Raw genomic sequence first — 144,179 nt, 5'->3', positions numbered from 1 at the left:
GAAGAGAGGATTTTTAATGTTCTCAACTCAGAGAAATAATAAATTATTGAGGTGATGGATATGCTAATTATCCTGATTTTGCAGGATAAAATCATTACATAATATTTACAGGTATTGTTTATGTGTCAAATTTTTTTAAAAACTTAAAAAAGTGAATAGATAGAGAAATCAGAATCTTCTAATATCAGCAAAAACTAAGAAACAAACTAATGAATTGCAAAATATATTTGCAAAATCCCAAGTTCACCATGTAGAATATGAGCAAGAGATTATTAGACATAACTCTGTCACTTCTTACATATATTGGTTTTTACTTTGCCATAGTTTTCACTGTTATGTATTACAAGTGCTAATTGCTATTTTATTGGAAAGTAGAAGATATATAAAATATAATGCCTTTAAATGTATAAGGTTTTCCTCTTTCTTCCCCTATTTACCATAGAATTGTATGTCAACAAGTTATGACTAATTAATCAATGATATTTATAAAGGGTAATAGTAGCTAAATAATTTCTTATGGAATGAGTCATCCTGAGACATTTTCAATACCAGTCAATACTAATTCAATTTGGTACTAATGGTTTGTAGTCACATATTAATACTGAACTCCTATGCTGTAGTAATTTGTAACATTTTGGAGGCTGACACTGAGAAATGTTATTTTAATATAATTACAATTTCTTAAAGCAAAAATGTTACAGAGTGAGAAGATAAGAATCATTCTAACTAATATTGATTTTAATGAAATATTTTTGAGCATTCTCATAATGTCCTGCTTTTTTAAGTAAAAAATATAAGTTACTAAGTATAAGTTGATAAACTTTATCCATGGATCTGCAACAAAGTAGTACACCATTAACACATTGTATGTTCTGTACCAATAGAAGCTAAGTCAAAAACTGTTTGACCTCAATTATCTGAACTAGATTTTTTAATGAGCCTCATGTATTCTAATGTCAACTTTGTCATTTTAAAATTTAGTGCATTGATACCTGACAAAAACAGGCTCTGTAAATTTCAGGTCCTTCCCTTATCAGATAATAATGCACTTCATAATTATTTCTGGGTGAACACTTTATTTAAAAGATTAGCCTTTTGTATTTTCATTTGTTATCAATCTCCTCACAATAGATGTGAGGTAAATATTACTATCCCCAATTAATAGAGGAAAAAAATTTAAAGTTCATAAAGTTTAAATGAATTTTGAGCCCAAATACCTATAAGTGGCTAAATTGAAATTCAAATTCAAATTAAAAACTCTCTGAATCCAAAGCCACCTCCATGCCATGCTATTTCTATGATTTAGTGGTATCTGAAATGATATTCTAACCAGATACATATTGCTGCAATAAAATATAAAGTGGCCCTCAAATCTGCTGTTCTAGCCTAGTATTCTAGTCTAGAAATGCATTTTAAAGCATGTCAGGATAATTTCTAAGATTCTGAAACTTCATTGTCTTCACAACCCTAGGAGAGTAATAGCTGTGTAGAGAATACTTCTTAGATCAGCCAGCAAAAGCCTCTGGAATATATTTACCATGTTATATTTTCTACAAAAATAATCCACTAAATATAAAATAACACATGTATATGTATTACTGCATTCATTTACCATCATTTTTTGTCACTCCAGCTTTCAAGTGATAACATAAAAAGAAACCAGCAGAGTGACATAATATCCAGATCTCACACATAATGTAGAAAGATCCCTCCTCAAGGCATTAAAACTCCTGAAGCAAGATCTTCATGTGATACTGGAAGTCAGTGGGATGTGGTAAGATTGTGCTCCATCATCTGTCCATTACTGGCCAGGATGCAGAGCTCCAGTTCCCATGGATTGCTGGTAGGAAGACAATGTGAACTTCACTGCTTAGTAGCTTCTCACAAAGTTAAATTTACAGTTGTCACATGTGGCAGAAAATCCAGTCTTAGATAATTTTCTATGATAAATTAATACTTATGTACATGCAAAAATCTGTGTGGATATTTATAGCAACTTTATTCAACTACTGCTGAAAACCGAAAACAAATGTGTTTTAACTGATAAATAGATAACACAGTTGTTAACAATAGCTAGTTTTCACAGCCTTTTTTTTTTTTTTGGAGTTTTCAGTATTTTATTTTATTTTTTTTCCTTTTTCTTTTATTATTCCCCCCTGCCCCCACCCCCTCCCTTACCACCCACTCCGCCCCCTCCCTCTCCCCACCCCTCAATACCCAGCAGAAACTATTTTGCCCTTATTTCTAATTTTGTTGTAGAGAGAGTATAAGCAATAATAGGAAGGAACAAGGGTTTTTGCTGGTTGAGATAAGGATAGCTATACAGGGAGTTGACTCACATTGATTTCCTGTTTCACAGCCTTTGTAAGGTTGAAGACGTTTTATTTTATTCCTAACATATTGATAGTTTTAGAGTGAATGAAAGTGAAATTTAGATATCTTTCAGCATCTATTGAGATGATCAAATGGTTTTGCTTCTTTAATAAGCCAATCTGGCAAATTACATTGTTTTATTTTCAACAGTTAAATGAGACTTGCACGTCTTGGATAAGCCATGATGCGTTCTCGATATTATGTGTTAGTGGTTTCAACTTGCAAATAAATATTCAAGAGGAATAATATAATAGCCTGTGGCTGACTGTTCTGGAAATGTCTTTCTCTGAAAGCAAGGTAATCGTTGTGGTCACATAAAATGAGTTAGGATGTATGCATTTCTCTTCTATTTTCAGAAAGAGTTTGTGTAGAAATTATGTAATTTCTTCCTTAAGTGTTTTTTAGAATCTACAAATGAAGTCATTTGTGAATGGAGTTTTCTTTTGGAAAGCTTTTTTAAAAAGAACTATGAATAAATTTCTTTAAAATACATCAACTGTTTGAGTTATTCACTTCTTCCTCATGAGCTTTGGTACTTTGCAGTTGTCAGTGAATTGATTCATTTTGTCCAGTGTGTAGCACATAAAGTCCAAAAAGCCTGATGTTTATTTCTCATTCTCTAAATAAAGTGGGAGTCTGTTGAGCTATCCCCCTTTTATTCCTGACATTGACAGTTTGAATTCTTACTCTCTTTTTTTGTCCTTGGTTGGTCTAAGTACAGGTGTATTATTTCCTTAATTCTCTTTTTGGGGGGGGTTAGTTTACCTTCTTTTATTAATTTTTGAGGTAGAAGTGAGAGATTATCACACCAGACTTTTCTTCTTTTATAATAGAAATATTTATTGCTACAAATTTCCCAAGTATGGTTTTTGCAACATCACATGCATAACAAATACTAAAGCTGAGATAATAAAATACACCACATAGTGTGTTTTATCTTAATTCAACTAAAGAGAGTTTTCAATTTCCTTGTGACTTTCTCATTTACCTATGGGCTATTGAAAAACCTGTGTTTAAATTTCCAAATGTTTTTAGATACTCTTGGTTTCTAGCTTAATTCTGCTGCATCTGAAAGCATAAATTGTTTGATTTTAACTTTTAAAAATGTATGGTCTATCTTAGTGAATAATACATGTGCACTTGGAAATAATATGCACTATCCTGCTGTTTTGTAAGCTGATATAGTAACAGTTACACCTCAGTGATGCTCATAGTGTTTTTCAGGTGTTCTATACTACTTTTTCTCCTTGCTCAATCAACGATTGAGAAAGAAAACTTAAAATCCACAAAATCATTATAGATTTGGCTGTTTTTCCTTGAATTTCTAACACGTACTCCCTTATATATTTTGTAGGTCTATTATTGTTTACATACACAGTTAGAATCATAAAGACTTCTTCGTGATATGATTATTTTATCATTATAAAATATAACCCTTCATGTTCATTGCTCTGAAAACTACTTTTTCTGATTTTAGCATAGTCAATACAGCTTTGTTTTGATTATTATCTGTCTGGCCTGTATTCCTCTATACTTCTATTATTAACCTAATAATGTCTCTATATTTGAGTCACTTTATCTTTGGTAGTACTGGTATTTGAACTCAAGAGTTCATGCTTGAAGCCACTCTATCACTTGAGCACTTTTTGCTTCATTTTTTTTCCACACGGGGGCTCATGATTTTGCTTAAACTGGCCTTGGACTATAATCTCCCTGCCTCCTCCTTCTGAGGATCTGGGATTACAGATGTGCCCTATAGTACCCAGAAAGTTTTTGAGATAGGATTTTAGTAACTTGTCGGTCTGGCTGGCCTGCACTCAAGATCCTCTTTCTCCAATCAGGCCCCAACTTCCACAAATTCTTCCGCATCCCAGTAGGACATTCAATTATAAATCCATCAGTGGATTATAAGGCAGAGCCCTCATGATCCAGTCACCACTCAGTGATTAGATTCACCTTCCAGGAACAAGCCTTCAATCCATGAACCTTCAGGGATATCTCGGATTCAGATCTCTACATCTGTAGCAATAGATATAGTGAAAAAATAAAATATCACAGCAGTTATTAAATGTCCATCTTTCTCTTAACAGTTTCTGTTCCCTATATCAAATATTTCATTATTAAAATCCAAACAGTGCATAAGTTTGATAAAGCTTGTTTCCACTTATCTTGCTATGGTTTTTACTTTATCTACTATTACAAACATTAAAGAAATTAACAGTTGTATATGTTTTCCATTACATTACCATAAGAAGCCTATTCCTTGGGGCAAAAATGTATATTCCAAAATTTAGTTATAAAAATTGCCAGATTATCAAGAAGCTTGGAGAAATTATTTACATACTATAAAATTCATCTTTTGTAAGTGTATATATATTTCAGTGACATTTGTTCATTCACAAAGTTGTGTAACTATCATTACTATCTAATTCCAAACTATTAACATTAGCATCCTCCCCTCCCTCAAAACCCTTCAAACCTATTAGTAGTCTTTCTTCATTTGACACTCTTCTAACCCTGCAAGCCACTAATATTTCTGTATCTCCCATTCTCTGAACTTACTTCTTCTCAACATTTCATGTAAACAGAATACTACAAGGGATTTTTGTCTCTGACTTCATTAATTTAGATTGCTATTTACAAAAGTCATCCATGTAGTCATATGAATCAATATTTCATTCTTTTAGTGATTGAATAATATTACATATTGTGTGGATACACCACGTTTTATGTATCCATTCTCCTGTTAGTCACAAGTCTGCTGTGAACAGGCATGTACAAATTCTCTGCATAAATACTTGGTTTCAGTTACTTTTGCTATCTACCTAGGAATGAAACTTCTGAATCATATGACAATTCCATATGAGGAACTGCTAAAATGTTTTGCAAAGGAGATGCATCACTTTACATCCTACTAGCAAAGGTTCCAATTTCTCCACATGATATTTTATATCTTTGAACCACAGCCATCCTAGTGGGTAAGGTCATATATCAATTACATTTCTCTTCTTCTGTTATTGGTAATTTGTATATTTTAATTAAGAAAATAGAAATTTCTTTTATTATTGATTTTTAATTTCTCTTTGCTGTGGTCTGAAAATGTACTTTGCATGATTTAAATTCTTTTAAAATTATCTAGATTTGTTTATGATTTAACATATATTTTCCAAGGAGTGTTTTATGGGCACCTGAGAACAATAGAAACTCTGTTTTATTGGGAGAAATATTTTATGGATATCCTTTGAGTCTGGGTGGTTGGTAGAGGCACTCAAATCTTCTTTGGCTATGTTGGTTTTGTCCTCTGTTGTTCATCCATCATTGAAAGTGGGGTTTTGAAGAATCCACATATTTCTTTGTTAGGTTCCATATTTATTCCTTCAGTTCTTCCTTCATGTATTCTGGGCTGTGCTTTTAGGTACACATATGTTGGTGATTGTTATATGTTTTTGACAAATTAATCCTTTTGTCTTCATATGGTGTCCTGTTTTGTGTCGAGTAAGAACCATGCCTTAAATATATTTTATCTGCTAGTCAGTTTCTCTTATTAATTAGTTTACTGTTTGCATATTATACATTTTCTGTTCTTTTACATTTAGTTTATTTGTGTTATTGCTTCTTAAGTGTGTTGCTTGTAGACAGCCTTTAGCAGGATTATCTTTGAAATACATTCTGCTAATCATGCCTATTAATTGGAGTGTACTCAGTATGTTTTCTTTTAATGTAACTGTTCCTAAGGTAGAATTTATGACTGGACTTTTGCTACTTGCCACAGGTGTTTTTTATTTCTCATTTTTTCTTACCTCATTGCTATATTTTTTCATGCTAAATAGATATCTACTGTGATACTTTAATTCTCTTATCTTTTATTATATTTCCTTGATTTTTTTCTTAGTAATGGTCTGGAAATTACAATTAATACCTTGACTTATAATGATCTAATTCATTTTAATACCAACTTAATATCTATAGTATACTAAAAATGTTACTCCAAAATAACACATTCCCTTTCCTCAAATATATTGTCATACATATTATATGTTCACACATTGTATGTCTATCAACACAGAATTGCAGGTACTGATTCATGCAGCTTTTTCCTTTAAATAAGAAGAAGAAATGTATTTTAAACAAAAATAAATGTGCACTAACTTTTATATTTACCCATCTAGTTATTTTTACTGCTGCTCTCTGTGCACATTGGAATATGCCTTTAATATTTAGTGAGGTAGTTTAAAACTCTGTCTCACTGTTCACTTCCTGCTTATGCAGAGAACATTTAGCCAGAGATGAGATCAATTCTTTCCTGTATGTGTACACAACTCTGAGCTTATTCATAACCCTATGCACATCTTCTAAATACCTAGGAAGATTTTAAAGCTTTTCAGTGATTTATATGGGCATCTAATTCTTCCATCATTTCTTTAAGACATTTCAAAATTTGCACAAAATATTTAAACCTATATTTGCCCCAACTGTTATCCAATGCTATAAGTAGTTGCAGCCTTAAATCAATGCCTCAGTTTATTTTCGACAAATATTTCCATGGAAAAGGCTGTTACATCCTTAGCTATCAAAAGCAAGAACTGAAGCAAGCCAAATAAAAACAGTTGTTGCACATTCAGTCTTTCAGGGAACCACCAGACACATGAAATTATCAAAATTTTCTAATATTGTAGCCTGGAAGTATTTCTAGCCCTGATTTGACCCTTTGGTAGTTTCTAGGTTGCTTTTTTCCACTGCGATTGTGGGCTTTTGGTTTGTAAGACTATTGCAGAGCTGGAGAGAGAAAATAGGTATACGGCATGTTAAAACATCATAAACTTCCCTGTTCTTACTGAGCATCAGCTGTTTTTCTTGAATAAGTTGTTCATTTCTTTCCTGCAAGTCTTTGCTTAACCTTCATAGTTGCAAAAAAGTAAATTTCTGCAATTTTTCCTATGTTCTCATTGCATTTATGTTCCAGGGAAATTTTGGAGATCCTCACTCTTGTTATTTTCTCTGATGTCATTCCAACAATAAAGTTTTGTTAAAAATGATTCTCTGTCAGTAGAAAAATTTAGAACATGCATTTCACTTTTGAAAATGATTTCTATTGTCTTGTAGATAATCCGTTTAACCTAAATGCTTGAGCAGATATTTGTCCAACTTTTCAGATCGACATTGCAGGAAGATGGAAGCATGACTTATTTTACCTGCTTACATGTTTCTCAAAGACTCCAAGTTTTTGAAAAGTAGTAAAAATTGGGCAATTTCTATAAGCACAAAAACTTCCAGAGAATTCTTTGAGTCTCTTTTCTACTAATACATTAGTCAGAAATTTTCTTTTTTCTTCATCTTCATTGTAACAAAATATGTGCTAACAGTTATATAGGACTGAAAAACACTTTAATGGTAGCAATTTTATCATTTAGAGTTGTATTACAGAGACTGATAATATTTTTGTTCCCAAAAGTTTATTTTTTATTAGAAAGCAAGAAAAATTAAGAGGAAGTACAAGTTTGGCATATGGCTTGTGATTCTCATGTACTTTATAGACTTAAATAGACAATCAAACCAATGGTTATAACCCTATCCCTTTCTGAGGAAATGCTTTTCAAAACCACAATTTTGGCAGACATCTTCCTGTTTGCAGATCAGGAGTAAAAAAAAATGTTTATTGTTAGACTCTGTCTGGCCAAGAAAATTATCATAGCAGAAAATACTCACTTTCTGTAAACATTTTATTTGTGAACTAAAACCTATTTTGCACCATTTCCAGAAATGATGCTATGAACAAGCAAAACATGAGTTGGAAACAACACTGTGGTCACAGATTGAAGACCATAAAGAAAACACAAACCCAAACTGGACACACAATAAAGCAGTCCACTCATAAATGTCTGAGATCCTCTTGTGGTTTAGGGCCCTCGTGATTTCACTCTATGGTGATTTTGTTTATGATACAAATTTCAAAAGAGCAAAGATTTTTCAAATGGAATTCTTGGGTACATTAGATTTATAAAAGTCAAATATATCTGTCTATTTATTTCTCTGTCTACTTCTAGGGAGGTAAAAGAAACATAAGATATTGCTAAAAAATATTAATCATTCAAAGTGGACTACTTTTTCACATTTGGAAAAACATTTTATTTATTTTTTTAATTATTTATTCATTTATTCACATGTGCATACATTGGGCCATTTCTCCACCCTACCCCAGCCCCCTGCCCCCTCCCACTCCCTCCCACCCCCCTCACTTCCAGGCAGAACTTGTTCTGCCCTTTTCTCCAATTTTGTTGAAGAGAAGACATAAGCAATAATAGAAGAGACAAGCACTTTTGCTAGCTGAGATAAGGATAGCTATACAGAGAGATTCCTAGCATTGTTTTCATGCACAAGTGTGTTACAACCCAAGCTAATTCATCTCTACCTGACCTTTTCACTAGTTCCTGATCCCCTTCGCATATTTACCTCTGTCACTTTAAGGTTTCTGTTTTAGCTCCTCTGCAGTGGGGACATCAGACACTTTTATGTTTTGGGTTTCCTACCTGTCCCCATACATCCAGTAAGTGCTCTCCCCTTAGCATGTGACCCAAGTCCAACAACATTGCTGTATTTGCCCTACATCTAAATAAAGTCCATATATGAGAGAGAACATACAATTCTTGGTCTTCTGAGCTTGGTTAACTGCTCAGAATGATGTTCTCCAGTTCCACCCACTTACTTGAGAATAATAAGATTTCATTCTTTTTCATGACTGAGTAAAACTCCATGTGTATAAATATCACATTTTCTTAATCCATTTGTCTGTAGTGGGACATCTTGGCTGCTTCCATATCTTGGCTATTGTGAATAGCACAGCAGTAAACATGGGTATGCAGGTGCCTCTGGAGTAACCTGTGTCACATTCCTTTGGGTATATCCCCAGGAGTGAGATTGCTGGATCATATGGCAGATAGATTTTAAGAAGCCTCCAAATTTTTTTCCAGAGTGGTTGCACTAGCTTGAATTCCTACCAGCAGTGTATGAGGGTTCCTTTTTCCCCCCATCCTCACCAACACCTGTTGTTGGTGGTATTTGGAATGATAGCTATTCTAACATGGGTGAGGTGGAATCTTAGTGTGGTTTTGATTTGCATTTCTTTTATGGCCAGAGATGGTGAGCATTTTTTAATGTGTTTTTGGCCATTTGAATTTCTTCTTTTGAGAAAGTTCTGTTTAGTTCAGTTGACCATTTCTTTATTGGTTCATTGATTTGGGGAGAGTTTAGTTTTTTAAGTTCCCTGTATATTCTGGTTATCAGTCATTTGTCTGATGTATAGCTGGCAAATATTTTCTCCCACTCTGTCGGTGGTCTCTTCAGTTTAGAGACCATTTCTTTTGTTGTGCAGAAGCTTTTAATTTTATGAAGTCCCATTGTCCCATTTGTCCATCCTTTCTCTTAGTTGCTGAGCTGCTGGGGTTCCGTTGAGGAAGTCCTTGACTATTCCTATTACTTCCAGAGTATTCCCTGTTCTTTCCTGTACTAACTTCAGAGTTTCAGGACTGTTATCATTTTGAGTTGATACTACTATAGGGTAATAAACATGGATCTAGCTTCAGATTTTTGCAGACGGATAACCATTTTCCCCAGCAACATTTGTTAAAGAGGCTGTCTTTTCTCCATCGTATATTTATGGTGCTTTTGTCAAAAATAAGGCTGGCATAGCTGTGTGGTTTCATATCCTGGTCCTCCATTCTGTTCAACTGGTCTTCATGTCTGTTTTTGTTCCAGTACCATGCTGTTTTTATTGCTATTGCTTTGTAATATAGTTTGAACTCAGGTATTGTGATACCTCCAGCATTGCTTTTTTTGCTAAGTATTGCCTTGGCTACTCACGTTCTTTTGTGTTCCCAAATGAATTTTAGGGTAGATTTTTCAATCTCTTTGATAAATGTTATTGGGATTTTAATGGAAATTGCATTAAACATGTAGATTGCTTTTGGTAGTATAGCCATTTTTATTATGTTGATTCTACCAATCCATGAGCACAGGAGATCTCTCCACCTTCTATTGTCTTTCTTGATCTCTTTCTTCAAGGGTTTCTAGTTCTCCTTGTGGAGGTCATTCACATCCTTTGTTAAGTTTACCCTAGGTATTTGATTTTTTTTTAAGGCTATTGTAAATAGAATTGTTTCTATACATCTTTCTCAGTTTGTTTGCTATTGTTGTATGAAAAGCTAATGATTTTATAAGTTGATTTGTATCCTGACACCTTGCTGTAGCTGTTTATGGTGTCTAGGAGTTTTGGGAAAGAGTTTTTGGGTCTTTAAGGTATAGGATCAAATGGTCTGCTAATAAGGATATTTTGACAGCTTCTTTGCCTATTTGTATTCCTTTTATTTCTTCTTCTTGCCTAATTGCTCTGGCTAGGAATTCCAGAACTATGGTGAATAGGAGTGGGGATCGTGGGAACCCTTGTCTTCTTCCTGATTTTAGGGAAAATGGTTTCAGTTTGTCACCATTAATTATGTTGGCTGTAAGTTTGTCATATACAGCCTTTACAATGTTGAGGTACTTTCCTTCTATTCCTAGTTTTCTTGGAGCTTTTATCATGAAGTGGTGTTAGGTCTTGTCGAAGGATTTTTCTGCATCTATTGAGATGATCAAGTGGTTTTTGTCTTTGTTTCTCTTAATGTGTTGTATTACATTTATAGATTTGTGTATGTTGACCCAACCCTGCATCCCAGGGATGAAGTCAACTTGGTCATGGTGACTGTTTCTGATTTGCTGTTGGATTCGGTTTGCCATTATTTTATTGAGGATTTTTGCATTGAAGTTCATTAAGGAGATTGGCCTGTAGTTCTCCTTTTTGGAAGTATCTTTGTCTGGTTTGGGGATGAGTGTAATAATGGCTTCATAAAATGAGATAGACAGTGTTCCTTCCTTTTCTATTTCATGGAACAGTTTGAGGAGAGTTGATATTAGTTCTTCTTTAAACATCTGATAGAATTCATAGAGAATCCACCAGGTCCTGGATTTTCTTTTTTGGGAGATTCCTTATTGCTGCTTCAATTTCATATTGTGTTATAGATCTGTTAAGGTGATTAATATCCTCTTAGTTCAATTTTGAATGGTCATAAGTATCTAGATATCTTTCCATTTCTTCAAGATTTTCAAATTTATTAGAATTTAGAGTCTCAAAGCAGTTTGTGATGATTTCCTGGATTTCCATGGTATTTGTTGTTATCTACCCTTTTGCATTTCTGATTTCACTGATTTGGGTTTTTTCTCTCTTCATTTTCGTCAGGTTTGCCAAGAGTCTGTCAATCTTATTTACTTTTTCAAAAAATCCATTTTTTATGTCATTGATTCTTTGCATGGTTTTTTTTCTTTCTGTTTCATTAATTTCAGCCCTTATTTTTATTATTTCTCTCCTTCTGCTTGTTTTGGGATTTGCTTGTTCTTATTTTTCCAGGAGTTTAAGATGTAGCATTAGGTCTTTGATTTGAGATCTTTCTGTCCTTCCAATATATGCATTCATGGCTATTAACTTTCCTCTTAGGAATGCCTTTGTTGTGTCCCATAGGTTCTGGTAGGTCCTGTTTTCATTTTCATTAACTTCCATGAAACTTTTAATTTCCTCTTTTATATCATCAATGACCCATTGATCATTGAGCAATGTGTTGTTCAACTTCCAATTGTTTGTATGTTTTTTACTGTTGTTTTTGTTGTTGATTTCTAGTTTTAATGCCTTACGATCAGATAGAATGCATGGGATTATTTCTCTTTTCTCATATTTTCTGAGGTTTGCTTTGTGCCCTATATGATCAATTTTGAAGGAGGTTCCAAGAGCTGCTGAGAAGAATGTATATTGTGTAGCATTTGCATGAAATATTCTGTAGACATCAACCACGTCCATTTGATCTATGGTGTGATTTAGTTCTAGAATTTCTTTATTGATTTTTTTTGTTTGGATGACCTATCTATTGTTGATATGGGGGTATTAAAGTCTCCCACTACCACTGTGTTGGAGTCTATATATGTTTTTATGTCCTTCAGAGTATTTTTGATGAAATTGGGTACATTGACATTGGGTGAATAGGTTGATAATTGCTATTTCCTTTTGGTGTATTTTTCCATTTGTTAGCATGGAGTGTCCTTCTTTATCTCATTTGATCAATGTAAGTTTGAAGTGAGTTCACTTATTTGTTTTTGTGTCTTCTCATATTCTTTATTTTTGTTGTCTTGGAATTTTTTGATGCTTCTTTATCTTTTGATTGAACATTTCTAGTAACATCTCCATGAAATTCTCAGTGATTACTTGCAGGATTTCTTCTTTCAGAATGTTCTTTTGAGCTTCATTGAGTTCCTTAGCATGGTTTATCTTTGTTTTGTTGGAGTCTGGAACTGGATATCTGTTTTCTTCATTTCCCTTTGAATCCTGTATTAATTTATTTTTGGAGGTAGAATGGTTTCCACCCCTTTTTTGTCTTCCCATCACTACACTTGCTGATGTTTCTGTCTCTGGTCTGTGTGTAATTTAGTATTAGCTAACTTACAATGGTAAAACTAACAAAACAAAGAAAGCAAGAGAAAAGGAGAAAAAAAAGAAAGAACACCAAAGAAATCAACAGGGAGAGGTGGTGGACAACAAACAGGGAACAAAACAAACAAATACATAAAAAAATTCCAGTTTCAGGAACAATAGAATTTCAGTCTAGTAGTTCTGGTGTTATACCTTCAGCATCCAGTCCTGGTGTTTGTGTTTAAGCAGAAGATCTATCTTAGTCTCTCCAGGTGTTTGGGGAGACTCTCCAGTTTTTTTTTCCCATCTTTCAGTGGCAGCTGCTTAGTCTGCTCCTCCCTCAGTGAGGTGTGGCTTGTCCTCAGGTTCTGGAGATCAGCTCTGTGGTTCACTAGCCATCCTGCTTTTGCCTCACCCCCTTCCTCTGGAGCAAGGTCAGAGATCCGTCAGCCGGCTCCCTGCTATTGGTGTTATGCTGGTTTGCTGATTGTTTTTCAATTTTGCAACATTGTTTTACTTTGGATGTTGCTTCCTGTTTCAAGGAATGAGCTTTGTGGACTGCTATCTGCTCTATTTCAGGCAGTGGCTTATCACCTGCTTGCTGTCAGCCCTTCTGCCTTTCTAGTCTTTGTTTACTGAAAGTTTGCAAGGAGGTCAGCTCCTTGCTTCTCCCCCCTTCTCCTGTGCACTTAGAGCACCCCTCCCCCTCTGCTGCCTGTTCCTTTTCAATTCCTTGTTTATTATTCAGTTTGGGTTTTTTGAGGGTCAGGGGGTCAGTTTGTAAGGGAGTTATGCTGGTTTATCCCAGGGGTGGCTGTAAAAATACCGCATGCCACTTATTTGCTCACCTGTTGATCTGCTGGGTGTCTCCCAAGCAGGTTTGGATTCAGCCTTTTGTGGCACAAGAGGCTTCCTGTTTCCTCAGTGTAACATGGCATGGAGAAGCTTTGTATGGGCTGGGGGTTCAAGGTATCGAAGACCGGATTTATTTTGGTGCTTTATTTCTGCCAAGTGTGGCTCCAGCAAAATTTTTGATTTACAGAACTCATGCTGTCTGCTTCTGCATTCTATTTGCCACCTTGGATCCTCTGGGTTAGAAAAACTTTTAAATATGTCTGGATTTTCTCATCAGCTTTCATTAAACCACTGAAATTATATAACCCTGGTTTTGTATAGTAAAGAGATATAACCTTGAACCTTGTAATAGTGTGAAGCCCCATAACTTCAAACATGCATGATAATCTGTAATCCTGCATTACAGGAGAGCTATGAATTCTGAGATTAGTTAATAAACACATATAAGCCTCTTCTTTCAGCCTACATTGCTTAAATAGAGTGCTGGTAACAAAGAAAGTAAATTTTCAAGCCACCCCTCAAATGTCTGTATAGAGTACATCCACACTTGGTAAGCTGGACTGTTCTTAACATGAAGAAAAACTCTTTACCATAAATTCAGAATCAAGCTTTTAAAGCTTATTTAAACTTAGATAATTGTATTAGTAGTATTATATAAACCATCGTTATGGATTTACTACTCTTTATAATTGGTTTGAATTTTGTCTACACTGAGCATGTTTCATATTTAATATGGAATACTCTCTATTTGCATGTTAAACACTTGTAATTGTCTTAAAATTTGCTGTTTTCTTTTTGTGCCACCTAAAGGAACTTTTGTAAGGGAAAAAGCTAGCATATGTATATTTCTTAATAGCATTATCCTTCAAGTTATAAACATTGATTGTTTCTTTTTTGGTCAAACAAAACACAGAAAATGATATGTAGATAATGCAGTGTCCAAAACTTGACTAAGCTGATGAAATGTCTTTAATTACCTGGTCATACTGTCTAAAAAGTAAAAGAATATTTTGTATCATATATGTCAATTCTATTTGTATATTAGTGTTCAAATAACAGGAATTAAATATTGAAGGAACTTTTGTGAAGTAAGAAATGTAAGTTTGTCATTTTACTTATACATAAAAGTATAATTTCTTATTTAACTAGATTGAAACAATATATGTTTGAATTGGTTTACCTGTGTATATTTTGGTTGATATTTTGTATTTCAGCTGTGTTTTGGTTGATATTTGAAAGAAAATCCTTACCCATGTTGCAATAAAATATAAATCTAAAAACCTGTCAAATGTTCCTCCAAAGCAAAACATATCCTTAGTAATCCTAGCTTTGTAGTGTGGCTCATTATTGCATGTTCTATGAATTGATTTCACTCTTCAATTTCAGAGAATTGTTTTCAATATACTTTTCACTGTTATTCTTATGCAGATTTGCAATATTGGAATACTAACTGCATGATTTACTGCTGTTTATTTGGAATCCTTTTAAGAGAACGTTCCTGCAATTGTTCTTAATAGGGACATGTTTACAGAAAATTTAGCCTGAACAGTACAACTAAGGTTCCTTATATTGCTTTAATATTGAAAGAAGAAACACATAGGAATTTGCTTGTGTATCAATGTATGCCTTTCATGGTACAAAGAAAACTTAACTGCCAAAAGGCAACTTTACAAACCAACTTACTGTTGCTTTGCTTAAGCTTCCTTTTTTGTTTTACTAAGAAAAAATACTGCAAAGAAGATATGTAATGTCAAGTTAGTGACAAGTTAGGGAATAAAAAAAACTGGATTATGTCAAAAACATGGTATATGATGCTGGTAACCATTATCATTTCTTCTGAAAATGTGTATGAATATTTTCATGTGACTTTCACTCAGATAAGACAACATATCACCTCAATTAAATTAGTTTAAAAATCTTTCATTTTAGGTATAAGTAAATAAGCCATAAAAATAATAAAAGTAAAAGCTATAAAAATAATGATGATGCAAGCCATAAAATAATAATGAATTTCTGATATTCTATAGAGAGTTTCTAAGCTTATAAAATCTTAAAGAACTTGCAGTTTTTAAACTTTCTTTCCCAAAGTTAGTTGTAAGTAGTTGGTCATGTTTTCTGAACCAAAAATTGTGGCATATGTCCTACCATCTCTTAGTATCATTCAATGAAGCACTTATTTAATATCCTTTGTATCCTCTGTCCCTATGTTTTTGGCACCATTTGGGAATATAAACAAGACATTTGTTCTAAGGAGATTATTAGTCACAGCAAAGGAAAACATATTTGAAGTAGGTATGAGTTGCAGAGATGTTCAAAAGAAGAAAGGGAAAGCCCCATAGAGTAGTAATTTTTATGCTATTAAATGGATTAATCTGATCATGAATCCCCAAAGTAGGTCTTTGGAGTATAATCAGCACTGAAAAGACTCTTCAAATAGACAAGTAGGATTTAAAATGTAAAATTTAGAAAATGTATAATCATATCATTGTATATTTTGTTAGTCATAATGATTAAGGACATAGTTTTAGCCAGTAGGGAATTTTGGGGTGGTAAGAAAATAAAATATGGGGTTGATTTGTGCTCTTTAGAAACTATTTTCAAAAAAATTATGATGAAATGCCTTTATCATAAATGGGATTCTTTAGGTTCTGCCTTTTGTAAGGGCAACATACAGAAGTCAGGGAATTTCAATCTGTGGAATCTAAACATAAAAACATGTAAAATATAATACAAAGGACAATTTCAGGGAACTGGAAAAAAATTGAAGGACCATAATGAGACAAGCATTTACCCATGAAAACTACTATTGCACCAGTAAAAAAAAAATCAGGGCTTTGTTTTGTTTTGTTGTATGTTTTGTTTTTCGTTTTGTTTTTTTTTTTCATAGGGATGATCCCATCTTCCCCAATGTAGGCAGTGCAAGACTGTGAGATTATCAGTTGGAGGTGATAGACTAGGTCTGAAGTAACCAACAAAACAGGTAAGAATTTAAGGATGATATTTCAAAATGAGAAGATCTCACTCATACAAAAAAGTCACATAAATAGGCTGAGACAATAACATCATCAAACAACTGCTAACTGTTCAGGAGATGGTAAGCACAGTAAAGCTAAAATTCTGGGGAAACCCTTGGATGCAGTATCTCTGAATAAATATTCTTCCTGAACAATGCTTAGGTGGCAAGGATTGTTCTCTTTTTAGCTTGGAATGTTTTGACATGATCTCTACATGAATAATTAGAGGAGGTGGCAGAGAGTGATATAGAGTGAATATGGTCAAAGTACATTTTATATATACATATATATGTGTATATATGTATATTTATATGTATATACGTATAGCATAAAGAAACTTACTAAAAACTGCTAAAAAGCAGACAGGAAGAGAAAGGAGGGTTAAAAAAAGGGTAGTATACATGTGGTGGGTTTGAACAAAGTATATCATAGGTATGCATGCAAATATCACAATAAACCCCCTTTGTACAATTAATTTATGCTAATAAATATTGCATAATAAACTATACAGATGAAGAAAGACCCCAGAACTTTAGACACAAACAAATACACAAACAAAAAACCTGAGATGAAACATTATTGGTTGTATGCTGTCTTACAGTTTGAGTCCAGAAAATTTAGTTGAGTATTAAAGTAAATCAAAACAAAACAGAAAAGTAACACCCATGAGGAAAATAAAAAGAAAAGAGACAGATTCCGTCTTGCTGAAATGGATTAGTTACAATGTTCAATTTTCAACAAAATATATATGTATATGTATATATTTAGACAGTAGATACAGATATAGATACATAGAAAAGTGTACATATACACATATACAAAACACATATATGTATATATAGATTGTGCCACTTATTCAGAAAAAAAATCAATCAACATAAAATGATTGAATTATGTGCAAATTTTGAATTTAGCAAAATATTACCTCAAATAAATATAATCTATAGAAGCTCAAAGACTTGAAGGAGACATGGTAAAAGTAGAAAAAATTGTTAAATAAGAATAAATAGGGAGTTTCACTAGGAAATAGAAGTTATAAAAATAAGTGGGAGTAATAGAAATTAAGAAGTACAATATCTGAAATGGAAAAAAATCAGTAGGAAACACAACAGCAGATTCAATATGGCAGAAAACAAGAATCAATGAATCCAGAGTTAGATGAATAAAAATCATACCATAAGAAATTTATAATAAATAAAAACAAACCAGGGCCTCAGTAGTCAAAGTATAATTTTCAATAAAGCAATAATGGAAATCTCTACAAGATAAGTGTTATGGGACAGAAAACAAATTTAAAATGAGTAACAAAAGCTTCTGAATTTTATGAAAATTTCAAACTTATAGGTCCAAGTAGCTCAATAAAACCCCAAACAAGATAAATGTAAAGAAAATCCTAACTAGACACATAGCCAAGCTATGGTAAACCACAATACAGAAAAAAATAGCAAGAAAGATATATCACATGAAAAGCAAAGAACAATACAATAATTACTATCTTCAGGGAAAAGATGAAGTCAGAAAAAATTTGGAATAAAATATTCAAAGTATATGAAAAAAAGAAATAAACCAAAATTTCTGTATTCAACTAACAAGACATTTCTAGCACATCAGAAACTTAAAATCATTAGTTGCTAGTAAGCATGCACTGTAAGAAATTATAAGGAAAGTCCTTCAATTTAAGTGAAAATATATCGGATGAAAAATTGAATAAACAAAAACAAATGAAGAAAATTGAAATACCTGGGAAAACACACAAAATTGCATACATACAAACACATGCAATATATATACATATCCTTTCTTTTGATCTCTTAATTTATTTAAATAATGTACAATTACATGAAACAAATAATACAGCATTGATTTTTTTATTTTATGTACCCTATATACATGAATATTTGAAAATAATAGCAAAAGGAGGGGGAAATAAAGCAAGTTCTCTATGTTTTAGCAAAAAACTCAATACTAAGTTGAAGTAGATTATAGTAAGTTAAAATAATATTGTCATCACTAGAACAACTTAGGGAAAAATTCCATTTATGAAATTAAAAAGACACTTAAAATATTTGTTTACTCAAGAAAAGAGAAATAAGATAACAGGAAAACAAATAAAATGTTAATCTTACTAATCTCACACATAAATGGACTAATCATTTCAAATGAAAGTGAGACATTGGCAGATTGGTTTTTTAAAAGGAAAAGAAAGACAATAAGCTTAAAATAGAGATATTTGTAGGGATAAGGAGAAGCATCTCATAACAGAAAAAGGTCTAAAATAGGCTGTGAGTACAGGGACAGTAACAACACCAAAAACAATGATGGGAAGACAGAAAAAACAGGGAAACCAGTTTCCCCACAGCAAAAAATTAGTACAGGAAACAGAGGGGAATGAAGAAAACAGATACTCAGATCCACACTACAACAAAATGAAGATAAACTAGGCCAAAGGACCCAATGAAGCCCACAAGAATAATTTAAAAGAAGACATACTAGAGGTACTCGATGAGAATTTTATAGAGATGATACTGGATAGGGTCAACCAAAATGTACAGGAGACACTCAAGAAATTCCAAGACAACAAATATAGAGAATTTGAAAAAGAAAAAGAAGAAATAAAGGAAACCATAGAAGCACTGTATAAACAACAAACTGAAACAGAGAACATGATGAATAAACAGATAAATGAACTCAGGACAAAAATAGACAACATTAAAGAGGAAACCACCCAGTATATAGAAAACCTCAGAAAAAAAGAACGAAACAGAATTGCAAAACAAAACGGAAGGCCAATCCAGCAGAATAGAACTAACAGAAGATAGAATCTCAGAACTTGAAGATGAAATGGTAATTATAGGAAAAACCAAACAACTATTAATTAAACAACTCAAGACCTGTGAAAAGAAAATGCAAGAACTCACCAACTCCATCAAAAGACCAAACTTGAGAATCATGGGCATAGAAGAAGGAGAAGAGGTAGAAGTGAAGGGAATGCGCAATATATTCAAAAAATAAGGCTGGATAATTTCCCAAATCTAGAGAAAGATATTCCCATACAGATGCAAGAGGCCTCCAGGACACCAAACAGACCAGATCAAAATAGAACTACCCCACGACATATCATCATTAAAACAACAAGTTCAGAAACTAAGGAAAGAATATTGAAGGCTGTAAGAGAGACAAAACAAGTAACATACAAAGGTAAGCCCATCAAAATCACAGCAGACTTCTCAACAGAAACATTAAAATCAAGAAGAGCGTGGGGTGAGATCTTCCAGGCACTTAATGAACATAACTTCAACGCCAGGATACTCTACCCAGCAAAGCTATCATTCAAAATAGATGGAGCAATAAAAGTCTTCCATGATAAGCAGAAACTAAAACAATATATGACCACAAAGCCACCACTACAAAGATTCTGAAAGGGATTCTGCAAACAGAAAGTGAAACCCAACTTAACCATGAAAAGACAGGCAGCACCAAACCACAGGAAAAGAAAAATCAAGACAGTAGAGAGTAACCTCAATTTAGGTACATACAATCAAACCTTCAAACAACTAAGACAACTAAATGACAAGAATCACCACATACCTATCAGTACTGACTCTTAATGTTAACGGACTTAATTCACCCATGAAAAGGCACCGCTTGATGAAATGGATGAAAAAGGAAGATCCAACAATTTGTTGCTTACAGGAGACCCATCTCACCGACAGAAATAAGCATAGGCTTAGGATGAAAGACCAGAAGAAGATTTACCAAGCCAATGGCCCCCGAAAACAGGCAGAAGTAGCAACACTCATCTCTGACAAAGTAGACTTCAAACCTACATTGATCAAATGAGATAAAGAAGGACATTCCATACTAATAAAAGGGGAAATAGACCAAAAGGAAATAATAATCATCAACCCATATGCACCCAATGTCAACTCACCCAATTTCATCAAACATACCCTGAAAGACCTAAAAGCATATGTAAACGCCAACACAGTGGTTGTGGGAGACTTTAACACCCCATTATCATCAATAGATAAGTCATCTAAACAAAAAATCAATAAAGAAATCCAAGATCTAAAATATGCAATAGATCAAATGGACCTAGTTGATGTCTACAGAACATTTCATCCAATTTCTACAAAATATACATTCTTCTCAGCAGCCCATGGAACCTTCTCCAAAATAGATCATATCCTAGGGCACAAAGCAAGTCTCAGCAAATATAAAAAAATAGAAATTATACCATGCATACTATCTGATCACAATGCAGTAAAAGTAGAACTCAACAACAAAAGTAAAGACAAAAAACATGCAAACAGCTGCAAACTAAATAACTCATTACTTAATGAAGAATGGATCATTGATGAGATAAAAGAGGAAATTAAAAAGTTCCTGGAAGTCAATGAAAATGAAAATACAACCTACTGGAACCTATGGGACACAGCTAAGGCAGTCCTGAGAGGAAAGTTTATAGACATGAGTGTATATATTAAAAAGACTGAAAGATCCCAAATCAATGACCTAATGATACATCTCAAACTCCTAGAAAAACAAGAACAAGCAAATCCCAAAACAAATAGAAGGAGAGAAATAATAAAAATAAGAGCTGAAATCAATGAAATAGAAACCAAAAAAACCATACAAAGAATTAATGAAACAAAAAGTTGGTTCTTTGAAAAAATAAACAAGATCGATAGACCCCTGGCAAACCTGACTAAAATAAGGAGAGAAAAAACCCAAATTGGTAGAAACAGGAAAGCAAAAAGGGAGATAACAACAAACACCATGGAAGTCCAGGAAATCATCAGAGACTACTTTGAGAACCTATATTCAAATAAATTTGAAAATCTTAACTCAAAATGGATCAAGGACCTTAATATCAGACCACAAACTCTAAAGTTGATACAGGAAAGAGTAGGAAATACTCTGGAATTAGTAGGTAGAGGTAAAAACTTTCTCAACAAAATCCCAGCAGCACAGCAACTAAGAGACATCATAGATAAATGGGACCTCATAAAACTAAAGAGCTTCTGTTCATCAAAAGAAATGGTCTCTAAATTGAAGAGAACACCCACAGAGTGGGAGAAAATATTTGCCAGCTATACATCAGACAAAGGACTGATAACCAGAATATATAGGGAACTTAAAAAACTAAATTCTCCCAAAACTAATGAACCAATAAAGAAATGGGCAAGTGAACTAAACAGAACTTTCTCAAAAGAAGAAATTCAAATGGCCAAAAAGCACATGAAAAAATGCTCACCATCCCTAGCAATAAAGGAAATGCAAATTAAAACCACGCTAAGATTCCACCTCACCCCTGTTAGAATAGCCATCATCAGCAACACCACCAACAACAGGTGTTGGCGAGGATGCAGGGAAAAAGGAACCCTCTTATACTGTTGGAGGGAATGTAGACTAGTACAACCACTCTGGAAAAAAACTTGGAGCCTACTTAAAAAGCTAGACATCGATCTACCATTTGATCCAGCAATACCACTCTTGGGGATATACCCAAAAGACTGTGACACAGGTTACTCCAGAGGTACCTGCACACCCATGTTTATTGCGGCACTATTCACAATAGCCAAGTTATGGAAACAGCCAAGATGCCCCACCACTGACGAATGGATTAAGAAAATGTGGTATCTATACACAATGGAATTTTATGCAGCCATGAAGAAGAATAAAATGTTATCATTCGCTGGTAAGTGGATGGAATTGGAGAACATCATTCTGAGTGAGGTTAGCCTGGCCCAAAAGACCAAAAATCATATGTTCTCCCTCATATGTGGACATTAGATCAAGGGCAAACACAACAATGGGATTAGACTTTGAGCACATGATAAAAGTGAGAGAACACAAGGGAGGGGTGAGGATAGGTAAGACACCTAAAAAATTAGCTAGCATTTGCTGCCCTTAACGCAGAGAAACTAAAGCAGATACCTTAAAAGCAACTGAGGCCAATAGGAGAAGGGGACCAGGAACTAGAGAAAAGGTGAGATCAAAAAGAATTAACCTAGAAGGTAACACACACGCACAGGAAATTAATGTGAGTCAACTCCCTGTATGGCTATCCTTATCTCAACCAGCAAAAACTCTTGTTCCTTCCTATTATTGCTTATACTCTCTCTACAACAAAATTAGAAATAAGGCCAAAATAGTTTCTGCTGGGTATTGAGGGGGTGGGGGGGAGAGGGAGGGGGTGGAGTGGGTGGTAAGGGAGGGGGTGGGGGTGGGGGGAGAAATGACCCAAGCCTTGTATCACATATGAATAATAAAAAAGAAGAAAAATAAATAAATAAAATAAAATAAAATAGGCTATGAACAGATATAAATTTCTTTCCACCCAACAGAGCTTCAAACTAGATAAAATAAAATATGACATAATTGGACAGATAGGAAAAAACAGAAACTATATTTGATTAAGTTAATGCTGGTATTTTGGAATTAATAGAAAAAATATAATACATTTGTAAGAATACAGAAGACTTAAGCAGGTCTATATATTATTTTAACCTTACTGACCCTTATAAATTATTTCCTTCAACAGCTGACCAATGTGCCTACTTTTCCAACTATAGAAGGAATATTGACATGAGAAAATGTGGTAGGTTATAATGTTTCAAAAAATGTAAAGAATTAATATGATGAAAAATATGTTCTTTGTCAACAAAAAGACATGAATCAGATTTTAATAACTAATAAATCTGTATAATTATCTAAGAGTTATAAATTAAACCACCCATTCCATCAACTAGTCAAAGGAGAAATCTTAAAGGAAATTAGAAGGTATTTGAAAGAAGGAAATAGAGAACATGAGAGTAAAATTTGCAAAATATAAATGAAGCAGTATTTTCAGGTAAATGCACTGTTTTTAATTGCACATCTTAAAAGAAACCTACATACAAATGATGGAGAAAAATCTATGAAATCAAAAGGTTTGTGTGTGTGTGTGTGTTGTGTGTGTGTGTGTATGTGTGTGAGTGTTTGTGAGTGTGTGTTCGTGTGTGAGTGTGTGTGAGTCTGTGTGTTGTGTGTGTGAGTGTGTTTGTGTGTGTGTGTGGTGTGTGTGTATGTGTGTGTTTGTGAGTGTGTGTTCGTGTGTGTGTGTGTATTCATGTGTGTGAGTGTGTGTGTGGTGTGTGGGTGTGTGAGTATGTGTGTGTTTGTGTGTGTTCATGTGTGTGTTTGTGTGTGTGTGTGTGTGTGAGTGTGGTGTGTGTGAGTGTGTGTGTGAGTGTGTGTGTGTGTGTGAGTGTGGTGTGTGTGTGTGTGAGTGTGTGTGTGTGAGTGTGGTGTGTGAGTGTGGTGTGTGTGAGTGTGTGTGTGTGCGTGTGTGTGAGTGTGTGTGTGTGTGAGTGTGGTGTGTGTGAGTGTGTGTGTGAGGGTGGTGTGTGTGTGTGTGAGTGTGTGTGAGTGTGTGTGTGTGAGTGTGGTATGTGGTCTCAACTCAGGGCCTTGCATTTCCTAGGTAGGCACTCTACCACATGACTGACACCACTAGTCTCCCATTTTTGCTAGTGGTCAGCCTTGGACCACAATCCTCCTACCTATGTTTCCTTCACAATCCTCCTACCTATGCTTGTTTGTGAACTGCAATGCTCAGGTTGCTTGTTGAGATGTAGTCACACTAACTTTTTGCTTAGACTGGAGGTGAACCACGATTCTCCTGATCGTCACCTTCTGAGTAACTGGGATAACAGACATGCACCACTACACCTGACCCAAAGCTGACTTTTTAAAACTATCCATACACTTGATAAATTTTAGCTACATTGATGAGAGAAAAAGAAACCAATAGCAAGAAGGAAAGTGAAGCACACACTAGAGATTCTAGAGACATTTAAAACTTAATGAAGGAATATTAAGAAAAGCATTTTACCAACTTATTTGCAAGTTCAATGGACTGGATAAATTTCATGTGACCAAGTGCTATATAGAAAATTTGAATATTTACATATCAGTTAAAAATTGAATTACCTATCTAATAAAATTTCCACAAAGAAAAGTTCAAGTATAGATTGCTTTTTTTCATAATGTTTTTTAACATTTAAGGAAGAAATAACACTGACTGTACAGAAACTATTTCAGAATCTTAAATCTTAAATAGAGTAATAAAGTAAGAGAAAGAAATAAAAGGAATATGAATAGGAAAGAAAAAAGTCAAACTATCCCTATTTGTAGATGATATGACCCTACACTTAAGAGGAATCCTAAAGAATCCACAAGAATACTCTAAGATCATATAAACTCTTTCAACAAAGTAGCACAATACAAAATCAACACAAAAAAATTAATAGCTTTACTTTATACCAACAACAAATTCACTGAGAAAGAAACGAGGATAATCACATTCACAATATTGTCCTTCCCCCAATGTAAACATCTAGGAATAAACTAACTAAAGATAAGAAATAAATTGAAGAAGACACTTGAACGTGAACAGCCCACCTGTGTTCATGGATCATCAGAATTATTATTGTGGAGGTGGCTGATGTCATCAAAATCCAAAGGAGCACAAACAGTTTGGTACTGACACAAAAACAGACACATAGACCAATGTAATAGAATAGAGAACCCATAAATAAACCCACATAGCCACTGCCATCTGACTTTCTACAAAGTTGTCTAAAGCATACTTTGAAGAAGTGACAATCTCTTTAACAAAGGGGGCTGGGTAAAATGGGATATCCACATGTACAAGATTAAAACATGATCCCTGCTTCTCACATTGTATAAAAATAAACTCAAAATGGATCAAAGTCATTAATGTGAAATCTGAAATTTTGAAACTACTAGAGGAAAACATAGGGAAAGTATTTAAAATACATGAGCTTTCTGAATAAGATTCCATATGCTGAGGGGATTTAGCAAAATTCAGAAATGGGATTGCATCAAATTAAAAATCTTTTCATAGCCAAAGAAACAAAGTAATAGGGTGAAGAGACAGCCTAAAGAATGGGAGAAAATCTGTCAGTTATTCGTCTGAGGGGATGAATATCCAAGATATATTTCCTAAAAACTCAAAATAATTAAACACTAAAAACCCCAAATAATCCACAATTCAATCCATAAAAAAGCAAATGAACTGAACACTTATTAAAAGACGAAATACATCTAGCCAATAAATACATATAAAAATGCTCAACACCTTTAGCCATTAGGGAAATGTACTTCAAAATTACATGGAGATTCTATCTCACTCCAGTTAGAATGGTTATGACCAGGGAAAAAAAGGCAACAAATGCTGGCGAGGATGCAGAGGACAAGGGACCTTTGTACACTGTTAATAGGTAAGTAAATTAGTGCAGTCATTATGAAGATCAGTATGGAGTGTCCTTGCTAAACCCAAAACAGAACTGCCATATGATCCAATTATGCCTCTTCTGGACTTACACCAGAAAGCATCATAGTAATAGAGGCATATAGTAATAGAGGTCCCTGAACACCCATGTTTACTGTGGCACATTCACAATAGCCAAGTTACGGAATCAGCCTAGGTACCCACAAACAGATGAACAAATAAAAAAAAATGTAGCATATAGGCACAATGGATTTTATTCAGCCATTTGGAAGAATCAAATTATGCCATTTGCAGGAAAATGGTGAAATGGTATCATCAAGTTAAGTGAAAGAAGCCAGACTCAAAAATGCAAGTATGACATGTTTCTGTCCTATATGGAATGTACAAGACTTGAAAATAAGAGGAAACTATTGGGAAACAGGAAGTGGACAGTATGTGGGGAGGAGGTGGGTTATGTGTGAATAATAAGGTGGTAAATATGATCAAAGTACTTTGGAGACATGTATGAACATGTCAATGAAATCCATCATACTGTACGTTTAATAAACACTAAAAAAAATCTGAAGACATTTCTTCAGTTAACCTACTTCCATGACTGCAGCCGGGACCACATCATAATAAAAGTTATTATTTCTCTAAAATTGAAAATCCTGATATCTATTCCTTTTTCTTCCATATCTCAGTATCTATCCCTAAATATGATACAGTATCTTTTATAAGGATTCACAATCTAGACTAGTATAATGGAATTGTCTATGAATTAAGTAGAATATCATACAATAATGAAATGCAAAAGTCACAGAAACTCCAAGGAAGTCTGAGGAGGGCTGCAGAGGGGCTACATATAAGAATATACAAACTGGACACTGAAAGGTACATCTGATATATCAAGGATGGGAAAAAGGAGAAAGAAAGAAGGTAATAAACAAAAGCATATTCCATTGGTTCACTAAGGGGAGGAGGATGAAACAAAATATCAGTAGGTAGCTTAAACAACAGAAATTTATCTTTTCACAGTACTGGAGTCTGGAAGTGCAACATCAATGCGCCAGCAGGACTGATTTCTTCCAAGGCCTCTATCCTTGGCTTTCAGACAGCAACCTTTTCACTGTTCCCTCTTATGACATTTCCTCTGTGTACTGACAATCCAACTGTCTCTTCCTCTTCATCTGAGGACATCAGTTACACTGGCTTAGGGCCCCACTCTCATGAGCTTTAAGAGGTAATTAGGATTACCTCTTAAAGGCCGTATTTCTAAATAAAAATTTGGCCTTCTAAATATAAATTTTATAGGAAGAAAACAACACAGTTATATACGTGAGTATGTGAGGGCATATCAAGAACTTAACTAAAGAAGTTTGAAAACTAAGCTGCAACCCAGTATTTTGAATGTTATGTTTAAAGGGTTTGTGAGATGTGATGAAAAGGAAAATCTGCAAGTTAATAGTTTCTAAAGCTATGTCTTCATAAAAGTAAAATCTGAGGAAAAGTTGATGTCGGCTGAAATTAAATGCAAAGTTAAATGAATAGCTGTTCTAAGGAAATTGAAAATACAGAGTAGTGTCATGATAGTATTTAGGTCATTATTACTTTTAAGATGGGGAAACATAAGATGCACACAGGTAGATGGTTTGATTTTGGCCCCAGAGGAAATGAAAGTGGATACAGCAAAAGCCCAGAGAAAAGCAGCCTTCCACAGAAGGAGTAATTTTGTGGTAGAAAATCTTTTTCCATAACAGAAGAATAAGATTCAATGGGGTTGATATCTACTCAGAACCTACTGGGCCAGCTAGTAAGGTTTTTAAAATACTTCAGTATTTTCTACAGTGGTTGCTGTGTGACTGTGTTCTGAGAACTCAGATCCTCATACCTTCTCTCTGCCAACTTACCAAGCCCAGTAATTGTCTCCAACACCTGCATTCTAGTTCTGATCATTTGGTGCCAGTTGCCCCTGATTATTAAATATTGTATTACCTCTGGATATTAAGTAGTGAATATAAATTTTGGAATTGAAGTAAGAGAATCTGAAAAAGTCCATATCTTAAAACTCAGTGGTTTATACGTCAAAATTTTTCTGGTGGGAAGGACACAGACTTGATGATTTGGGGGCCATGAGAAGAAAGAAAAAAGTCTGATGAATGGAACTTGGTTTCTTAAGAAGTCACATAAGAGTCAGGTTGAAGTGGAGCTTGTACAAAACTATGTGACATTTTCTCAGAGGAAGAGGTGTTCCTGCTTCTGTTATCAAACAGATTAAGTCATGGGTGTGGAAGGACAGGGGAGAAAGAATATATAGAGGGCCTTGGAGACAGTTCTAACCCATTGTGAGGTTCAGGCCTTGTGGGAAAGGACTCAAGTCAAAAGAGAGCCTAGAGACCATGAAAACCTGTGGCATTCAAACAAATGAATGTGACAATAAAGCCATGGGCTTGACAGAAAGGTTAAGGTATGAAATGCTGAGGTAAGGACAGAAAAGGAATAGGAAGAGATTTCAGGATTTAAAGTTTCCAAGACTGAAAAGTTTTACAAGGGTGGTCTGGGGATCAGCTGAAGGAGAAGGTTAAATGAAGTAGATCATTCTAAGTCAGAAAGAGCAAGGCGATGTGAAGCCAGGGTGAAGACTGTCAATGGGGGTACTATACATTACAAAGGCAGACGGAAAGAGACAGAAATAAAAACAAGCAACAAAAACATGAACATATATAGAACACATATAGAAATGTGACCAATGACAATATGAAAGGAATTGGTGCAAAGCTTGATAAATCCAAAGACAGGAGAAACAAGGTCAATCCATAGGCTACTTGTTATGTTTCTGATATAATTCAAACAGAGATTATAAAGGGTAGAGCTTATTACTGTATGTGCTACAATCCTTGCAACAATAAAAATTGGTCTTACTCTAGGACTTTTTTCTATTAGTACTGCCCACATGGGTTTATTACCTAGAGAAAAGGTGAAGTGTGCCCCCAGGGACATAGTCACACAAACTTAGACCTGAAGTTTCACTGTTAAAAAACAATTGGCAAAATCTGATTGCCTGAGAAATGAGTAACACTGCCTTGCTATTCAGGGCTCCAACATAACTGTTTGCAGTTCTGTGAAATGAACGGTGGCTTGTCATCCTCAAAAGCTCTGCTCTTTGGTTGAACTTGTAATGATTTCCTTGGCTTTTTATTGCTTGAGAGAGTGAGGAGAGTTATTATAATACGAATGCTTGCCCTGAGAATTTCCGCAGCCACCAACCCGTCTGACAGGCTTTATTCTCTAGTTTAGAATTTGTCTTTTTTATAGGGATTTTCTTTTGTGCATAGCGTTAATAAATAATACATCTCTCAACACATCACCCATAGCCATGGAATTCAAAAGTTCTTCAATACTTAGCTCCCCTTTGGAACGGTAAGTGTTAAAGTGGTCACATTCCCCAATCTTCAGAGATAATAGAAAGAAGTTTACAGCACTGTTGTATGCTGGTGTTATGTTATAAAGCAAAAGAAATACAGCAAAGCATCGCCAGCATAATTCAAACAGGGTATCTTTCTCAAGTAGTAAAATTCCCCAACCCATTAAAATGACTAATAATATTGCACTGTATTTATATAGTGTCTTCCTACAAAGGAGATTAAAATGTTTTACTAACATTTTCTCATTAACTATACCTTCATCTCCATGAAATACATGGTGAGAGTTGTTACTGGTATTTTTTTTTTCTTGCTTTACCTTTATGGTGAAGTCATAAACCCAAGGTCACGTTGAGTACTGGTGATTGCAAGAGTTCATTTTATTTATTTTCCCCCTTTGCTCAATAATAATCTCTCAGTTCAGGTTTTCATTTCTCTTTAAGGGACAGTTTATCTAGTTAGATGTTTTGGGGCTGAGTAAGATTATAAGGAAAATTGTTGACAATATTGGCAAAATTCCATCTATCTAAGTTACTTACCATTAATTAAGTACTTCCGCAATAATTATCTGTCATTTTTCAGATAGGCACTAAGGAAGTGATATTGTGAAAAGCAAAAGAACAAAATAATTAATCAACTGTCAAATTTTGCTTTGAAAATAAATCAGTGTGCAGGAGACAGAAAACCACTTCCATGCACTAGAATTATCTGAAAAAAATCTTCTTAACATGCATAGATTTACCTCTTAACTTCTGACAATAGTAATATTTCCGATAAAAATACTCATAATATTATAAGAGGCAAAATAGCAAACAGCAAATGGAATATTTTAATTCTGACCAAAATATTATACTTACAAATTAACACTATAACATAACTTAATTGGTTTGGATATTTGAAGACTTTAAATTCTATTGCCTGCTCTTCAATTTTTTATAGGATTCCTCAGTTGCAACAATGCTTTCTTATATCTTTTTTTCCCTTACCATCTTGTTCCTTCTCCCTAAATAGACCACAGAAATACCATCTTTTTGAAGTCTTTTCTGATCCTACAAAGTTGCAGGTCTCATCTTCCACTGGACATCTTTTGCTCTGATTACAACTCTCATTCCGATTTTTCAAATATTTGTTTATGTGCCAGTCTTTGCTCTTAGACTGTGACCTGCTTAAAGGGAAGGGAACATGACTCATCAATCACAATTCCAGTGCCTGGCTTTTGGTTCAATCAATTCCTTGCTGATTTCCCTATATCTTGCTACCTTACTCCATTTATTTGCCGAATGGGGCTACAGCTAGCTAAGTGATAAATGAGTGAAGTAGTGAATGAAGGCATTCAACTGATCAATACATGTGTTGTGATAAGCATCAGTTGGCCTCAGGCAACTCTTAGTAGAAGAGTACTGCACTTCGATAGAAAGTGGACTTCAGTACCTGTGAATTATCACGTCAAGTACAAACTCAGCTATTTACCTGAACCCTACAATGAATCTCCGTATCTATAGCTTATTCACAATGAAGAATGGTATAGATATTGGCCACCATATTTTCTTGTTATTGGTATTGATGGGTGTGTCCACTTATATATACTCATTTTCATAAGCTTATTGGTTGCTGTACTGAGTATTTCCCATTAATCAAATTACTAGCACAGGATCTAAAATCATCTCTTCATCTTTCCAACCCCAGACATGGGTAGGACAACAACCCTAAATATTTAAAGTTATCCTATGCCTTAACATCAACTGAACAGTGTGGGTCGTCACAGTAATCTAACTATGTGCCTAGTAATGATATTCACTCACCCTCTCTTCCTCATGAGTCTCCCTCACATGCACGTTTTAATCATTCTTTGTGTTTTATTGTCATAGATTCATGTGCTCTCTGACCTCTCTCCTCTCTCTCTCCTTCTCTCCCTCCTTTTCCCTCTCTCTCTCTCTCTCTCTCTTATTCTCTGTCTCACACACACATATGTACTTTTTGTGTTATTATATGTGATATATATATATATATATATATATATATATATATATATATATATATATATATATATTGCAATAGGGTTTCTTCTAAGACAGCATCATGCACATTGTGGTCATCCAGTATACATTTTAGAACAAAAAAATAGAGTGTACAGGAAGAAAAGATGATCATTAAATGTGACTCCAAACAAGTAAAGACTTTTTGTTACCTTCTGAACACTTCTAATATGACCCTCTAAAATTCCATTATATAAGAGAGGTAGCTAAAATCTCAAGTTAAGGGAAATGTATATACATCTGTGGCAATGATATTGTATCTCACTGCATGAATTGACAATTAAAACATTTTGGCATAAAATTTAGAAATATATCTTAATCCTATTAAAGACATCATCACTGATACATCATTGGGTGTTAAAGCATGTAATTAATTACATTAAAATTTGCTGTGGCAAGGCACTCTAATAGGAAATTTTCCCCAAATTCATTAATTCAGCCACCACCAATCAGATGTAAGGATGAGTAATCTGAGAGGTATGAAAAGTAAATCTGTACCTCATAATTCTGTATCTCACTCAGCTCAGTGGACATGAAAATGTGGCGTACCCTTTAAAGACACTCTTATCATAATCATGCCAATTCTTATGAATTAACATCAGTGACTAAAGCCCCACTAATGGCTCTGAAATGGTGTTAAAATGGAAGAGATTAAGTGCAACTATATTGAAGCATATGAAATTGAACCAGTGAAATACATGAACTTCCTACGATGGCCCTTTCCAGTAATAATAAATTACTGCATTATTTTATTTATTCAGAATTTTGAAATTTTTGAATGTGTTTTTTTTTTTAAAGTAAGCATTAGCTTTTCAAAATAGAGAGTGACCATTCCCTAAAGTGTTTAGTTTTGTGCATAAATGAATAAAGAGAACAGCACAGGCAATGCTATTTTGTAAGGAGAACCTCCTTATGGAGGTGACCTTGAACAGAGATCTTTTGTTGTTGTTTTGTTTTGTTTTTTTTGAGCAAAGATCTCAGTGGAGTTGGGAGGGAAGTCATGTAAAGATTTGAAGGAAGAACATTTCAGAGAGCGTGAAAAGGCCTGTATAAAGATATAATTACTTATGGTCACTGGTAAATAGGTCAGAAAAATTGAGGAGAGAAGAAAAGAGAAAAGAGATAGAGACATTATAATGTGGCTGGTATTTGCCAGTGTACAGACTTGGATTTTTATTTACTGAAGTAGAAAACCACCTATATCATTCTCATGTGATCTCTTCCTAACTTCTTTCCAAGGTCTGTTTCTGTTGATAAACATAAACCTAGTTTATTCAATATATATACTGTGTACTATTTCATCATACAAATGTCATAATATTTTATATGTTGCCTGTTAGGTTCCTTATATTTCTCATGAAGCTGGGTTATTGTTATTCATTCTGAAAGTTTCTATCTTAAAATAAAATTATTATTTTATTTATTATGACAACTGTTACAAAATAATTGCTATGATTCAGTTTTGTGGTTTCTAACATGCTGTGGTTTTGCTTGGTTTTTAATTTTTTCTGCCCATTGTTGAATTTCTTACATTTCCTAAATTCCCATATTGGCTTTATCTAGTTTGAAATTAAAGCAATATACTTTCACATTTACCCCTAAATGCTTAAAATGCATGCTTATCTTTTAAAAGGCCAAAGTGATTCAAGATCTTTGTCATCTTCACAGTGTAACACCATACCATACCCATCTTCAACACTTTTGAAATCTAATAGTTAGCATTCATCTATCTAAAAATTTCACCAAAGCTTTCATTAAATTTCATTTTAATTCAAATCAATAATTTTCTAAGTGTAACAATCTTCACCAAATTCTTTGTGACAATTATTTACTATCTGCTTCTTTATCTGGGTTCATCTTTACTTTTTCCTTTTTTTATTGCCAAAGTATGTTTTTTAGGAGAATTTTCAGTAAGCCTTTGTGATAAATAAACTTGTTCTCTTATGCCTGAAATTTTCTTTGTTTCTCCTCACAATTATTGCAACGTTATCTGACATTTACTGATGCTAAGGAAACTCCCATTTTGTTCCTTTGCAAGCAATCCAAAAATGTCCTTCTCCCTTGAGTTCTTGGCCTCTGTGCCACAGTGTGTCTGAGTGGGGATTTGTTTTTAGTTGTGCTGTCTGGAGCTCATATAAACTTCAGCAGGAGCACTGTGTCTTTAATTCAGAGAATACTAAACAAATGATTTTAGAATATTGCATCTTCACCATTGTCTCAATTCTCAGCTTTTGCACTTCTAGTAGATAAAGAATAGAGCTTTGCCTTCACTCCTTCATTTTAAAATCTCTTTCATATTTCCTGTGTCCTTCTTTCCTTCTTGTCTATATTCAGAAATTTCCTCATATTTATATTTTAACTATCTAACCTTAATATTTTATTTAATTTTAATTTTTTAAATCCAGAAATGATTTTTTAAATCCAGAAATTTTATTCTAAAGCAGTCTCATTCCTATCTAATGATTTCGTCCCTTTCTCTTTGACCATTTTGAATAACTTCAGAACTTTAATTCTTATAATTTAAATCTCCTGTTTCTATATTGACTCTCACTCATAACAGTGTATTCTTTGGTGTACTTGCAATTTTTATGGTGATCTTTATCTGTGTGGTCCTCCCTTTGTATCAGAAATATCTTAGTCTTGTAACATTTGCTTCTGTTTAGGTTTATAAGCTTTTTAAAGAATCTGGATAGATTTTATGCTTCTCACAGGAACTCTCTTCATCTATGCCACATGAAATTGAGCTTTGTATTATTAGTTGTCACATGCTGCTATTCAAGTTTTGTGCAGATAGCACTGTGAGTCTGGTTCCACTGGCATTTTTTTTTTATTTCCCATCTCACAGAACAAGCAGTCTCAGAATTCTTCACTTTGTGAGAGGAAACTTAGTTTTTGTTTCTACTCCAGTAGATTTGTAATTCTAAGCATTTTCCTCCTGAAACTGAAACTGAAATACTAAACATATTTTAAGGTACTGAAAACAGCTAAATTTTCATTAAAAAGGCAGCAAATTGTATTATAAAATACAAAAGTATAAAGTTTTTCTTGTTCAGTCAATTAGCAGGGTGGTTCTGGGCAAATTGTTAAAATTCTCTGTGTCTCATTTTCTTCATCCCTACTTGACCATGCCTATGTAATTTCTGTCTCTCTTTCTTGTCTTTTATTTTTTAATCAAATAAACCACAAATGCACTCAAAAGTAAGATTGCTCTGCATATCCTCTTTTCTTCTTATTATCACATTAACTGGCTATAAGTGAATGAAGTTTTTCTCATTAAAATCTCTCAGTCCTGAAAACTGAAACTGAGACTCATTTTCCCATCTCAACCACATTGATACGGCATCATTACCCTTCATTGGCCTTTACAAATTGATTGAAAATAGCATTTGGGAAAATAGTATCAACAAAGTGAGTTTATGGCTCCTTATTGGCTTCAATGAATTTGCCATCAAATATCCCAACAGGAAACAAATTTACCATCAAGCACCCCAACATCTCATTGCTAGCTATATACAATAGGACTGCATTTAATTGAAATATTTGAATTATTTGTAAATTTTTTGGTAAAAAAATTGTGAAAAAATAGGAAAGAAATTTAGTATAACAAAATAAAATTAGGGAGAAATGGGGAAAAAAGAAAGAAACATTTGCTGTGTAGGAAATGGGAGTAGAGACTCCAAATTATTTGTAAATTATTTATTTGTAAATTCTAAATGAGTGTCTAGTGGAGATTTTTATTTAGAAGCCCAATACTAGGAGACTCAGTACTTCTAGAGTTGGGTAATGTGTGAATTATTTTCAGAAGAAATGAAAATATGATGATGGAGTAAATAATAAAGATAATGTCTTATCATATGTACATATGTATCATATGTATATATCATATGTATATATAATTCAAATTACTTGAATTATGTTTTTTCAAAATCTTCTTGGCATTCTAAATTATTTTATAATATAACTTAGATAAAAGTTACATATTTTCATGAAAAAGTAGTTTCCTTATAGTATAGTACAATAAGGAAGGAAGGGATAAAAAGGGTAAGGGAAGGGATGACTATGATCAAAGTACATTATATACATGTATGGAAATATCACAGTGAAACACCTTACTACCTAATATATGCCAATTAAAAAGAACTATGCATTGTATCCATAGGCATTTGAATCCATCTTACCCTTCCATTTATTTGTTACATTAGAATAATGGCATATTTCAGTCCTAGTATGTATGAAAACAAATACTGTATTTGAACCATTAGTGCAATAGGACAATTCGCTATCAAGTGGTATATTCTGTTCTCAAATTGAATGAATAGCACCTAAACAGCTAGTTGCAAAAATAAAGCAAAAAATAGAAGGATTATTTTGTTTAGCAGACAAGTTGCAAGAACACGTTGCTGGCAAAAATACAATCAAGCATTGATTTTTATGTTCAACAAAACTAAAAAAGGGTTACTTTCAACACATTTTCCCACAGCATGAAAAACTCATTCTTTTTCTTTCATTATTTATGACTACCCTTTGGAAACTTGAAACTAGTTTGTTTAGGGTCATTCACAAACTGCAAAAGTACACATGAACTTCTCTGCACTTCGAAAGAAAGAGATTTGAAAAACACATTGTGATACTGTATGGAATCATTGTAGAAATTAAATAGATTTTGAATACAAATACAAAATTGGAAACAGTTTGTTAAATAATATCTCCTTTAAAATGATTAATAAAACTAATCTGTATTTGTGTCCTTCCTATAACCACAATCTCATATAAACTACGAAAGAAAGCAAAAATCTTGATACAAAGAAAGTCTGTATGATTTTACACTCTATATGTATGTTCTCATTTTCTATTAAACAACTTGACACAAACTCCTGCAGAAGGGTAAATTTCCTCATCAAACAAATAGAGCAATAAATATCTGAGACATCGATAGAGTGCTGTACAGATGGAGCAGTTCATGTAGATGGGGAATTTACAAAGAACAGTCCTGTCTCACTGATGGCTAGAGCTAAAGCTTAAAGGATCTCAAATACTTCAGGCTGATAATGGAACCCTGTTGTTAATTACTCAATAAAAGTATTGGTAGAAGTTTAAAATATAGATATAACTAAGAGAGATATGAGGCTATGTGTGTTTTAAATATACATGTAAATGCACTAAAATAGGGAAGAAAAGTTTGTCCCACTATCATAACAAGATACATGTTCATGCAGCCAAAGCAAAGAGGAGAATTAAAATTGCACATATGTATTCTGCATGTATAGTTCCTCTTCTAGAACTCTGTATTTGGAATTGCATACACTAGACAATGGTATTGGAAGGGAACTTTTTCTGAATTTCTTCTGCATCTACTTCACAGTTCTTAATTTTCACAGTTTAAGATTTGTACTTGTCAGCAATGCACATCACAAAATGTTGATCTATGGAACTGCAAAGCAGAAAAAGACAGTCCTGATAACTTTGATTACTGTAATGATTGATTTTCTGTGTGTGTGGCAGGGAGTGGGGGCAAGCTCATGGGTGCCACCTGAAATGGAGATGCATTTTGAAAAATTCGAGATGAAAATGTTGATATTCTGGATAAATACAAGCTCAGAAGCTTTCTTAATAACATAAGAACTCCCACATGTGATAGAGAGCCTAATAATAGTCTAGATTAGAGTGTGTGTGTATGTCTGTGAGAATTCAGATTTATATTGATAAAAACTATCAGAAAGGATGTAATTATCTTATTTGTCTCTGTTAAGCTGACAAATTGGTAAAAATAATTCCATTGTTGGTAATTTGAATTAGACAGGATTTGGAACAAGTTTCTCAGGGCTAAAGTAAAGGAGACCACAGATAAATGTAGACTAAGAACTGCATGCCACCCTGGGAATACTCACACTGAGTTTCCAGACACAAAAAGAATAACGACACCAACAAAACCTAAAGTTCTCAGGGAGGGTCACTTGTTCAACCTTTTCTCTTGCTCCAACTTTATAATTGATCTTTCCATTGGTTTTTCAGCTCCCAAGGAATACAATAGCATAATATGACTATAAAATACAAATGAGTCTATTTACTTGCAAAAATACATTTTATTGGCATGGCAGAATGACGGTGGTGGTAGATGTCTTATACATGTATTTACATGAGATCTCAGCCTTCTTGGATCTCCCATTTAATCTTTTTTCCTGTATCCAGAGTCTGAATAAAATGACATTCAGGTAGATTTGGTATAATCACTTACACTTCTAATCCCAGCTACTAGGGAAGTGGCGATGAGGAGGACTGGAATTCAAGACCAGCCTAGGCAAAAAGTTAGCAAGATCCCCATCTCAACAAAACAAGACAGGCATGTTAGTCTGTATCCCAACTAAATGGGAGACATAGGTAGGAGTATCATCAACCAAGGCCAACCCACATGGGGAAAAAAAAAGCAAGACCCTACCTGAAAACAACTAAGGCAAAAAAAAAGAGCTAGAGCTGTGCCTCAAGTGATAGAGACTTTGCCTTGGAAACACAAGACCCTGATTTCAAACTCCAATGCTGCCAAAAGAAAAAAGAGTGAGATTCAGTGAATATTGGTGCTACTTTGGACATTGTTTATGCTGACCATGTTTTTTCTGAAATACCAAACCAAACTCTAATTCCTTACCATGTTCACTAAAATGGAAGCCTTGTAGTTGCTGACTATTAAATACTAATCATTAAACCTATTATTGAAGGGCTATAGTTAGACTGTTAGAATGATAATATTTCAGGCAATCTGAAATTACTCCCAAACATGAATTATTTAAAATCCTTAAATTTGCTTCCATAATACCTAAAATTCTGATAAATTTAAGTATTTATTCAAATAAAATTCCTTTGAGTTACAAAAGCAACCTCTGTGGATTGACTTTGTAAGATCATATTTTAATTAAAAGTATGAAATAATCAAAAATATTAATTGTAAGCTTCAAATATTGTCTTTGAACCATAGCTGCTGGATGAAATCTAAAAGTTAAAAACCTTGAATAATTCTTTGAAAACTTGGGTATATAGAGATATAAAAAGAAAAAAATATCTTCCTTCACTATTTTATTAGAAAATTTGTGATTGTGAAAAATGTGTTGTTTAGAATTTTTATATTTATTGTTCTCTTTATTTAGTTATTCTACTGACTTCACAAAAGAGAAAATAAAAAGTATCCCCATTAGCATAAAGTTTCTTCCTAAGAAAAGGAATGTAGACAGGGAGAATTTGGGATTTTATTCACTTGTGAACAGATTAGTCTCATTTTGTATTAGAGGTCTTAAATTTATCTTCTCATCTGCATAGAGTAAAGTAATCTGGCATTGATTCAAGTTATTATTTGTCTCTTTTCAATGCAAGGTATATTAAATAGTATGTAAATAAACATGTCAAGCAAAACCTATTTATTGCCACAAGAAAGTCATTTGGTAGTCAGCTTGTCAGAGATTGGAAAATTAACATCTTTCTCAAACACTTTTTCTTCTCAACAGGTTGATACATCTAAGACAGATATATAGCATAGAATGACATTACTGAAGGTATAACTGTGCCCCTCATCTGAGACTTAATAGACAGGACTAAAAATTTTCAAATTTTTCACTACTGACACAAAGTAGTATCTTTTCCTTTAACTGAATCTTAATTATTTCCTATGGTATTTTATGCCTGCTGCTCATTTACTATACAATAAGGAAATTAAGTTTTGATCAAAGTTTCCAAAACCACAGAAAGAAATAAAGATGTGTGGAGAAGTACTCCATACTTTAGTTTTCATTCATTTAGTTCTTCACTCCTGTTCTGCCTTGGGAATGTAGCAGAAAGGGAGGACTTGTCTCACAGGGTACTGCAAAGCCTCCCTTCAATTGGAACTTTAAGGAACATCTTCTGAGGATTTGAGAAAACAGCTAATAAGTTATTGTCCAATGCCCTCACCCTACAGTTAAATATAGTATAATAAGCAATAACACTGACAGCTAATACAAAAAGAAATGAAGGATTAAATGAAAGCATTAAAACTTTTTGTTATTCCAACAGTTTTCAAAATTATCTTAAAAAATGTAAATGTTAAATCCCAAGGTAAAGATACAAACAAAATCCTCCATGTTTAGTTGTTATAATAGTCACATAATCTGACAATGCACTTAAGTAATAAAAATATAATGGTTAAACCTAAGATATTCATTCATTCAAAGGTTGGTTTGCTATTGTTTCTGTTATAGTCATCATTTTTGTTGTTAGAAGTAGTGTTAGAAACAGTTATAGATATGAGACATCCATCTAAACCAATTTATAGAGTCCAGATTTACATCTACATACATAAAAACTCACTAAGCTTAAAAAGAGTAGAAGCTAATTTCTTATCAGAGAATAATCCTTCAAGTACTAAACAAAGAAGATAAAGGGCAGCACACAAACCTCAATGATTTCCCTTTTCTAACAAATTAAATGCAACATCCTTATGTTGTGAGACGACCTAAGTCATTTTGACATTGTACAATTACTAGTTTGGGGGGAAGATAATCAGTCTCTAATAGATACACATGGTTGGAAACTATAGGTTCTTTCTCTCCATCTACCACTAGTGCTATAAAATTAAGCCACAGACCTAATTTTCCTACACCCAGAAACACACACACAAACATACCCACACTCACTTGTGCACAAACTGTCACATATCATCTAAGGTTTGCTCAAAAATATCTCAAACCTTTCTTCACTTTTGGCACTCCACCTATGAAATTTATGAATTTCACTTAAGGCAAGTGCAACAATATTCCACTGGTGAATTTGACCACTTTTCTCAAAGGAATCAAATGACAGAGTAGATAGAGCACAATGGTGCCTTAAGTCAGGGATATGCTCAAACAATTATAGTTTGCCGAATTCCCCAAATTCTCCCACCATGTCTGCTTAAAGGTGGATTCATTATTCATTTATCAAGACACTCTGTATTTCACCAATGATATTTCTGGCATTCTTTATGTTAAGCAAACAGAAGCAAATAGTGCTAATGAATATACTAGATAATGGTGCTACTTATAACAGCTCTCTTTGGAATCTTCATTACAGTCATAAGTGCCAAATAACCACACCTGAATTATGAATTGCTGATTACATCTCACAACTTCAAATATTACCTCGTGCTTCTGTGAGGGAAGAAATTGAAGCTAACAGCTTTCTGCAGCACATTATGCAACAGTTTTGTTTTGTTTTATTTATTTATTTTTTTATTTTTTGTTTTATTTTGTTTGGCTTTGTTTAACAGAAGAAACTAACACATTCAAAATCCTTCACAACTTGATTCTCTTTACATTATTTTCCTTCACTTCACTCCTATGTGTGTACTCCCCTCAAACAATTTGCTATATTTGAATGTATCCTGTCTATATTCTATTTGCAAAAACTTAATTCTCCCCATCTCTATTCCAAACTTTTAAGTCCTCCCTGAAAGCTCTTTTGAAGCAAATTTAATGCCTTTATTTACTGTCTATTTAGTAACATTTGTGAATACAATTCTATACATTTAATGACAAACTTGACTAAATATCTTATAAGAAATTCTGCTAATCCTTACATTTATTATACATTTACTAAATGCATATTTTATGCTAAGTAATGGGACCAAATTATATATTTTGTCCCAGAATCTGGGTAGCCTAGTGGCATGTGGGAAAAACGACATGATGAGTGCTGTCATGAACAAATGTAAGGCAAATTTACTGCCAGCGCAACCTCAGAAAGGAATCTTCTAAGTTAGTTTAAGAGAATCTCAAAGTCTTTTTGAGCAAACACTGCTTGAGTTGAGACTGAAGAATAAATAGACGTTGTTTGATTGTAAAAGACAAAGGCAGGGCAACAAATGCAGAGAAACTAAAGCAGATACCTTAAAGCAACTGAGGCCAATAGGAAAAGGGGAACAGGTACTAGAGAAAAGGTTAGAACAAAAAGAATTAACCTAGAAGGTAACACCCACACACAGGAAATCAATGTGAGTCAATGCCCTGTATAGCTATCCTTATCTCAACCAGCAAAAACCCTTGTTCCTTCCTATTATTGCTTATACTCTCTCTACAACAAAATTAGAAATAAGGGCAAAATAGTTTCTGCTGGGTATTGAGGGGGCGGTGTGGGTGGTAAGGGAGGGGGTGGGGGCAGGGGGGAGAAATGAACCAAGCCTTGTATGCACATATGAATAATAAAAGAAAAATGAAAAAAAGAAGACAAAGGCAGAAAACATGAGAACAAACTCTGACCTTACAAGAACATATTGTATATCTATTTTTTTGTGCCTGATTGCTGCTACATAGAGTGCTATGGTAAGAAATTTGAGTAATGTAGATTGAGGCAGTCATTGAGATTGGAAATGCAGTGGCTGGTTTCAAATATCAATTTTACAAAGATCACTCTTACTGGCATATGGAAGATGGATTAGAGAGGGCAGAACCAGAGAAAGTGCCATGAGAATTGCTAATGGTCCAAATGATTAATGAGAAAGGCACGAAGTAAGCAATGACAATGTACATAGAGAGGGCAAAAATGTGACCAAATATGACATTTAGTTAAGAAGCAATAACAGTAAGACTTACAGCAAAATTATGAAATGGAAGAAGACTTGATAGTCAAGATAACTTTCAAGGCTAATTGAATAGCTGTATGTGTGCCTCAAAAAAGAGAGAAGGAAAACAGAAGAATCATTTGAATAAAGAAAATGCTAAAGTTAATATACACTAATAAAAATAAATTTAAGTCTGGATAAGAAGAGGATGTGTGATGTCTAAAAGGTAGGTTTATGTATAATTCATAAGAAAATACTGCATGGATTCATAAATTTGAGGTAATCACTAGAAGGCAGTAAATAGAAAATGGACATCAACAAAGGTTATGCAAAAAAAATATAAAGAAAGAAATGATCTAGGCTTCAAACTTGGAAATGGAATCGGTTAAGAAATTGGGGAGAAAAGTGAAGCTATTGAAGAGAGGTAGGAAGCAGTAGACAGGGAATAAGAAGTGATTCAAGAAAAACTGAGGAAATAAGAAACAAAAGGGAAAAGAGTTTCAAGATGAAGAATGCCACATTGTCAATTTTTCTAAGAAAGTAAAACCAGAAGGAAAAACTAAACTAGAGAATACATTGAAACACGTCCTAGAAATTCAGAAATACACACACAAAACAGGTTTTGTAAAATAATGGAATAAAATATAGGTATAATACTTTGCTGCCTTTATTCTATCTTTTATTAGGTCATTTTGCAAATAAGTCACATAATTACATATTTCTAGTGCTACAGAATGAATTGGGCACCGTCCTAAATTCATATGGCAAAACTTTCTCCACCATATCATGTGGCTATATTTATATAAGGTAATTAAGGTTCAGTGAAGTCATAAGGGCGGAGTCCTAATCAAGTAGGATTGACACCCTTCTAAAGAGATAGAGACAGAGAGAGAGAAGAGGGAGAGAGAGACAGAAAGAGGGAGAGAGATACAGAAAGAGAGAGAGAGAGGGAGAGAGCCAGAGAGAAAGAGAGAGAGAGAAAGAGAGAGAGAGAGAGAGAGAGACCACAAACACATGAGAAGAGGCTGGCCACCTGCAAGCCAAAAGAAGAAAACTCAGAATGAAATCTTTCTCTCAGACTTCCCAGCCTCTAAAACTGAGGAAAAAAGTTTTCTTGTTGGAGCCACATAGTCTATAGTATTTTGTAATGGCAGCCCCAGCTAATATACTTGGCTTCCACATAGCACCTAGAGCTAAACCTTGTTTCTAAAAAGTCTTGACTTATTTTGATCATATGTATAATATTTAAAACAATAAACTTGTGCAAAAGTTCAAATGGAAAGTTAATCTTCAAAAAAATATTTTGATGTCTGTAAACTAAGTTAATGTGAATCTCAAGTGTTTTTTCTGGATGAAAAGAAAATACTTTAAATTCCTGCAGTGTGGATTTCACACCTCAGGGATATATAGAAAGTCAGAGGCTCAGCAGGAGGAGATAACAATGGCTCCATGAGCAATTTGGACAAAGAGAAAGTAACAAAGGAACTAATGCAGCCACAGTTGCTGCCTGTTACAGACAGTAACTGTCTTTGACTCACTGATGGACTTTGGCTCCTAGGAGCTGACATAAAGAAATGCCTTCTCATGACCAAATTGCACAGCATTAGTCTTCTGGCACCCAGACAATTTAAAATTCAAGACTTGGCAACAACAATCAACTGTACAGTTTGCAGTGATTCTCCCAAGGGCCATATGAAGCCTATCTACCACTTTCTACACTGTGCTTGCTGCTCTTATAATTTTATGCCCCTGGACCAAAATGAGGATATACCACCAGTGACTCTGGATGTGAACTAGATAAATAATTAATTCTAAACTCAGCCAGAAGCCACTACTGCTGGCTTCAATTGACAAAAAGCAACTATTACCCTGACTCCAATGCTGAGTGCACAGCCTGGGAAAAAGCCCTGGAGTGCTACGATATTTGCAATATGTGTGAGTGACGATCTCCTTTTAATATAGTTTCTTACCTTCTGTTTTCCCCCAGTGATTTCTTAGTAACCAGAAGGAAGCAGCCTGAGAAAATCTACCATTTTCTACTTCTTTTTCTTTCCTTACTACTTGACAGCAGAATATATCCTGTTCATTTTGTGTATTTACTATTCTTAAAATCAGGAAACCTTTTTAAAGGAAATAAAAATTTGAAAATGACAGAAACTTAAAATTTCCTTCCTAAAAAATGAACTAAAATCTTTATACCTACCCTCAGATATTCCACTGCATTCACAGAACTGACAAAATAAGCAGGTCAATGAAAAACACAGTTCTAGTATACAAATGGGAATTTCTGTGTTAAAATTTCAAAACCAGCTGTGTGCAGGTGGCTCACACCTATAATCCCAACTACACAGGTAATGGAGATAGGGAGAGTCATGATTCCAGGCAATTCTGGGTAAAAAGTTTGCAATACCCCATATCAACAGCATAAGCTGAGCATGGCAGTGCATGCCTGTCATCTCAGCTATTTGGGATGCATAAATTGAAGGCCAGCTCAGGCCAGACCCTATACAAAAATAACTAAAACAGAAACAGTTGTAGAAGTGGCTCAAGTGGTATAGCACCTGCCTAGCCAGCACAAGGCCCCAAATTCAAACTCTAATAGCAAAATAATAATAATAAAAGTAAAAATAAAAAACTTTAAAACTAGGTATAATAGTTATTCATTTACATTTTTTCTATTACATATTAACATGGCAATGCATACTACAAAAATAACAATAAAAAAAGTCATCTGTCAGTTAAGGTGAACTATCATTGCCTTGTAGATTAGATAATTTCATCTATAAGGGTCAAGAACATACAAAAATATCTATATTTACATTTTCTTTTTATTCCCTAATTTTTTTCAAAGCAATGACTTTGAGTAAACTAAAGAAAAAAGACAGGACAACTGACCAAAATAACATACAGGTTTGAATAATGTGTAAAGGTTGAGTGAACCTCATTGAATATCCACCATTATGGTCACTGGTGACCCTCTATTGACAAATGAGGTCACTTGAAGTCCCACAGTTCTCTTTCACCTTTATCCCAAGGTCATGTAAGGAGGCTATGGGTTCAATAACCTCAATTTTACCAAAGCCATCTTGAGTGAAGTTGTGCCACCACCTTCAAACTTGCTCTGGATGTGGGAATAGGTAAAGAAAAAGTATGGAAACTACAGACATCATCCCTTCATCAGTATCTGGAAAAATCCCTATTTTGCTATATCAAAACACTTTTTTTCTGTCTATGTAACTTATTCCTTCAGTGTCTTTACCCATGTCCATAAAGGTAAAAAAAATCACAAACATCTTTGTCTCTCTGAAATTTTCATTCAGGGTATAAAGAGCCCTGACACACAAAGAATAGTAAGGTTCTTGCTACCTAGATAGAAGAATTGGAAAAGGCTCAGGGAGAGAAAATTCAAAAATTAATATCTTAAAAAAAGTATTCTATTGTCATAGTGGTTAAAAGCTTATACAAGCCTCTGAACAAAATTCCAGTTCTGACATTTACACGTTGCATGATCTCAAGCTACTCTTTTGACCTCTTTCACTCCCAAGATTTAATAAAAAATAATACATATTCATATATATGCTAATATATAGAAAGAGCACTATGCTTACCCTGTACCCCTCAACATATTTTCACAAGGTGAATAAATCTAAGTAACCAGCATACACATCCAGAAAATAAGCAGTTCCTTTATAATCACTTGTTGTCCTCTTGCTGAGGAGCCACCCTCCTCACTTCTAATAGCACAGAGAGTTATTGCTGGTTCCAGTGAACTCTGTAAATTGACCACTTTGTGCTTCATTTGCAAAATAGAAACCATAAATGTTCCTTCATCCTGGGGTTGTTACGAGAGTTGAATAGACTAATATTTATAAAATGCTCAGAAGACCCTACTAATTCTAAGAACTATGTATTTGTTAAATAAATGTTTTTGAAAATTCAATGGTTTAGTATAGTAGAAGTTGTGTGACCGTAAACCTATGAACTGTGACTTAAAATAGTCTTGACACAGAAGGAAGCCAATGATGATCTAACATAGGTAAATGAAAATAACTTTTTTGGGTTTATCATTTATTTTAACACAGTGATCTTAGGATAATATTGCATGGATTTCTGAGAGTGGTTTGGTTGAACTAAAATGTCAATAGTGACTATAATATATCACAAAATATGTCATGTCAAAGAATCTCTAAATGCCATTCAAATTTATTTATTGTATTATTATTTGGTAGATTGGTCCTCCATAGGCAATATTAACTTGAAAAGAGTAGGACAAATAGAGTTGCAAATCTTTTGATTAAATAGGTATGGTTATTAAATTTAAGAAATATAGCCATATTAAATAGAATGTATCTGGAGGAGATGAACTTGCCATCATACTAAAACAGCTTACTTCACACCCAAAAGGGCATGAGATCAACTTTAAGAATCCTGTTTCATTTATCACCATTTCTTGGAATTGATTTTCTGTCCTTAGAAAAAATTTTGTAACTGAGCAACCAGAACACATTATTTGACTCTAAACATTAAAAAAAAAACCCCACAGATTATTTTCCAAGCTAACAATATATAAATTAAAACACCATTCCATGTAAATTTTATGATCTTGTGTTTTTTGATTTTTCTGTCTATTGTTAAATACCTATTATATGATAGCTCTAATTTTCCAGAAATGTTTACACTTCACTCATGCATTGTTTCAAGATATTACGTGACATTACACAAACACACCTGAAATACATACCCAAATAATACATCTAAAAACAAAAGTCAAAGTGCCAACAATACTGGATTGGAAAAACAATATTGAAATTGGCAAAAACATTTAACAATCATGTCAAGTTTAAAATTATTAATTACAGCAGGTGATCCTCTGAGGTTTCATTTCGACAAATGAAACTCCAATGGTTTTGAACTATATTGAAAGGTCAAATGAGCAAAGAAATCTTAGAAGTAGCACATATTTGGCAAACATCTTGTTGTGTTAGCAGATGTATTATTATGCTGTTCAGTAAAACATTTGAATTCTTCAGAGAATAGAACACATTGTCATTTAAATTTTTGCTGTGAAACACTTTTAGGTTATTAAAGGTAGTACCCATTCATGAGTATGCAAACTATATGGTCGTAAGACTCTCTGCCCTCAGAAGAGCCTCATACCTGTATTCTGCTGTGGCCATTTTTAAATTCTTAATAATTTTTGAAATAGGTGTCTCCATGTTTCTTTGTACTGGGCCCTGCACACTACATATCTGTCCTGATTAGAGCACTACTCAATACACAAATGGACATTGAATCCATTTATTTCCCCTAAGACCATCTGAAAGGAATACAAGTAGCAGCACTAGTCTTGCTATGCCCCTGAGTTATAATGTGCCTATGTAGATGAACTATGTATTTTGGTCCTGTTTTATCTATTTCACTTAGGACTATTATTTATTTATTGTCAGTGATAACTGTTTTTCCTTTGTCTTTAGTGTCATCCTCCATCATACTAATTGACTTTTAAGAAAAATGCCCAGATTGTCTGCATATTTAGGAGAAAAATGGGTCTTTAATTAAACTTTTATCCCTCTTACTTAGATGTCAATTACTTTGTATCTAAGAATGTGAAGCATACTATTCTTTTCTTCATCATGAAAGAAATATGAGCCCATGGTAAAACAGGCAAAAAATATATAAAAACATTTAGAAGATAAAAAAGTCATATATAATTTAACCATAAAGAGAAATCCTGTTTAAAAATATTGTATTTCTTTGCCCTTTTATGCAGTAATATTGTAAGGGTCATCCTCCATATCAATTGTTCTCAATGTGTAATACATGAAAGATCCAAAGAGGGTATTGAAGACTCAGAGGATCTAGATAAAACTACCATCTCTTTACTCCAAACCCAGAATATAGCACAAGTAAAAATTACTAAAGTAGTTATTGTATTTTTTGCAATCTCCTCCTCGGAGAGAAAAAGAAATAATGCATATTTTGCTCAGTAACACCTTTGGTGAAACAGTGATTTTTATTTTTATTATATTTCAGTCATTCGGTCATACATGTCATTCAATTTTCTTGATGAAATGAGAAATATTCACGTTACCCAGGCTATTGAAGGAAAAGCACTTGTCCTTTGTTTGAGGTGTGAGCTGAACTGATTACTTTTTTCCAGGAGCACCATGTCTAACAGAAAAATATATTTACTTGCACTTGTGTAGCTGGCAAAGATACTGTTTCAGAAATGATCACAATGAGCCTGTCACTTCCAGGGAAACAAAGGACATACTTGTAGTCAATAATGAAATTCAAACTTTTGACTTAAATTTAGAATTTGGGCGAATACATGTCCACCACTGTGAGCTATATGGCATCAGAGTATTTAAAGACTTTTCTGATGTAATCAGTGGTGAAACTAACAATGTGAGTTTTTGATACTATGTCATTAAATGTTTTACTTGGAATATATGCATAATTCAATAAGCCAATATTTTTCAAAATCATGTATGGTAAAAGATCCATCCAAAGTGCAAGACAGAATAATGCATTTTGATGCAATAGTATAAAAAATTAATTGATGTGATTCCAAATTCGATATTGCAACTAACCTCTAAGAAACTACTGCTTGTCAAGTAGTAGTAATAACACAAGCTTAACAAAAAATACTAATAATTATCCTTAAAGGCTACTTAAATATTTATTTCATTTCCAAATGCATATTTGCATAAAGCTGGATTTATATGTTTTAACACAAAAATATATTACAATAAACTGAATGAAGTACTATGTGGTTTCATAAAACAAAAACCATTTGACCACTAATAACTTTTATGAGTATTAAAGTTTCTTAAAATATTGAGAAAGATTTAGAGTTTGAAAAATTGCTGTACTTCATAATTTTTCATATCTCAAATTGTTTTCAACATATATATATATATATGTTATTTTTTATTCTGCTCTCTTAATTAAACCGGCAATTATTTGAACCTGAGTCTTATTCATATACATATTGCCAATTTCTACCACAGTAATTTGTGATTATTATATGTTCTATAATGTTTTTTAAATGAAAAAAGACAGTAACAAGAAATCAAAAATATTAACTATATTGAGTTCTGTTAAGTTTTAATTCATTCATTAAATTTTAATGTATGCATTATGAATCATTTTAAATTAACCCTAGTGTCTATAAATAGTGATGATACCTTCTCAATATTTGCTAAGTCTATGAGTTTCTCCCTGAGAAACATTCTGACATTCATTGAGTGAAAAAGCTCTAATTTGAATATCTGGATTTCTAAAAACAATTATAATACTACTGATTCCAGGTATACTCTTAAAAATAAATAATATATACTCTGATTAAAAATTTTATTCTGTGTATCACACAGAAGTATGTTCAGTTGACTGTATTTACAGATTTTAGTAGATCAATACTTTACTAGAGTATCCAAAGACAGGTGCATGGAAGAGACTAGTGCCCAATCTTATGCCATGCAAATGTCTAGAGGGAATATTTACATTTTGCCCCTAGAATAGAAACTCTAAGATCATAAAGTTAAAGATGAAAATCAGAGTTAAATACTTATTTGCAAAGAAAAAATAAGCATTTCTGAGTTCTGTTTATGACAGTAGGCATGGAACATTTTAAAGTCCAGAATCCAAACAAATTCAAAACTCACATTCAAAGACAATACAAACTAAAGCTATTTTCAAACATACACAGGAATATCTTTATTGCCTAGGGACTTTTAAAAAACAACAACATGATAACTAGGTCTTGATCAAACGGATAGGAAGAACACAAAAAGACATAAACATGGGAAATAAGAAAAACAACTTAATAAACCTAAATGATCATTGGCTATAAAATAATAATTAGAAAAAATAAATTTGAAAAATAAAATTGGGGTAAAAATAAAAGATTTGACTAATAATGTAGATATGGGAGGAAGCGATCCCCTACAGTCTCTGGAAAATTCATAGTAGATATGATCTCTTTCACACTCTTAAATATAATAGCAATAATGAAAATAATATAAAATGAAAGGACAAATTTTTATAGTAGAATCAGAAATGAAGGAAAAAACACCAGAAAATTGCAATAAAAGGCATGAAGTGGGAAGGAAAAAGTAAAGCAAGATAAAATAATACAAAAATAAGATAGTTGAAATAAACTGAAGACCCTTAATATCCAATAGGAGATAAGATAGAATAGCTAGGTGACTAGATTAGATAGAGATAGATGCTAGGTGATAGGTAGATAGATATATAGATGATATATAGATAATAGATAGATAGATAGATAGATAGAAATCCCATTGAATATATACATTTAGATATAGAGAGGGAGGGAATAAAATAGAAAAAATAAGTAATTAGTTCATATGCTTATGAAAGCTGAGATGATTCAAAGTTGCAGTGATTAAGAATGCAACCAAGCAGAGCCAATCAATTAGACAGGTAGCATTTACATTGTATTAAGGATTCCAAGTAATCTGGAGATGATTTAACATATACAGGAGGATTTTCATAAGTTATATGCAAATACTGTAAAACTTTGTTTTAAAGATATGAGCATCCATGGATCTGAGTATCTACATAGTGCTCTGGACGTCTTCCCCCTTGGATACATTTATTTTAGTATGGCTGAAGTTTTAGAGTATAAGGTAGGGAAGGATGTGTGTGTGCTCATGTGTATAAGAAACAGAAAGAGAAAGAGAGAGAGAAAGGGGGTAAGGAAAGAAAGAGAGAGAGAGACAGAGACAGAGGGAGAGAGACCATTGTAAAGGTAAGAAAAAAGAAAACTCCATTTCAGGGAAAGAAAAAAACAGAGGTAATGTTATTTTAAAACATCTTTTGTAATCTCCAATAAAGTAAAATATTAACTCTTTGAAACAAAAGCAAGTCAAAATTGTGTAGGTATGGCAACGAACTACATCAACATACACACATATGAAAAATATGGGATGTAAATAAGGTTTATTATTTAATTAAGTGGTTTTAATTAATACATGAAATTGTACATATTTGTGGTGTATCATGTAGTGTTTTGACATAAATATATATTTACCTGTGTAATGTTTAAATTTGGATAAACACATTTATCTCCTCTAGCATTTCTCATTTTTCTTCACTGTGAGAACATGCCAAAACCTGTTTTTAGCTTTTTAAAAAATATACAATGCATTGTCATTATCTGTAATTACCTGTACAATAGAACACCAGGACTTATTTCTCCAATCTATCTATAAATACACAAGATTTTGACCTAAGGCCTTTTTGGATGAAGAGAACAGACATTTTTATTTTGTGTTTTACATTATTTTGTACTTTCTGAATTTGCTACAATTAATTCATTAAAAATATAATTAAAAATTGATTTGTATCTTTTATTGACTGGATCCTGAACTAGATGGACACTGTGGATTTCACAATAAATACATCAGATATTGTTCCTGCTCTTCAGGCATCAACTCAAAAAAAAAGCAGTATAGAGAATGAGAAAAGTATAATGCAATGCAATAAATTGTTATGACTAACAATAATTGTATAATTGAAAAAATAGAATTAGATAGCAGGAGATAATCCAGCAGGCTCACACCTATAATTTTAATTACTCAGGAGGCAGAGATCAGGAGAACTGTGGCTCGAAGCCAGCCTGCACAAAAAGTTCACAAGACCCTATTTTGAAAAGGAATGGTGGAGAGGCTCAAGGTTTATGCCCTGAGTTCAAACCCTAGTGCCACAAAAAAAAGATGTTATGATATGAATATGAAATGTCCCTCACAGGCTAAGGTGTTGAATGTTTAGTCCCCAGAGGGTGAAACTATTTGGGGAAGTTGTAGAAGCTAAGAGGTGGGGCTTAGCTGGTGGAAGTAAGTCTAGGGGCATGCCTCTGTAGGTTTTTCCTGATCCCCTTGCTTCCTGTGTCTCTGCTCCCTGTCTGCCATGAGGTCAACCACCTCCTCTATCACATGGTCCTGCCACCAAGGTTCTGCCTTAGTGCATGGGTCCAGGCAACCAGAGGCTAAATACTCTGAAACTATGAGCTAAAATTAGTAATCCCTTCCTTTAAGTTGTTCTCTAGGGTATTTTTATCACAGCAGTGAGAAGAACTAACACAGAAAGTAAGAAAAGAGTTTATGACAAAGTGAGTGGATATTTAAACAATAGAGAAAGAAAATAAATACACATTTCCTATATTTGCTATATAAGATATGGAACTTTGGAAATACGGAAGTAGTACATACCTGAAGAGAAACATGGAATTTTGTGAAGGCAACACATTACACAGATTGTGTGAGAATAGATTGACAACAAGCATAGGAGACAAAGTGGGAGTAACCAAGAAAGACTATGAAAAAGAGAAAGTGAATCCCTGGTAGTATAAAAGCCTGGACATCCAAGCATCTTATTTTTTAATCCTAATATACATGTAACCTCAATGTCCTGATTTCCTGATATCTATCTTATTGCAACTCACTGATCCTTATCTCAAGCTTGGGTCCATTTTTATTGCCATTTTAATTCACCAACAAGTTGTCCTTAGTGATTTGTCATTTGTGTCACAGAATGTCTCTACAGTCTTTATCCAGTTAAACTGAGGTGCTAATGGCTCTCATTTTGGCACAGCCTTTACTTGACAATTACACCTGAACACAGAGAAAATATTTAGCCCTGAATGAAATAGTTAATCTCATATCTAGTCAACTTGAGGGTATAAAATGTAAGAAAATTTTTAATTAAATGCATACTGTCAAATTGTTGAATAGCAAAAAAGAGAAAAGAAAGAAAAGCAATGTGTTGATATATTCAGTCTTTTTCTCCTCTTTTTTCTTTCTTTTTTTACCCAAATGGAGTCAGGGGGAAAAAAGTCATTTGAAAGCTCGGGCCTGTGATCCTTCTAGCCTCCTAGCAAGGATATTCATTTTGAGAACTAAAAGAAGTTTCTAATAAGTTCCCAAACCTAAGATTCCAAAACTCTAAAAGGCTTTCTTTTCCTTTATGATTGCAACTTTAGAACAACATTCTATGAGAGTGTTCATAGTCTGGTGATCCGCAATGATGGATTTTGAGCCAGATTCCTGACAATATCAATAAACACACTTTCTATCAACTACACTTCTTACTCCCTTGGACATTATGACATAAACACTAGTTGGTTAAATCCAGTCTCAGTTATTCCCTGAGAATGACAAACTTAAACCATGATTATGTGCACACTTACCATACTGTCCCAGGGGAATTGAGTCATAGTACAGAGTGTATCCTACTGCAGTTCAAGTATGCCCCCAGGAGTGGAGAGACAGAAAAACAGAACAGGCAAATAATCATTCTACCTTTATCACATGTTGAGGGTATTATGTTTTCAAATAGGAAGTGATATTTTCTTCCACAACTATATGTCATTCATTTGTTCTTCAATGATACATTAAGACATTAAATATATAAATTGGATATGAACTTCAATAAGTATAAGTAAAAGATGGAAGGAAATGAGGGAGGAATGAAGGGAGAAAGAGGAGAAGGAAGGAAGGAAAAAAAACCCACAAAACCTGTTTTACCTTCATAGAAAGTCTTGTGCTCAAAAGCTGGTCACTAGACTTTTTCCTTTAAATAACACCCTTAAGAAAATGTATAATACTGCAACCCTAAAATAATTTGCATTCTTGTGGTTAAAGAAACTATTGTGTACTCTCTGAATAAACCATAAGGACTGTATAATGGAGACTCAAATGTCCAAGTTGTACTTGCTCATTAAACAGGGTTTCAGCTGTGGTTTGTGGACTCTTGTAAACTAACCCTTGTGGAAACAGCCCATGTTTACAGCTCATGTGTGATCCTATGGGACAGAATACATTGAACTAGCTTTGCTGCTGCATGAAAACACTAATAATTCTTAAACTCCTCTTCCATACATTCATTTCACATATGTGAACATAAAGGAATCCAAAATAGGTAACTCTGTAGAAGCTGTTTCTGAAGTCATAAACTCAGTGATCCAAGCCAAATCTCCTGGTCTGAAGGTCTCTGCTCCATGAGCCTCCCGCCTTTCACCTTGCACCCTACTTCATTTCTCTTCACTGTCCCTTTGCACTTATCATCTGACTCTAGCTTCCACCCTAGCTTTCAGTCAGTTCCTACCCATTTCTTTCAACACCTCAGCACCTCATCTTTCTTTGATCTGAAGGCAGCATGATTGGCTTCTTCTCATGCTCAGTTTATATGACACACTGCAAAGAGACCATCAATAGGAATTAGGCACAGGTACTTCTTTACTTCATGGAATTCATCACAAGTAGTGACCATTGTATAATTTCTTCTATCTGTTTGCTTGCTTGTTGCATTCCCTTTTCTCTAAAATATAAACTTAACCAAGAAAGCCATCTTAACAATCCGATTTACTTTTTTTTCAGTACTAAGAATTGAACTCAGGGCTTCATGCTTATTTACTATTTTATTTCCAGTATATGGTACAATGTCTGGGGGAGAACTGTATACAATAAATTTTTTGGAATTTTTGCATAAATGTTCCTACATCGATCAAATTCAAAATGAAGCTTGAAGCTTTTAATTTTTTTTCCATAATCCTACACAGATGTAAATAATTTGATTATATCATTCTAGCACCATCTGCTAAATGGCAAACTAGTAGGCTATAAAGGCAGAGAAAAGGAAACTACTGAAATTTATACTATTATTTTGGTGAAGTGTACTTAAGGAAGTATGTTCAAACTTTTCCTGAATTTCTCCATCACTAAAGAATAGATGGAAAATGCCCATGTTTCTCTAGCATGTAGTGGATCTCATTGCTACTGGAGAAAGTTTGAAGTTACTCAGTATTTGCCTAACTGAATTTGCTAGTTTATGTATATGATAATCCTAGAAGATCTTGATACACCAGTATTTTTAAACATGGACCTAGGAAATTGGAATGAATGAAGTTTCATTCTTATTCCTTTAGGTACATGTTCTGAGTATTACAGAATTACCATGTAATCCAAAGAAATAATATTTCTAGAATATTATATTTCATCAGGATTACCTATTACTTATTTTATGTCAATTTTGACTGTTTTGTATGTTCCAGAATTTCTAAGATTTTCTCACTTGATGAGTTAATGGTAAAATTAGAAATATAAAGATAGAAAGATAGCTAATATAGAAACCTTAAAGCAACAGAGGTCAATATGAAAAGGGGATCAGGAACTAGTGAGAAAGTCAGGTAGAGATGAATCAACTTCGGTTGTAACACACTTGTGCATGGAAGCAATGCTAGGAATCTCTCTGTATAGCTATCTTTATCTCAGCTAGCAAAAACACTTTGTCTCTCTTATTATTGCTTATATCTTCTCTTCAGCAAAACTGGAGAAAAGGGCAGAACAGGTTTTGCCTGTAACTGAGAGTGGTGGAAGCAGAGGGAGGGGGTGGGAGGCAGGGGAAAAATGGCCCAAACAATGTATGCACATGCGAATAAATGAATAAAAATTTTTTTAAAAGATTGAATTAGTATATACTTAAAATAGATCAATAATTAAATAAATAAATCAATAAATAGATAATTAAGTAAAAAGGGACATCTAAGTAAACTTCTTAGACTTATCAGCAAAGGAAAAAAAGCATTAAAAAAAGAAGAAAAGAAAGAAAGGAGACAAGAAAGGAAAGAGGAGGAAGGATGGGAGGGAGGGAGGAAGGGAGAAAGGGAAAGAAGGAAGAAGGGTGTCCATTGAGGACAGCACTATGAAGAAGCCCAATGAGTTCTGGAAGGAAGGAACTACTTGTTTAGGTGATCATAGGTGTGCATCTGCATCCGTTCATTTATGTAAATAGTAAGAACTTAGTTAAATTTGAAAACTGTTTGACATCATGCTTAAAACTTAAAATCATTTTAATGTAAACAATGCATTTTAATTCCACTAAAATATAGAGTATTTTATTGTAAAACCATTTCTATAAGCTCATAGACATATAGAGAAAAATGTCCTTTAGCCTTGGCAGTTATGGACCCATTGCTAATTCCTGAGCTAAGAAATGATAAAAAAATGTGTAGATTAATCATAACTTTGCAAACCAGGCATTATAAGACCTGTCATAATGATGGGATTAGGAGTTGATGGCCAAGGGCCATTACACAAGTCTCTTTATACATATAAGGACACAAATTTAGAAAGGTGGAATTATGCAAAAGTGAATTTCTTATATTTGATATTATAAAAATAAAGTAGTAAGGATGAGTAGATGATTTTGCAGAATAAATTATATACTACAGGATTGGAATTGAAGGCAAAACCATAGATGTGAGTCACAGTATAGAAATGATTTTAAATCATTCAAGTTGACAAGGCTCTAAAATAAAGAACAAATAGGTGGAAGAACATAGGCAATATTTGATTTCAAAAAGTAGGTATTTTAGGTGGCTAAAAACGAAATGCAAATAGATATTGAGGCAAGAAAATCCATGAAGTAAAGCTTCCTAGAGTACCAAGACTAAATTGTAGCCATAATAAACTGTCTTTGGTTAGAAGACAATATATACAACCACTTTGGACCTATCCTTTCTTCCTTTAACTAACTTAAGTTATTCTCTTCAATTAGACATTCTGATCAGTCTAACACTGCAATGGCCCATCATTAATTTATTTTTCTAGTTTCTATTACGATCATCCTATTTTGAGTCCTCCTAGTAAAAATGAGTCCCGAAAATTTTAAAATGCCGTATTAACTAAGCAGTTGAGATCTACTTTGTACTTTGTATCTAGCACATGTAGATTAACAGTCAAAGAACAGTAGAGATCTTAAACAAGTATCCATCCAAACAAATGTGGGAAAATACAACTGGCCAGCAAATTTGGGTAGCACTTTGAACCTCTACAAGAGTGCTTTCTATATCAAGTTCCAAATAGCCTACTTCCCTCTCAGCATCTGTCTTGGCACAGAGAGCTGCAAGAACAGCCTCCATTCAACTCCTTTTCTCTGTGACCAGAATCTTGAAAGTTAAATTGCTTCTTTTTACTATCTGCTCCATGGATGAATGCCAAAAGAGCCATTCCCTACAGGTGGTTATCAGTCAACACTTATAACTATGGCTCAGACCAGTCTTCCAACAGAAACACATCATATTGCTAAAGAAAATGCATGAAGTGTTTTTAAAAGACTCTGGGATGCCAACAAACTTACCAACTAAAAGAACTCTTACAAAGTTTCAGAGTTTCAGAAGATGGATGAATCTTTACAATCCTAATTTTCAGAAGTTAGCTTGAATCATCTAAATGGTCTCCTTTTTTTTTCTCAAGAAACCCATTTATAAGGAATGTTTTATTTTCTTTCCAAAACTTTCAAAGAACCTACTCTGGGACTAGCCAGACCCTGTTTTAAAAACTGGAAATACAGCACTGCATGTGACAGACATAGTATCTACTTGTTTAGAGTTTACTTTCTGATGAAGGAAGAAAGAAATGTGACGAATATACAGATAATTAGTGTTCCGTGCAATGAAGAAAATAAACAAGGGAAAGAGATGTGAAGTGATTAAGAGAGGGGCACAAGGAGTGATTTAGGGAATAAATTGAATTGAAAAAAGCTGTACTAAACAAGCTAGTTAGTTGTCTGGGAGGATAATTTCAATCCTAGAAAAAGCAGGTAACATCCCTGAGCAACAACAGAAAAAATAGTGTTGTATCAAATAAGCAACAAAGGAATGGCAAAGATGATGTCTAAGAACAATTAAAGATGGAATTGTTTAGAGCCCTATAGCCAGACAAAGAAATTTGGATTTTACTCAATGGGTGAAGTGAAACCCTCTAAGTGTCAACAAGGAAATGACATAAACTGACTGACATGCTGAACCTACCCAATTTCTGAATGGAGAAGAGAGCTCTTGCTGTGTTTTCCTGGAATGACTGCAAGGAATAATGGTGCTGCTTTCCCTGAAGAAAAAGAAAAACCTCAAAGGGTGAATAGGTCAAGTTGTTCGTCCTAAGCAAGAGCTTTTCACTAAAAAGTAATCTCTGCTTTCCACTAGGCTCCTGATGAGGTCTCTGTTATATGAAACATATCTCCTCACTTCTTACACCTGAACATCTCTCCTTTCCCTATTATTTTAGTGAGAAGCAATAACAATGTCCTAAGATGTGCAGTTTTAGCAGGAGTAATAGTGCACATGTTCTCAAGTAGAAGACCTTTTGAAATGATTCAGAAACTAAAGCTGGTTCTATAACAATGAGAAACGGATACAGCAGCCTTCTGTAAACAATATATAGTGCAAGTAAACATTATTACTAGGTGTGGAATGCCAAATACATTTGAACCAAAACAAGCATCTGCTTGAACTTCTACTTTTCACCTCTTGGCCCACTACGTCTTTATAATCAAGTGTTAGAGATAGATGTTTGGTGCCACCGTGATGACCATTAGATTAAAGTTGGAAGTGTTAACCTTTAAATTATTTTCCCAAATATAAACCTTAAGATGGAGAGAGTTGTATTCAACAGGGACATTTCTGGAAAATATTAAATATTAAATAAAAGAGACAATAGATGCAATCAATGAGAAGACTGGTATATTCTTCTCTTTTTTAGTGACTTTCAGAAGATACTTAACGTATACATAAAAGGCATTTTCATCTTGCTTTTGTTTATTTCACTGAAATGTAGTGGACAAACCCTTTGATGTGACTATGGAATCTGCCATTTGTTTTTTAGCAAAGTAGTCCAAAGGAGAAAATTAAAATATAAGAGAGTAGCTTCACAATGCCACCCTGACTTTAGGGTAACTGTTTAGTTTAAAATACCTATTTCAATGACAATGGTAAAAAAATTGAAAGCATTTTTTTTTCATTTTAACTTATCAAGCTGATAATGCCAAAGGAGAGACACAATTTTCCTCTCTGCTATGATTAGCATGGCACATAGAAAATGTATGGGTACTTTTTCAAGGTTATGGGATCCAAAGACACTGACACCATTGTACTGCAGGGTCGGAGATCTAGAGTTTAAAGAGATACTGCAGACACCTCAGAGCTTGATGAATGCTCTTCTTTAGGTTCTTGTTTTCCAACTGAGTACAAAGATAAAAAAAGTGGCAGGTTTTTATGAAGCCAAAATTAGACCCAGCTTTTTATTCTGAACATGAGTCAAACCTTATGAGGACAAATATTATATAATTTAAATGAACCAGACTAAAACATTTATATTCTATCAAGTTTGCCAACTTGGGAATGTCTTGGTTGTTTCTCAAAAATAAAAGTGCATCTAGTTTTGGAAAGATATGGAAATTATTTGTTCTATTTTATACCCAGGAGTGCTAGCTTTTTGAGTTTCCTATATGAAATCTTTAAATGGGATATAAATTCTATAATGAATGAATTTGTGTATCCAATATGAGAATACACAAAATTATTAACTGACTATGAAAGATGAAGGATGAAATAGGAAGTTAATAAAATAAGAGGAATGTTATTTGCTAAATTTTAAAGTAAGCAAAATTTCAAAATACACCTGAAAACTTGAACAGGGTAATTTTAAAGCAGAAGACAGGATTTATTTTTCTTAAAATATATGGAATACATATCCATAATAATTTATTCATGCAGAAGCTTTTTAGAAGCATTTAAAAATATATGTACACATAAGGATGAAAACTAAATTCTTGTTATAGTACTTACGTTCTAATTATCCATCAGTTTGGTTCCACAATGATGAACAATCTCTCAAAGTTGGGAAGCTTTAAACTCTGAATTATTTCCCAAAATATAAACTTCAATATGGGACACAGTGGGCCAACTTCTCTCCAGATGCTTCTTTCTAAGGCACCTATCAGTCTGAGTTACAGGTAACCTGCATGAATACAGTGTGTTTGACATTGCACTCTGCACTCATGCAGGTTACTTGGTACCTGTATGAATTAATACAGTTTAAACAGCTAAAATCAGGGTTCAGCATTTGAAATGTCTGGATAGAATCCTTAGTCTACCTCTTACTTTCTGAGTGACCAGGGTCAAATTACTTGAACCTTCTATTTTGATTTCTTATACTTTAAAAGGGGGGAATATTAATACTAGCCACCTTCAGTCATAGGTATGATGATTAAATGACATATCTAATATTCATAGAATAGTGGCTAGTGCATAGTATATCTAAAACAATGTTCACAGGTAGTAATGGTAGATGATGGTAGTAGAAATGAGAAAAGAATTCAGTCAGTCATAGATACTTATATAAGAAATAGTGTACTATTTCAAACTCATTGTATAACTTTCACTGGTAAGTGAGAAATTAATGAAAATATACACACTAATTTTATGTCATTGGAGGAGATTGGTCAAACATTAATATCTCTATCTTTAGATGAAGATCTTGAAATAAAGGGAATATGATAGTTTGCCAAATCAAGTAATTTTGTGGTTCCTACCTGCTACTTCTTTAAAAAAAAAAAAGTCATCACAAAAGAACCCTTCATATGTCCTATCATGACATATAAAACCTTGACTGAATTTACACTTTTTCTTTCCTTCTCCCATTACTGTTCATTAGAAGTGTTTCTTCTAAATATGGTTAATTCCTCTTTCTTGAGCCTACTTTCTGCCTCTTCGTGTCTTCTCAGTCATTTCGATTTATATTATATTCATAGCCTTTACTATCTTGCCACACTCCAAAAGTCCTTTCCCAACATCATTTAAAGTTTTTTCAGATCTTTCCCAATTGTCTCCTTTGATCAGAGCTGTCTTTCAGTTAGTATTACTCTAGCCTTCTTAATCTCAACAAACAAGTTTATTTAACCAAATTACCTGCGTGTACTCTCTACATGTTCTCACCTCTAACTGAGATGCCCTTACCATATTACTATTGAGCTTTTGCTCCAATCATCCTCTGCAAGTGACCTTGCAAATGATGTGACCTTCATCTTGCTCAGATATTTAAACACATTTTTATCATACAATGTTTGATTTCTTAGGATCATCTTAGGTTGTTCACTATTCTTAACATTTTAAAAATGCTTTCTTCTCAAGATCCTACCTGTATGGTTTTCCCCCTCCATTAGGACTTATTCACATTGTTTTATAATTTGACCTTTACATATCTCCCTTCATTGTGACTTTGTTCCTGAGACTAAAATTTATGCCAGGGACTTTACATCATTAAATTGATAATGGAGCAATGAACTTATGAATTACATTGTTTGCCATAGAAAGTACATTAAGAATTCAAGGCTTGGCAAAGGAAAATATCTTCGAACAAATATTTTTAAAAAGATGGCTCTAAGTGCCATCTCAGGTAATTAGGGTATTAAGAGATGAGATGAGAGCAATATTAGCTCATTTCAAAGGTAAAATATTGTGATGTACATTATTTTAATAAATATAAGAATGTACCATAACATCATGGAAATGAACAAGTTAATCTAACAACAGATCATTTGGATCCCTTTGTTACCATTATCTTCACCACTCTTAGCTAATAAAATATGCTACTCCCATCCTACCTTTACCTTACTGGAAGGAAACATTTAGTTCTTATCATCATTTATAAATTAAAGCTGTGGCTAGCTAGCCCAAGAAATTCTTGACACTATACAATTCTATGCTAGATGCTCAGGAAGAAGTTAAAAGAACAGTGAGACACTGATCCACTCCTTGCCCTTAGAGTAGAGGCAATATATGTAATCAAAGAATTATGACAACAGATAGACAGTGAGAGCTACACTCTAGAGTTTAAAGGTGAAAGCAGGGGGAGGTGTTGGTAGTGAGAAAGCTTCATAAAATAAGTGACATTATTTAAATGTAGTTAAATAATCATAAAGTTAAGTATGTGTTGAAAAATATAGTGTAGATGCTACACAGAGGTCTGAAGAGGAAAAGTGAATCCATGTTTTAAAGGAAAAGTATACTGAGATTTACTCAGTTCAATTCCTGCTCAGTTAAGAGTGTCTCCTAAATACCACCTCAGAACAGACACGAAAACCTCACCGACTTCAAATTTCTCTTCAATCAATTAAACATACTCTTAGTTTCAAGAGCTACAATATTAAAATTTAAAAAACAGCAAATTGCTTTGCTATCTATGACCTATAATTTTACTACTAATAAAATGATTTTTGCCAATTAGAGCAAATAAGATATCTTAAATAACATGTTGTTTTCCACTATAGCATATTTGATCATCAGCCTTTTAGTGAAATTATGTCTCTGTGTTTTTTCCCTTCACTAATTTTTGAGTTTTTGATGTCTTGCAACTATGTTTCCCATCATTAGAATTTATGTAACACCTTTCAGTGCACTGCACATGATATCTACTCAATAGATATTAGCTAAATTGAATTGAAAAATGAAATGACTTAGATGCAATAGTGAAAAAAGTGCATTAACATTCTCAAAAAGTTGCAAAATTTTGTAGGAATATCCATTCATAAATTGGGTATTTCATGAATTACAAACTATAAAACGTCTTTGAATCTAAGTTGTATTGTTGTATCAGAACTGGAAGACTGCATTCAATATTCACTGAAGTCATATTTATATGGAAATAATAAACACTTTCTTAAAGTAGTCTCTAAACAAACTTCAGAAGATATGTTTTTAAATCCTCTAATGAGACTCAAATTGTTCATAGCTCCTTTATAAGAGTCTGTTTCAGATGAATGAACATTATATTGAGCACTTAATTATGCACCAGGTACTGAAGTAGACACTGGGGACACATTTACTCATATATAAAGCCTAACCCCAAAATAGGTGGAGATACCCTATTTTGACTACATTCATGTGGTACCCATTATTTCTATTGGGGAATTTGGCCCTTGGAATTGAAAAACAGAAGCTGGCCTAGCTTTTTACCGGGGAGGAATTTAGTGTTCAATTTTCTGTTTCATTCTACCACCACAAACTTCTTCCCGCCTCCTAAAATATCTTTTGGAGAATGAGTCACAAAGATTTGACACATGTACTGCAAGTGGATAAAAAATAAATTATGAAAGCATTTGAGGATTGATATTTAAAGAGTAATTTATCACTTTTAATTATTCCCATGTGATTAATACAATATACTGTAAATATCTGGACATGATTTTTCCTTGTTTGGGATTTTTGTAATTATGTAGCAAAATAAACTAGTAATTTCATTTCATCTAGTCATCCTATGTTCTAAAATTTCCATCAGTCATTTTTATCTGATTTTTCTTGGTGACATCTTAAATTAGTATATGGGTCAGTATTTAAAGGATGTTTGTGAAACTTAGTTCCTGTTCTTGATAAGAAATAGCCGCAAGTCTTTTGTCCAATAGTTTTGTAGGATACCACACACTGTTTTCATTTCATCTTAGATTCCTGACTCAGTCAAAACCATTATTGCACTTCCAGATACTTAAAACCATAGAACAATGTAGCATCTCACAATTTCCAATAAAAGTTACAGATCAGCGTTCAATTAGACATGACCCAAATTTGCTAGATGAACAGAGTTTTTCTAGTTAATGTGGTCATTTCTGTGGCCTGCATTCTAAATAGAGCAGAAAACTTTAAAGTTTTAAGACCAATTGTCATTTTCCTTCATAAATCTAAATAAACATTGGCATTATTGAATTCATCTTTTGAGTCAAGAATCCAGTATTACAGCACTGTTGGTTTTAAGACTTCCTCTGAAAAGGATATACAACCATGCCTCCTGCTCCTTCCCCATCATTTTTTCCAGGTTTTTATGCTTTTTCTTAGCAGAATTAAGCACATTACATTTTACAGTACACTTCATTTCTTCTGAGTTCAGCAGACACTTTAAGGAAAATCTTGGTTACTTCAAATTTTTCCAATGTTGACTCTGTTTACACAAATGTCTTCCATCCTTCCCACCTCCCAAAAATGACTTCTGTGTTCTTCATTCATTTACCAAAACATGATAAGCTTCTATTCTATGTCAGAAATTGTGCTTGGTCCTGGAATAGACTGGTAAGTAAGTGCACACAATGTTGTCCAATGGAACTTTCTCAAGAGTTACATACTTCTCATTAATAAGACTAAGTCATTAGAAAAGGAACAAACAAAAGAGGGTACGATTGTAGAGCAGAGAAAGTCAATGATGAATCTCACAAGAGTTCAAATTTAAGACCCAGGACTTCAAGAGTAGTTCTCATATTTGCAATGCAGGTTAGGTGGGATTTATTAAAAATGCCAATCTCTGAGCTCCTTCCTTAGATATCTTAAAATAGAATGCTTAATGCAAAGCTTATAAATCTGCATTTTAAATAAGGTGTCCAAATTTTATGGGCACAAAATTTATGGGCCAAACTGTGCTCATCATTACCCTACAGGTGAACCAAATACAAAAGGACAAAAAGGAGAAGACAACACTTACAGCTGTCCAGGGAAGGGAAGGGTGACCAATAGAAGTAAAAAGATGAAAGTGAATAAGGCAGAATTTCTGATAGAAAAGAGAGCAGCTGGTAGAACAGAGACTGCTTCTTCTCTCACAAATTGGAATTTTCTTTTTTTTTCTTTTGTTTTTCCTTTGCTGGTACTAGAGTTTGAACTCAGAGCTTCACACTTTGCAAGGCAGGTGCTCTTCCACTTGAACCACACTTCCAGCCCTTTTGGTTCTGCTTAATTTGGAGACAGGGTCTTGCCCACATCAGCTTGGACTGTGATCCTTCTATTTTAAGTTCTCACCCTCACTGGAATGAAAGGCACATGCCACCATGCCAAGCTGTCGGTTGAGATGGATTCCAGGTAAATTTTTGTGTGAGACTGACCTCAAACCTCCCACAGTAGGTAATATCACAGATATGACACACACATGCCCAATTTGGAATTTTTCTTTTGCAACAACAAAAATTAACTTATGTAAAATAAAAGGGAGAAAAGCATGAACTAATTTATCCTTGTCTGCTTTATCTCAAGTCACTTAAAATTGTCATGATTTCATTATTGTGATAAATATGTAATGTGTTCTGAAAACTGACAGACACCTTTCTACCTTATCAGACAGTATGCCTAGGACTATGCTTTTTCTTTTCCTTTATCATTGTGCTGGGTGAAGGTACACTGTGGCATTTACACAGGTTCTTAAAATATATCAAATAATCAAATATATCATAGGCTTTTAATCTGGCTTTGTGTTTCACCATGGTCTGTTGAATATGATGAAAAAGTTGAAGCAGTAAAGCAATGACAGAAAATTTTCCATGAAATTTCAAGTTGTAGTTGGGCAATAAACTATCAAACTGCAAGCAGAGATAATCACATACGATACATGCAAGTAAGGCATGCACCTGATAGGCAATTGTCAGCTGCAAGTAACAGAACCCCTAAGCCAGATATCCCCTAGCCATGCCTTTCTCTCTCTGTCTCATTGTGGAACTGGATTTTGAACTCAGCCTTGCTTGCTAAGGCAAGTTCCTTACCACATGAGCCATGCTTCCAAGCCCTTTTTTGTTCTTAGGTTATCCTTCAGGTGGGATCTCACACGTTTTGCCCAGGGAAGCCTTGGACCAGGATCTTCCTACCTACTCCTCTCCCATACCTGGGATACAAACATGAACCACCACACCACACTTGTTTGTTGAGATGGGGTCTTGATAATTTTTAGCCTGAACTGGCCTTGAACCACAATCCTCCCCATGATCATGACATGAGCCACTGTGCTCAGATTCTCTTAAAAAGCATGAAAATACATTCTTTCTAAACAAGAAGTTGAAGGTGGGATAAGATCAAAGCCTGAGTGATTTAATAGCTCACTGTTATCATCAAAGACCCAGGTCCTGGCATTCTGTTCTGCCACCCTGAGAGCTAGCTTTGCTCTCTGTTTCAAACCATTTATGATTGTAAAATTGCTATAGAATGCCACATATCATGTAACCCTATTCAGAGTAAGCACCTCTTTTTCAAGAGGAAGAAAATATTTCTGAGAAGCTCTGCAGCCGACTCCCTTCATGCTTTTTCGGCCAGAATCAAGTCAAACATTATCCCTAAAATAATCATTGCCAAGAAAAATTACACTGATTATATTGATTGGCTTATAACATCTGTAGCAGAATAGCTATTTGGGAGTCATCCACACTTGCCACTGTAATGAGTATCTCTTTGTGACAAAGAATATGTTGTTATTATTTTTTAAAAGCTATTGAGTAGCGCATGTAGGAGTGATCATGAAAAAGTATCTAACCCAATCTCAAAAATTCATAAGCACAAATATATATGCTTTAATTAATAATTCAAAATGAATTATATATTATCATATTAAGCAAGCACAATTTAGAAGTTTGTTTTAGATGATGCTGACATCCAAAGTGTAAGTTAAGCTTAGATGGTTTTTATACTATAATTATGTGAAATAAATTACCTAAAATTGAGCACATTACTTGTCACATTGAATAGAGTTCAGAAATCTCAAGTGATGTTTTATGGTTATATCATTAAAACAAACTAAACTAAATTCAATACAAAGGATTACTTTTATTTTGGGGGTGCTGGGGATGAAACTCAGGGCTTTGTGCATGGTAGATGAGCACACCAACATTGAGCTATGTTTACAACCATAGAATGGAATTTTTAAGGTCTTGTCTTTGGGGATCTGTTTTTTTCTGCAATGGGTCATTTGTATTCATTGTTTTATTACCAGAACAAAAGGAATCTTGTTTCAATAGACAGAAAAAGGTGGCTTGTTACTTGCCACTGGAGCAAAATTATCACATCTGACTTTCATATTAATTCATAATGTGACTTTCTTTTAAACCCTCCAACCACAGATTGTCTTCAGAAACAATTTAACATGCGTTGTTTACATATGGGGTGTTTAATAATAGCTTACATTAAGGAGATACTACTGTTTAATAAATTTCATTCTGACCAGTTTCTGGCTTTTTATACTCTAAATATTTCTAAAGTGTAATGTGTTTTCAATAATAAAAGCTCCTTCATTCTTCTTGTTTCCTTTATTCTCTGTTGACCTCATTTTGCTGTGTCTTAATTGTAAAATCTGACCAGCATGGCTTGAAGCCCTCAGCATACTGCATGAGATGCAGTAAAGAGGCTCTAAATCATATTTCCTCTCCTAGAAAACATGTATGGGATCCTTGTGATTAAAAATAACATGTGCCTAATACACAGAAGCTTAATATGTCCTAGTTGTGATTTTAATACATATTATATTTACGATGTCTTGCAAAATGGTTCAACATAGATTAAATATTCAGTGAGTATTTATGAAATGAATACACACAACATCTCCTTTGCTTATTAAGGTTTATACACGCACACACAAAAACAAAATAAATCCATCTAAACTTGCAAACATTGTACAATACAAGTGTGTTGAATGCAACTAACCTGCTGAACACCTTGGCTTTTCCTAACCTGCCTCAAACAATTTGTATAATGATTATTTTAGACTTCATTTGGGCAATATTATCTAACACAATGCCAATTTTATAATTGTTTAATATCTTACCGACACACACAGATGGGCATGATGGGATGCAAAACAGAATATCCACTGCACTGTAGAATAACAATTGTTGGCCTTCCTGACTGCATGAATGACTGGAAGCTATGGCTTGCTGCTTGTGTCCAATATCACAAGAGAGAAGTATGGGCATATTGCTGGCTTGTGAAAAGAACAAAATTTGAAATATGAAAAATCATAAGTAGAACAATCATATTTGGGGACTGTGTGTGTGTGTGTGAGAGAGAGAGAGAGTGAGAGAGAGAGAGAGTGTCACCATCGAGACTGAGTGTTAAGTTACTAATGAATTGATAGTTTATAGTGGTTTCTTTTCCATCAGACTTATCTTTTGCTTAAGGCCATGGTGTCTCCCTTCCTAACAGGCCAAAGATTTTTGAGTGTTCCAAAAATTTCAACTAAACAATGACAGTGTAATGACAAACAATCTAACTAGTTACATTGTAAAACTTCCAAAATATCTGGATTTTAGTATTTAAGAAGATAGTTTTAAATACTGCATAAACCAAATGGGAATGAGCAAGCAATAAAGAAAAGGAACAGAGTTAAAACATGATTAAGAAAAAAAATGATAAAAGTTTAGCTGAATAGACAGAGACAAAAAATTTAAAAAAACAAATTCCCAATATAGAAATGACAGTTATTCCTGCACCATCTTACAAACAATAAAACAGTGCTATTTGAACATAATCAGTGACTATAGGTCAAAATCAAAACACTTCTGTTAAATGAACAAGTTACTTAAAATTGCAATTTGCCAAAATTGATACAGAATAAAAAGAAAAAAACAAAATTATTATTAGAACTATCCCTGAAAAGAAGTATCTAGGTCCATAAATTTTGCCAATTTTCACACTCCTTTTTAGAAAACAGAGAAGCAGTTTTCAACTGGTTTTATCAGACCAAAACATTCTAATATGCAAACGTGACAAAAACATTACAATAAATGATAGAGAAAAATGCCACTCATGCATATAACATACAAAATAAAACACATGGAAAATTTAATTTCACATTTTAAAAAGATTAATATAACATGACCTATCAGATTGAATTTCAAGAATGCAAGCTAACTTGAGCATTTTTAAATCAATGTCACTCAGAATGCTAACTGACTAAAAAAGAAAAAACTATGACCAGCTCAATACACATAGAAAAAATGAATTACCAAATCCAACATTTTCAAGACATCTGGAATAGGAGGAAACCTCTATAATTTGGTGAAATGTTGAACTCTCCCCTTAGAATGGGAAAAAGAGAAATATGTTTGCTCTCAAAAACTCTATTCAATATTATACCAGAGTTCCTACCTAACCAGTACAACAAATTAGGAAAATAAAGAAGAGGACATAAAGATCAGTACAAAGTAAACTATCTCTGTGGATGACATGATTATATACATAAAAACTAGTAAGAAATCTACTGAACAAGTAGTAAACATAATTTGTGAATTGAACATATTATCAGATTACAAATTTATTTTTAAAAGTCAATTATACTATCTATAAAGCATAAAACAATTGGAAAATAAAAAAATTTAAATACTATTCACAGTAGTACCAAAATTATTAAAAATTTCAGAAATAATTCCAACAAAATATGGTCAATATCATCCAGGGAACTATAATACATTGATGAAAGGAAGTAAAGGATGTTTAAATAAATTAAGAGACATACAATGTCTGTAGGTTAAGTCTCAATATTAAGATGTTAATTTTTCCCAGGTTGGCTAATTCAATCTTAATTATAATCATAGCAGATAAATTTAAATGCATAATCTGAATCTAAAATTTACCTTTAAATGTAAATGAGAAATATCAACAAAGCAAAAAATGGTGCACTCATTGGAGTCATCACCAATTCCAAGACTTATTACACTGCTACTATCAAGTCAATGTGGTGCTAGCCTGTAGTCAACAAATGGTACAGAATAATAAAAAGAAAGCTAGACTGCAATTGTGTGATTTTTTTTACACAAAGTTAAATGGGAAATTGATTTTTTTCAATACATAGTACTAGAATAGTGAGATACCCATGAAGAAAAATTAGAATTAAATTTTGATCTTTTTTCACAGCATACACAAAATTTTAAAATATTTCATTGATACAAATAAATGTGAAAACTAAACTCACAAATCTTTTAGAACAGGGAATTTTTTTTCTGTTGTGCTGGGTGGGGGTACATTGTGCATTTATAAAAGTTCCTACAGTATATCAAATATATCATACTTGAATTCACCCCTTCCACTGCTCTACTTTTTCCCCCTCTCCCCATGCCTGAAATGGTTTCAGCAGGTATCATTTTTGCATTTACATAGATGTGTACACATTTTTGTACCATATTCACCCTCCTACCCCCTTTCCCTGCCACCTCAATCCTTTCACTGGTCCCAGCCCTCCCACACCCACCCCAACCCCCCAACAGGACGTATTTTGTCCCCTATTCTCCAATTTTGTAAAAGAAAAAGGAAAAAAAATGAAATTTTTGCTTGTTTGAGATAAAGGTATCTACACAGGGAGTTTCCTTGTGATAGTTCATGTATATATGTATTATAAACCAAATTGGTTTATTTCCTCTATTTTTCTTCATTCTGCATTAGTCAATTTCTTATGGTGGTTTCAGCTGGTTTAAAAATTCTACATTCGTTCTTGTATGGCAAGTGTGTCAACCATATTCATCTTCTTAGTTTCCTTCTTTTACCCTACCCCACTTGTATGTGACCTCTCCTTAGTGTGAACAGTTTTTCATAATATTGCTGTATTTGTAATATGCCTATAGTCCACATATGAGAGAGAACATGCAGCTTTTGGCCTTCTGAGCCTGGCTAACTTCACTTAAGATGATGTAGAACAGGGAAATTAATCTTTGTGTGTATAGTAAAAGTACATCACGTCACAAAAAAGAAATAACCATACAAATTACTAAACTCCATTAATAACTTCTGCTCATAAAATCTCCATTTTTAAAATGAATGGACAAGCAATGCACTGGAAGAAATATTTACAAAATATATCACTAGCAAAGAACTGGAATCTAGGATTTATAAAGGACTCCTATAACTAATAATTAAGGGCAAACATCCTCATAAAATATCTTAGCAATCTTTTCAAAGTAAAATTCTAAATAGACAATATTTACATGAATAAGTACTCAATATTGCATGTCATCATCTTGGTAATACAAATTAAAACCACAAAAAGATGTAGAGGAAACAAGCCAACCAGTAACCTCTAAATGGGCCTATGAGTAGAACGCCATCAGTAGTGGGCATTTATTAGTAGAGACCCCATCTTCCCTGGTCAAAAATGACCCTTGGAGTGATCTCCTTAGGCTAGGGTGGCACAAAAGCTCTAGCCTGCTGCTGGCAAAGTATTTGTCCTCCTAGTCCTGCCTTCTGGCTGAGATTGTAGACGTCTCTGTGGGTCATAGCCCTATTCCCCATACCCTCAAGATTATGTGATGCCTACGGCCTCTTAAGCCCAACAGACAAGTTAATGGTTGGACAGGACCCAACAGCATGGACCAACCCTGGAAACTACATCTTGACATGGTTCCTGACAGGACTGAGGACCCCAAACCAGAGCCTCTGAATCATGAAATTTCTATAGCCTCCACCTCCACAAAGGCCAGTGAACTGCTAGACAGTCTGTAACATTGAGCCCAGGAGAAAAAGTGAATAGATCCCTCAATATTCCCCCCAGCCAAGGCAGAACTCAGCACTCTGTTTAATTCCCACCCCATTTTCTGTCACATTTAGGTGTCAACCCATGGTTTGGATACTTGCTGCCCCTGGGGACATAAAGTGGAGGGGGAGTTATAACGTGAAACTTCATTGTCCAATGAATTTCTTAGTGAAACTGAGCATAAAAGGAGGGAAAAAATGAAAATTCATACAATTCATGATGAAAAAGGGGTTATCACAACAAATTCCAAAGAAATCCAGAGAACTATGAAGGAATACCTTGGATTTATATTCTAATAAACTGAAAACTCTAGAAGAAATCAATAAATTTCTACATTTGACTACTGATATTGAACCAAAAGGATATAAAACATTTAAACAGATCCATAAATAGTGATTGAAGCAATAATGAAGAATCATTCAACAGAAAAAGAACTCAGGACCTGATAGTTTCACTGATAAATTCTACCACCCATTAAGGAACTAACAACAATAATTCTCCTTAAACATTGCTGTGAAATAGAAAGGATCACATGGTCATTTCAACTGATGCAGAAAAAGCTTTTGACAAAATTCAGCATCCTTTTCTTTTCTTTTTTTTTTTTTGGTGGAACAGGGGTTTGAACTCAAGACTTCACTCTTGCAAAGCAGGCACTCTACCACTTGAGACACACCTGTGGTTATTTTGGAGGTAGGTCTCAGAAGCCATTTGCCCAGGTTAGCCTCAAAGAACAATCCTCCCAATATCCTACTTCCAAGTAGTTAGGATTATAGGCATGAGCTACAAGCACCAACCAAATCCAACATTTTTTCATAATAACAGGTCTGAAAAAACTAGGAATAGAAAGAACATACATCAAAACAATAAAGTCTATATGTGACAAACTTATAGCCAACATCATAATAAACAAGACAGAAATCATTTCCTCTAAAGTCAGTAATAAGACAAGGGTGTCCACTCTCTACATTCATATTCAGTATAGTACTGGAACTCCTAGCCAGAGCAATAAGTCAAGAGAAAGAAATAAAAGGGATTTGAATAGGGAAGGAAAAAGTCAATTTTCCCTGTTTACACATGATATGATCCTATACGTAAAAGACACAAAAGATTCCACTAAAAACAAAAAAGCCTTCCAGATCCAATAAACCCTTTTGGAAAAGTGGCAGAATATAAAATCAAAATACAAAACTCAGTAGTTTTATACACAACAAGGAACATGCTGTAAAAGAAACAAGGAAAAAAATTCCACTCACAATAGCTTGAAAAACATCATTCTCACTCTCTCTCTAGAGATGACCTGAAACCAGGGAAAAAACTACAGAATTGGAGAAAATCTTTGCCAGCTGGCAAAGATTGAACAGATAAAAGATTAATATCCTGGATATATAAGGAAATAAAAAATTAAACAGAAAAGAACAAATAACACAATAAATGGCAAAATGAACTGAACAGACAGTTCTCAGAAGTATAAACAGCTAATAAATATATGAAGAAATGTTCAACGTCCTTAACCAAAAGGAAATACAAATCACAACTACACTGAGATTCCATCTCACCCTAGTCAGAATGGCAATCATCAAGGAAACAAATAATAAGTGCTGACAAGGATTTTGGGGGAAAAGGAACCCTCATGCACTCTTAGTGGGAATGTAAACTAGTAAAGCCCACTATGAAAATCAATATCTAGTTTCCTCAAAAAGCTAAAAATAGTCCTACCTTATGAACCTACCATACCACTCTTGGGCATATACCTGAAGAAGTATAAATCAACAATACAAAAGAGATACCTGTACACTCATGTTTATTGCAACTTTGTTCACTATAGCCAAGCTACAAGTTGTGGAATCAGCCAAGGTTCCCAACAACTGATGACTGGATAATGAATATGAACATATATAATTAATATTTATATATTTTATATTTAAATACATTTATTTTATATATTCATTATATATTTTGCATACACATATTAATCATATGTATGATTAATACAAAAAATGTCATTGCAAGATAGATGGAACTGGAGATCATCATGTTAAGCAAGATCAGCCAAATGCACAAAACCAAGTACTGTGTGTTTTCCCTCATTTGTGAAATCCTTGCCTGAAATGATGATGATGGTAATAAGGGGACATGAATGTACAATGCAGACTTTCTAGGTGGTGGATGAGTATAAAGGGTGGGAGGAAGAAAAGGAAGGGTACTGAGAGGTGCAGAGACTTGAAGCACATCACACACACAGAGAAACAGCACAGTAAAACTGAACCAGCCCCATTTTAAAGGGAGGAAAGTAATAGGTAAGGGAATATAAGGGAAGGGAAGAACTTGTTTGAAGTACACTGTATGCATCTATGGAATTATCAGCATGAATCCCCTTGCACTATCAATGTGTGCTAACTAAAAAGAAAAACAAAATTATAAAGAAACATTAAACTTTACAGTAGAATTTAAAGTTATTTTTCATTGTATATTTGCTGATCTTACAGAAAGTCAGTTGGCATTCTTCAAAGTGTATTAAAGAAAGGAGATGCATAATATAGTCACAAAGTTGTAGCATTGCATTACTACTTCACCACACTACTTTCTATTTAAGTCTACAATTCTTTTTCATGTTTTTCCAAAATCCTAATAAAACTTTCTTAATTTCCTGATTTTTTAAAAAGGTCACAATAAATTCCTTTAATGAAATTAGATGACCTCTGAATGTCATGATTAGAAAATTTATTTTTAAGTAGTAAGCAGAGATCTAGTAACACGAATTTAAATGCTTTTTTCCACATAGCCTGTGCATTGACTTTCATCATTCAATTGGATTTAGCTTTTCCTGACCATGTGATGTTTTGTTGAAAAATGCCTGGTGTACATTGCCAGCAAGCAAGAACAGCTGCAGTCAAAAACAGCTTGATTTGTGTTGTGACACTAACAAGGTTTGAATTAAAAGGACTGAAGAGCAGCCACACACCGTAAATAGCAAGCATAAATAAACAAGCAATGTCTATTCACAGACATTTTCTCTGTGTCTTTCTGAAACCAGATAAAGCAACTTGACTGTCATTTCATATCTACATATAGAAAAATCAATAACAAGGTGTCACATTATTTGTGATGTGGTAGCCATATGAATATTTGAAACATGATTCTCTTCATTTCTTCATTTATAAAATATCCTAGAAATATATTTACTCTATCAAGTTGTTAAGACATGAGCAGTGTGCAATCTGTCTTGGCATGAGAGAGTTCTCCATTTCCTGCTCAGTTGCTGATCTTGGATGTGCACTTCCTCCTTTCCAACTGCATCCCAAAATTTCCCCGCAGGGACTGAACTGATTGATGTCCATTAACTCAACAGCAGTTTCTTGAGCTCATTCATTATTTATTTGGAATTTTCATCATATTTGAATGATTCATATTTGAATCATATGTTCATTATATAAATTTTGATAGAAAAAGCCTGGTCAAAAGGGCACACCTATAAATGTAGGATCTGCAATCACTAGTAAGTCTGTCTCACATCAATTTGGGGAAGGGAAAAAGCACTTCTTGAAACTTCCAAAGTTGCACAACTTACAAACCTAGCAACTCTGCTTATTGAAATATAAGTAAAAATAACAATGTATACACATGTAAATAAATGTAAAAACGATTAAAAAATTTAACAAGATTATTTCTTACAGACATCAAGGTAATAAAATTTTATATTTTGATTTTATCATTTCTCATGATAGTGGGGACATAGGTATAAACATTTTACCAACTTTGAAGAAATATATCAACTTAAATGATTTTCATGTATTTTTTTCAAAATATTCATGAGTTTTTTAATCTAATTAATGACTATCTCAATAGCATAAGATATTTCATATCATTATCTTTTTTCCAACTGGATTTTTTTATTCTGTAGGTTCATTAAACCAGTAACAACATCTAATTCCCAAGTTGTAGAAAGTGTTAGAGAATACAAGGAGAAAAATATTTAGGGGTTTTATAATTATTTTGAGAAATTAATTCTAGGTATATAAATCATCTCAAGAAAAATGTCAAGATATTCTAACATTATGAACTCCTTTATATACTGCGAAGTTGAAGATAAAAGATCAGGGCTGAGGATGTAACTCAGTGGTAAAGCATTTGCCTTATGTGTGCAAGGCCATGGGTTCAATTCCCAGCACCACCAAAAAAAGTACAAATTAATTACTAGAACCGCTCATCATGAGGTAATTTTATTAAGATTAATCATATTGAGATAGAAAAAGAGAGCAAGGGATAAATCCTTGGGAATGGGGAAAAATAGAGAAAAATGTGACATGTCAGGTAGAGAAAGTGCCACATCTATATAGAGAAACTGGAAAGGAAAATGGAATGAGAACATCAAGATGCATAAACAGATTTTTAAATTTGTTCTGATGGAGAAGTGTAGGTCTCAGGGCCTGATGCACTTCACCAGCCAAGGATCTGCTGGATGCCTGGGTCATTACTGATGACCACTGGACTGCCTATGAATGATGAATAAAATGGCACCCAACTGCGGCACTGGGGTGTTAAAATGAGATTAAGATGTTTATTTGCACACCTGCCTTGTGCTGGGATCAGTTTCTACTTATCTTCCCTTCAATGAGCTTTCTGGCTTGTTCTATGTATTATGAACAAAGCAATCAGGATATAAATTGTCACTAGGGCTCTTCACAGCTTATGAACACATGGGAGAATACTGTGTGCTGTTTTCCTAACCATTTCAGGATAAAAATTAAGCTGCCCCCAAATTTTAAGGACATTCTAGAAAAGGCCATTTTGCAACCTGCCTGCTCACTTCTGGGGAAAAGTATTGATTGAAATTTTATGTGAGGACACAATGTCTGTGGAGGGTTTCAGTATCACAATTGTGGGAATAAGTTTCTAAATTGTGAATGGTGGTTAATAACTCCACAAGAACTTCAGGCAGTTTTCTAGCTTCCTTCTTCCTTTAACATTCAATATGGCCAGGTTAATTTAACCTGTATAGGGCTCAACTGGTTTTGTTGTTAATCTTCAATTTTTTCAGATTTTTTTGCTGTTTTTAACCTCTAATTTTTATGCATGTAAAACATTTGCATGCAACCTTGAAATTATTATTTAAAATTGATTCAGAAAAAAAGTCTTGCTTTTCTAAAAGCTTTTGTTGAGCTTAATTGTGCTCCTAGTCTGTGATATTCAGATACACTTCTAGTGTTTGACTGTGTTCTATTTCTTGTTTTTTAAATAAAACATCTACAATATTCTGTATTCCCTGTTGCTGTTTGATCATTTACAAATACATACTGTTAAAATTTCCTTCTGTCCGTGTGTGTGTTTATAGTTGGTAGTTTTCCATTTGAGTATGTACCTTAGCTTAATGGACATTATTTCTCAGCCTTTTATTTTTAAAAATAATGTCACACTGAATACACTTGTATATGTTAACCATATTTGTGCAGGTGAATCTTCCAGCCATGTTCATAGAAACAGCATTGCTGAGTCCAGGAATATATGATTCTTAGATATACACAAATTTCTTCCCCATAGAGTTTCTATCAATTTGTACTACAACCAACAATTTATTAGAGCAAATGATTTTTTGAACCTTGTCAACAGAGTGTATTTTCAAAGTTTTCTATATTTTTTTACTAATCTGAATGTGAGGAATAGTATTCAGTTCTAAAAGTTTCCTAGCTATAGCAAATTAAGCATTACATAAGGAATAACTTGTTCTCAATTTTGCAGTCTTGGAAATGTTCTATTATTTAGAAATAGCTCTTTAGTGTCCTCAATTTTCAAAACAACTTTTAAAATACCACTAGCTGCCATTATGTGTCGGTTCATTTGCCAGCCAGGGAGAGAGCTGAATCTTTCTTTGTACTCTCTAAAGGGAAAATTTGTAAAGCAAACTGTAGATGTCATTTGGAACTGAAGAACATACAGTCATTTCAACTCTAATATTGCACACAATATGATGCATATGCTATATAAAGCCATATTGTTCCAATTTATGCATACAAATGCTTCTTTCATTTTACAAATAAAATGCCTTTAAGATGCTGTTCTAAATTAATTGTTATCCTCCTAAGATTTGGCATTGAGTACACCATCCATTCAATTAACCAAATAGTAAAAGCAGATGACATTTTTTTCACTTTTCATAGAACAATGGCATATCATCTAGATTTTCTGATTAATTTGGTGTTTTATTTTGCCTTATAATTCAATTTATGTTGCTTTTTTAGTCCATTCCTTGAAGGCATTTTTATCATCCATGAAAATCCAAAATAAAAATAAAACTATTTCAATATTCATTTTCCCCACAGGGTTCTTTCTGCTACTGTGCTGCAAATAACTGTTTAGAAATGGCATTTTCAATTTTTTTAAGTGCCCAAAGAAAACAAGTTTGTACTTTTTCCTTTAATCATTTTTATTCCTCACAGAATAAATTAATGTAAAACCAAAGTACTTGTTAATATCACTAATGAATTTTCAATTATCCAATCACCAACTAATAGTAGTTAAAATTTATTCTTGTTATATCATGCCAGAAAATAAATTATTGTCATTAATATTCCTGTGAATAAGGGACATTGACATTCTGAATCATATTTAAAGCAACAGTACTTGGATATCAAATTATTTCACACAATTATTTTACTAGTTATGCAGCTTCATTCTCATCTTTGTAACTTTTTTCTGGAGAGTCTATGTAAAATGTAGCATTATGTCCATCATTAACTTTTTAATGGTGAAACAATATGGACAGAGATAAATGCTTCATATTTAAGGAAATAATTGCATTTGTCAGCCATATACTCACTCTAACATATGAAACCAACATGTTCAGTGATGCTTTAGCTTACAGATAAGCCCAACAAAAACTGCAATGGTTTAGTCTAGAAGTAAAATATTCCCTGAGAAAATTTTGCAATAGATAAGTGATGCATTACAGTTTACTTGGTCACAGGTACTATGTCATTATTAATATTACTAAGGCAGCAGTTATAGTTTAGTTATTTGTTATAGGTGAAATCAAGGGAGAAAAACTTGTGTTAGGGAAAAATATTACTTCCAAAGATCCTATGTGTGCTTTCCTAAGATCTAGAGAGGGTCATAATAATACTAAACCACCCAGGTCTCACCTGTATAGTCCATACTCCTTTTCTAAGTCTCTGTTTTCTGAATTTAATGTTTTTGCACTGTACTTAGTCTACCTCTCAAATGCAAAGAGCACCTAGAGTCACTCCATCCTCTTTCAACCATTCAAAATATGTGAAATCTACCATATGCCACACACTACTCCACTTCTTAACCTATGCATTTTTCTGGACTTCATCCACATCTTCATGATTCCAACCCACCCCTGGGCTATATATAAGCATGATCTTTTAAAATACAAACCCCAAAATATTCACCCACCCCCTTTTTAAGTTCCTTCACACTTTATTGAATTAACTTTCATGTTAATTTTTACCACACACTCTCTCAGAACTCTGGAGATAGAGGTGACTACCCTCCATTCTTAGGATATACCAGGCTCTTTTTTTGCCTCTTTGCTTTGCCTTGATTTAAAATGAACTCCCTCTCCATAATACCCCCTCTCCCAGTCACTTCTCTGTCTTCTCCCTAGGAAGGGGGTTCTAGGCATGAACCTATGATTCTATTCCTACTATTCAGAAGTAGTTGTGCCTTTCCCACAATCTCTTTAATCTTGTTGGATAGGTGCAGAAGCAGAAGAGGCTCTAAAAATAGCAAAGCTACAAGAAAGAAGGAACCCAGTTTCCAGTTTCCAAAATCATGGACTGTAGGTATCTATCTGATGTGAACACTCACATCAGATTGTTACCTCTGCAACAACACAGCATCTGTTAGTAAGCTATCGAAGTTTTATAGTTGATTTCTTACAGATCCTAAGAAAGGAGGAACATTCTGCAATTGAAGCCTGGGAAATTTTCACTAATGTTCTATTTCTGTTTATTCAAGAAGAATATTTATTGAACAGCAACATTCATTAGAATACAATGTTAAATTCTTTTGAAAATGTGATTATGATCAAAGTATGTTCTTTATTCTCACAAAACTTAAAATTTAATATTATATTCCTTGAAAACTTATTGTCTTGGAAAATATGCTGTGTGTATAAAGAAGCAAGTGTGGATCAATTTTCTGTTGTCATTTTTAGGTAGATGAAATAAAAAGCCTATCAAATGGTACCAATAGCATATTTCTATAGATTTTTATTAATATTTTACTATATGCTAGGCACTACCCAAGTCACAACTTTAGAAGGACATAGTTCCTACATTAAGTGAGTTTTAAAATACAATGATAAGCAGAAACCTTGGACCATTTTCTTCATTTATTTTGGAGGAATTTACTTCCAATAGCAAATAGTTTTGAACTAATAGAAAAATCAATTAGATAAGAGCAAGAAGAATATAACTGAAATGCTGTAACAAGAACTTACCTAAATTTCTTCTTTTATGAGGAAAACAAAGTTTCTTTACAACTAAGACAAAGTAGAGTCTAAAAGAATTCAATTAAAAATAGAAAACTTATTCTCAGAGCCAGTATTCTCCTGGGGTAATATGGCATCAATATAAAATTTGCAAGACTCTACTTGAAATTTCAGTTATATATATCTTGTTTTGGGGCAACACTTTTATTCGGTCTTGGCTCTGTACTATATTACAATCTAAACATGAGATAGTCCAAGTAATATAACTTTAAATACAGGGGATATTTTAGAGATAGTCTCCTGACACCCTCCAGACTAGCCAAGAGCATACCAACACATGCCATGGTAAGACAGTAAGGACCTTCCTGATTTTCAAAGTAATTCTATGACAGAAATCATTCATAAAACATTTTGTAATGGCATGAACTTCTTGTTTTCATGTAGGAAGTCTATACTTTTACATGGAAATCTGGCTATTAATTAACTGAAATATTCTCATCTGAGATTTACACATACATAAGCAAATCCTTTAAAGAATCACATGCTGTAATTCAGAGCAACAATGATTTAACTGAGACTAAAATTTTCTACTACATCTTTTACCTTAGGGCATATAACATATTATTTAATTTGATACTTAAAGAAAATATACACTGAGAGAAAACATTTTATGATGCATTAAAAGAACAGGTGTTTCATCCAGAATGGCATTTCCTCAGTGAATATTCAATATTTGCTATGGAATTAATGTTTATTTTAAATCTAAATGATATTCAACATTAATATGACTTAATTTTAAGCTGTCAAATGAAAGTCTAAAACTGTTTGAAACAGTGATGTCTTCTAGTATAAGAATGTATTCTGGTTTGGGTTGTATTGTAGACAAGCCTGTCACATTCAAATATATCATCCACCACTTCATCTCTATGTATTTACAACATTGCAGACAAATACACAATGTCCTCTTATCAGCATGAAAAGTCACACTACTAAAAGGCACCTCAGACTGTATTCATATAAAGTTTAGCAATGAAACAAATTCCATTATTCCTTGTTAATGGATCACTATTACCATGCATAGATTTTTTTGTCATTTCGTTTTGTCTGTTTGGAATACTTCTAACTATGGGTCCAATTTCTTCTTACATTAGCACTTAGATATCTGTTATTGAAACATGTAAACTCTAAAAATACATAAGCATGCACAAAGGGCACTGCATACATGTACATGGAAAAGGTAACTACATTTTACTAATAACTATTATTTTATTACTATTTACTATTTGCTAATAACTTTAAAATCTTATAAATTTTAAATAATTTTTTACCATTTATAAGGAAGACATATGTTAAAACTTTATAATTAGAAAACATTAATAAAATAATAAATGATTAAAATTCCATTATCCTCCTAAATATTAATATTTTTCCAAATTTGCTATATTCAAATTGGGATATACTATGATTCGGCAGCACATAATATTTGCTCTATAAATTTGCAATAAAAGAATTCAAAGAAAATTATGCTGGTAATATTGCTTTGTACTGAGAACATCTTCTCAGTGTTAAACTCTCATATTGTGGTTTGATTTTACAGCTTTATACTAGCTAAGCCACCCTGGTACTGCAGGGCCATCGCACATACAAATAGTGACAATACTTGCTTCTTCCTAATCTCCTTTCTATTGTTCCTTATTGCATTTATTGTGTACTCTTCCCTTACTGATTTATAATAGTGATTCTATCAAACAATGGTTGTCATTCATCAAAATGTATTCTTCCTGGGCTCACATATAGACTATATTTCCTATGTTCCTTTGCAGTAAATGAAACCATGTGCCTAGTTGAGCCAGCAGAACCTGCCACTTAAGGCTGGGGTTTTCAAAACTGTAGTGTGGCTTGTTTGCATTCAGTACGCTATTTCTGCTAGCCAGGATGCAAATGAACAAAGTGGTCTTGAAAGCTGTGTTTTGGAGATTGCAAAGTTTTCAGGTTTATATACCTGATAAGCATGTGAAACCAACTACTTTATCTGAAACACCTATCCAGACAGAATAATCTGAGTTACTAAATTATTGCTATTTGTTTTATAATCTTGGTTATCTTTATTAATATAGATTCTCCATGTCTGAAATAAATATTTATGGCATTTTATTAATAGGAAAAATTATGTATGACAGTCTAAAAACCTGATAACACTTTCAATGCCATGATGAAGTTTTTAGTGAGCTAGATACATGGACTAAAGTAGGAAGGTATTTTGAATTAATGCAATAACCTTAGCAATAATCTGCTCCTGGGGTCATTAACTCCCTCATATTTTTGACCTATCTTGTACACATAGGTTAAGAGAAAGCTCTTAGGACAAAAATCACAGAAACTTGCAAGTGTTGGACACCAAGGCACATTCTTAAGATGTCTGAGACAACACAAGCAAGACGTTGACAGTAGTTGATATGCTTTGAGTGGTTACTGGCATGTGCAATAGTCTATAAACAAATACATCATGAGCCTGGCAAATTGGAGATGAAATTGGATTGTAAGAGAAGCCACATAACTAGTTTTAGAAAGACTGTGACTGAAATCTCAGGATGAGCTATAAATTACACTCAAGCTCCAAACCTGAATCAACAGAAAGACTGTTATGGATCTAAAGAGAGCATAGCTACTGAATGTCTACCTCATATGTTGCAATGAAAACTGGTGAGTGAGGAAGAATTTCCAGGGTGTCAAAATTAGGTACTATGTAGACTAATGGACAATGTTTTTCCCATTATAGAATAAATTCAGAGTCAAAGAGGGAACTTCTTCGAAATTTTTAAATTGTTTTTAATTGTATAAACTTAAGGTGCACAATGTGATGTTTCTATATACATACATACTATGAAATGATTATTGCAGCCAAGTTAATTAAAAAATCTATTTTGTATTGACAGTGGCTTTGTGGGACTCTTCCTCTCCTGCAGGATAGAAATCAGAATATTTCTGAAGCAAAAAAGTGAAAGCTTATCACAGAAAAGAAGCACAGAAGGTAGAGCAGCCAGGAACAAAGATGTAACGTTTCAGCTTTCAAGCCATGTCCCAGAGAGAGAGAAGACTTTCAGGATGCACACATATTTGCATACAGCTCAAAATGTGCCTATGCTTGTGTTATAGTTTCCCCCTTGTGGATATTCTGCAATGCAAATGCATTATCATGAAGGCATAATAAGGATCAAGAAGAGTCCTTGAACAGATTTGCTGCCATCTTATAAACCACTGATCTTAACTGGTTTGCCCATAGCTTCCTGTCTTTCCTTTTTACAAGGAGTTTAACTGCCTGTCTGTTGCCATAGAATGTGTAGCAGTTTCCATGTTTTCTCCTGGCTCCCTGTCTCAGTACAGTTACCATTGTGTGGGGAGGGGGAAGAAGAGGAAATGAGAACACGTGAGATCTATTCACTTACCAAAGTTCAAGCACTTACCTTGTTATTAACTATAATCGCCTTGCTGTATGTTAGATGTCAAAGATCCATTCATACTACTTAACTGAAACATTGTACCCTTTGACCAACACCACCCCAGTTTCCCCACCACAACCACAGAAGCAACCAGTCTACTCTCAGATTCCATGAATTTGACTTTTTAGATTCTACTTAGAAGTGAGAGTATAGTGTATACGTCTTTCTGTGCTTGGTTTATTACATTTATCATGTTTTCCAGGATTATTCCTTCTTTTGATATGACTAAATACTATTCTAATTTTGATCTTATAGCAATAATCACATCATGGAATGAACTTTTTCTGATACAGTTATGTATAGTTAGTGATAGTTCTTTAAACATTTTGCACAGTTCTGCACAAGCCATAGTTAGACATTAAGATTTCTTTTCAAAGAGACTTCATTCTAAATTTAATTTCCTTAAAAATTATGGGGACAAATACTACATGATCATCCCAATAGATGGAGAAAAAGAGTTCAATAAAATTCAATGGGCATTCATTGTAAAATCTCTAAAAATATAGATACAGAAGGTATAAACCTCAGTACCATAAAGGTCATAGATGATAACCCCACAGCTCACATAATGTCCACAGTAAAGCTTTTCCTATAAGATCAGACACAAGACAAGGAGGCCAACTCTTACCACTTTTATTCAATATAGTACTAGAAATCCCAGAGAGAACATTGAGGCAAGAGAAAGAAATAAAAGATATCCATCTGGGAAAGGAATCAGGGACATTGTCACTATTTTCTGATGACATGAATTCATATATGAAAAACTCTAACGAGTCCACCAAAAAACTATTGGAACTGATAAACTAATTCAGTAAAATTGCAGATTATAAAATGAACATGCAAAAATCTAACATTTCTATGAATTAACAGAAAACTATTTGTAAAAGAAATTAAGAATACAATCCCATTTACAGTAGCATCAAAAAAATTTAAATAGGATTAAATTTAACCAAGGAGGTATTGCAAAAACTATAAAATATTGGTGAAAGAAATTGAAGAAGATACAAATAAATGAAAAGATAGCTCATGTTTGTGGAAAATTGTGCTAAATTTTCCATTCTACCCAAAGCAATTTATGGACTTAATACAATCTCTATCAATATTATAATGCTAATCTTCACAGAAAGAGAAAAATATTCTAAAATTAAGATGGAGCAATAAAAATTCCTGAATAGCCAAAATCCTCTTGAGCCAAAAGAACAAAGCAGGAACCATATGTCACCTGACTTGAAAACATTTCACAAAGCTGTAATAGTCAAGACAGCATGGCACTGACATAAAAATAGACCCATAGACGAATGTACTGAATGGAGAACCTAGAAGTCAACCCTATGCATCTACAGCAACTGATTTTACATGAAGTTGCTAAGAACATGAATTGAAGAGAGCATAATATTTTCAGTAAATTTGAAAAATTGTATATCCACATCCAGAAGAATGAAACCAGACACCTTCTCTCGCCATTTATAAAAATCAACTCAAACTGAAATACAGACTTTAATATAAGGCCCCAAACTACAAAACTACTGGAAGAAAACATAGGGGAACTGCTTCAGGACATTGGAATGCATAAGGATTTTTTTTTAATGTCAAAAACAATGAAATAAAAGTAAAAATTTTAAAAAGTAGGATTCCATAAACTAAAAAGCTTCTGCACAGAAAAGAAAATAATCAACAGAGAATATAGACAACCTGCAAGATGAAAGACAATGCTTATAGAATAAATAGCTGGAAAGGGGTTGATTTCCGGAATGTGTAAGGATCTCAAACAAATAAAAACCAAAAAAAATTGAAAATGGACAAAAGATATGAACAGACGATCCTTAAAAGAACATATACAATGGCCAACTGATTCATGAAAAAAAAAATGCTCAACATCACTTATCATCAGAGAATTACAAATCCAAAGCCCAATGAGATACTATCTTACCCCAGAAAGAATGACTATTATCAAAAATACTACAGATAACAAATGTTGGTGAAGATGTAGAGAAAAGAGAACTCTTGCATATGATTGGTGGGAATGTAAGTTAGTACAGCCATTATGGAAAAGAGTAAGATGGTTCCTCAAAAAATTAAAAGTGGAACTGCTATATGATCTGGAAATTCTACTCCTGGATATATATACAAAAGAAAACCAGTGTGTCAAGGACATCTAGATGTCCATGTTTGTTGCAGTGCTAGACACAAAAGCTAAGAAATGTAAATAACCTATGTGCTCATTAGCAGATAACTGGCTAAAGAAAATACAGTACATGTACTCAGTGAAATACTTTTCGTTCATCACCAAGAATGGGATCTTGTCATTTGTGATGACATGGACAGAATGGGAGATTATTACATTAAATGAAAGACTTATACCATATGATCTTACTCACATGCTATGGAGTCTAAAAGTTGATCTCATAGAAATTGAGAGTGGGATGGTCATTGCTAAAAAATGGAGTGAGTTTGAAGGGAGAGATGCAGAACCTCTAATGATATCCCTTGTTCTTTTTTTTTGAGGGGGTGGGACTAGGATTTGAACTCAGAGTTTCACATTTGCAAGGTAGGCACTTTACAACTTGAGCCACTCCACCAGACCATGATATCCTTTGTCTCACCTAAATATTACTGATTTTTCTTTGTTAGTACTGGAAGAAGTTTGACAATATATAATTGATCTTTTCAAAGAAACAACTTCTAGTTTTATTCATTTTCTCCATATCTTTCTTTCATTGCTGTTTTTCAATTCACTGACTTATGCTCTTATGTTTATTAGTTTCTTCTCTCTTCTTTTTTAAATGTATTTTACTTTGCTTTTTGTTTTGCAGAGTTGGATTATTGATTTGAGATATTTTCCCTATTCTAATTTGTATATTTAGTGCTATAAAGTTCCCTACCAACACTACTTACACTACAAATTTTAGCATATTTTTAATTTTCAGTTCATTCAAGGTATTTTTCATTTTATTTGTTTTGTTTTGAATGTGTGTGTGTGTGTTATTCAGAAGTATTTGGTTTTCAAGTGTTTGAAGATTTTTCTTCTACTTTTCTGTTGTTTCCCAGTTTTATTTACTTGTGGTCAGATAACCTACTCTGTATGTGTCAAATTTTTAGAGTTTGTTGAGGTTTATTTTCTTGTCGGGGCATTGTTATTTTGATATATATTCTGTGGGCACTTGAAAGGAAGCATATTGTGTTATTGTAGGGTGGCTTATTCTAAACATTGATTAAATTGTGTAAGTTAATGGTTCTTTCCAAATTCTTGCTCATTTTCTGTCTAGTAATTTTATCATTCATTTTAATGAGATGTAGGATTCTTCAATCATAATCCTTTTACAACATGCTCTTTGGCAGCCATTTCGATTGTTCTGTAGGAAATCCATAATGGCCTAAACCAAGCTATTAAACATACCAATACAATGCTTTACCTATCTATTTTTCTCTCAGTAATTCATTTTTAATCTTTTAACCTTTTCCTTATAGATAGCATGCATTATTTACTTCTGAGAAAGGTTGTTACAACAAAACTGCTCGTATTTTTTTCCTAAATGAACTTTTTGAAACTTAACATAGAGACATTATATATGGAAAGCAATATTTTTCAAGTCTTTTTGAGGACCAAATACTAGAACCCAAAGGGATTCTAGAAATAAAGTTCACTTATAAATAATAGATTAGGAAGGATGTATGACAAAATGAAAGTCAGTTTTCCTGTCCCTAAGGAAACAGAGATCTCTGTAATGAGGGTGGAGGAACAGTCACAAATCCATAGGGTTGTATTGTAAAATTACTGAACTAACACCTGGTAGCGTATTAAAGACTATGTAATGAAAAAGCCAAAGACAAAACTAGAAAAATGTATATCTTATCCTATGCCAATATAGAGAGCTGATGGTTAAATCAGGCATCCCTTTGCTTTTCCAAACATTGATGATTCAAACAAAGCCCTATAAAATTTCAGTAGAATACTAAGAAGAAAAGGAAATTGACTGAGTTTGTCCAGAATTGCATGAGATTAAGATTTCAGCTACCAAATTCAATTTAAAACAAATAAAAACCTAAGCGGTATTTTTCCTACTTCTAAGTTTGTAAACTGTGAAGTATGTAACAACTTCAACTATGTGTATTCCATAAACAGTTAGATTAACCCATCTTAAATTTCTCCTATTCTGTAAGATGTCTCTTGATTCTGGTAATTTTTTTCTTTTGATGTGCAGAAATTTTTAATTTGATGTATTACTAGGTAAACATCTTAAAAGGAATAATCATTCTGTCAATAGAATAGCACAGTACATGACAGAGCCCATTCTCCATGCTCACTATGTGTTAGTTTTTTCTAATCTAATTAGGCACTACTTTATTAATAGTGTATTAGCAAATCATGTTATATTTCCAAATCATTTTGTAAAATTATGAACATTTGTCCTGTCTAAGTTAAGATATTTTAGTACTTAATAAATATGGTATATATTTTTTGGCCCATTAAGTATTAAAAGCTACATCATATAAATAAAATAAGATGATAATCATCATTATATCATCAGAATTATTATAAGCTCATTTGAGCAGAAGCCTAACTTTCTTGTTAAATGCAAAGTTCTGGAAAAGGACAATCAATTCCAGAAATAATTGATTTCATGCCAAAACTGACAGAAAAAATAGTATACATGATACACATGAGTTAATATTAAAATGTGTAAAGCAGACAATTCACTTGAAACACTGAGCTAAGTAGTGTTTGTCCTATTTTGAATATACTATCCATTTCAATTTATTTTACAATGTTCAATCAGATTTGTACAAACTTTGGCAAGTCTAAGTTTGGAAGGGATCTATAAATATTTGCATCATTTAAATGCTCAGTTCACTGGTAAGAAAAAATTATCGCTATTTGCTTCCTCGTTAGTGCAGTTGAACAGATTGTAAATTAAGCAGGTGCAAATTTAAAGTGCAGCCAGTTTCATCATTCCAGCATTAATTATATTTATTTTCTTTGTTGCTCAGATTAGAATCATGATAAGTTGGAAACCGTAGTTCTTCAGGATATAGAAATTAAAATGTCATAAAACAGAAATTAAATATACATTCAAAAGAACTGTTATTTATAGTTTACATGTGAGTTATGAAATGTGTATACAATTAAAAGTCTTAATGTAAGTATTTTATCTACATTCATTTATTTTGTGTTTCTTTGGCTTAACTATATTATTATCTACCATAAGCTTATTACCATTGGAGGGAAGTTGTGTTTCACTCAACATTTTATTAGAGATTGCTTATATAGTTCAGGAAGCATGCCGCTTTTACATGGGTAAAACTTTGTACCTTAAATCCCTTAAGATAATCACTTTTATTTCTGGAGCTCATAAGCTGCTGTACACAAAATGTATCTTCCTTCATCTTTAAAACAAAGCAATTAGAATACAACTTAAAAATCAAAACTTTGCCCAGCATATTCTATGTTACTAGTATTTTAACTGACCACTTGTAAATCACTTCTACATTACAATCTATTGGTGCTGGACCTGTCATGCTATCACAGATGATTTCACATTTAGAGCAGAATGATTTAAGGGATGCTTGAAACCTAGCAACACTTCTTCCAGAAGTAACCGAAATACTGTAGGTGCAAAAAGCGTCAATTCTACACATTATTCTGTGACCAGATCATAAACCTTCATGCTTGCATATGAAAGTTTTTGGACAAACTATGGTTCCCCTTGGCTAAAGAGAATAAGAGAAAGACAAATTACAAGCTAAATGAGAATTTTCACATAATTGCAGACAACTCTCCTTCATGCAAAGTTGTGATCACTACTAAAAGTAAGGATAAATCCCTGAACCTGTGGAGCACGTAGGCTCTGGATGGAGCAATCTCAGTGCAGACAGTTGTTCAACTGTCATTGAACCTTCATCCAATGCCTCCACCCCTGACTGTTTATGAAATGAAAAAAGAAATGCCAGAAGAGAAATGTTCAGTTGGCCCATTTCACTTCTCAGTGAAGACATGCTGCCTCTATTATTAGTCAGTCATAGAGATTATGGGTTTGGTTTTATTTATTCATTCATTCAGAAATTTTTAATTGAGTAGCTACTAGGTGCTGGAGCATGCTCAAAGTACTATAGCTACAGTGGTTTTACAAAGAAAAAAATTACTGCCCATCATTGAATTTTCATTATATATTCTTTAATTAAATGAGCTAGCAAATTTTCTATACTCACTGCTTACTCTTAAGCCCATGCTCTTTCCAAACATTCAATCTTTGCTTCAAAGACTTCTCCAGAGTTGAAAAAGATATCATAACTTATTTGCTTAGAACTTACACAAAACTTAATTAGTCTTCATAGTGTTTCTCTTTTCTTAATGCCAATTTAATGGAGATTTTTGTGTAATATTAAACATGATACTGACTTTTGGACTTATCATATAGAGATGTTGTGCCAGTATGTCATATGACATACTTTTTCATAGGTCTGCTGTCATATTTTACATTGTTCTTATTATTAATGCTTTCCTTTTTATGTTGCTTATATTTTCTTTTTGTTTTCTGACAAGTGCAAACTTCATAATCTAGATTTGTAATTATTGTAGTAATCATAATTTTATACAATGAAATTAACCTTTTTTTCTTGATTTATCACCTTAACACTATATCCATTGAGTTCTTCCAAAAAACATGAGAAAATTAGAAAACATAAATATTCATTCATATTACAACCTTCTGTGCTGTCTCTCAATGGGCTTTGGTTCTATTCTCATTCTGTATCTTTTTACATTCTAATATGCATTTTCACAATAAGTATAACTTTATTGATTACATTGGTCAAATGTATTCATTTAATGTTGATATACTATTAGGTCAGTTTTAAGTTTGCAAAAACTTGTGAAAAAGTTAGAGTCCAAATATGCCTCACACTTTCTCCAATATTAACATCTTTCTTTAGTACAGAAATGTGTTACAGTTGATGGTTTACATTAGGATTTACCCTTTGTGTGGTTCTATGGATTTTAACAAATGCTCAATGTCATATATCCTCTATTACAGTATTATACAGAATAGGCTCACTACTTCAGAATCCCCTATACTTCATGTATTCACCTCTCCTCTACAATAAATATCTAAAAACCACTGTTATTTTCACTGGTTCTAGTTTTGCCTCTTCCAAAATGTCATATTGCAGTCATGTAGTACATATGGCAGACTAGCTTCTTTCACTTAGCAATAGCCAATTAAGCTTCCTCCATTTTTGTGGCTTCCTAGCTCCTTAATTTTTATAACTAAATAATATTTCATTCTATGAATATATCCCTGTTTATTATCCATCATTTATTGAAAGGCATTTTAGTTGCTTCCCATTTGTAGCATGTATGTATAAATTCACTATAAACATTCATGTTTGTGTGTACATAAATTATCAACTCAGGCAAATACTAAGGAGCATATTACTGGATCACATGGTAGGTCTATCTATAACTCTGTAAAAAACTGTGATACTCTCTTCCAAAGTGACTATAACATTTCGTATTTCCACGAGCAGTTTATGAGAGTTCCTCTTGCTCTATATTGTCAACAGCATCTGGTATCACTAGATTTTAGACTCTCCAACAAGTGTATACTGATATATCATTGTTTTAATTTATAGTTCTCTAATGGAATAGATATCTTTTCATATAAGATTATCTACCTTTCTGTATCTTTCTTGGTGAGATATCTATCTTTTGCCTACTTTAAATTCAAATGATGTTGTTGAATTGTAGGAATTCTTTGTATGTTTGGGAAACAGTTTCATATATATATATGATATGTATTTATCAGATATTTTCTCCCATTCTGTGGCTTCCTGTTTTATTCTTTAAACAGTGTCATTTTGCAAGCAGATGTTTTTAATTTTAATGAATTTACCTTTAATTTATCAACATTTTCTTTCATGGATCATGCTATCGGTATAAGTCACTTATAGATATTATTATAAGTTATCTTGGAAGTTTATACTTTTGAGTTTTATATGTAAATCTAAATATAATCTATTCGAGTTAATTTTGTGATTAATCTAAGGTCTGTATCTAGATTAGTTTATTTTGAATGTTCGTGTGTAATTCCCTAGTACCATTTGTGGAAAAGACTATCATTTCTTCACTAAATGACCTTTCTCCTTTGTTAAAACTCAGTTGACCATATTCATGAGCCTAATTTTAGGTTTTCCATTCTTTAATTCTTTCACCAATACCACACTGTCTTGACTACTGCAGTGCAGTAGTCAAGAACCTTTAAAGGTCAGAACCTTTGAGAGTTGGGCTTTGTGATAGTTCATCAGGTCACTGGAAATGTGCTTACAAAGTGGACTGTGCCTCCCTGGTCCTTTTTATTTTATTCCCATTAGGTGACTGGCTTTTTGCAACCATGTTCTTCCACCATGATGGACTGCTGCCTTATTATAGGTCCAAAGCAACAGTGCCAACAAATCATGAACTGAATCCTCTAAAACCATTACCCACAGTAAAATTTTCCTTTATAATTTGATTATCTAAAGCATCTGTCATAGTAATGCTTTAGATAACTAAAGCATTAGATGACTAACACAGAAAATTGGTACCAAGACCTAGGGGAGTTGTTGCTATGCATAGATGATAAGAAGAAGCCTTTGGAATTGGTTATAAGAGAAGTTTAGAAAACTTTGAAAGAGTGAACTAAAAAATAATGTAGATTTAATAGGTGATTAGATCTGTAAGTAGATCTTAATAGATGATCCTCAAGGGGACTTCTACTAAAATGTTGATAGGAATGGAAATAATAATGAGTTTTCCAAAAGTAATGAGAATTCTACTGGAATTTGGACTATAGGTCACTTTGTTTCTCTGTGGCAAAGAATTTGGATACATTTCATATAATCACTGAGATTTTGTGGGAAGCTGAGCTTAAAGACAATTGGGATAGTTATCTGACAGAAGAAATTTCAAGGCAACAAAGTCCTCACCCACTGAGCTATTTATTATTGAATGCTTTCAGCCTGATTTAAAGTATGAGTCAGGAGCAGAAAGGAGCAGAGAAGAAAGATTTGGGAGCCTTGCAATTAGGTCAGAAAGGCTGCAAGAGATTAGCATAGCCAAAATGAAGTCAAGTTCCTTGCACCAATACATTAGGAAAGATGCTTTTAGGGCACCTCAACAATTGGCAAGGCCATATCCATCAGAAGTTCATTGATGGAGAACAGAAATTTTGTTTCAATGACATTCCAGGGGAGAATCTTTTAAAAAGAAAGCCTTAGGTTGCCCTACTCACTAGAACCTTCTTGAGAATCTTCCCATAAGCAGCTGGTGAATGCACTCAGAGGCCACTGTAACTCTGGTTCAAGCATGCTTAGATGTAACTCAAACTGGCATCAAACACTGGTCTTGCTGATGTGATGCTAACTTTGCAAGCATGTAAGATGTAAGCATTATGGTGCCATGGAGGCTTCCACTGAGATTTCAAAAGAAAGCCTGGGAGGATGGGAAGAGTGTTGCAGGGTTGGAGTGTGCTCAGCCCCTGATAAAGCAATTCATGTAGTATTGAGTGTAGAGATGAAGCTGCATTGGGGACCCCAGGAAGTTAAAGATGTCAGCAATGTGAAATGCTTGCTGAGGGAAGCTGTAAGCAGTGTGCAAAGCTGGCCTGAGACACTGACCATGTGGGCTACAATCAGCAAAGCTGAAGGGACAAGGTTTTCCAAGCCTTTGGGAGCACACATCTTTACAAAAGTTTCTATAGATACTGAACTTGAGATATAGGGTCTAATGTTTTTCTCTACAAGTTTTCAGTATTGCTTTGGTCCTATCTTTCATTTCTATTTCCCTGCTCCTCCTTATTGGAATTGTACCTTGGAAATATGTGACTTATTTTATTTTTGTAGGGGCATACCAAAGAGTTTGCCTTTAGTCTCAGAGGAGAGTTCAGACTTTGACTTTCAAACAATGCTGGAACAGTTAAAAATTTGAGAACAGTAGGAGATGAGCTGAAAGTATTTTACATTATGATATGTACATGAGCCTCTGGGGATCAGAACAGAAATATAACTTGGATTTGGGATAGTCCCCTAAGGCCCATGAATTAAAGGCTTGGCACTCACCCTGTGGTGCTTTTTGGAGCAGAGGGAACTTTAAGATATGGGGTCTTGTGGGCAGTCTTCAGGCCTTTGGGGGCATGCCCATGAAGTGGATTTTGGGATCCCTGTCTTATCTCTTTTGCTGCCTGACCATGAAGAAAGTAGCTTTTCTCTGCCACCCACTCCTACCATGATGTGCTGCTTTGTCCCAGACCTAAAACAACAGGGGCAACTCAAAAAAGTTGGCCAAAATAAGTCTTTTATCTTAATAAGTTGATTACCTATTATTATAGTGGTAGAAAACTTACTAATAAGTATGGGTATTGGATTATGTAAGATGATTTTTCTGCATCTACTGACATAGTAATATGACTTTTTTCTTCTTTAGCCTACTGATATAATAGATTGCATGCATTAGTTTTTCAATGTTGAACCAGCCTTGGCCAGTTTATTTTTTAATTTTTGAAACATTTTCTACCTAAGCTCATGAAGTAAATTGTTGATAATTTTCATTTATTATAATATCTTTACCTAATTTGATATTAGGTTAATACTGGCCTTATGGAATGAATTAGGAAGTGATTTCTCTGGTTGATTTCTGACAGAGGTTTCAGAATATGAGTATCATTTATTCCTTAAATGTTCAGAAGAATTAACTATTGAGACCACTTGAGCCAGCATGTAGCAACATGTAGGAACCACCAGGACTGTAATACTCTGTGGCAAAAGCCAGAACAAATTTTAAAAGTTCAGTTTGGACCAATCACAAATCAGTCAGTATCTGAAGACCAGAAGCCAATGCCATGCCAATGCCACAAATTGAAGTAGGATTAGAAAACAGCTGAAGACTTCAAAGATTCAATCCTACTTTCTTGTTGCCAGAATAAGATATAAGCACTCAGGTAACTTATTATATTCTTCAGAAGAATGGTTGAAGATTTCCCAAAATAAGATTATGTTAGCAGTTAGAGCATCACTATCTAAACATAAGGTATAAGAGTTACTGTATAATTTTTGTAGAGCTTTTGTGCTTCTGAAAGAAACATCATAGCATTTTAGGAGAGCAAAATTAAAGAAATTGGCACTCTTTTTTCACAGATTAAATTTAGAAGCCTGGTGTGATTAAATAGTTAACACAAATTTGCACAGTTAGTAGGTTATAGAGCAGCATAAAAAAGAGTAAATTACAAAATAGGGAATTGCAGAATTAATTATATGTGATCTTACATATAATTATTTTACAGAGTAGAAAAAAAAGACAGCAGAGTACTTACATGCTGAGTACCTGTAACTCTTGGAAAGATTAACATTGGTGTCTTGGTTCTGTATTCTTCTACTATAATATATTGCCCCAAACCAACTCCTAATATGGAAATCCATGTGCCCTTCCACAGAAAAAGGAAATAGTTCCTCAACTCAGTTGGGTGTTTAAAGATTACATAAGCTCATCAGTCAACTGCCTTCTGAAATTTTCATCAAAATGATTGGATTTCTTTTAAACTTCCCACTTTTCACTCAGGAAGAACCAAATTAATAAAGTAAGTCAAACACTCACTCATTTATTCAAACATTCATTCAGTAAATAACTTTCATGTATCCTGTCTGCCCAGCATATACTCAAAATTAGGGGTACAGCATTTAAAAAAAAAGCAAGTAAAATAATAAAGTATCTACCATCACAGAGTTTATATTCCAGTAGGACAAAGGAGACAATATTAAAACAAAAAAGTAAATATATAATGGACAGTATAATGATAGCTACCATAAAAAATAAGAAGGATAAAATGCATAAAGAGCACTATATAATATAAGGAAGTCCAGCAAAAACCTGTGGGAAGAAATTCCAAGAATCAAAATTTTTGATCAATTGCTTAGAAGACAGGAGGGTAAGAAAATAGTCTCTAAGGTATATTGATTGATTGACTCCTTATAGTCAGGAGATAAAAATCCTATCACAGAATTCCTCTCTGATTTTATTACTGATGGACACAAATTTAAACTACAAGAAACTTAGAGCCTACTCTCCTCTACACATGTTCAGACACACACACACACACACACACACACAGATAAGGAGAGAGAGAGACAGAGAGAGAGAGATCTATTAAATGAGTTGTATAAGATAAACCTAAAAGAAATGACTTAGGATATTTGTGTACTATTTTTTTCTCTACTCTATCTGAAACATCATGCTTCTTCAATTCTTCTACACAAAACATGCAAATATTAAGTGTTACATAATGATTATTTGATTATAATTTTACTCTGGACTGACATTTTGTATTATATTGATTCACATTAAAAGTTTTTTTACATTAAAAAGAAGGCTAGTATGAGTTACATAGCATGACCCTCTTCTAGGGATGCAAGGATGGTTCAACATACATAAATCTATAAATGTAATACAGCATATAAACAGGACAAAAATTATATGATTATCTCAATAGATGCAGAAAATGCCTTTGACAAAATTCAACACCTTTTCATGATAAATCTCTGAAGAAACTGAGAATAGAAGGAATTTTCCTTAACATAATAAAGGCTATATATGACAAACCTATAGCCAACATTAAACTAAATGAAGAACAACTGAAACCATTCTTGTTAAAGCCAGGAATGAAACAGGAATGCCTTCTTTCCCAACTCTTTTTCAGTATAGTTTTGGAATTCCTAGCCAGAACAATAAGATAAGAGCAAAAAAAGGGGGGGGGGAGATTCTAATAGGGAAGAAAGAAATCAAACTATCCCCATTTACAGATGACATGATCCTATACCTAAAAGGCCCTAAAAACTTTTGGAAATCATAAACTCCTTTGGCAAAGTAGCAGAAAACAAAATTAATACAGAGAAATCAGTAGCCTTCCTATATACCAACAATGAACAGAATGAGAAAGATATCAAGGAAACAATGTCATTTATGATAGCCTAAAAAATAATTACATACCTTGGAATAAATTTAATGAAGGAAACCAAAGACCTTTTCAATGAAAACTATAAGCCACCGAAGAGAGAAATTGAAAAACACATCAGAAGATGGAAAGATCTCCCAAGTTTGTGGATTGGTAGAATCCACATTGTGAAAATGGCCATACTACCAAAATCGACTTACATATTCAATGCAATCCCTATCAAATTCCAATGACATTCTTCACATAAATAGAAAAATCAATCCTAAGATACATATGGAAATGCAAAAGACCTCAAACAGCCAGAGCAATTCTGAACAAAAAATCCAATGCTGGAGGTATTACAATATGCAGCTTCAAACTATACTACAGGTCCATAACAATAAAAACAGTTTGGTATTGGCACAAAAACAGACAGGAAAACCAATGTATTAGAATAGAAGACCTAGACAGAAAACCATGCTGATACAAACAACTGATCTTAAATAAAGGAACCCAAAACACATGATGGAGAAAAGACAGTCTCTTCAACAAATGATTCTGTGAAAACTGGATATTCATCTGTAGAAGACTGAAACTAGATCCCTGCCTCTCTTCCTGTGTCAAAAATCAGCTCAAAGTATACCAAAGATTTTAATATAAGCCTGAATCTTTGAAACAACTACAGGAATTACTAGTAAACACACTGGAACAGATATACATAGGGAATGACTTCCTAAGCAGAACTCAAAGTCTCAACATCTAAGAGAGAGAATGAACATATGGGACTGCATCTAACTAAGAAGATGAGCATAGCAAAACAGTCACTAGACTCAAGAGACACCCACAAAATGTGAGGAAGTCTTTGCCAGCTACTCATCCCATATGTGACTAATATTCAGAATCTACAGGGAACTCAAAAAACTCAACCCTCAAACAATCAACACACCAAAGAAGAAATAGGCACATGAATTAAACAGAGAATTCTCAAAGGGAAAGGTATAAATAGCCAAAAAATACATGAAAAATGTTCAACTTCCTTGGCTACAAAAGAGGTACAAATCAAAAGTACACTAAAATTTCATCTCACCCCAGTTAGAATACCCATATTTAAGGGTAATAACAACAACAAATGCTGACAAGGATGAGATGAAACAGGAAACTTTATACACTGTTGGTGGCAATGAAAATTAGTATAACCATTATGGAAAGCAGTATGGAGATTCCTCAAAAAATTAAAGATAGAACTGCCATATGATCCAGTGAGACCACTCCAGGGCATATACCCAAAAGAATGTAAATCAGGAGACAATAGAGACACATGTACACCAATGTTCATCACAGTGCTATTCAAAATACCAAGCTATTGACACAACCCAGGTGCCCTACAACTGACGAATGGATAAGAAAATGTGTTATATATACACAATGAGTTTGACTAAGCCATAAGGAATAATGAAATGTGTATTGAAAGTAAATGAATGCAATTGGAGGACATCATGTTAAGTGAAGTAAGCCAGGCTCAGAAAAACAAAGTCCGCATGTTTTCTCTCACAAGTGGAAGATAGATAAACATATACACAAAAAAAGCATGTTCATATACCAACTCATATGTAGAACATGTTTGTAATAGTGAATCTATTCTATGTAACTTGGTGGAAGAAAGAAAGCAAAAGAGAATGATAGAACCTCAATAATACTATAAAACATAACATCTGTGAAGGTAGGGGATATAAGGATATGTGTTGAAAGCTATTGAAAATGGGGGATGGGAGGTAAAAGGATAAGGAAGAGCAATGGAAGGGGTTGAACACACCAAAGTAAAATATATTCACAATGTGTATACATTGAGAAAACCCTTTGAGCATCAACTTAAAAATTAATAATGAAAGACAGGACAGTAAAATAGGGAGTACTTGTGGGGGGGGAAGATAAATGAAGGAGATTAAGGTGAGAGAATATGGTTGATGGACTTCAAATACCTATATGAAATAGAACAATGAAACCTCTCACAATTGCTTTAAGTGGGACAGGGAGGGGCCAATGGGGAGAGACAGTGGGGGTGATCTAACCAAAATACAATATAAGCCTATTTGGAATTGTCACAATGAATGCCCCCTGTACAACAAATATATTCTAATAATAAAAAAGAAACAAATAAATCCAAGCCATTCGTAACCTCTAGATTGAAAAATCTGCTAGTAAATTTTCAGTCTTCATCTTCTGCTAACTATCAGCAGTATTTGACAGTTGATCACTTCTTATGCTTCAAATTTCTCTTGAGGAGAAGCACTCACACTTGACTCTCTATCTGCCTGATTGGCTTCTTACTTTCAGAATCTCTAGAGTTTATCTGCCTCTAAATTATGGCGTTCTCTGGAAGTTAGACCTCAGAAATGTCTATCTATACTCATTCTGGAGCCTAAATGAATTCAACTCAATTCATGACCAAAATGACAACTGCATACTAATGATTATCAGAATTATATCTATGTCCCAGGTTCCACTACTTGATTTCAAATTTGTCTTCCATATCCATGTGGAATCTAAGAGACATTTGAAATTCTCATCTGAAGTCAAACATCCAATTTTACATTTTCAAACCTTCCCTGTGACTTTCCCTACACCAACTGATAGAAATTTCATTAGTACAGTTGTGAAAAGAAAGGGGAATGTGGTTTTGAAAGGAACTACATTTTACTCTTGCAACCACTTCTGATCCATAAGTATACCTAAGTCATGCTTTGACATAGCTAGAATCTCACCATTTCCTCATTTTCATCTCAACTACTCCAGTCTATGCTAACATCATTTCATCTTGGGTTACTTCGACATCCTTTTACTCTGCCTAGTTCATCTTTTGTGCCCTCCACAATAATCAAAAAGATATTACATCTGTGCTCTGAATCTTTCCATTAGCTCATTGGCTTCCCGTATCACCCAGAGAAAGCCAATGTCCTTACCATGGACCACAAGGCCTTCATGGTTACATCAGGCTTCCAACAACCAGATTAATCTTAGCTTCTTTCACTTTGGCTCCTCCTCATTTTAGTCCAGCTACATTGACATCCTTACAAGTCCTGCTCTAGGATATGTTTATTCTCCAGATCCTACTGGGTTTATTTCTGTATTTATTTCATACTCAACCTTGCCCAGTCAGGAAGACTTCCCTTGACTATTCTTTAAAAAATTAAATTAAATTAACTTGTGACTACTGTAACTCAGCAAGACATCTCCCTATTCCTTTGTCTACCTTTTTCTTCCTATACCTGACACCATTTAAATACCCTATTTTATTATACCTTATTTATTTTTATGTTTGTCTACCTTTCCCATTAGAAAGTAAACTCCATGAGAAGTTTCTTGCTATATTTTAACACCTAGAATAAATAGTGTCTGACACATAGTGGGTACTCAGTGAGCACAAAACATAAATGAAAGACAAAATGTAGTGGCATATGTTGACAGCAACAAGGAGATAATTTAGATAAAATTCATTTACTTGAACACCAGAGTTTGTTTCTAAACTTGGAGGAGTCTGTGTAACAAGCCACATTTGGGAGACATAAATCTTTCTTTTCACTCTTTTATAGACTTTAAAATAGTCATGGTATTCTCAAAATGTACAATTCATACTGAAAACCAATTGTGAAAAATATGTTATGAAAGTTTTCTAGGGCTTATGTTTGTAGTAAAATAAATTTTAGAGTACAATCATAATTCCTGCCTTCTGACAACTGCCATCTCTCTATAAATCTGTCTTAGAAATGGGACAGAGGATGCATTGCAGAATATCATGATAAAATTTGATTCAAAATGGTTTTTCATTAAAATGCACTCTAAATATACTTTATTTTGACTTTTATAGTATATTTTTAAATCTAACATCAGTTAGACAATGACTTGTTAAATCAACTATTACTTTAATGTATAATTGAACAAAAGCTTTAAAAATGATTCATGACATGAGAATTTTGAAATGTGTCAAACAAAAGCTTGTAACCTTTGGTTGACATATAATTCAATGGAAAATATAAAATGATTTTCATCCCAAGAATGAAAAATATTAGCTCTTCAATCTTGATTTCATGGACCAAAACCATATGCCTTGTTGCTGGTACTAAATGTTTTAGTGCACTTCCAAATTAGAAATATCTCTGAGGCAGATTTTGTGGACTATGAAATGGATATGTAATAAAATATTTAGTTTCATGGTGAAAGGAATTGATAAAATGTTTTTTAAGTTGATTGCCTTCAAATGAATTTTAAAACATTTAGGCAGGAATTCACTATAGTTCCTTGAAGGACTTTGAAAACAGTCAGAATTGAAAGGGCTGTTCTCTCACAAAAGGGGCAACAAACGTGACTACAATAAGCAACTGTCTTTTGGGGCTGTGCTTGGGGAGCCAGTTACCATATAGGGAGCATGAGGTGTTACAGAGGGTGAACGGCATGCAAGGCCAATTTCCCAGACAAAGGGCAGAAGCAGAAGAAATTTTCCAAGTTTTCTCAAAGTCCATGTGTGATGACCATAATTCCTTTACCAGAACAATTCTCAAAATCTTCCTCCAAAATAACAAAATTATTGATATGATGGATATAGAGAAGACTGAGGGAGGAGAACTCTGCACCCATGCCAGCCTTGTGACAGCAGCAGATAGTCTCTTTGTTCGTAGGATCAATCAGAAGAAAACAATTTTATAAAATTAGCTCTGAAATCACAGGTTCAAATTGTATACATATATCCAAACATTTAAGGAGCAGAGAGCTTTTTAAATAAATTGGATTTTTTTTGAGTTCTCAGAAAGCATCTTTGAATTAACTTTTCATTCCCCGATCATACCTTAGGCTGAATTTCACCTTGACTCTTGGCACAAAGTACATTTCCCTCACACCAGTTGAAATACTCAGTACAGTATAGAGTGTAAGATGGCATGAGAAATGATGCACCTTAAGATACTCTGCGAAGATCGGTGTACATTTGATGCAATTTGGAGGATATGCTCAGAGTTAAAAACTGATGTTTTATATAAGGAATAAGTTATCCAGGTACTGCGATTTTTCTTAGAACAACTAAAAAGCTTTGGAATTTCTTTGTAAGATTAGCAGCAAGTGAGTATTCTAAATTCTAGGGTCTAACATAACTGATGCACAAAGCCTTGATTCACTTATAAGAAAAGAAAAAAAAGACCTATTTGAGCTGATTCAATCTTTGTATCCTGATTCATTTTTTTATTTTTAAAATTCTTTATTCATTTATTCATATGTGCATACACTGTTGGGGCCATTTCTCCCCTCTGCCCCCCAAACTCCCTCCCCTCCCCCTCGCTTCCAGGCAGAACCTGTTCTGCCCTTTTCTCCAAATTATGTTGAAGAGTAGACATAAGCATTAATAAGAAAGACAAAGCATTTTTGCTATTTGAGATAAGGATAGCTATATAGAGAGATTCCTACCATTGCTTCCATGTACAATTGTATTACAACCCAAAATGATTCATCTCTACCTGACCTCTTCACTACTTCCTGGTCACCTTCCCATATTGACATCTGTCATTTTAAGGTTACTGTATTAGCTCCTCTGCAGTGGGGACATCAAACACTTTCAAGTTTGGAGTTTCCTACCTATGCTCATTCCTCCTGTATGTGCTCTCCCCTTAGCGTGTCCAACAACATTACTGAATTTTCCCTAGATCTAAAGTCTGCATGTGAGGGAGAACATATGATTTTTGGTCTTCTGAGCCTGGCTAACCTTGCTCAAGATGATGTTCTCCAGTTCCATCCATTTACTTGCAAATGATAACAATTCATTCTTCATGGCTGAGTAAAATTCCACTGTCTATAAATACCACATTTTCTTAATCCATTCATCAGTAGTGAGGAATCTTGGCTGTTTCCATAACTTGGCTATTGTGAATAGTGCTGCAATTAACATGGGTTTGCAGGTGCCTCTGGAGTAACCTAAGTCGCATTCCTTTGGGTATATTCCTAGGAGTGCGATTGCTGGATCATATGGCAGATCTATATTTAGTTTAAGAAGACTCCATATGGTTTTCCAGAGTGGTTGCACAAACTTGCATTCCCACCTGAAGTGTATAAGGGTTCCTTTTCACCCACATCCTCACCAACACCTGCTGTCGGTGGTGTTTTTAATGATAGCTGTTTTAACGGGTAAAGTGGAAATTTAGTGTGGTTTTGATTTGCATTTCCTTTATGGCCAGAGATGGTGAGCAATTTTTCATGTGTTTTTTGGCCATTTGAATTTCTTCTTTTGAGAAAGTTTTGTTTAGTTTAGTTGCCCATTTTTTTATTGGTTCATTGATTTTGGAGGAGTTTAGATTTTTTTGAGTTCCCTGTATATTCTGATTATCAGACCTTGGTCTGATGTACAGTTGGCATATATTTTCTCCCATTCTGTGGGTAGTCTCTTCAGTTTAGAGACCATTTCTTTTGTTATGCAGAAGATTTTAATTTTATGTAATCCCATTTGTCAGTTTTACTCTTAGTTGCTGAGCTGCTGGGGTTCTGTTGAGGAAGTCCTTGCCTGTACTTATTGCTCCCAGAGTATTCCCTTGTTTGTCATGTACTAACTTCAGAGTTTCAGGTCTGATATTAAGATCCTTGATCCATTTTGAGTTGATACTAGTATAGGGTGATAAACATGGATCTAGTTTCAGTTTTTTCAGGCAGATAACCACTTTTCCCAGCAACATTTGTTGAAGAGGCTGTCTTCTCTTGATCATGTTTTTGGTGACTTTGTCAAAAATAAGGTGGGCATAGCTGTGTGGATTCATACCCATGTCCTCTATTCTGTTCCACTGGTCTTCATATCTGTTTTTGTGCCAGTACCATGGTGTTTTTATTGCTATTGCAATCCCTATATGGGATTATTTCTATTTTCTTATATCTGCTGAGGCTTCCTATGTGTCCTAAGATATGATCAATTTTGAAGAAGCTCCATGGGCTCCTGAGAAAAATGTATATTGTGTGGAAGTTGGATAAAATAGTCTGTAGACACCAGCTAGGTAAATTTGATCTATGAAGTGGTTTAGTTCTAGAATTTGTTTATTTATTTATTTGGATGATCTATCTATTGGTGATAGGGGGTATTAAAGTCTCCCACTACCACTACCACTGTGTTGGAGTCTATAAATGTTTTTAGGTCCTTCAGAGTATGTTTGATGAAATTGGGTGCACTGATGTTGGGTGCACCAACTTTTGGTGTATTTCTCCTTATATTAGTATGTTCTTCTTTATCTCATTTGATAAATGTAAGTTTGAAGTCTACTTTATCCAAGATAAGTATTGCTACTCCTAACTGTTTTCAGGGGCCATTGGCTTGGTAAATCTTCTTCCAGCCTTTCACCCTCAGCCAGTGTTTGTTTCTGTCAATGAGATGGGTCTCCTGTAGGCAACAGATTGTTGGGTCTTTCTTTTTAACCCAGTTTGCCAAATGGTGTCTTTTGATGGGGGAGTTAAGTCCGTTAATATTCAGTGTTAATATTGATAGGTGTGTCATTTAGTTGTTTTTGTTGTTTAAGGGTTTGATTGTGTGCAGCTGAATCAATGTTACTCTCTGATTCCTTGTCTTTTCTTCTCCTGTGGTTTGGTACTGCCTGTCCTCTTATGGTTTTGTTTGCTTTCATTTTCTGTATGCAGAATTCCTTGGAGAATCTTTTGTAGTGGTGACTTCATGGTCACATATTGTTTTAGTTTCTTCTTAATGTGGAAGAGTTTTATTGCTCCATCTATTTTGAATGATAGTTTTTCTGGGTAGAGTATCTTAGGGTTGAAGTTATTTTCATTCAGTGCCAGAAATACCTCACTCCATGCCCTTCTTGCTTTTAAGGTTTCCATTGAGAAATCTGCTGTGATTTTGATGGGTTTACCTTTTTATGTTATTTGCTTTTTTCTCTATTTTAGCCTTCAATATTCTTTCTCTATTCTTTGTGCTTGTTGTTTTAATGATAATATGTCATGGGGTAGTTCTATTTTGGTCAAGTCTGTTTGGTGTCCTGGAGGTTTCCTGTACCTGAATGGGCATACCTTTCTCTAGATTTGGGAATTTTTCTGTTATTATTTTATTGAATATATTGCAAATGCCTTTTACTTGCACCTCTTCTCCTTCTTCAATGCCCATGATTCTCAGGTTTGGTCTTTTGATGGTGTTGGTGAGTTCTTGCATATTCTTTTCACAGGTCTTGAGTTGTTTGACTAATAGCTCCTCAGTTTTTCCTTTAATTTCTATTTCATCTTCAAGTCCTGAGATTCTGTCTTCTGCTTGTTCTAGTCTGCTGGAGTGGACTTCCATCATTTTTTTTGTGTTTCTGTTTCATTCCTTTTCTGAGATTTTCAATATCATCGGTCACTTCCTCTTTAATTTTGTCTATTTTATCTTTAATTCATTTATCTCTGTATTTATAGTGTTCCCTGTTTCACTTTGTTGTTTACTTAGGGCTCCTATGAGTTCATTTATTTGTTTCTTTGTCTTCTCATATTCTTAATTTTTCGTGTCTTGAAATTTCTTGAGTGTGTCTTGTATGGTTTGGTTAACCATGTCTAGTAAAATCTCCATGAAATTCTCAGTGATTACTTGCAGGATTTCTTCTTTGAGGTTGTTCTTGTGGACATCATTGGGTTCCTTGGTGTCATTTATCTTTGTTTTGTTGGAGTCCACAACTGGGTATTTGTTTTCTTCATTTCCCTCTGAATCCTGTATTAAATTATTTTGGGAGGAAGAATGGATTCCATCTCTCTTTTTCTTCCCATTGCTCCACTTGGTACTGTGCAACTATGTTCTTGATGGTTAATTGGTGGTTTCAGTCACCTGTTTTCTTTCCCTTGGTTTAATTTTGTTTTGTGACTATAAACTATATTGGGTTTTTAAATATGTATATGTGTATTTCTGTCCTTGGTCTGGGTGTAATTTAGTATTAACTAATTCACAATAATAAAACTAAAAAAAAAAGAAAAGAAATCAACTGGGAGAGATGAACAAACAAATCAGAAACAAAACAAACAAAAACTCCAGGTTCAGAAACAAGAGAATTTCAGTCTTAGTTTAAGTTCTGGTGTTACTCCTCCAGCATCCAGTCCTGGTGTTGGTATTTAAGCAGAAGTTCTGTTGTAGTCTCACCAGGTGGTTGGCCTGTGAGTAGTGTTTTTTTTCTTCTGTCTTTCAGTGGCAGCTGCTTGGTCAGCTCCTCTCCCAGTGATGTGTGTCAGGGTTAGGACACACGTCAGGACACATATTAGGACACACGTCAGGACTGATCTCCTAACCCTGACGTGCCCTCAGGAGATCAGTCCTGCAGTCCAGTAGCTGTCCTGATTTAGTGTTGGCTTTTTGCTGTGCTTGTTTACTGGGGACTTGTTTCTTTGCCTCACCCCCTTTTCCTGGGACAAGGTCAGTAATCAGTCAGCTGGCCTCCTGCTGTCAGAGTATTATGATGGCTCTCTGTTTGTTTTCCAATTTGCAGAGCCTTTTGATGTTGGGTGTTGCTCATCTCACTGGCTCAGGAGATGATCTTTGCCACCTGCCCTACTTCAGGCAGGGCCTATCACCCGCCTCCTGTTGGCCCTTCTGCCTTTCCAGCCAATTGTTTACTGAAAGTTCACACAAAGATCAGCTCCTTGCCCCTTCCCCCTTCTCCAGTGCTCTTTCAGAACCCTGCTCCCTTCACTGTGCACTTGTTCTCAATTAGTTTTTTATCGTTAAGTTTGTTAGTTTTTTTTTTCCCGGGGGTGTGGTAAGTCTGCCCAGGGGGCTATGCTGGTTTATCCCAGGGGTGGCTGGGGAAATACCATGGGACACTTGGTGCTCACTGTTTGGTCTGCCAACCATCTCCCAAGCGTGTTTGGAGCCAGCAGCTGGCAGTAGGAACAGCCCACCTGTTCTCTCAGTGTAACATGGAATGGAGAAATTTCCATGGGCTAGGGGTTCACGGTGTCAAATTTTCAACTTTCCATGGTGCTTCACCTCCACCAAGTGTGGATCCAGCTTCTCAGCAAGTCCCTGATTCATAGAACTCATGTTGTCTGCCTCTGTGCCCAGTCACCATCTTGGATCCCTATCTCATTTTTAAAATTTTATTTTATTGTTTTTACATTTACTTACATGTGTATATTTATTTGGGCCACCACCCCTCTCTCCCCCTTTACCCACTTCTCCCCCACATTCCCCCCACGCATAAACTTTCCTCCCTCTTATTCTCTGATTTACTTGAAGAAAAACATATAAAATAAAAAGAAAAACATATCATTTTTGCTGGTCTGAGATGAAGATTGTGCTGTTTCCATTAATATGTGTATTATAACACATATTGTTTCATCTCTACAAGACCTCTTCATTACTTCCTAGTATCCTTCCTATAGTGGCCTCTTTCATTTTAAGATTACTATATTCCTTCCTATACATATTAACTACATTGAAGTTTTTTGTTTCCTTCCCTTTCCCTATCCCTCCCGTGCAGAGTCTCTCCTTAATGTGTGACCCACGTCTAATGTTACTGCGTTTGTACTGGATATATAATCCACATATGAGGGAGAACATGTAATTTTTGGCCTCTGAGCATGACTAACTTCACTTAAGGTGATGTTCTCCGGTTCCATCCATTTTCCTGTAAATGACAAAATTTCATTCTTCTTTGTGGCTGAATAAAACTCCATTGTGCATAAATACCACATTTTCTTAATCCATTCATCAGTAGTGTGGCACCTTGGCTGTTTCCATAGCTTGGCTATTGTGAATAGTGCTACAGTAGACATGGGTGTGCAGGTGCCTTTGTAGTAACCTGAGTATTATTCCTTGAGGTATATCCCTAGGAGTGGTATTCCTGAATCATACAGCAAATCTATTTTTAGTTTTTAAAGAAGCCTCCTTATTGTTTTCCATAGTGGCTGTACTAGCTTACATTCCCACCAGCAGTGTGTGAGGGTCCCATTTTCCCCCAAATCCTCACCAATATTTGTTGGTGGTGGTGTCCTTGATGGTAGCATTTCTAACAAGAGTGAAGTAGAATCTTAATATGGTTTTGATTTACATTTCCTTTGTGGCCAGAGATAGAGAGCATTTTTTCATGTGTTTTCTTGGCCATTTGTATTTCTTCCTTTGAAAAAGTTCTGTTTTAGTTCAGTTGCCCACATCTTTATTGGTTCATTGATTTGGGGGAAGTTTAGTTTTTATCTCCCTGTCTATTCTGGTTATCAGTTCCTTGTCTGATGCATAGTGAGGAAAGATTTTTTCACATTCTGTGGGTGGTCTCTTCAATTTAGAGACCATTTCTTTTGCTGTGCAGAAGCTTTTTAATTTCGTGTCCCATTTGTTAATCCTTTCTTTTAGTTGCTGAGCCACTGAGTTCTACTGAGGAAGTCCTTGCCTGTATCTATTCCCTCCCTGCTCTTTCCTATACTAAATTCAAGGTTTTGGGTCTTATATTAAGGTCCTTAATCAACTTTGAGTTGATACTTGTACAGGGTGACAAGCATGGATCTAGCTTCAGTTTTCTGCAGGCAGATAACCACTTTCCCAAGCAACATTTATTGAAGAGGCTGTCTTTTTTCCATCATATGTTTTGGTGCCTTTGTCAAAAATAAGGTAGCATAGATGTGTGGATTCATATCTGTGTCCTCTATTCTGTTCCACTGGTCTTCATATCTGTTTTTTGTGTCAGTACCATGCTGTTTTTATTGCTCTGACTCTGTAGTATAGTTTGAAGTCAGGTATTGTGGTACCTTTTAGCATTTCTCTTTTTGCTCAGTATTGCCTTAGCTATTCTCAGTCTTATGTGTTCCCAAATGAACTTTAGGGTAGATTTTTCAATCTCTGTGATGAATGTCTTTGGGATTTTGATGGCAATTGCATTGAACATGTGGATTCCTTTTGGTAGTATGACCATTTTTACTATGTTAATTCTACCAATCCATGAACATGGGAGAGCTTTCCATCTTCAGTAGTCTTCATTCCCTTTCTTCAAGGGTTTGTAGTTTTCCTTGTAGATGTCATTTACATCCATTGTTAAGTTTATTCCTAGGTATTTGATTTTTTTGAGGCTATTATAAATGACATTGTTTTCCTATATCCTTTCTCCATCTATTCATTGTCAGTTTCTGATTCATGTTGAGAACAGATTCTCTGCTATCAAAGAACAGATTCACATGCAATTTGGAGAATAGATACTGAGTACCTCTTGGAGCTACTGAATGAAACCAAATGATAAGGAATACAACTACAACTGCTCAGAACTTACTAATTACATTCATGACAATAGTTGTAGAAAATGTCAAGTAGTTTTTGAAACAATAATATAATTTAAAAAATTAAAATTACAATTAGCCAGCCACCAGTGGCTTACATCTGTAATCCTAGCTACTCAGGAAGCAGAGATTAGGAGGATGGTGGTTTGAAGCCACTCCAGGCAGAGTGGCTCAAAGTATAAGCCCTGAGTTCAAGCCACAGTACCACAAAAAAGAAAAGTAGTTTTGACAAATGCATATAGACATATACTCACCATAATGTATAGTGCATAATAGTTTCATTGCCCTAAAAATTATCTGTACTCTTCCTATTCATCCCACTCTTCCCCTGATCATGGCAATCACAATATATTTTTCCATAATTTTTTTAGGATATATTCATTATAAAGGGGTATTCATAGTGACAATTCCAATTAGGTTTCTATTGTACATTAGTTACATCACCCCCATCCTTTCTCCCCCTCAACCCACTCCCTGCCCCACTTAAAGCAATTGCGAGAGTTTTCTTTGTTCTATTTCATATAAGTCTATGAAGTCCATCAACCACATACCCTCACCTTAATCTCCTTCATTTACCCTCCCCTTCCACTAGTACCAACACACATACACACACACACACACACACACACACACACACACTGTATCCATTTTATAATCCTATCTTTCATTATTAATATTTAATGAATATTAATGAATTTAATGAATAATATTTCATTATTAATATTTAAGTTGATATTCAAAGGGGTTTCTCAATGTATTCCCACTGTAGGTATACATTACTTTGGTCTGTTTAAGCCTTTCCATTACTGTCCCTTACCCCCTTACCTCCAGCCCCTCTATTTTTTGACAGCTTTCATTATACATCCTTATATCTTCTACCTTCACAGATGCTGTTTTACAATATTACTGATGCTCTATCATTCTCTTTTCCTATCTCTCATTCTCCTAATTCCATAGAGTAGTTCAATTATTATAAACATGTTCTACATATGAGTTCAAATACAATCGTGTTTGTTTTTGTGTATATGTTTATCTTTTGGATCTATCTTCCATGTATGAGAGAAAACAGGTTTCCTTTGACTTTCTGAGCCTGGCTTACTTCACTTAACATGATGTCCTCCAATTGCATCCACTTACCTTCAAATCATATGTCATTATTCCTTATAGCTGAGTAAAACTCCATTGTATACATATACAAAATTATCTTGATCCATGCATCAGCTGTAGGGCATCTGGGTTACTTGATAGGTTGGCTATTGTGAATAGCACTGCAATGCAAGTGTCTCTATTATATCCTGACTTGACATTACTTTGGGTAGATGCCCAGGAGCAGTTATATTCATGTGCTCGTTTCTTCATTGGGATGTTGATTGTTTGGGGGTCGAGTTTTTTGAGTTCCCTGTATGTTCTGGATATTAGTCCCTTACAGGATGAATAACTGGTAAATATTTTCTCCCATTCTGTGGGCTGTCTCTTGAGTCTAGTGACTTTAGAAGTCCCATGTATTCATTCTTCCTCTTAGATGCTGAGCCTTTTGAGTTCTACTTAATATGTGTTTTCCCTATACCTATATGTTCCAATGTATTTCCAGTATAGACATAAATATGCCTTTTCCAGAATACCATATAATGGGAATCATGCAGTCTACAGCTTTTTCAGATTGGCTTATTTCTTATTGAAATACATTAAAATTTCCTTTATGTCTTTTAAAGTAAAATTTTTTAATTATAATAGATTGAATAGATTTTAAATCACATTAAAAAATTTCAAAACATAATAAATAAAATGGAAAACCATCAAAATATGAATGCAATAAAGATGGTAGTATAAGACAGAATGGGGCTAAATATATTTATGTATATTAATTGTACATTATATTAGTTTAGATTAATTTAATATGATAATTTTTGCTAAGTGTCATAAAAACAGGTTTAAATTAATGGATATGTATGTCACATTCTCAATGTGAAGACTCAATAACACTAACTCCAATTTCCAGTAATTCAATATTAAGTATGCTTAGCTTTAACTGAAATTCCAAAAAGAATATTTTAAAACATGATAAAGTGATTCTAAATTAATCTGAAGAATAAAGACATAGTGTGAACTAGTATTAAAAATGATAAAATAGTTTAAGTCATTATGATTTTTAGAATTTAAACAAACTTGAAATGACACAAAAATTGCTACATAGATGGAAGCAAATAGTACAGAAGAAGATTCAAATCTGTGAAACAAGAATAATTGTTTTCATGATATTTGGAAATCAGTTAAAGATTTGATGATAAAAAATGATAGGCTTAAATCACAATCCCACATTTTATATAGAAATTAAATACAGTATTAAATATGAAGAAATGAAGCAAGAAAGGAAAATTAAATGCTTGTGAATATTTTCCAACCCTAAAAGCCAATTTCTTTTAAAAACATTTCAAAGAGAAATCAGATAAGCAGAGTGTGATAGTACACATCTGTAATACCAGCACTAGGGAGACAGAGGCAGGAGGATCACAAATGGATCACAAATTCAAGGTAAGCCTGGATTGTATAGTGATACAGTGGGACTATCACAAAAAAGAAAGAGAGTGAGAGAGACAGAAGACAGGAGAGAGAGGTGACAAACTATGTAAAATGAAAAAAATGTGTATATATTGAAATAACATGCAAAAAACAAAAGACAAACAACTGGGGACATTTTTACATTAATAAATACTATATAAAGAATAAAATCTTTATAATGTTTAAAATAAAAAAAGCTTTTAGAAGCAGTAGTATTTGGTCTACCAGCACCCCATTCCTTTATTGGTACAGTAAGGTAAAACATGGCCCTTCATCTCCAGCTACACTGATCGATCCTGAGATGGACACTGAGCCAATGTAGTCGCAAACCTTGAATATTGAGTAATACTCAGAAAAGACAGGGCTAGCAAGTCCCTGCTTCACAGTCACAAACACTGACTGAAGACAGAGATTTAGTCTTCTCTTGAAAAATTGTGTAGTACTTGTTACAGAAACTGTCACTTTTTATGTTCTCAGACATATAGAGAAAGCTGGTCTGAAAGATCGGTACTGATATGCCAGGAGAGGCATTCTAACATGTGTACACACACACAGACACACACAGCATACATAAAAATCTTTACTTTTATTTTTTAAGTGTTTTCATTAGTATATAATAGTTACATAAGGGGTGTCGCTGTGACATTTCCATATATACATATATTGTACCCTGGTTTAGTTTATCATCCCTGTTATTCCCCCTCTTTCCTGACAACCCTTCTTAAAATGACTTCAACAAGTTTCAATGTTCCATTTTCATATGTGTATAGAAGTTTCCTCAACCATATCCACCCTCTTTTACCCTCCCCCTCCCTTAGGACCCTTCCCTTAAAATGACCTGTTTTATATTCCTATACTTCATTGTTCACTTTTAGACATTAATCTAGTCTTTAAGAAGACTAAAAGTAAAGTATTCTTTTGATGTATGAATAAGTCAAGACAATGTATATAAGACCACAAGTTAACATTTAGCATTGCAAAAAATCAAAATTCAATTATATTAAACCATGTGAGTTATTTAAAGCTTCAAAAAACTCAAGTTTTTCTCATTTTATGGAAAATATTCACTGGAACAAATTAAGAAGGTTCTTAATCAGGTCAAGAAGACTTGCAGGAAAAGTCCACTTTCATGAAATTGTGCTTAAGATAACTTCACTCCTAAGGCCTGGGTGATAGGACACACCTACAAACTCAGGTATTTGGGAGGTGGAGAAAAGAGGATTAGAAGTTTGAGGCCAGTCCAGGAAAAAGTTAGCAAGACTTTATCTTAAAAACAAAATAAGAAACAAAAGGGTTGGGCCACAGATTAGTGCCTGCCTAGCATACTGAGGCCCTGGGTTCAACTCCCAGTACTGAAAAAAAAAAAAACAGGAAAACTTCACTTTTATTGTGAAGTATTTCATCAAGATGTTTTTGGGCTCTTTTTATTATGTATAGCTAGTATTAGTTTTAAAAGAAACTGAGTTGTTTTCCATCTGTTATTTTTAAAATATTAAAGCAGGCTTTCATCCTCATAATTTATGATTAAGATGTATAAATCAAATACTTTATACTGACAAGATTACTCTTCTGTAGCATATAAACTATCATTATTAATACTTATTGAAGGTTTTTAATCCATAACAATTTTAAATTATACATTTTATAAATAATAGGAAATTCTCACTTTAAGGACAGATAAAGTAATCTTTTTGACAAACATTCTAAATGATTTACAAAGCACTCATTTTATAGTGTGATTTATAGTGATTTTTAAATGAAATGTATCTATATTTTTGTGAATTCATATAAAGAACATGTAGATTAAATCATTGAAAACCTTGTACTTTTAATGAGTTTTGATAGTCATTAATATTTTTATCACATTTCCCAAAGGTAGCATAATTACTGCTATTATTTTCAGCTAGAAACATAAAAGGTATTCCCTGTTTTTGATGACTTTGGAACACAACTCTTGGGTATAATCTGTGTGAAAAGCATGAAATAAATAGTTTGTCAAACTGCGTATTCTTCTTATAATGAAATTTTCCTTTGAAATACAATTTATCTTCTATTACCTGATGGGCACATAAAAGTCAAGCTTTCAAACATTGTTAGATGTTATTTACATTGAACTTGTGCCAGCTTCAGGTATCATAAAACTGGGCAAGAAGCCACCACGTTCTTTTCTCTCTCTCTTTCTCCCACCCTCTCTCTCTCTTTCTCTCTCTCATACACATATGCACACATACACACACACACACACACACACACACACACACAAAACCCTGTACAATTACACTTAAATAAGAACCTAAGACATAAAAAAATACATTAGGCTTCTTTCAAACAATTTATGAGTTCTATTGGCAAGTATGACTTGCCAGTTTTAATATTTTAATAATTTAATTGAGACCTTAATAAGAGATGTCCTAATTTGGTGTACTCATTATTGAAAGTTGAAAACTCTGACAGAGGTCTCATATTTATATCTATGGTGACATGCTGCTAGATACTACAGCAAATATCCATGATAATTTGCAAAATATATCTAAATACATAGACCTCTGTTTCCTTATGGAGTTATGGTGCATGTTTATTTGAATCTATCCACAAACAAAAATGAATGAATAAACAAATAAATAATAAATGTACTTCTATACGATTCACAATTAACTTTAGTTCAATTGCACTATGCATTTCTCTGAGGCTGTGTTCATTTTTACATATTATGTAAAATGTGTTCATTATGATTTCATATCACCATTGAACTTTATGATGTGATAGATTTTTCTAGAATCTGCTAGAACATTTGCCTTTGCATTTGGCATGGTGAAGTTACATATGGGATATGAATATACCATTCACATTTATATGTAAGACAGACAGGAATAACATGAACTATTTTTAAATCACATTAGTTGAGTTTTATTTCATGCCAGTCTTTTTGAGCTATTTTATAATCTTGTTTTGAACCTTTAAATTTGGCTTCATTCTGATTTTTACAGATTTATTATTCTCCTTCACATAATACTCATAAATTTGATCCATTACACTAGTCATCTTATTCACCCCTACAGCCTAACTAATATAAGCTGGAGGGAAGAAGTGGTAACCAGCATGAGTCCTGAATACAAATTTTATAACAGCTTGCAAAAAATTTAAAATAACTCAGAGTTTATAATGAAGTGTGTAATACATATGAATAGTTAAAGTTCATTCTCATTTAAACCAATATATTCTATACAATGGGAGGAATTTTAAATGTAATGAATGTTTATTCATTACAGATATATAATTAATTTGTTTAAAATTTGGTTTATGTTTTTATCTTTATAAAATTTAAGGACATTTGGGTATTGGAATCATTTTTAAAATCATAGAGTGTTTACAATGCTGGACAAAAATCATTTCATGTGGCTGTGTTACTGTGTGGCTATGTGGAACCACTGTTAGCTATGGTCTAGTCCCTCAGACTCACAGGACAATATTTAGTTCATTAACATTAAGATTACATTTACTTACCCTGGTCAGAAAGGAGACTTCACACTGCCTTCAGAGGACCTTATTTAGGAAGTCCCTTAGGGTAAGATACAATGGATTATTTGAGTTTTATCTTTAGTGTCTAGTATGATGTCCAGAGTACAGCCAATACTTTATATGGATATTCACATCTGGTGAGCATTTCTTTTCCAGCAAGGAGTGGAAGCCCTAAACTCTGTTAATATGGAAAGTCAGTGCCCAAATCAGCAATTGAGTCTTAGCTCTGTCACCTAGACACTCATTTCAATGCTCTCACCTCTTAACCTTGCTTGTCAAAATATGTCTATGGGTTTACATTTTAACAGGATGCCTTGGCAATTTGTTCACACATTAATGTTGGAATAGTACTGCCATACATCAAATGTGAAAGGCTCTCTACTAGTCACTGCAACAAAAGGAGGTTATATGTACAACATGTAAGTATACAGGCTCTGAAATCAGATGACTTTGGTTTGGATTTGCTTCTACTTTTGTCATAGAATACAATCATGTCACCACTATGGAAATTTATAAGATTTAATGTTTCTCCTACCATTCTTTGAGACCAAGAATGGTTTAAACATCTGTGGCTGGCCTCAGAAATAGAATGAGCAAAGGACCTATAAAAAACATATGCATTATATTAAGAAAGCAGGGAGAGAGAGTTTTGTTGGGTTCCTCTGTACCACATTGATAAAAGAGATTCCTGCTCTAGAGCTCAGTGAGTGATCTAATACCCAACACCCAACACTGAGCAGATGAAATTAACTTCTCACAGCCCAAAGGAGGATGGCACAACACACTGCACAGGTCTTGTGGGAGTTACACTGGGAAAAAGAATGAACATACAGAGTATGTGGGAGTGAGGTTTAGTAATCAGAGAGTGCCATGACCCTGATTCCTCTGGGACGATATGCTTGATTAATTTGAATAATTTTACAGCCTGGTATGGAAGAGAAAGCTGTGAATTTGAGCCCCAGGTAGGTACAGTTTGTCTGATAGGCACATGAAATTTGAGGACTTACAATTGACCACTGGTACTTTGATCTCAGATTTCTACCTTAGTTATGACTGACATGAAAGGCTCAGAGTGCCTCTCATAATAAATGTTTGGAACATGAGAGAGGATTAGGTAGGCCACAATTACAGGTGATAAAGTTTGAAAACCCCTACAAGGGTGCTGTCCCCATATTTTTAGCAGGAGGAGTCAAGAAAGGATATCAGAGACCTCTGGCACCAAATGCATAATTTTGAGTATTTGGATAACACTTTGTAACTTAAATAAGAGTTCTTTGAGAATCTCATTTTCTCTCTGGACTACACCTCCCTGAAACCTATAGGGGAACAATTCTATTGTACACCTTTTCAAATGTACGTTATATTCTGAGAAGCAAAAGAAATACCTTGTGACTATCAGTAATGTCTGGCTCTGAAGGGAATACAATATCCCTGTGATTGTGTTCTTAGAATATAAAGAGGTATCTATTACTTTGACTTAAATGTTACGTATCTGTGAGACAAGAGGTTCCCACAGGTCTTTGCTTCCAAATAAGGACCAATTCTTACCAATAGTCTAAGTGTATAAAAACGCATACAGGGAGTCATTTGCTGCCCTGTATGTCCAGTGCTAAGGTGGAAGCCTGAAATATGATAGTGTGCAACACTTGCTTCCCATGCATTATTAGGGAAATGAGAGTTAAGGGATTGAAAGCAGCAATATTCCATAGAGCTCCATCATGCATGCCACTAGCAATTCTACCAGTAGTTTACAAGCTCTCAGTTAATTTTAAGAGAACTTCAGGTACATAAGAGGTTTGGGGTAAGGATCACCTTCCTTAGCACCATGGGAGCTAGAAAGAAACTGAGAACAGGGGAGTTCACCCACTCCTACAGATCAGAGATGCCAGAGTGTCCAGATATGGCTCCATAAGCAGCCATGTTGAGTTTGTGAGGTGCTGTTTCCTAAGTCGTGTGGATATGAAGGATCATGGACTCAGAGTTAGAGCTTCTATGTCCAAGATAGCCCCATATGAGTCCAGTGGTGGCCACTTGGATGGCATACAACACATCATACAGTTCATTTCTACATGAGCAATTTATGTCCCCATGGGTGGTTCTGACTTTGGGAGGCATGAAAATGAAAGAAAAGGAAATATCCTCTTCCTCCATTCTCTTTCCACTTTTAAGACAGAAAATGGAAAATGAACTTTATTTGGTCTCTGCAGCTGGTGTTTCGTTAAAAATAGGGAAAGACACCATGTCCTCATAGTGTAGGGTGTGTTTCCTAACAAGAACATTAAGTCATGGCATTGTAGAAAGATAAAGCTGACATCTACCTTGAGTTGCTAGGCTTTTGTTTTTTCTCATAAGTCATGAATTTACAATTGTAGTAAACTGCTCATTTTATGTAGGTTACTAAAAGCTAGTTTCTTCCTAGTAACTTGTATGTGGCAATATGAAGGAAACAAAAGGAGAGGGAAAAGGGGGAATGGAAAAGAGTTGAAAAACATAAAAACATTTCCATTCAAAACTTATTAGTCCCCAGGTTTTGGCACTTTCATCAAAGATTACAGCATGTAATTTATGTTTAAGAAATTAAGTTTCTAAGATTATATTATGTGTTCAATTTTTCAAAAAGAAGAACTAGTGGCATTGTTTGAGAAGGAGGGGTTATAAAACAACTTCATGGGCTATTTAAAGCTGTTGTAGCAGTTTGAAGATAGCTTACTTTCTTTCAGTAGGTGAAGCACAGTTTAATGACTTCATTTTATGTTGCAGTGAGAGAAGTAGAGTGGAGTTCCACTCAGTGCAGTAGAATTTGGCCTTAAAATTTCTTTCAGGTAAGGAACTATCCCACATATTGTACAATGTGTTGGTAGCATCCTACAGTCATTGTAGTTCCCCACACAACTCCAAATAAACTGAAGAGCAATATAGTTACAGTGGTTAAGAAACACTCTTGTAAAGCTATAAGACATAAACAAGGGGAAACACTTCAAGAAACTGGTATAGCCAATGTGTTTTTAATAAAATTCTAAATGCACAAGCAATGAAAGCAAAGTTAAACAGAGGAGAGCTTATAAAACTGAGGAGATTCTGCATAGCAAAGCTAGCCAATAGGGAGAGTGACGAAACCACCTGCAAAATGGATTATTCCTCCAACAAAGTATTAATATGCATAATATATAAAGAACTCAAAACATTTAAAAAAAAACCCAACAAATGAACAATCTGATTTATAAGTGAGTAAGTGATATGAATAGACATTTCTCAAAAGAAGATGTATAAATGGTCCAAAAATGTATAAAAAATATGCTTAATAGCACTAGCTATTGGGGAGATGCAAATCACAACTACAATGAGATATTGTCTCCTCACAGTAGTAATGGCTATAATTAGACAAAAAACAAGTGTTAGTAAGCATGTTTAGAACAGGGAACTTTTTTAAATTTAATTTTATTGTTTTCACATTGACTTACAGGTGTATACATTATTTGGGCCACCTCCTCCCCACCCCTTCCACCCCTGCTTCCAGGCAGAATTTTTCAACCCTCTTGTTCTCCAATTTTGTCAAAGAGACTGCACAAGAGATAGTAAGAAAAACATGTTGTTTTTGTTAGTTTGAGATGAAGATAGCTATACAGAGAGATTCCTAGTGTTGTTACCATGCACATGTGTGTTACAACCCACATTGGTTCATCTCTACCAGACCTCTTCATGACTTCTTAGTCCCTTTCCCATAATGGCCTCTGCCAGCTTAAGATTACTATCTTCTCTCCTCTACTGAACATACCAAACACATTCAAATTTTAGATTTCTTTCCCTTTGCCTATTCCTCCTGTGTGCAGTCTCCCCTTAGTGTATGATTGATGTCCAATAATATTTCTGCATTTGTTTTAGGTCTATAATTCACATATGAGGGAGAACAAGTGATTTTTGGCCCTCTGAGCCTGACTAACTTCACTTAAGATGATGTTCTCCAGTTCCATCCATTTACTTGTGAATGACAAAATTTCATTCCTCTTTAGGACAGGGAACTTTTGGTGCAAATGTAAATTAGGATAGCCCTCATGGAAAACACTACTGAAATACCTCAATAAACTAAAAACTGAACTATCATATGATTCAGTTTTCCCACTACTAGCTATATATTCAAAAGGGTAAATTCATGTCTATTGCAACATTACTGACAAAATCCAAGGTACAGACTTAACTGAGATGTTCATCAATGGAGGATAGATAAAGAAAATGTGATATACATGATGGGATGTTTCTCACCCATTAAAAAGTGAAATTTGTCATTTGTAGCAATATGGATGAAAACAGAAGACATTATGTTTAGTGAAATAGGCCAACCACCAAAAAGTAAATATCACATGTTGTCACTCATACATGGAAGCCAAAAAAGTTTATTTCATAGAAGTAGAGAATGAAATAGTGGTCACTAGAGACTAGAAAGGATAAGAGGAGCAGGGATGAATAGGGGATGGAAAATAGGTACCAAAGGATAATTAACTAGAAGGAATACATCTTAGCATTCTATAATATAGTAGGATGACTGTAATCTACAGCAATTTGTTGTATATTTTATAAGAAACTAGATCAAAAGCACCAAGCTCTAACAAATGAAAATTACATAAGAAGATGAAAATGCTAATTATCCTTATTTGATCATTATCCATTGTATATCTCTATCAAATTATCACAGGATGCCCCACAAATAAGTACAATTTTATAAACTAACATTGAGTGAAAAAACTAACAGAATTGTCACATGACCCATCAGTTCTACTCCTTGGTACATCTGCAAAAGAACTGAAAAAAGGTATCAAATAAATACTTATTCATGAATTTTCATGTCAACTTTATTCACAGAAGCCAAAAATGGAATTAATCTAACTGTCCATCAACAGATTCATAAACAAATATGGAATATCTACACAATAAAATGATTTTCAGCCATAAAATGGAATAAAATACTGATACATTTTGCAATTTTGTTGTACCTTGAAAGCCTGCTAAATGAAAGAAACAGGATGCAAAAGGTTATTTATTACATGATTCCTTTTATATGAAATATGCAGAGTAACCAAATTAATACAGACAGAAAACAGATCAATGGGTAGATCCCAAGATGGCAGCTAGAGGGAGGAAGCAGAAAGCGAGCCTCCTATAGTGAAATCTTGGAAAGATGCTAGAGACACACTTTGCAGGCATAATCACTGATAAGAGGCATAAATTTGACCCCTCCACACCTCCAACCGGTGCAGAGAATCTCCACTTCATGTCAAACGGAGAAACGAGGAGGGCCCCCGGGCCACCAGTTGCCGGTGCCCAGATGGCTTGGGAAGACACAGACAAGGTGAGCTTCATGGTACCATAGTACTCCCACAGACAAGCCTGGGCCAGAGCAGCATAGCCCCCTGGACAGAACAACCTCCACCCAGTGAAAAAAGAGAAACTGAGTAATAAGCAATAAGGTATAAAGACACACTAGAAAGAGGGTGGGGCGCCCTGAGCACTGAAGATTGGGGGAAGGGAACCCTTCCCGGGACTGTAAATAAACAAGCCAGGTGGGCTGGAGAGGCTCTGGCGGGAGCGGGGGTGTGCGCCCAGCAACCAGGAGCGGGAAAGCTTGTGAGAGTGGCGGAGGGAGGAAAACTCCACAGGAGAGGAGGGAAGACCCACTTCTCACGTGAACTGTAAATAAACATGGCAGCTGGCAGGAGCAGCAGCACCTCCCAGTAATCAGGAGCAGGAAAGCTTGTGAAAGTGGCGGTGGGAGGAAAACTCCAAAGGAGAGGGGGAAAACCCACCTACCACACGAACTGTAAATAAACACGCAGGCCTGACAACGCGGGTGCAGTATCACCTTTCCCAGTGCTTGGAAAGGGGAAAGCCTGTAGCAGAGGCTGCCACACAGGAAACTCTGAACAAACAAAGCTTGTAGGGCCAGGTGAGTGCTAAGCTCACCCCTGAGATCTGCATAAATAATGCCTCCAGCAACAGCAGGCTGACAGAAGCGACAGGCAAGCCACAACTGCAGATACCATTCTCAGAACTGTCTCCAGACTCTTTTTTTTTCTTTTTCTCCTTACCTTTGATGAGAGAACAACCGAATTACATGTGTAAGTGGAAAAACTTACTGCAACTGTATTGCATTTGAACTTGGGACATTTGGTGGGTTTTTTTTTTTAGGGGGTGTGTGTAGTTTTCTTCTACTTTATGCATCCCCTTTGATGAGACAACTACAGAACAACATCTGAGACACCATCTCCAAGATTGGAGACTGAGACAGACACCCAAATTATTAAGACTGAAACTTCATTGCATTTAAACCTGGAGGGTTTTTGGTTTTTTGGTTTTTTGGTTTTTTTTATTTTCTATTTTCCATTTTATTTTAATTCATTTTTACATATAGATATTTCTTTCATTTACTTATTTTTTATTTTTTTTATTTTTGATTTTCAATCCTCTCTCTGTCTCTCTAATGTCTGTTCAGCTTACTGTCAATTAGTACACTAACGCTCCCTGTTTATACTTTGAAACTTTCTTGTCTGAAACCTTGTTCTGCTTTCTCCCTCTTGTCTGTGTATTTGTTTTCCCCTTTTCTTTAACTTCTTGCTTTCCATCTCAGCTCACCCTTCCATTCTAAATATTACCATTGTTATTATTACAAGCTAGAAAATATTTAATTGCACATAGTACAGGGACAATAACAACACCAAAGACAATGACGGGAAGACAGAAAAAACAGGGAAACCAGTTTCCCCAGAGTAAAAAATTAGTACAGGAACCAGAGGGGAATGAAGAGAACAGAAACTCAGATCGAGACTCCAACAAAATGAAGATAAACTATGCCAAAGGACCCAATGAAGCCCACAAGAATAATATAAAGAAGACATACTAGAGGTACTCGATGAGAATTTTATAGAGATGATACTGAACAGGGTCAACCAAAATGTACAGGAGACACTGAAGAAATTCCAAGACAACAAAAATAGAGAATTTGTAAAACCAAAAGAAGAAATAAAGGAAACCATAGAAGCACTGTATAAACATCAAAGTGAAAGAGAGAACACGATGAATAAATGGATAAATGAGCTCAGGACAAAAATAGACAACATTAAAGAGGAAAGCAGCCAGGATATGGAAAAACCTCAGAAAAAAGAATGAAACTGAACTGCAAAACAAAACGGAAGGCCAATCCAGCAGATTAGAACAAACAGAAGACAGAATCTCAGAACTTGAAGATGAAATGGTAATTAAAGGAAAAATCGAAGAACTATTAATTAAACAACTCAAGACCTGTGAAAAGAAAATGCAAGAACTCACCAACTCCATCAAAAGACCAAACTTGAGAATCATGGACATTGAAGAAGGAGAAGAGGTGCAAGCGAAGGGAATGTGTAATGTATTCAACAAAATAATAACAGAAAATTTCCCAAATCTAGAGAAAGATATTTCCATACAGATGCAAGAGGCCTCCAGGACACCAAACAGACCAGATCAAAATAGAACTACCCCATGACATATCATCATTAAAACAACAAGTTCAGAAACTAAGGAAAGAATATTGAAGGCTGTAAGAGAGAAAAAACAAGTAACATACAAAGGTAAACCCATCAAAATCACAGCAGACTTCTCAACAGAAACATTAAAAGCAAGAAGAGTGTGGGGTGAGATCTTCCAGGCACTGAATAAAAAATAACTTCAGCCCCAGGATATTCTACCAAGCAAAACTATCATTCAAAATACATGGAGCATTAAAAGTCTTCCATGATAAGCAGAAACTAAATCAATATGTGACCACAAAGCCACCATTACAAAAGATTCTGAAAGGGATTCTGCAAACAGAAAGTGAAACCCAACTAAACCATAAAAAGACAGGCAGCACCAAACCACAGGAAAAAAAAAGCAAGACAGTAGAGAGTAACCTCAACTTAGGTACACACAATCAAACCTTCAAACAACTAAGACAACTAAATGACAGGAATCACCACATACCTATCAGTACTAATGCTTAATGTTAACAGACTTAATTCACCCATCAAAAGGCACCGCTTGACAAAATGGATTAAAAAGGAAGATCCAACAATTTGTTGCTTACAGGAGACCCATCTCACTGACAGAAATAAGCATAGGCTTAGGATGAAAGGCTGGAAGAAGATTTACCAAGCCTATGGCCCCCAAAAACAGACAGGAGTAGCATTACTTATGTCTGACAAAGTAGACTTCAAACCTACATTGATCAAACGAGATAAAGAAGGACATTCCATACTAATAAAAGGGGAAATAGACCAAAAGGAAATAATAATCATCAATCTGTATGCACCCAATGTCAACGCACCCAATTTCATCAAACATACCCTGAAAGAAATAAAAGCATATATAAACGCCAACACAGTGGTTGTGGGAGACTATAACACCCCATTATCATTAATAGATAGGTCATCCAAACAAAAAATAAATAAAGAAATCCAAGACCTAAAATATGCAATAGATCAAATGGACCTAGCAGATGTCTACAGAACATTTCATTCAACCTCTACACAATATACATTCTTCTTAGCAGCCCATGGAACCTTCTCCAAAATACATCATATCCTAGGGCACAAAGCAAGTCTCAGCAAATATAAGAAAATAGAAATTGTACCGTGCATACTATCTGATCACAATGCAGTAAAAGTAGAACTCAACAACAAAAGTAAAGACAAAAAACATGCAAACGGCTGGAAACTAAATAACTCATTACTTAACGAAAAATGGATCATTGATGAAATAAAAGAGGAAATTAAAAAGTTCCTGGAAGTCAATGAAAATGAAAACACAACCTACCAGAACCTATGGGACACAGCTAAGACAGTCCTGAGAGGAAAGTTTATAGGCATGAATGCATATATTAAAAAGACTGAAAGATCTCAAATCAATGACCTAAAGATACATCTCAAACTCCTAGAAAAACAGGAACAACCAAATCCCAAAACAAATAGAAGGAGAGAAATAATAAAATTGAGACCTAAAATCAATGAAATAGAAACCAAAAAAACCATACAAAGAATTAATGAAACAAAAAGTTGGTTCTTTGAAAAAATAAACAAGATCAATAGACCCCTGGCAAACCTGACTAAAATGAGGAGAGAAAAACCTCAAATTAGTAGAATCAGGAATGCAAAAGGGGAGATAACAACAAACACCATGGAAGTCCAGGAAATCATCAGAGACTACTTTGACAACCTATATTCAAATAAATTTAAAAATCTTAAAGAAATGAACAGATTTCTAGATACATATGATCATCCAAAACTAAACCAAGAGGAAATTAATCACCTGAATAGACCTATAACACAAAATGAAATTGAAGCAGCAATCAAGAGTCTCCACAAAAAGAAAAGTCCAGGACCTGATGGATTCTCTGCTGAATTCTATCAGGCCTTTAAAGAAGAACTGATACCAACCCTTCTTAAACTGTTCCACGAAATAGAAAGGGAAGGAAAACTGCCAAACACATTTTATGAAGCCAGTATTACACTTATCCCAAAACCAGGCAAAGACACCTCCAAAAAGGAGAACTATAGGCCAATCTCCTTAATGAACATTGACGCAAAAATCCTCAACAAAATAATGGCAAACCGAATTCAACAACACATCAAAAAGATTATTCACCACGACCAAGTAGGCTTCATCCCAGGGATGCAGGGGTGGTTCAACATACGAAAATCAATAAATGTAATAAACCACATTAACAGAAGCAAAGACAAAAACCACTTGATCATCTCAATAGACGCAGAAAAAGCCTTTGATAAGATCCAACATCATTTCATGATAAAAGCTCTAAGAAAACTAGGAATAGAAGGAAAGTACCTCAACATTATAAAAGCTACATATGACAAACCTACAGCCAGCCTTATACTTAATGGAGAAAAACTGAAACCATTCCCTCTAAAATCAGGAACCAGACAAGGATGCCCACTATCTCCACTCCTATTCAACATAGTACTGGAATTCCTAGCCAGAGCAATTAGGCAAGAAGAAGGAGTAAAAGGAATACAAATAGGTAAAGAAACTGTCAAAATATCCCTATTTGCAGATGACATGATCCTATACCTTAAAGACCCAAAAATCTCTACTCAGAAGCTTCTAGACATCATCAATAGCTATAGCAAGGTAGCAGGATATAAAATCAACATAGAAAAATCATTAGCATTTCAATACACTAACAATGAGTAAAATGAAAAAGAATGTATGAAAACAATTCCATTTACAATAGGCTCAAAAAAAATCAAATACCTAGGTGTAAACCTAACAAAAGATGTGAAAGACCTCTACAAGGAAAACTATAAACTTCTGAAGAAAGAGATTGAGGAAGACTATAGAAAGTGGAGAGATCTCCCATGATCATGGATTGGTAGAATAAACATAGTAAAAATGTTGATACTCCCAAAAGTAATCTACATGTTTAATGCAATTCCCATCAAAATTCCAATGACATTCATTAAAGAGATTGAAAAATCTATTGTGAAATTTATATGGAAATGCAATAGGCCACGAATAGCCAAGGCAATACTCAGTCAAAAGAACAGTGCTGGAGGTATCACAATACCTGAGTTCAAACTATATTACAAAACAATAACAATAAAAACAGCATGGTACTGGCACAAAAACAGACATGAAGACCAGTGGAACAGAATAGAGGACCCAGATATGAAGCCACACAACTATAACCAACTTGTCTTTGACAAAGGAGCTAAAAATATATGATGGAGAAAAAGCAGCCTCTTCAACAAAAACTGCTGGGAAAACTGGTTAGCAGTCTGCAAAAAACTGAAACTAGACCCATGTATATCACCCTATACCAATATTAACTCAAAATGGGTCAAGGATCTTAATATCAGACCACAAACTCTAAAGTTGATACAGGAAAGAGTAGGAAATACTCTGGAGTTAGTAGGTATAGGTAAGAACTTTCTCAACAAAACCCCAGCAGCAGAGCAACTAAGAGATAACATAGATAAATGGGACCTCATAAAACTAAAAAGCTTCTGTTCATCAAAAGAAATGGTCTCTAAACTGAAGAGAACACCCACAGAGTGGGAGAAAATGTTTGCCAACTATACATCAGACAAAGGACTGATAACCAGAATATATATGGAACTTAAAAAACTAAATTCTCCCAAAACTAACAAACCAATAAAGAAATGGGCAAGTGAACTAAACAGAACTTTCTCAAAAGAAGAAATTCAAATGGCCACAAAACACATGAAAAAATGCTCACCATCTCTAGCAATAAAGGAAATCCAAATTAAAACCACACTAAGATTCCACCTCACCCCTGTTAGAATAGCCATCATCAGCAACACCACCAACAACGGGTGTTGGTGAAGATGCGGGGAAAAAGGAACCCTCTTACACCATTGGTGGGAATGTAGACTAGTACAACCACTCTGGAAAAAAATTTGGAGGCTACTTAAAAAGGTAGACATTGATCTACCATTTGATCCAGCAATACCACTCTTGGGGATATACCCAAAAGACTGTGACACAGATTACTCCAGAGGTACCTGCACACCCATGTTTATTGCGGCACTATTCACAATAGCCAAGTTATGGAAACAGCCAAGATGCCCCACCACTGACGAATGGATTAAGAAAATGTGGTATCTATACACAATGGAATTTTATGCAGCCACGAAGAAGAACGAAATGTTATCATTCACTGCTAAATGGATGGAATTGGAGAACATCATTCTGAGTGAGGTTAGCCTGGCCCAAAAGACCAAAAATCGTATGTTCTCCCTCACATGCGGACATTAGATCACAGGCAAACACAACAAGGGGATTGGACTTTGAGCACATGATAAAAGCGAGAGTACACAAGGGAGGGGTGAGGATAGGTAAGACACCTAAAAAATTAGCTAGCATTTGTTGCCCTTAACGCAGAGAAACTTAAGCAGATACCTTAAAAGCAACTGAGGCCAATAGGAAAAGGGGACCAGGAACTAGAGAAAAGGTTAGATCAAATAGAATTAACCTAGAAGGTAACACACACGCACAGGAAATTAATGTGAGTCACTTCCCTGTATAGCTATCCTTATCTCAACCAGCAAAAACCCTTGTTCCTTCCTATTATTGCTTATACTCTCTCTACAACATAATTAGAAGTAAGGGCAAAATAGTTTCTGCTGGGTATTGAGGGGGTGGGGCTGAAGAGGGAGGGGGCAGAGTGGGTGGTAAGGGAGGGTGTGGGGGCAGGGGGGAGAAATGACCCAAGCCTTGTATTCACATATGAATAATAAAAGAAAAAAAAAGAAGGGAGAAAAAAGTGGTCTTTTAACTTTACATCATGAAGACATTTGTATTTTACCAACCCTTGCATACAGAGTAAAGCTGCCACTTGTGCAGGGTATTTTTTCCTTCTGGCTTTTATGTCCCTCTGCATGGTGCTGGGAATGGCGATGCTGCTATGTTGTTTTTGCTCTTTCTGTGCAGTGATCTTAATATAAAATCTACCTTAATTCATAAAAAAAAGAGGTGCAAATGCATCAGAATAAAAATGACATGAAATGTAAAAAAAATAAATAAATAATCTTATATGACCAATAATGGGCTCCCTGAATTGAGAAAACAACTAACTTAGTACTTGTGCCCCAAAATCACCTCTATAACCAGTGAAAACATTTCAAGAATATTCATAGCTGATGCCATGAATTCTGATTAGACTTATATTGTACATTACTTATGTTGCCTCATCCTCTCTCCCCCTCAATGCCCTGCCCGCCCCACTTGAAGCAATTGCAAGAGGTTTCTTTGTTCCATCTAATATAGGTATATGAAGTCCATCAACCATATACCCTCACCTTAATTTCCTTTATTCACCCTCGCCCCTACTACTAGTACCCCCATATACTGTAACTATTATCCAGTCTTGACTTTTGTTATTAATATTTAAGTTGATGTTCAAAGGAGTTTCTCAATGTATGCCTACTGCAGGTATATTTACTTTGGTGTATTCAACCACTTCTATTATGCTGTGTTATTCCTTTACCTCCTTCCCCCATCTTCTAACAGCTTTCTGTGCACATCCTTATATTCTCTACCTTCATATTAGGATATTTTTGATGTTCTGTCATAAAAAGAAGCATAAGTTACTATTATGGTAGACATTAATGCAATAAAATGTGTCATAGGACATATTGCTGTGTCCATGCTTCTTATTATAGTTTAAATAATTATAATATTTTATTTATTTTTACTTTTTATTTCAATAGTTTTTGTTAATGATAGTAATATTTTCTCAGACTAGATCTAGATCTCAGGCTAGATCTAGAAAAGTTAACACACAGCATTATCTTGAAACTTCAAGGAAAAAATACGGTTACTTGGAAATTTTCCTATATTTTTAAGTCAAACAATGTTGAAATAAACAAATTTTGCATAGAAAAAAAAAGAAAACAGATCAATGGATGCCATTGGAGGGGGGAAAGGGTGAAAGGGTAAGATTAAGTAATGTTCTCCTGCAGTTATAAAAAAAACAGTACTAGAAGCTAAAGGGAGCAGGTGCTTGCACAACATCCAAATGCACGCAGAGCCACTGAGTTGTCCCCCTTTAAAGTGGGTGATTTATGTGATGTGAATTCCACCTCAATTTTAAAAAAATAATTTTTCCTGGATCCAGTTTTCTCCAAGCTTATCTGGGATATTTTAGTTAGCTTATATTCATCTTAAAATCTAGCAGATCATAGACTACAAGCCTTATTTACAGTGCTGTTGAAATTCACATATCTTCTATGCTTCCATATTTCAGTGAACAGGCAAGAAATTTCAAGTTTGCTATCTTAGGTTAGTTTCTACTTTAGTGAGGAAACTAAAAACCTAAAATAAATTCCACCATTTACTGAATGCAACTGGGAACAACTCTCTATTGAGAGATAGGGAATTCATCATCATTTAGTAGTTTCTTGTAACAATACATAGCATCTTCAAATGATATTTCCAACTTTCAGTATCAAAGATGTCTTAGAATATTGCAAATAACACTTGACCTCTTCCATATTAGATCCCTTTCAAAACTGAAAGGTATTTTATTAAAATCCCTATGAGTCTTTATCATCCACAGAAGTATCCAACCTCATATAAATTGAGTACTGACATGTTCTTCAGAAAATCTGGATCTAAGGTTAGCATATGAATCTAGAGTTTGATTAAATAGGTTGAATCAAACACTATTTTATTATCACATCATACTTGTCCTTCATTCAACAAATACCTTGGATGCTTCATTTTTCTGTAGAAAAAAAGAAAGCTACCATTTTTTGTTGTTTCTTATGTGTCCTCACATCCCTGAATTGGTTATTATTTTACAAATTAACAGTAGAGCAATGTGGTTTGCAATAATATTAATATCTATTGTAGTCTGAAAGATCAAATTCATGTGTTGAAATCTTAACCCCCAAAGTGATGGTAGTCAGAAGGGGCACTTTTGGGAGGTTAGTAAGATCATAAGGCTACACTCATGGATAGAATAAGTGTCCTTATAAAAGAGATCTGAGACCAGAAAGTTGCCCTTCTGATATGCCTAATCTGAAAATGCCTCAATGTAAGGGAAATAAGCTCACATTGCTTATAAGTCACAGAGTTTATACAATATCCATTTTCTGTACTACTATTTAGTTTATAAGATTGAAAAGTTTTCTATTATTAAAATTATGAGATAGTATTGAGACTTGGATGACTACAAAAGAAACATACTTAATCATGGGTGTCTTCACCAATATCAGTTATTAACACTGAAAAGAATTTTAGACTTTTAACTACAAATATTGTGCTCTCACTGAATTTTCTATTCCAAAGTTTATCAATGCTAGTCATTTCAACTTCTGTGCATTAAGTAGAAAACTGATAACATTGTTGCAAGATTTTTCTGTGCATTTAGGTGACATGAGGAGATCATATTTGACTATGATTCTGGATCTCAAAGTCTTCTACCAACCCCTAAATCCACATGACAGGTTTTCAGTATAGACATGGAAGAAGAAAATCCAGTGGATAATTACTTTGTATTTGATCCTTTATGATCTCACCATGAACAGAATTAAAGGAACCAGAACAAGGAGGGTATAGGTGTAAGCACAAATAGGTTTTTCTTGCCCATCAAGATCAGCTTCATGAAATGAAAGCATAGTGTGAGTCCCATTTGTAATTTAAGATTTTCTAGATGCAAAATTTTAAAAAAGTAATATGTGGAATCAATTTTAATAGTTTAAACCAATATGTCAACAATAGTATCTTTTCTACTGAATCTATATTCACAAAAATTTCCAGTGAGATAAGTTAACATTTTCTCTTCCTAGTGTCTTTGAAATTCATTGTGCATTCCATACTTATAGCACAACTTAATTTGGACTGGTCACATTTCAAATGCTCACATGTGGATATTTGCTACCTTTTGGGATAGTGTGGCCTTAAATCTTATTACTATAAAGGAAAAGAAAAAGAAACCAAAAACATAGAAAGGAAAGTGGGCAGAAACTAATTTCTAGTGTCAGATACATTTCATATGTTCACATGACTAAAAACATGTTTCGAATTACTCCACAGTCTAGACTTGATTAAATCAGAGCCCTTAAGGAAACAAAGGGAGAAGAGCTCTGACCTTCCCAAGAGGCAACAGACAGCAATAAATACATGAAGAGCCTAGGATGTAGCTCAATGGTACATGTTTTAGAATATGTTTAGCATATGTGAGGCTTTGGATTTGATCCCAAGCACCACCAAAAGAAGTTGCAAAAAAGAAGCTAATTAAAACAACTAGATAACAAAACACACTAACAACCCTATAAGCAATGACATTCTGAGACGATTTTATTTAATTTATAAGGTAATAATACACTCAAATATTAGTAGCAAGAATTTGTACTTAGCTCCAAAGCTCAAAAATAAACAATGACTTACAGATTTTAAGTAAAATTACATAGCTCAAATGTCCAAATGTATCTTTAAAAAAACTCACAGTTTTTGCAAATTTAAATCCATATTTGACAGAAATTAGATAGACTATTTTAACCTAGTAAAATTCTGTTGGGGCCTTTTACCGTGTAGAATTCAATCCCCATGCTGTATACTGCCTTGTTTCAATGACATGTAATGATGTTTTACCTTAGCAGTACAATAGTGAGTATTTTAAGTTGAGAAGACTCTACTGATTTACCACTATAGTTTTCAGCAAATGGCAATAAATCTGTATTATCCCAAGCAACTGCAACTTGGGGCAATGACAAAAATTTGAAGCAAGAATTTTATAAGAAATGTAAAAGCCAAGAAAGTTTTCTATTCACTAGCTACTTGGGCAGCAGTGGCAGAAAGATGTGATTTGAAAGCCATCCATGGGACACCACCTTACTGGGATGCTGACCACCCACTGGCCAACCAGCACACCAACGGCCAACCAGCACACCAACTGCCACCTGCCACAGGAGGGCACCAGCACCACCAAACACCAGCTCCAAACCTGCCTAGGAGACACAGACAAACAGGACAGGATACTAAAGGAGTAACACCAGAACTACTAAGACTGAAATTCTACTGTTCTTGAACCAGGGATTTTTTTCTCTTTTTTTTCTTTTCTTTAAGAGTTTGTTTGTCTTGTATGCTGTTTGATTTTCCTTTATCTCTCCCTGTGGATTTCCTTAGTTCTCCTTTTTTTTCCTCTTTTTCTCTTTCTTTTTCTTCTTCTTTTTTCTCCTTCTTTCTTGGTTTTGTTAATTTTATTATTGTAAGTTAGCTAATACTAAATTACACATAGATGAGGGACAGAAACAGTACCAAGTGGAATGATGGAAAAATTTAAAATGGATGGAAACCATTCTCCCCCTAAAAATAAAAGAGTATAAGATTGAGAAGGAAATGAAGAAAACAGATACCCAAATACAGACTCCATTAAAACAAAGATAAACTATACCAAGGAACCAAACAAAGCCCACCAGAACACCCTGAAATAAGAAATTCTGCAAGTAATCAATGAGAATTTCATAGAGATGTTACTAGACATGGTCAAACAAAACACACAGAAGGCACTCAAGAAATTCCAAGACAACAAAAATAAAAAATATGAGAAAACACAAAAACAAATAAATGAAATCATAGGAGTCCTAAATAAAATCAAAGTGAAACAGGAAACACCATAAATAGACAGATAAATGAATTAAGGATGAAAATTGACAATATTAAAAAGAAAGTAACCCATGATATGGAAAACTTCAGAAAAAAGAATGAAACAGAAATACAAAACAAAGTGGAAGGCCACTCCAGAACACTAAAACAACTCAAGTCCTGTGAAAGGAATATGCAAGAACTCACTGATTCCATCAAAAGACCAAACCTGAGAATCACAGGCATAGAAGAAGGAGAAGAGGTGCAGGCAAAAGGAATTAGTAATATATTCAACAAAATAATAACAGGAAATTTCCCAAATCTAGAGAAAACTATGCCCATTCAGGTACAGGAAGCCTCCAGGACACCAAACAGACCTGACCAAAATAGAACTACCCCACAACATATTATCATTAACACAACAATCATAGAGAATAGAGAAAGAATATTGAAGGCTGTAAGAGAGAAAAAACAAATAACATACAAAGGAAAACCCATCAAAATGTCAGATGATTTCTCAATGGTAACCTTAAAAGCAAGAAGAGCATGGAGTGAGGTCTCCTGGGCACTGAATGAAAATAACTTCAACCCTAGGATACTCTACCCAGCAAAGCTATCATTCAAAATAGATGGAGCAATAAAACTCTTCCACAATAAGCAGAAACTAAAACAGTATATGACCACCAAGCCACCACTACAAAAGATTCTTCAAGGAATTCTACACACAGAAAGTGAAAGCAAACAAAACCATGAAAGGGCAGGCAGCACCAAACCACAGGAGAAGAAAAGGGAAGAAAGTAGAAAGTAACATTGATTCAGCTGCACAAAATCAAACCCTTACACAACAAAGACAACTAAATGACAGGAATTGCTTCATATTCATCAATACTAACACTTAATGTTAATGGACTTAATTGCTCCCATCATAAGACACCGTTTGGCTAACTGGATTAAAAAAGAAGATCCAACAATCTGCTGCCTACGGGAGACCCACCTCATCAACAGAAACAGCACTGGTTGAAGGTGAAAAGCTAGAAGAAGATTTAACAAGACAATAACCCCTGAAAACAGACAGGGGTAGCAATACTTATCTCAGACAAAATAGATGTCAAACTTACATTGATCAAATGAGATAAAAAAGGACACTCCATACTAATAAAAGGGGAAATACACAAAAAGGAAATAACAATTATCAACCTATATGCACCCAACATCAATGCATCCAATTTCATCAAGCATACTCTGAAGGACATAAAAACATATATAGATTCCAACACAGCGGTAGTGGGAGACTTTAATACTCCCCCTGTCACCAACAGATAGGTCATCGAAACAAAAATCAATAAAGAAATTCTAGAAGTAAATCAAACCATAGATCAAATGGACCTAGCTGATATCTAAAGAGTATTTCATCCAACTTTTGCATAATATACATTCTTCTCAGCAGCTCATGGAACCTACTCCAAGATTGATCATATGTTAGGGCACAAAGCAAGCCCCAGAAAATATAAGAAAATAGAAATAATCACATTCATTCTATCTGAAAATAATGCATTAAACTATAAATCAGCAACAAAAACAGCAGCAAAAAATATACAAACAATTGGAAGCTGAAAAACACATTGCTCAGTGATCAATGGGTCACTGATGAAATAAAAGAGGAAATTAAAAGGTCCCTGGAAGTTAATGAAAGTAAAAACATGACCAACCAGAACCTATGGGACACAGCAAAGGCAGTCCTAAGAGGAAAGTTTATAGCCATGAGTGCATACATTAAAAGATCAGAAAGATCTCAGATCAATGACCTAATGCTACATCTCAAACTCCTTGAAAAGCAAGAACAAGCAAATCCCAAAACAAGCACAGGAGAGAAATAATAAAAATAAGAGCTGAAATCAATGAAATAGAAACAAACAAAAAAACATACAAAGGATAAATGAAACAAAAACCTGGTTCTTTGAAAAAATAAAGAAGATTGACAGACCCCTGGCAAACCTGACTAAAATGAGGAGAGAAAAAAACCAAATCAGTAAAATCAGAAATGCAAAATGAAAGTTAAAAACAAACACCATGGAAATCCAGGAAATCATCAGAGACTACTTTGAGAACCTATATTCTAATAAATTTGAAATCCTGAAGAAATGGACAGATTTCTAGATACTTACAACCATCTAAAGCTGAACCAAGAGGATATTAATCACCTGAATAGATCTATAACACACAATGAAATTGAAGCAGCAGTAAAGAGTCTCCCAAAAAAGAAAAGTCCAGTACCTGATGGATTTTCTGCTGAATTCTATCAGACCTTTAAAGAAGAATTAATACCAAACCTCTTTAATCTGTTCCACAAAATAGAAAGGGAAGGAACCCTACCTAACACATTTTATAAAGCCGATATTACTCTCATCCCAAAACCAGACAAAGACATCTCCAAAAAGAAGAACTATAGGCCAGTTTCCTGAAGGAACATCAATGAAAAAAATCCTCAATAAAATAATGGCAAACCAAATCTAACAACACATCAGAAAGATCATCCACCATGACCATGTTGGCTTCATCCCTGGATGCAGGGTTGGTTCAACATATGCAAATCTATAAATGTAATATAGCACATTAAGAGAAACAATGACAAAAACCACTTCATCATCTCAATAGTTGCAGAAAAAGCCTTTGACAAGATCTAACACTACTTCATGATAAAAGCTCTAAGAAAGCTAGGACTACAAGGAATGTACCTCAACATTGTAAAGGCTTATATGACAAACCTACAACCAACATCATACTTAATGGTGAAAAACTGAAACCATTTCCCCTAAAATCAGGAAGGAGACAAAGGTGCCCACTATCCCCACTCCTATTCAACACAGTACTGAAATTTCTAGCCTGAGCAATTAGGCAAGAAGAAGAAATAAAAGAAATACAAATAAGTAAAAAAGCTGTCAAAATAACCCTATTTGCAGACAATATGATTCAATACCTTAAAGACCCAAAAAACTGTACCCAAAAACTCCTAGACACCATAACAGCTAAAGAAGGTGGCTGGATACAAAATCAACTTACAAAAATCATTAGCTTTTCTATAAACCAAAAATGAACAAACTGTGAAGGAATACATGGAAAAAATTCCATTTACAATAGCCTCAAAAAAAAATCAAATACCTAGGATTAAACTTAACAAAGGATGTGAATGACCTCTACAAGGAGAATTACAAACTCCTGAAGAAAGAGATTGAGGAAGACTACAGAAGATAGAAAGATCTCCTGTGCTCATAGATCATTAGAATCAACATAGTAAAAATGGCTATAGTACCAAAAGCAATCTACATGTTTAATGCAATTCCCATCCAAATCCCAATGACTTTCATCAAAGAGATTGAAAAATCTACCCTAAAGTTCATTTGGAAACACAAGAGACTGCAAATAGCCAAGACAATACTCAGCAAAAAAGAGCAATGCTGGAGGTATCACAATACCAGACTTCAAACTGTATTACAAAGCCATAGGTATAAAAACAGCATGGTATTGGCACAAAAACAGACAGGAAGACCAGTGCAACAGAATAGAGGACCTTGATGTGAAACCACACAACTCTACTCATCTTATTTTTGAAAAAGGTGGAGAAAAGACAGGCTCTTCAACAAATGTTGCTGGGAAAAGTGGTTATCCATCTGCAAGAAACTGAAACTAGATCCATGTTTATCACCCAACTCACAATCGATCAAGGACCTTAATATCAGACCCAAAACAGGAAGGAGCAGGAAACACTCTGGAAGTAATAGGTATAGGCAAGGCCTTCCTCAATAGAACCCCAGCAGCCCAGCAACTAAGAGAAGGAATGGACAAATGGGACTTCATAAAATTCAAAAGCTTCTGCACAACAGAAGAAATGGTCTCTAAACTGAAGAGAACACCCACAGAGTGGGAGAAAATATTTGCCCACCAAAGAACTGATTACCAGAATATATGGGGAACTTAAGAAACTAAACTCTCCCAAAATCAATGAACCAATAAAGAAATGGGCAAATGAACTGAGCAGAACTTTCTCAAAAGAAGAAATTCAAATGGTCAAAAAATACATGAAAAGATGCTCACCATCTCTGGCCATAAGGAAATGCAAATAACCACACTGAGATTCTACCTCACCTCTGTTAGAATAGGCCTCATTAAAAACACCACCAACAGCAGTTGTTGGCAAGGATGTGGGGAAAAAGGATCTGTCATACACTGCTGGTGGTAATGCAAGCTAGTGCAACCACTCTAGAAAAAAAATCTGGAGCCTTCTTAAAAATCTAAACATAGATCTGCCATATGATTCAGCAATCCCACTCCTGGGGATATACCCAAAGGAATGAGACTCAGGTTACTCCAGAGGCACCTTCACACCCATGTTTATTGCAGTGCTATTCACAATAATCAATTTATGGAAACAATCAAGATGCCTCAAAATGACAAAGGGATTAAGAAAACGTGGTATCTATACACAATGAAATTTTACTCAGCCATGAAGAAGAATGAAATCTTATCATTTGCAAGTAAATGGATGGAACTAGAGAACATCATTCTGAGCAAGGTTAACCAGGCTCAGAAGACCAAAAATCGTATGTTCTCCCTCATATGCAGACTTTAGATCTAGGGCAAATACAGCAATGTGGTTGGACTTAGGTTACATGATAAGGGGAGAGCACATACGGAAAGTATGGGGATAGGTAGGAAACCCAAAACTAATACAGAAACTTTAAAGTGACAGAGGTCAGTATGAGAAGGGGATCAGGAACTAATGAAAAGGTCAGGTAGAGATGAATCAACTTAGAATGTAACACATTTGTAAATGGAAGCAATGCTAGGAATCTCTCTGTATAGCTATCTTTAACTCAACTTGCAAAATAGCTTGTCTTTTTTATTATGCTTATGTCTTCTCTTCAACAGGTTCTGCCTGGAAGTGCAGGGCGGGTGGGGGGGGTGGGGGGGGGCGGTGGACGGGGTGGATGGGGGGGAGAAATGATCCAAAATGCATGCACATGTGAATAAATGAATTTTTTAAAAGGCCATCCAGGGCAAAGTTAAGAAGACCCTATCTCAAAAGCAAAATTTTTTAAAAGGTGAGGAGTTGCTTGGGGCATTACTTAAGTGGTAGAACACTTGCCTAGAGTTTGATCCAAGAAAGTTTTCCTATTTGTTGATAAAAATGTTAAATAGAAAATCCCAAGCTTATAACAACAGAATTGAATTTACTTTAGAGAGTTTACACACAAATGACAATAGAAATTCCAAGTGACAAATTGGAACAAAATTGACTGAATACTTGGGAATAACTGTATGAATCCAAGCTTCTGAATGATCTATAATTTGAAAAGCACCAAAAAAATAGAAAATTCCATTTTTTATTTGAAGGAATATTATGGATCTCTGAATACAAAGTATACATTAAAATAACTATTATAAAACATTCAACAGAAAGAATTTCCCTATATATCTGATACAATTATGTAAGTACCCACATTTCTAAGTTTCAGAATAAGATCAATAAGAGAAAGTTTTGCAACTTCTCTAGAAACTCCTTTACAAAACCAAAAATGGAAAACATAAATCTAAACACAAAACAGACCAAAAAAAACAACACAAATGAGCTCTTCAGCCCACATGGATAGATCAAAGAAAATTCCCAAAAGTTACAGAGTGCTGGTGGTTGTAGTTGACTACACACTAACATCAGAACTGGGGAAGATGAGATGGCTAGTGACTGGAGACAAGGAAAGAATATTAGTCTTGCCTTACAAACCCTGAGACAAAAAATGCTAGCAAATTAAAAAAATGAAGACCCTTTCCTGAGTCTGAGAATATCCAGCAACATAGGGGAAATACTCACCAACTTGCCATGATTTACATGGCATGTGTGGAACATGTCATGGGCTAATGCAGAATTTCAGAAGTAGATAAAAATACTATCTTGAACAGAACGAAGTCTCACCTCAAGAGAAAACTTCCAGGAATATAAACTCAACTGAGCAGGTCAAAGCACTAGAGTTTAAGAAGCAAGAATATTTAAAGAATTATTGGAAGGAGAGACAGAAAAATAAAAACCCAGAAAGTGCTAAAATAGCAAAACATCACCTGTAAAACAAGGGCTCTGTCTTGAAAAATAAGATCCAGAGAGAAAGGAGGCCCAGAGACAGAAAGATAAGAAAGTTTTCTTCTTGCCTTTTTGCACCTCCATAGAAACCACTCCAAAGAGCCCAGGAAAGCCCACCTCCTTAGATTATGGGGAGATAAATAACACAGAAATTTATTCAGAGGGGAAAAAAAGAAAATGAACCTAACTTCTAACAGAAATTAATAATACAACAGCAAATTGTGGCAATGAAGCAGATGAATAACCTTATATTGTGAAATTAATCAAATTAAGATGTCAGAACTATAAAAATAACAGAAGAATCAGAAATAAATATGCTCCACAAATTATTGTACAAAGAATGATACAAAACAAGAGCTGAAAAATCTTAGAAAATAAGTAAGACAAATTATGAAGACTAATTTTTAAAAAGCAATAGAAATGGAAATTCTAGTAAGAAAATGACAGAAGGAAATATTAAAAAAGAAAAATTAAAGATAAATATTTTTAGAGTGTCAAAAGAAAAGTCAAAGAAATGGAACAGAAAAATGTGTGAAAAATTATTCTGAAAGAAAATTTTTAAATCTACATACAGATGAAACAAATAGATGAAAAACTTAGCCCAAAACATCAATATCCTAATATAACTATGAGAATTTAAAATTAAGGGGAAAAAGAATGTTTTGTGCATCGAGGCCCTCCTAATTCAAACTCACATGATGTAAGGGAGAGAAAATTAAATTGGTATCAGAATGCTGACAGTGCAGTCCACCCTCCATATACACAGGTTTAGATCCATCAGTGGTTTCAACCACCTGCAGATCAAAATTACTCAGAAAAATATTGTCTGGTTACTATTGCCTGAAAAATACAGTAAAGCAACTGTTTACAAAACATTTGAATTGTATTAGGTGTTACAAATGATCAAGAGATGATTTAAAATGTATAGAAAGAGGGGCTAAGCATGGTGGTACACACCTTTAAGTCCAGCTACTTAAGCAGTTCAAGACTCACCCAGACAAAAGCAAAAGACCCTGTCTTAAAACAAACTAAAGCAAAAAAAATAAGGGTGCTGGGGCAGAGCTCAAATGGTAGAGCAGCAAACATGAAGCCTTAAGTTCAAATCTCAGTACCACCAAAAACTATACAATATGTATATATGTATGCATGTACATATGTATATGTAGAAGTATACACATTATATATGGACACTATGCCATTCTATGTAAAGAACTTGAGCATCTTCAGATTTTAATATCTGCTATAGTTTGAATGCAGAAGGTCCCCCAAAGGACTTTCTGTGTATGTTAAAGAATGGTCCCTAGCTTGCCACTATTGGGAGATCCCAGAACCATTAAGAGATGGGGAATAGTGGGAAGTTTTAGGTGATTGAGGACTTCTTCCCCAAGGGAAGTGTGGGATCCTGTTTTCTCCTCTCTCCCTTTTTAATTTCCAACCATAAGGCAAGTGGTTTTGCTCCACCATGCACTCCCCATCATGATGTGCAGCATTTCCACAGGGCGAAAAGCAATAGGGCAAACAAATCATGGACTGAATAAACCTTGCTGCAAAGTAACCTTCTCTCTTTATATATTGATTACCTAAGATATTTTGCTACAGTAACAAAGGTTGAGATCTTAGAGCCAATTCCTCACAGATACTGAGTGACAATTATATTATGGACTTAAAAAATGATGGAGACACATTTGTAATATTCACAAGGGAGGAAAATATGAGCCATGAATTTCCATATCTAGTCAAACTGCCATTATGTTTTGTCACAGAGAAAAATGTTAATAACATGTAAGTACTCAGGTACTGTTTTATTTGTCAGCCAATTGTGAGGAGTGTATTTACCAATTCTGAGTATATTTAAAATGCTTCAAATGGATCTCTAAACATATATTTACCCATAATAAAAAATTTAGACAGCATTATAAGCTTCATTATAGCTTTACATAGTAATTATGATAAGCACATTAATGTAGAAATAATAAAATTAATCAAAATTATAAAAATATAAAAGAGAAAAAGGAAGTAGAACTAGAATAAACTCATAGATTGCCTTAGAGGTGTTAGTTATGTAGAATTAAAGAAGAAAAAGGACATTAGCCTGAAACTATCTCTGTAATTTCAATTTCTACATAACAAACTGCAACCTAATTTAGTATATAAACAAAAAGAAATCTAAATTAGGAGTATAAGAAACAGTCACATTTCCACCAATAACAATCAGCCAAGCTTCAGCCAATCACAGGCTCCTCCTCACTACATCGTGCCCAAATAAGGCAGGCACCTAGCTATAGCCAATCTGGTGAATTCTCTACTTTGCTTCTGTGTTCAACTCCATAAAAGCTTGCTGCCATGCTACTGAGTGGAATTCCAGAATTATTAAAGCAGACTTTTTGGAGATGATATCTGGAAATCTGCCTATTAATAAACTCCTTAGACGAGTCACAGGCACACAGGTGTCTGAGACCCCTTCTGTAATGTAATTAAAGGGTTATCCTACCCCCAAGATCACTCTCTCACCTAACAGAACTGGGAACATGAACCAAAGACAATTGGGATGGACAATGCTATCAGTTTTCAGAGTGAAGAGGAATGGCATTGAAAACTTAGCTTCTGTAACAAGTTCTCTGAGCCACATTCATGGGATTCTCTTTTAAGATGATGATTCTTTGGTTCTTATTTTAAGTCTAAATTACTTTGGAATTTTTTGCATGACTGTTGAATTGAGTAAGAAATATTAAGTATTAAATCAAACATTAAGGAGTAAATCTAATAAAGATTTTTTTGAAATTTGTTTCAACTGCCAGAGTATGCAACCAGAAGCAATCACTTAACAGGTTGTATAATACTAAGGAACCAATGTGTATACACATCTGCTTTTACTTGTGAATATACTAAATCCAGAACCAGCGTGTCTACAAAGAGTTTCTAAAGTGGGCTCTATGTCCAGTTCTTCATTCATGAATTACAGAACTTCACTTTAGTAGACTTATGTAAAGTAATGGATGTTTAGTATAAAAGAACTCATTACAAAACACTGTGGTGGCCTAATAAGGTACTTTTTGAAAACATCAGTGCCTGACAGTTTAAGTTTATAATGACTGACAACACTGGAAGCTTAAATTAGTATATACTCTGAGACTGAGAATATTATTTTAGTCAGGTTTTGCTAAAAAACCAAAACTGTTGTGCAATTTTTAAAAACAACAAATCATTGAGTTTTTAAGAATAAAACTTGAATTTTTGGACTCTTCTATTTTATAAGTGAATGCAACAAGTAGATTTCTAATTTATAAATATTTAACATACAGTGAGGCAAATATAGAGAATTTAAATTTCTATAGTTGTAGTCAGACATATTCTTAACTTGGGATATTATTGTACCTTCTTATACTTTCTCATTTAACATCCTCCTGACATCTATATCTCTTGTATAATTCCAGAAATTTAAATCTTTCTCCAGAAATCTTGTTTTTTTCTATATCTGAGATAGTTCAAGGTTATTCTTCACTTTTTGGGGGTTTTTTAGTACTGAGGTTTGAAACCCATGGCCTCTTACTTGTTAAGCAGGCCTCTACTTCTTGAGCCATACCCCAACCCTTTTTGCATTAGTTATTTTTAAGATACACTGCCTGGGTCAGAATGATAGGTATAACTATCCTCCTACCTATACCTATCCTCCTATCTATACCTCCCATGTAGCTGGGATAACAGGCACAAACCACACCGCTTTTTGTTGACAGGGAGGCTCTCTAATTTTTTTTTTTCGAGCAACTCTTTTACTTTTTTTTTTTCATTTCTAATTAACATATTATTTTTGGTTTTTTTTCTTCTTTAAATTATTGTTGTACTGGGGGTACATTGGGACATTTCAAAAGTTCTTATAATATATCATTGTTGAATTTATTCCCTCCATCATTCTCCTTTCTCCTCCCTTCCCCCATTCATGGAAGTTTCAGCAGGTCTTACTTTTCCATTTACATACATGAATATATAATATTTCCACCATATTCACGCTGTTATAGCCTTTCATTACAACCTCCTCCCTCCCACTGGTACCTACTCTCCACAGAGGATCAGTTTTGTCTTCCTGTTCTCTGTTTTTGGAAAAAAAAATTTTTTTGTTGGCTTAAGATAGCTATACAGGGAGCTTCATTGTTACATTTCCATGTATGTAGGTATTATAACCAGAATTAGTTCATCCCCTCTGTTTTTCTCCTTCCTACCTTAGTATCCTTCTTATGGTGCTTTCAACAGGTTTAAAAGTTCTATATTCACCCTTGTATGGAAAGTACATCAACCATATCCAGCATTTTAACTGCCTTCCTTTATCCTCCCTCTCTTGTATGTGACTTCCTCTTAGCATGAACTATTTGTCATAATATTGTTTGTATTTATACTAGGTCTGTGTTCCACATATGAGAGAAAACATATATATAGGGCCTTCAGCTTCCTGAACCTGGCTAACTTCACTGAAGATGATGTTCTCCAGTTCCTCCATTTACCTGCAAACACCAAAATTTCATTCATCTTTTTGGCTGAATAAAATTTCATTGCATATAAGCAACATGTTTTCTTAATATATTCACCAGTTTTGGGTCATCTTGGCTGTTTCCATAGCCAATGTGAATAATTATGAATATTGTGAATAATGCTGTAATAAACATGGATGTTTAGAAATCTTTACTTTTTTGCCCAAGACTGTTCTCAAACTGCTACCCTCCTGATCTCCACTCTCAGTGTTCTCACCCTTAAAAGAAAGAATCTTTGTAAGAAACTAATTAGTAGCTACTGAGTCTGAGACTTAGATTCCCAAGGAGACAAGATTTGAAATGTCCTGACAGATAGACCCTGGAGAATGTCCTTGACAGAGAGGAGCAGCCTCTGCCATAGTGGTTTATTGATGAATAAGCATAGAACTAAAGGCTAAGCTTCACTAAAAATGTTCTTTGCAATGATGAAAAATGTCCCAAAATGACAAGCTTGTGTGCTGAGGTGGTGAGTTTCTCAAGTGACACTAGAGGCTAAAAATATGACTTCCGAAGTCAACTCTAGGTTCTTTTATCCCATATATTTCCATATATAACTACCATTCTAACATCTGTGACCATCTCCACCATTACATCTCCTAATCTGAGTAACCATCACCCTCAATATACTTTTTGAGGCCTTTTAATCAGTGTTCCTGCTTTTACTCTACTGCCCTAAAGTCTATTTTTGACAGAATATTCTGAGTCACTCTTATTGAAAGTTAAACAAATGTACATCATTCCTGTGGTCAGGACACCCTACTTCACTGAGAATAAGAGCCAAAAACCTAACAGTTTGTGTTTCTCTCCAAACCCCATTAATTCCCTGTATCATACCTTGTGCTTCATTAAGTTATTTCCCATTATTCCTTCATTCCCAATACTTGGGATGCTACACTGCACCTCAATAACTCCATAGTGAGATCCCATCTTAAGGCCCCTGTGATTGCTGCTGCTTCTGTCTAGAATAGTCTTTCCTTTGCCATATGTATGGCTAATTTTCTCACCAACTTTAGGTCTTTACTTAAGCATCACCACATTAGGCTAACTCTGAACACCTACCAAAATTGCTCCTGCTGACCTCCATCACTGGTCATGACCCAGTTGCTCCATACACATACCACCTTTGAATACAGTACATAAATTTATTTTATTTTTACATATAGTCTTCCATCAATAATCAGGACTATAAGTCATATTAGGCCAGGAATTTTTGTTGGAACAGAAAGAAGAAGCCCTATTTTTACTTTTAGCATATTTTATAAATTCAATTCTTTTCAGAGCTGTTGATTTCCAAATACTTTTGTAAATTCTAATTATTTTATAGGTCTTAAAGTTTTCAGTTTATATTCACCTATCTATAACAACAAAAATTTAATTTAATCTAATAGGAATACATCATTTTAGTCACTTTTAATTTTATTATGCACTGCTATGATCTGGGTAAGTGTCTTTCAAAGGCTATGTGTTTAAGACTTGGTCCTTGATCAATAACACAATTGGAAAGTGGTGAAACTTTTAAGAAGTAGAGCCCAAACAAAAGTCTTCCATTCATATGGAGGCTTGCCCTTGAAGGAAATATTGGAACCCTGGTCCTTCCTCTTCCTCTCTTTCACTTCCTAGGTGTCAGTAGGTGAGCAGCCTGCTTCATACCATGATGCATGGATTTGCTGCAGCTCAAAAGGCAGTGGGACTATGAACGAAAATCTCTGAAACCATGACTCAGAATAAACCTTTTCTCCTTATAAAGTAATTATCTCAGATATTTTATCATAGGGATAAAAAGCTAACACACATGCTTTTCTCTTTTCTTTCTCACTGTAATTATCTTTAATTGTACTCTAAGTATTGAGAATACTATGGCAACTCTTTTTAGCTGTCTGACTATGGGACTCATCTTCTGAAATGACGCTATTGACTAAGTCATCTGACTAAATATATCCTTGCTCATGCAAAGTCAAAGGACTCCAAAAATATTTATTATTTGTACTTTAAAAGTTCTTATTACCAAATAATACTAAGTGTG

This window comes from Castor canadensis, chromosome 14 (genome assembly GCF_047511655.1).
Source record: "Castor canadensis chromosome 14, mCasCan1.hap1v2, whole genome shotgun sequence".
NCBI lineage: Eukaryota > Metazoa > Chordata > Mammalia > Rodentia > Castoridae > Castor > Castor canadensis.
Note: the sequence above shows the minus strand (reverse complement) of the source record.